This window comes from Rhinopithecus roxellana, chromosome 8 (genome assembly GCF_007565055.1).
Source record: "Rhinopithecus roxellana isolate Shanxi Qingling chromosome 8, ASM756505v1, whole genome shotgun sequence".
Classification (NCBI taxonomy): Eukaryota; Metazoa; Chordata; class Mammalia; order Primates; family Cercopithecidae; genus Rhinopithecus; species Rhinopithecus roxellana.
Window position 1 is genome coordinate 97929742 of NC_044556.1, and position 144179 is coordinate 98073920.

General features: G+C 40.9%; 1 protein-coding gene across 1 annotated transcript; it reads left to right on the top strand.

The window, feature by feature from the left end:
* Nucleotides 1-13973: 13973 nt before the first annotated feature.
* Nucleotides 13974-68063, top strand: KCNK1 (potassium two pore domain channel subfamily K member 1). Its single transcript, XM_010383567.2, has 3 exons — nt 13974-15013; nt 62284-62679; nt 66837-68063. Exons 1-3 carry the CDS (start codon nt 14659-14661, stop codon nt 67094-67096), a joined length of 1011 nt encoding a protein of 336 aa, XP_010381869.1. The 5' UTR covers nt 13974-14658; the 3' UTR covers nt 67097-68063.
* Nucleotides 68064-144179: the final 76116 nt, after the last annotated feature.

Here is a 144179-nt window from a genome sequence, read left to right on the forward strand (position 1 = left end):
GTAACTCTGTCAATATGTGCTGTGACTTTGCAGTTCAAAGGACAGGCCCTTCGTGACAACGAAAGAGCATTGAACTAAAGGTGCCCTTGAAAACTGATTTCCTGAAGTCTGAGTTTACTCATGTGTGGAAATTGAATAATGCTGCCTGGCCTGCTTAGTTATTGTAATGAAATTATAATAATGAATTTGTCTAATGAATTATTTCATGGAAATGATCTACAAACTTTAAAGCATGAAATAAAAGTGAAGTTATTTAAGAAAAAAAGCAAAGAAAAAAGTGAAGTATTTAAAAGAAAAATAAGTGCTCTGAAATTAAGTGACTGCGACATCTAGAATGAAAATTTCTAGCGTGCACCCCGCATTAAGGGAATATAGTAACAAAGACCAGCCAAGGTTGGTGTTTGGTTTATGGTGACATTATTTCTGAAGTTGAAAGTGACCCTGTTCTTGCATCCAGTAGGGCCTGGGGAAAGACTAGGTGAGGGAGTAGAGGACACTGGATTGGTGAGCAGAAGACACTGCTTGCTAGCCAGGTGGACCGTGGCCAGGGCCACTCAACCTTGAGCCTCAGCTGTACTTCACGTCATGCAGCTTCACTGTGGATAAACAGAACACTAGACTTGCAGCCTCTCTGGTGACTTTCTTCCCTCCACTTTGGCAATAGCTAACTGCTAGAGATGGCCACCACGCAGGACTCACTCCACTCTTCTGAACTAAGTATTCTCCCCTACGACTACAGCTTCCTCTCCTTTCATCTTTCATTCCCATCTGCCAACTATAACCAGTCTCCTACCACATGGAAACCAGCAGCTGTGTAATTCTTCCATTTCCTTCTGATTTAGTAGCTCTTCACCGCCTTTATTTCCTTCTCTATGCAGTGCAGACACTGTGGTCCATTATTTTAACTAATCTCCTTTTAAACAGGCCTTTCAATTCACTAGTTCCTTTACTCTTCCCCTCACCTAGCAAATCTCTATCTTCACATCACTCAAAGAACTGACAACTGCTGCAGAAAATGGCAAAACTGGGCCGAGCGTGGTGGCTCACACCTGTAATCCCAGCACTTTGGGAGGCTGAGGTGGGCAGATCACAAGGTTAGGAGTTTGAGACCAGCCTGGCCAATATGGTGAAACCTTGTATCTACTAAAAAAAATGCAAAAATTAGTCAGGCATGGTGGGGGCGCCTGTAGTCCCAGCTACTCGGGAGGCTGAGGCAAGAGAATCACTCGACCCCGGGAGGCAGAGGTTGCAGTGAGTGGAGATCGCACCACTGCACTCCAGCCTGGGCGACAGAGTGATACTTCATCTCAAAAATAAATAAATAAATAAAAACAAAGGAAAAAAAGAAAGTGGCAGAACTGAAGAGATGATGACCACTACACACATGCAGTCTCTGACTCAGCGGTGTTCTCAACACATCTCAACATTCTCTTTTGTTTCTTGTCAGTTTTCTCTCCCATTTTTCTTTCCTCAAGCCCACTGCTTAACCTCTTTTTAATCACTGAGAGCAATGATCTCACCTCCTGTTTCATAGATAAAATGGAAACTACTGGGCAAATTCCAGTTTCCACTTCCCACTTGTTCTCTGTGGTAGACATGGCTTGCTTATGTTGCCTGAATTTCTTTCTTATTCTTTTTATGAGAGCATCTTGCAAGAGATTTTCAGCCAAGGAGAAGAGATGCAGAGATTAAAAAGGTGACTTACAAGCAAGAGTCATGATGCCAAATGAATGACCACCCTAAGCATTGCAGGAGTTGAGGTCAGAAGTGAAAGACACATAGGGAAACTTTCCTGGAGGAGACAGGGACTTGGATTGGGGATTACCAGAGAAGAGAAGGACAGTCATTTCAGGCAGAGAGATGCCTCAGCACGAGGAAGAGTGGGAATGTACATGGAGCTCTTGAAGATAAAGAGGCCATCGCTAAGAAGGGCTTAGCCAGAGGATGAAAGACAGCAAAGGCAGAGGCGAAAACAAAGCAAAGCCAGCTTTGCTCCCACTAAATTCTTTTTTTTTTTTTTTTTTTTTTTTCAGACACTCTGTTGCCCAGGCTGGAGTGCAATGGCATGATCTTGGCTCACTGCAACCTCTGCCTCTTGGGGTCAAGCGATTCTCCTGCCTCAGCCTCCTGAGCCCAAGTAGCTGGGACTACAGGTGCCTGCCACCATATCCAGATAATTTTTGTATTTTTGGTAGAGACAGGGTTTCCCCATGTTGGCCAGGCTGGTCTTGAACTCCTCATCTCAAGTGATCTGCCCACCTCACCCTCCGAATGTGCTGAGATTACAGGCATGAGCCACCACGCCCGGCTGCTCCCACTGAATTCTCACTGAACAACCACCCACTTGGCCTCTTCCTACTCTTGGCCTCCTCCTAATCCCTCCATGTATTCATCCCACACATATTTATTTCATGCCTATTCTGTGACAGGCACCACATACAGTGCTGGGATTCCACACTGGCAAAACAAGACAGCCTTTCCTGTTTTGTAACTTTATAAGGGAAAAAATTTATAGAGTACTTATTCTATGTCCAACATTGTGCTAAGTACTTTACAAGCATACCTCGTTTATCTTCCCAATCCTAAGAGGTTGGTATGATTATCATTGCAGTTTTTACAGAAAGAGAAACTGAAGCTTAGAAAGGTTGTTTCAGGCTGGGCGTGGTGGCTCAAGCCTGTAATCCCAGCACTTTGGGAGGCCGAGACGGGCGGATCACGAGGTCGGGAAATCGAGACCATCCTGGCTAACCCAGTGAAACCCCGTCTCTATTAAAAAATACAAAAAGCTAGCCAGGCGAGGTGGCGGGGGCCTGTAGTCCCAGCTACTCGGGAGGCTGAGGCAGGAGAATGGCGTAAACTTGGGAGGCAGAGCTTGCAGTGAGTCGAGATCCGGCCACTGTACTCCAGCCTGGGCGATAGAGCGAGACACAGTCTCAAAAAAAAAAGAGAAACGTTGTTTCATTTTACAAAGGCTGCACTAAGAGTAGGTGGCTGCAAGTGATCGTTGAGCCTAGATGATCCGGCTTAGAATGCCAAGCTCTCAGTTTTCATATCAGCCTGTTAATTGTCTACTCAGTTTTGCCATTATCAATTGTCTGTTTATATTCTCCAACCTTTATTATTTGTTAAGGACACAGCAGACATTGAGAATTGAACATCTAATGTTTAATGTTTTAATGGAAGAATTTCGCCTTCCACTGGGTTAAATAGAACCCAAAAGATCTTTTTTTTATACAGCTGACCCTTGAACAACATAAGAGTTAGGGACACTGACCCTTTATGTAGTCAAAAATCTATATATAACTTTTGACTCCCCCAAAACTTAACTATTAATATCCTATTGTTGACCAGAAGCCTTACCAATAACACAGTCAATTAATACATATTTGGTGTGTTATATGTATTATATACTGTATTTTTACAACAAATTAAGATACAGAAAAAATGTTATTAAGAAAATCATAAGGCAGAGAACAGGTATTTACTATTTATTAAGTGGAAGTGGATCATTTTCATGTTCCTCCAGGGGCTAAAGAATGTGTGGCATACAGGACTGGAGAAAGTCAGGTGGTAATAAGTAGTACTTGCAGAGTCAGATAATTGAAACTAAAATTTTGGAGGAGTTGCAGTTACTGGTCATTGCAAGGAGTATAGTATGACCATTGTAAGCAATGGGTGATGCAGAATGATGAAAACAAGGTCATTGGAGGGATGAGAATCATGAACTGACAAACTGAAATATTGGGAGGATCACTGAGATCAATATTAGGATCACTGAAGAATCAGCAAATGAGTGGCTACACTGGATGACAGCATGGAAGGAGCTAAAATATTCAAAGTCTGAGTGGTGAATGTCGATGAGGTAGAAAGAGATCTGGAGATGACCAACAGGTGGAGGAGCAAAACGATCTAGTCTGAAAGCATGCACTTCACAGCTGAGGTGGGGGAGGCTTTTAGGGAAGAGAAAGGAATAGTGGTTTGGAAACAAAAATGAAGAGGAAAAGAGGACATTCCCACCTGTAGGGGCAACGCTGTGAGGATTTTGAGAATCTCAAGAACTTTGAGCTGAGAAGGCTACAGGAGAAGTAATGTCTTCCTTGGAGGGAGAACAAGGAAGCGTTGGTCTTGCTGTCTTGGGGGTGGCAGAGATGGAAGAGATGAAGGAGGTGGAAGGGGAGGCAGGAGAAGTGGGCACACTTGGCGTAACTTTATGGAAATGTCTCATAATTTCTGTCTATCTTTTGCTTTTTGATTTCTCATAAAGTGATTCTCTTGCTCGAACCTGGGAGGGTGAGGTTGCAGTGAGCCAAGATTGTGCCACTGCCCTCACAGAGTGAGAGTCCATGTAAAATAATAATAATAATAATAATAATAATAATAATAATAATAATTCTATATGGTACCAATCCTTCTTCTGCCATTTGCTTTAGTTTCAGTGCCCATATCATAGATAGTCCATGTCATACCAGAAGCCAAAAATGGTCTTGAATAATCAGAATGCGCCTGCCAGATTATCTAACGTCAATTTGTTTTCTGGCACTGCACTGTTTTTTCTAAGCCTTGTTTCTCATCATCTGGCACTGGTTTGGAAGCATTCATCTGCATCAAGTCATTGTCTGTTAATTCCTCTGGTGGGGTGTCTATTAGCTCTTGAATTCCTCCAAGATCCACATCTGGAAACCCTTCACCCCTGCCCCCCACCTTTTTGCCATCTCCACAATCTCTTTTGTGATTATTTTGATTGGCTCTATCATAAATCCTGGCAAGTCATGCTTAACATCTGGACAGTTTTCCCCAGCATAAATGTATTGCTTCAGACTTGATGGCTTTCGTGGTTTTCCTGTAATAACAATGGCATCTCCAATGGTATAATCCTTCCAGACAGAATAGATGATGCTCTGTCTATCAGGGCTCTCTTCCATAGCATTGACGATCCTTCCACAGAGTACTGTGTATAATGAGCCTTAGGGGTCCTTATGACCCCCTAATCTAGGGACTGAATTAGAGACATTGTGTTTGGAGGCAATTAGACCATTTTGATGGCTACCATGTTGAATTCAGGGGATTCTGGGTGCCCAGGAACACTGTCCAATATCAAAAGAACTTTAAAATGCAGTCCCTTACTGGCAAGGTATTTCCTGGGTTCAGGGACAAAACTGATAAAACCAATCCAGAAAAAGCATTCCAACTTTTCAGGCCTTCTTGTTATATAACGAAAAGACCAGTGACTGGTGTTTATTTTTTCCCTTCAAGGCTCAGGGGCTAGTGCCTTTATAGATAAGGCCAGTCCTGATCATAAATACAAACTGTATTTGCACAAAACAGTAGAGTTATCCTATCCCTTCCTGACTTAGATCCTGGTGCCTGCTTCTCTTCCTTACTAATAAGTGTTCATCCTTTGTGGCATTTTTTTTTCCAGAATAAGACACTTTTATTTAATGAAGATCCTATTTAGGCAGATATCCTTTCCCTCCATGATTTCCTTACTCATGTCTGGGAACTTGTCTGCTGTCTCTTGGCTGGTAGAAGCTGCTTCTCCTGTTATCCTGACCTGTTTTAAACCGAAACTCTTTCCAAAATTATCAAACCATCCTTTGCTGGCATTAAATTCTCCAGCTTTAGATCCTTCACCTTCCTTTTTCTTTATCATATAATAACTTTACTTTTTATTAAGTCATATTAGACCCTACAGGTATGACTTTCTTGTTGCAATCCTGCACCCACATAAAAGTTGCATCTTCCTTTTTTCCTTCCTCCCTCCCTCCCCGCTTCCCTCCTTCCCTTCCTTCCTCTCTCTTTCTTTCCTTCTTTCTCTCCCTCTTTCTCTTTCCCTCCCTCCCTCCCTCCCTCCCTCCCTCCCTCCTTCCTTCCTTCCTTCCTTCCTTCCTTCCTTCCTTCCTTCCTTCCTTCCTTCCTTCCTTCTTTCTGAAACAAGGTCTTACTCTTTTCACCCAGGCTAGAATGCAGTGGCATGATCTCAGCTCACTGCAACCTCTGCCTTCCAGGCTCAAGCTATTCTTTCACCTCAGCCTCTGGAGTAGCTGGGACTACAGGCTCAGCACCACGCTTGACTAATTTTTGTGTTTTTTTGTATAAAGACTGAGTTTCACCATGTTGCCTAGGCTGGTCTTGAACTCCTGGACTCAAGGGATCCATATGCCTTGGCCTCCCAAAGTGCCAGGATTACAGGCATCAGCCACTGCACCCAGCTGCTACATTTTCAGTATAAGATAAAATCATAGTTTACATAAAATGCAAGATTTTCACACATGCCAGTTTAACTGCAGAAATGGCTTTATAAATTTCCTTCTCTTTTTTTACAGTGGTCCTCATGCTTGATTCTTTTATCTTGAAATGGTGGGCAAACACAGCTGCAGATCTCAATCGATAATACATATTAAGCAATTCAGCTTTTTCTGGTAATATCGTGAGTTTTCTCTGCTTCTTGTGAGCACTCCCAGCATCACTAGTGGCACTTTTTATGGGCCCCACGGTGCTAATCAAGGTTTATTATATTGTACTACACATGATGAAAAATATGTGAGACTGTGAGATCACTTTTTACTGCAATATGCCATTTACTGGAGAGATGAACTGCTCACACAGAGATGACTAGCATCATATGGCATTTTCAGTGTTTGATACTCCCAACCCTTGAGCTCACTGCAATAGCAACAGGAAGTGGCTACACAATTTTTAACTGCATAAATTTAGAATTTAAACTACAAAATTTTTAATTGCATAGAATTCACTGTAGTGAGTACTACAGTGAATTTTATGAAATTATGATTTAATACTGCATCTTTACATTTGTTTACATTTCTCTCAATTGCAAATGATGCCATGTATGGTCTAAGTATCTGTGTGTGCAACTTTTAATAATTTTTAACTTTTAATATAATAGTTTGCATATATTTTATTGGTAGTAAGTGGTAAAATAGACTAGTATCTACGTGTATGTTATGCATTAATAGCATATCTACATTTTTCTTAACTGAAAAATATTTCTAGACTATGCACCTCATCAGTGAGATTTTCAAACTGTTGTAGTTCTCTGAAAATTTTTCCAATATACTTATTGAAAAATATCTGTATATAAGTGGACCTGCACAGTTCAAACTCATGTTACTCAAGAGTCAATCGTATATGGAGAATCCTAGAATCCAATAGAGCAGAATTACTCTGCAAATAAATCATTCCTTGTCTAGAACTCCTTGCGCATGTCCTGTGTTAAGAGGCAATTTCCTCACATTAAATACAATAACAGATATCTAGGCATAAGGACAGGGTGGTTGACCATGGTTCTACAGATATTTCCCACTGAACAATGTACTGCTGCCTGAGGGAAGTGTAATTATTGTGAATAATTATTAATTAAAAAATGAAAAATAATTACTCCATACGTAGCACAGGAAAGAATATTATAGAAAATAAAAAGAACTAAAAGATGCAGTAATTAATTGTACAATTCAGTTTTGTTTATTTTTAATGTTTTTCCTGATGACAAAAATAATATTATCCACTGTAGAAAATTTGAAGAATATTAAAAGGTACATGAAAGGAAAGTCATCTATACACTCTACTATTACCCAAAGATAACTGCTAGGAGCTAGTTTATTCCTATGCAGTTGATTAATAATGCAGATATCGTTTACTTTTGTAATAACAAAATACAAATATTTTACATATTTGTGATTCTACAGTTTTGCTTCTTTAGACACATCTTTAGTGTGTTTCCTCCTAAGAGTGTACAATCTAGTGGCGAGACAATACATTTGCTCATAAAAATAATAGGCTGGGCACGGTGGCTGAGGCCGAGGCGGGCAGATCATGAGGTCAGGAGTTCGAGACCAGCCTGATCAACATGGTGAAACCCCGTCCCTACTAAAAATACCAAAATTAGCCAGGAGTGGTGGCGCGTGCCTGTAGTCCCAGCTATTCAGGTGGTTGAGACAGAAGAATCGCTTGAACCCAGGAGGCGAAGGTTGCAGTGAGCCGGGATCACGCCACTGCACTCCAGCCTGGGTGACAGAGCGAGACTCTGCCTCAAAATAATAATAATAATAACAATAATGATAAGGAGGTGCATGTTAGGGACCTAGTGACTCAAACAGAGAGCATGTGTAGCTGAATTCAGATGGAGGAGAGATGGGTTTTTGCATTTTTACATAGTTAAAGGTAACTGAAGCGCCAATTCAAATAGGATCTTGAAGTAAGGGCAAGTTCCAGTGAAAATGGCACTGAGAGGGAAGGAACAGAACTGTTTTAGGATCTAAGGGAGGTGCTAATGTAGCAAACTCAAAACCACATGGAGTGAATGTTTGCAGATCTCATTCAGGCCCTAGAGTTCAGCAAGTGAAGTGGTCAATCCCAGTGTCCCCAGACCTGAAAATGTTTGTTCTGAGTACACAGGTTCTTGAAAAGATAAAAAGCTGACCTTCAGCATCAAACTACTCTCTGCTGGAAAGCTTCCTGAGGCTACACAGTGCCCTGTGTTTGTACTGCTGACACGAGTCACATGCAAACACAGTAGTTTATGAAGTGTATTGTCCAGTGTTGTCAAAGAGCTTACAGCTCAGGTGCTGTCATCCAGGTGTCAGCCCAGTGCCCGTAAGACTCAGTGCATGGATAATAACCAGCAGCCAGGGCTAGACTGCTCCAGGAGGCAAAAAGGATCATCCACCTTTTGTGTTCTTTCTCTTTTCCAGCATCAAGGCCACCACCCCCGACATAGTCATGGTCTGAAATCATGGGAGCAAACAAGCGTGGGTGAGCCCATTCCAAGCTGCTGACACATACGGTCTGTTTGGGAGAAAGCAATGAGGCAGCTGAGTGAATACTGAGATGACCGTCTCACTTCAGCACAGAAATGCTCTGAGGCCAGGGAGGGTGGGGGAGTGCATGGCTGGGCTGGGGACACCTTCCAAATATGCATGACAGGACAGAGCAGTGCATGGCATTGGAATACCCTCAGTTCCTCCCCCTGTCATTTGATCTGTTTCTCATCCATCTTTCTTCACTTGCTTCTAGGAGTGCCCTTTCTTCTTTTCCTTCTTCTCCTTACCTCTCATACCCATAGAGTATGTGTTGAATGAGAGAGGAGCAGGGACCAATTATGATTTAACACTCACAGGTAAAGTGTGATTGGAAGGCATGGGTAAGAGACAGTGATGAAGGCAGGAGCATCACTCAGGCCACCAGTGGACAGGCCACCCCAGGCCTGTGTGGGCAGAAAGAGGACATGGAGGGGCATCATCTGTCACTGCTGCCTCCTGGCAGGCCCTGTCTAGAGGCTGAGCCCTGATCTGCATGCCTCAGAGCACAGCCATCTTACCACAATAAGAGGAGTTGGCAACACCCTTAGCCAAAGGTAACAGAGAAGCTGAGTGCCTGCTCCATCTGTGTTCCCTGACACTTGGACGTAGCACCACTGGGGAGTTAGAGGCTCAGGGCTAGAACATTCTGGGCATCCCTGCTTGTGAATCCAAAAATTTTCAGAGGCATCTCAGGGTGATTTTTTGCTTCACTTGGTTCATGATTTCCCTCCCCCTCCCCTTGACCTTGTAGATGCTAGAACCATAAAATCTCAGACTTGGAAAGAACCTTAAATGACATCAGCTGAATGCTCTTTGTTCTACCTCTCTAATTTGTCATTGTTTGCCTTCGGCTTGAACACTCATGACAGGGAGCTCACTGTTTCTAAAGGCAGCTCATTCCACTGATAGTCAACTCAAATGAATAGAATGTTCTCTCATACGGTGAATTTTAAATATTACACTCTGTATCTTCCACCCATTAATCTTAGCGCTGCCCTTTGAAGACATACAAAATAAACTCACATGTTTTTTTCCCCGTGTAGCTACCAGATCCTCCTAAGTTTTCTCTTCTCAGGGAAAGCACCTGGAATCCTCCAGCCACTTCTCTAAGCAGAATTTCCAGACCTATCACCAGCCATGTGCCCTGCATCTGGGTCTTTGCCAGGTCTTTCAGGTTCCTTGTACTGTGCCCCATCTGAACCATCCAGCACTCTCTGGAAATGGTGGCTGTCTGCTTCTTCAGGGGCCCCATGTCACAGATAGAGCCTGGGAGCTCACTGGCTGGTGGGACAGCTTCAGCTCGCTATTAATGCATGTGGCGCCTCTGTCCATCTGAATGTTAACTTTTTTTCTTTTTTTAGAATTTCCATAAAATACACATAACATAAAATTTAGCATTTTAACCATTTGTAAGTGTACAGTTCAGTGGCATTAAGTACATTCACATTGTTATGCAATCATGGCCACCATTTACCTTCAGAACTTTTTTCATTTTGGACAACTGAAATTCCACACCCATTAAACAATTGATTTCCCCTTCTCTTTTCTCCCAGTCCCTGGCAACCACCATTTCACTTTCTGTTTCTATGAATTTGACTACTCTAGGTACCTCATACAAGTGGAATCGTACAATATTCGTCTTTTTGTGAATGACTTATTTCACTTAGCATAATGTCCTCAAGGTTCATCCAGTATAGAGCAGGTGTCAGAGTTTCTTTCCTTCTTAAGACTGAATACTGTAGAACTGTATGGATGTACCAGAATTTTTATCCGTTTATCTGTGGATGGACACTTGGGTTGCTTCCACCTTTTACTTATGGTGAATCATGCTGCTGTGAACATGGGTATACACATAGCTGTTCAAGTCCCTGCTTCCAATTATTTTGGTGACATACCCAGAGGTGGAATTGCAAATGCTAACCTTTTGTGCTTGTTGCTGATTGACAGGATTTTCCCAACCCTGTATTTGTGAATTCCACTTTTTGATCCCACGTTCCTATAGAACCACTGTCTCTACAAATTGTTCCCATCATCTCAACCTGTTGAGCTCATGAAGCCCATTGATGCTCAAGTATCATACAGCACAGTAGTGATCATTTACATCATTATCTCTACATCCGATTAACTTGCAAGACTGTGCCAAGCTCAAAGTTTGTTTCTCAGAAAGCATGGTCACCAGCCCACAAATTATGTCGGTTAGAGGGAACACTGATGCAGGAAGCAGAAAGGAGCCATGGCCTCTTCCCCCACTCTCTTTACTCCCCTACTCCTACTCCCCTTGGTCCCCTATTTTGTATCTCTGCACTATTCTCTGAGTTTTCTTCCATATTCCCATTCTCTTCTAAAACATGCTTGGAGATAGCGTGTGGCATGCTAGGTGGGGATGAGTTAGCAGAAATGTCAGCCTGTATGGTACCTTTAATCCATGTTGGGAGGTCCAGAGAGAAGTAGCTAGTCAGCAGTGAGGTACAGACAAATCATGTGGGCTAAAGATTTCAAACTTTAGAAGAAAAAAATCTAACATTTCTGAGATTGCTAACTTCTTTGAAGACATGAGCATCTGTCTAGGGCAGTGGCCCAGGACGAGGAAGGAAGGCAGCCAACCTGTATTATCGGGATTCCCATCAACTCAGAGAGCCAGAACCACAGAAGTCTTTGCATTTCTCAGCCCCACATCCAGGCTCCACTCAATCTATCTCGCCCTACAGGATCGGATCTATGCCCCCATCAGACCACTTCCATGATATTTCCAGTTTCTACTTGTAGTCTGAGGATAACATGATTTAAAAATATTTGGTATCTTGGCCTAGTTGTGATGTAGAACTGGGGCAGAGTCTCAGCCAGATAAGTGAACTATGGAGAAAATGGCAAATTTCTCTGAAGAAAACTTCTAATAATAATTGTTAAAATTCAATGTAGTCAAGATGCATGTTGTTCCAGTTATCTATTATTGTATAACAAGCTAGCCCAAAACTCAATGGCTTAAGACAGCCATCTGATGATATCTCAGGATTCAGGCAGAGCTCAGCTGGGAGTTCTGTTCCTGGGTAGATAGACAGAGGTAAGATACCCGGTGGTATTCAGCAGGTGGATGCCCTGGTTTGAGAGTTGAAGACGGCTGCACTCATCTATCTGGTATCTTGGTGGGAATGATAAGGAAGCTGGGCTCCACTAGGCTGTCAGTTGAAACACCTACATGTGGCCTTTCCAGCACGGCAGCCTCGTGTTAATCAGACATCTTATGTGATGGCTTAAGGCTCCAAGAGAGGAGTGTTCCAGTGAACAAAGTTGGAGGCTGCTGGCCTTTTATCATCTAGCCTTGGACATTGCCTAGTATCATCTCTGATATGCTCTGTTGGTTGAAGTAGTCACAAGTTTCAAGGATAGGGGACACAAACCCTACCTTTTGGTGAGGGACTGTCAAAGAATTTGCAACCATATTTCAAAGCTGCCATACACATGTATGTATATTTGAGTGTGATGATATAACCACACCTACACCTGCAGTTCATCACAAGTACCCCACACAATCTGGCATTCAAAGGGTTGTATGGCTTGGGAAGAGGAACTCACATCCTGTGGGGGCATCAGAGGTTTCATGAGTGAGCCAGGTCCTGAAGGATATAAACTATGTTACAGATGAAGATGGAGGAGGAACTGTCCAAGCAGCAGGAATCAGGTGAGCAGAGACATAGGATGAAAAATGATCATGAGAGGCGGGAGAATTCTGAGGGTCTGCTACGGCCGGGGGTAGCCTCAGGAATGAAGAGGTCTCTGAACAGGGCAAATAGGCAAAGATGGAGAATAGGATAGGGCAAGCAAGGGTTACAGAGCAGGACAGGGAAGGGCATTGTAGGATGGAGACTTGAGGGAGAAGGAGGAATCCAAGTCCTAAAAGAGTAGGGCCCTTGCTGATGGGGGAGGGTTCCCAGAGGCTGAAGGACTGTGAGTGGTGAGTGCTTCCTTTCACCTTGAAAATAAGGAGGTGCATTTTTCCTTGGGGGTAAGAGCAAAGGGAAGAAATGGATTAGTGATGAGTAAATTCTGAAGTACAGAGAAGTAAAGTGGAGGGCTGGCTTCAATCTTTTGAGTAATGTAGGAGGTAAGGCTACTGACTAAAAGTGAAAAATCACGGATACATATGTTAGACATGTGCATGAGTTTCTACAAAAATACAAAATATGACTTGTTTAGAGAACTTCAGTAAAGTAGACAAAAGTTCAGGTAGGTGTTGGAATGATTAATTGTACAATTCAGTTTGTTTTAAATGTTTTTCCTGATTACAAAAATAATACATATCCACTGTAGAAAATTTGAAAAATATTAAAAGGTACAAGAAAGGAAAGTCATCTGTATACTCCACTATTACCCAAAGACAACTGCCAGGAATTAGGTTTTTAACTAGGAATTAGTTGATTAATAATGCAGATGTCGTTTTATTTTGTAACAAAGTACAAATATTTTACATGTCTGAGACTCTACACAGTTTTGCTTCAATAGTCTTTAAACACATCTTTAATGTGTTTAATGTCTATATGGTATCCGTGCTGCAGAGATGCCATAACTTATTTAACCATTCTCTATTTTGGAATATTTAGATTGTTCTGAGTCTTCATTATTTCATCTCTACAGTGTTTGTGTGTGTGTGTCTCACATGTGTATGCACTATGTTATACAACTACATGCATGTATATATAGATATCGTCTATGAACAGTCTTTGTAAGTAAGTGCCTCTCTGATTTTTTCTTAGGACATATCACTGAATCAGAACAAATAAACCCTTTCAAGGTTCTTGAGACGTATTGCTAAACTGCCTTTCCAGAAAGGGTGTACCAATTTTATTTTCATCCACAATCAGGCAGCTCGCCGGCCCTTGTCCACATTTTTGTCACTTTAAAAAGAAGTGACACTTGGGAAAGCTCAGTTTCTTCTGGTAGTTGACACATTCGGGATGTTTTTTCACCATAAAACCTAAGGTCACGTTTTAGAAAATTCGAACTCAGAAATAGGACTTCTCTGAGACTCTCCTTTTCCCTCAAGTCCTCTTTGTGAGGGGGATGGGTGGGAGAGAGGAGACTGATTCAAGGTGCCTTCCAACTCCGAGGTTCTGGTATTTTCACCATCATTACTGGCACCAGATTGCTCAATCCTTAGGCCAATAAGACAAAGAAGGAAAGTATTTCAGCGCTTGCTGTTTTGTAATAGTGGCTTCGATTAGGAGAAAATAAGTGGGAAACAGGAGTAGCTCGGACAGGGGGCTTGGACGGGCAGCGCATTGCCCAAAAGCGGCCCCCACTACACGCGCGCGATCACACACACACACACACACACACACACACACACACACACACACTGTCCGCTCGAGTTTGGCTCCTGGACCCAAGGAGGGAGGGAGCGGGAGGAGGTGGTGGCGGTAGGGTCGGGGTCTGGGCGCCACCGAGCGCCCGCCCCACCTCTGGAAACCGCGCAGTGGGCGGTGCGTCCCGGGCCCCGGCGGCCCAGCCCTGGCGCTCTGGCCAAGTTTGCGCGCGGTCTCCGCTGACTCTCGGGTTACCTGAGCCGGCAACCACGTCACCGCCACATCATCTGGGCTTTTTATATTGCAAGGAAACAGGAAAAGAAGGAAGAAAAACATCTCCCGAGAAAGCCAATCGCAGTGAGACGGCGCTGCCCGGAGGAGCCGGGCCGGCAGGCGCGCGGGGGAGCGGGCGGCGGGCGGGAGCCAGGCCCGGGCGGGGCGGGGGCGGGGGCGGCGGGGCCGGAGGGGGCGGTGGGCCGCGCTCCGGCCGGTCTGCGGCGTTGGCCTTGGCTTTGGCGGCGGCGGCGGCGGCGGTGGAGAAGATGCTGCAGTCCCTGGCGGGCAGCTCGTGCGTGCGCCTGGTGGAGCGGCACCGCTCGGCCTGGTGCTTCGGCTTCCTGGTGCTCGGCTACCTGCTGTACCTGGTCTTCGGCGCCGTGGTCTTCTCCTCGGTGGAGCTGCCGTACGAGGACCTGCTGCGCCAGGAGCTGCGCAAGCTGAAACGGCGCTTCTTGGAGGAGCACGAGTGCCTGTCGGAGCAGCAGCTCGAGCAGTTCCTGGGCCGGGTGCTGGAGGCCAGCAACTACGGCGTGTCGGTGCTCAGCAATGCCTCGGGCAACTGGAACTGGGACTTCACCTCCGCGCTCTTCTTCGCCAGCACCGTGCTCTCCACCACAGGTAGGGTATCCTGCGCGCCCCCTGGCCACCTCGCCCACACCCCACACACCCCGGCCCCGGCGTCCCGGGCCCCTCTGACCCTCCCATCCCACCCCCCACCTTTCGCCGTCCCGGCGCCTCCAACCCGCCTCTCCTCACTGTGCTCCCGACCCTCCGACCTTCCCCTTTCATCTCGGCGTCCCCGGCCCCTGCCGCGGTGACTCGGGGAGGGCTAGCCCTGCGGAGCCGGAAGCCAGAGAGGTGGCTCCAGACGTGGCTTGGTTGTTGCAGTACGTAACTCTGGGGAAGTGGTCCCTAACTCCGGCCTGGGTGGCTGCAGGTGCTTCCTCCGCTTGAGTTCTTTTTTTCGCAGTCCCCTAAGCCAAACTGTCGGGTTGGAATGTGTGGCAGCACCTGGCCGCCGGGCAGCAAGGCAGCGGGATGATGGAAACTCACCACCTTCCTCCTGACCCCATCCCAGAGGCCGAGTGTGCAGTCTAGTAATAATACCTTATAAAGGGTCACCTTCCTGAGTCTGCGGTCCTTTTGGACGGTGCACAGATATTCCAGCTCTTTTGCACCTTGGAGGCAGTTTTGGGGGTAGCCGAGTGACATCACTCTGCTCTTCCCAGGTGACCTCTGGGCCGACAGGCCGATCCGGTTTCTTTTCAGAGTAGGAGGAAGGGTGAGGGAGGGTAAAGGAACCATAGGATTGCCTAAGATCTGACTAAATGGGAGCACCCTGATTCAGCAGTTCCTTTAACTTGAGGTGTGCGAGGCTCCTCATAAACTTTAAAGCGCCACGTCCCCGCACGACTCACCCGCGGGGCGCTCGGCCGTGGAGGAGCGTCCTCTGGAGAAGGATGAGGCCGGGCGCATGCCCCAGGGCTCGGTCACTGTGCCAGATTAGATGAATGAAGGCCGAATTTTCCCAGCCGGACCTCGTAAGGCACATACCCTGAGTGGAGATATCAGCTGGTATTTGGACAGTGGGAGGAATCTCAAAGAGCGTTCAGCACAGCCCCTTCTTTTGATCTATGAGATCCAATCTTTGAAACAATCCATCTCGTCATGCACAAGGTCACACGCTTCCTACTTACCAGTGTTGTCCTGGAACCTGGGCCTTGTGATTTCTTTGCCAGGAACACTTTGTAACCCCCCACCCTCAACCTTTACAGGTGAATTAGGTCCCTTTGTGTGACTCCCAACTCTTCCTTCCTCCCCACCCCCTCTCCACCATCCAAATTATTGTGTATAATTCCCTTTGGGCTATATCTTGTTGATTGTCTCGGTAATGACTTGGTAATGAGTAATAATACACTATTCACGTAGATCACATGAAACAATTATTCAGAGGTCTGGGGTGAGTTAGTAAACTGATGTAAATCTACCCTGAAATAAACAGAAGTGGAATTCTAGCTTGTATTGTGAGATCTGAAAAAACTGTTAAATGTAGCGCTCCACAAGACAGACCTGTTATCTCACTTTCCAAAGAGTGTCTTTTCCCTTGCCAATACAATTTAATTTTTCTTTCCGTAACTCTGCCTCCATTGTCTTTACCTAGCTCTCTGTTCCTCAGATCATTTAGAAGTCACCATGCCTTTCCTTGGGAGTATATTTGTGCTATATTGAGAGTCATTCATTCTTCCCAGAAGTAAGTGTTTCCATGGGGCTACAGAGTTTACAACTGGGTCACAATGTTGGGTAAACATTTCAAAGGATGATTATAGTGTGTGGTGTTTTCTTATTAATGATGTTGTGAGGATAGAGCAAGAATAAGAACAGTTTCGAGGAAAAAGCTTTGCTTTGTTAGTCTAGGTGGGATTTTTCATGACTCATGTATAGTCTTAACATCGTTTTGCCTAACTAAATATTAAAAATTGTTTATAATCTTGAATAGATGAGATATTCTACCCAGGAGAGAATCAGAAAAAGTTGTAGTTTCTGTTTAAGAAAGGAGTGGGGTGGGAATAGACGTCTTATTATTGGTGTTCAGATTGCTCTGTAGTTCCTAAGAAAGTCTGTATTCATGCAAAACAAGTGCTCATTTAGGAAATCAGTGCAAGGGGCATTTAAGGATAAACTAAATGAAAAAGGTGCCTCTTGGTTTGTAAAGTTAGTAGATCAATGAATTCTTGCTATATGAATACAACTATTCTAAATGAAAAATACTGTTCTGTTGGCTTTGTACTGTCCCATTATCTGACACATTTGATATTTTTTAAGGTTTCAAAATTATAATTACCCATTATTTGATTCATTTGGTGTTTTTTAAAGTCTTCAAATTATCATAGGTGCCCTGGCCATGAATCTTATAATGGGTGAGAAATCTTTTCTTCCCTACAAGGGGAAATAAAGAGATGTTAAATTGTTTGCTGGAAACAAACAGTATTTTAAATTGCTTGCTGGAAACAGACAATTTTTTAGAGTAAAGCTGGTGTACTTCATTACTAGGAAAATATTTTCTGGAAAAGCACCAATGAAATAAAATGAATTGCAATCCCTTTTATTTTTCTGGGTGGATATTAGACATGTTGTTCTTTTTTTTCTTTTCTTTTCTTAACACTTCTAGTTCTTTTGATGGCAACTCACTGAAATAATTGTTACCCAATTGATCAGTACAGTCAATCTTTGACTTATCCAGAATGCTAACAATGAGCATTATGAAGATGCTGTTATTGGTAGTCATCATTGTAACACAGGCCTATGAGTGCATTTATGTCAGAATCTTCTCACCCCAGAATGTACTGACTTCCATTTCTGGAAGGAACTGAGTAAAGTCTTCATGGTCTATTTGGAAGAAGGCTTAGGTTGGTAATTCAGCAATATTCTTCTCATTCAGGGCTTTGCCAAAGACTCTGAATTATTTCTAGCAAACAATTTAACATCTCTTTATTTCCCTTTGTAGGGAAGAAAAGATTTCTCACTCATCGTAAAGTTCATGGCCGGGGAACTTACAATAAAATACAAATTAACAAGATGAAAGCACACACATTTAGTTAATGTAAGTTTTAGATGACATAGACGCCTTTAGAAATGAAGACCCAAAGAAACAGGGAAGCTTATGTATTTTTAGGGACAGTTGTGTAGATGAATGATTGGAGAACAAAAGGATATGATGTGGCTGAGCACGGTGGCTCACACAGGTACTCCCAGCATTTTGAGAGGCCAAGGCAGGAGGATTGCTCAAGCTCAGGAGTTCAAGACTGCAGTGAGCTGTAATTGCACCATTGCATTCTAGCCTGGGCAACAAGAGTGAGACCCTGTCTCTACTACAAGTTAAAAAAATTAGCCCAGAATGATGGCGTGTGCCCGTAGTCCCAGCTACTTAGAAGGCTGAGGCAGAAGGATTGCTTGAGCCCTGGAGTTTGAGGCTGCAGTGAGCTGTGATTGAGCCACTGTGCTCCAGCCTGGGCAACAGAACAAGAGTCTGTCTTGGAGAAAAAAAAAAAAAAAAAAAAAGAAGATATGATCTAAAAAGCTAATAAACTGGAGGAATTTAGTAAGGCTTATTTGTTCAGATCTTTCTTGGCATCTCTGTGTTTTCAAGGATAGGGTATTCCTTTTCTCAAGGTATAGACCCTTGTAATGAGGGTCTTCTTCAAAGGAAGGGCAGAGCTTTAAGGGAGAAGGTTGAGAGGAAGGCAAGAATGACCTTCCTGCTTCTGCTGTTTTCTCAAATGCTGAGGTGCCCTGTTTGGGGGTCACATGCCCTGAACTCCATCACCCTTCATTCTAAAAGATACAGCAACATCTGCATAGGAATCACATGAGAACGAGGGAAAGAGTACTTTTCCAAAAGAAGAGTTGTATACAAAAAAAAAAAAGGAGGTATTATAGACCGCAGAATTTCCCACAGAGCTTTTATACTGTGGGTTTTCTTTTTTCTTTTTTCAAGGATTGAGAAAATATTGTCCAGGTGGTATCTGGGGAGTAAGAAATAATTATTAAACTTTGGTAACCGTCTAAAGCGTTGGACAGTGTCATTCATCTTTAAGAACAACTTGTGATGTTGATTTACTAAAGTTTACTTCTTTATTCATTTCCCAAAGCAAGGCCATGTTGTGACAACTGTTTGGTAAAAATACAGTTTTTGGCTGGGTGCCGTGGCTCACACCTGTAATCCCAGCACTTTCGGAGGCTGAGGCGGGCAGATCATGAGGTCAAGAGATGGAGACCATCCTGGCCGACATGGTCTCTATTAAAATTACAAAAATTAGCTGGGCGTGGTGGTACATGGCAGTAGTCCCAGCTACTCAGGAGGCTGAAGGAGGATAATGGCTTGAACCCGGGAGGCAGAGGTTGCAGTGAGCCGACATCGCACCACTGTACTCCAGCTTGACAATAGAGCAAGACTTCATCTTAAAAAAAAAAAAAAAGAAATACAATTTTTGTATTCATGCAGTATACAAACTTTTAGTACCTTTTGCTGCTTTGTAAATGTGGGATCCACATGACAGCTCAGTTCCTGTTCCTTTTTACTTTTGGAGATAGAGTCTTGCTCTCTCACTCAGTCTGGAGTGCAGTGGCACCATCATGGGTCACTTCAACCTGTAACTCCCAGGCTCAGTTGATCCTCCCACTTCAGCCTCCTGAGGAGCTGGGACTACAGGCGCACACCACCCCACCTGGCCAATTTTTTTATTTTTCTTTAGAGAGGGTGGTCTTGCTTTGTTGCCTGGGTTGGTCTCAAACTTGTTGCCTTAAGCCATCTCCCACCTCAGCCTCTCAAAGTGTGGGATTACAGGCGTGAGCCACCATGCCTGGCCCCTGTTCCTGTCATTGGTAGCCCTGGTGCCTTTAGTCAGGACACTGCTTTATTCCTATTTATGAAGAGATGCATTGAAAACTGTATTGAAAGTGTTCAGTAAGTGAACTTAATTGGGCTTGGTGTACAGTGGTTTTTGATTAAGGCAGGTAGGGAGCTACTACAACATAGGTAGCTTTCAAATAAAGAAGATGGGAAGAGGCAATGGGGGATGCTTTACTGATCCTTAGTTTTCAAATTATTTTCAGTAGTACAAATGTGTTACCATCAACAAATATTTGTTGAGTTTTTAGAATAGAATGAAGTGGGCCAGACATGGTGGCTTATGCCTGTAATCCCAGCACTTTGGGAAGCCGAGGCAGGTGGATCATGAGGTCAGGAGTTCACAACCAGTCTGGCCAACATGATGAAACCCCATCTGTACTAAAAATACCAACATTAGCTGGGTGGTGTTGCATGCCTTAACCCCAGCTACTCGGGAGGCTGAGGCAGGAGAATTGCTTGAACCCAGGAAGCGGAGGTTGCAGTGAGCCAAGATCACACCACTGCACACCAACCTGGGCAACAGAGCGAGACTCCATTTTGGTGGGGTGGGGGAGGAGAAAGAATAGAACGAAGTGGGTAAACTAGGGCCCCCGGACCTAATCTAGCCCACCACATGTTTTTGTGCTGTCCGAGCAAGTTGCTTTATATTTTCAAATGATTGGGTCCAAAAAAAAAGAAAAATAATATTTTCTGACACAGTCAAGTTTTATGAAAATCAAATTTCATTGTCCATAAACAGTTTTATTGGTGTGCAGCCACACCTGTTTGTTTCTGTATCATTTATGACTGCTTTCCGGCTGAAGTGGCAGAGTTGAACAGTTGAACAGAAACCATGTGGCCACAAAACCTAAAACATTTACTGTCTGACAAAAAAAGTTTGCTGACATGGGCTTCAGAATGATACTTGAAAGGTATGCTAAGAGTATGCTGAGTATTTCACTTCCTTTTGGGAAACTTTGTATAAGAAAGTTCCGTTTCTCAGACTTCTTTATGCTGTTGTTTTAAGTGGTATGCAACACTGAATAAATTATGTATCACCACCAGCCACTTTCAAAACAAATGTTTATTTCAGATGTCACTTATTTGTGGTCCAATTTATGTCACTGCTTTTTTTTCCTTTAATGATAACAAGCTACACTTCACATTGTGATTATCTTATCTAAAATGTGCAATAAATACTATATTATCTCTACTATAGAATTTACATAAAATTAAACAAGCAAACTCTGTATCCGCCAGAAGAGAGATCCAAAATCCCATATTCTGATGTTTGTGCTCTATATTCACAGATCTTGATTTTGAGCCTTTACATTTAATTCTAGAAATTTAATTATCTGGTTTTCTAGCCTGTAATATAATAGGTTACAGAGGGAAAAGCACAGCTATGGGAAAGTATACATGGCAGGTTATAAAAAGATGGTTTAAAAATTACAAACTAAAATTTTATTTTAAAATAACATATTTATTGAACCCTTTATATGTGCCAGGCAATTGTTGATACATATTCTTTTCCATGCATTGCAGTAAACTGATGAGATGTAGGTATCATTGCCTTACTTTACAGAGGATGAAACGGAAATTTAGGTTGAACAACTTCTCTACCTAGGTCCCAAAGCTGGAAGTGACTTGGTCTTGATTTGAACGCAGGTATATCTAAGAACCTGAGCTTTGATAAAACATCTGGGCATAGGAGCTTGTTATGGGCCGGATCATCTCCCTCAAGTTCTTATGTCGAAGTTCTAACCTCAATATTTCAAAATGTGACTGTATTTATAGGCAATGTCTTTAAGGGGGTGATTAAGTTCAAATGAGGCCACAGTGAGAAGGTGGCCATCTGCAAGCCAAGACAGAGGCCTCTAAAGAAATGAAGCCTATAGACACATTGATCTTGAACTTGAAGCCTCTGGAACTTTGAGAAAATAAATTTCTGTTGTTTAAGCCACCCGCTTGTGGTATTTTGTTAAGGCAGCCCTAGCAAACTAATATAGAGGTACATAATAGGTTTTATTTAGTTGCACAAAAACCATGCAAATAGTGGAGGACAAGAGACGAATCTTTAAGTCTTTAGTCTTGCAACAAACAATTTTATATACCCGAATGGGGCATCATGGTTTTAGGGCACAATATAATAATTGACGTCCTTGAATCATCAAGAAAAATATCTCAGCATGTTTCTACCTAAGAAGGCAGGGAAGTATATAATAAATTCTAGAAACATTTCCACCCAATAATGGTCAAAGAGAATGGATACTTAGTGTTTAAATCTGTGAACTCATACCTGTCTATAAAACATATCATCAGTTTTTAGTATTTTGAAGGTTTGGGTTTTTTTTTAAATTACAAATTTGTTGTTATCTATGCCTATTTTATAGCCCCTGGAAGATACTGCTACTATTATCATTAACTTGGAAGAAATGATCTTTTATGACATAACTGTAAGACCTATCAAGGAGAGAATCTTTGATTGAACCAGTAACCTAATGGGAACTCCGGTGCTTTCAGAACAAGTTGTTTTATGGCATTGCTCATTGGACTGTTGCTGTGTGTGAGTGTCATTTTATAGCCCCTGAAAGATACTGCTACTATTATCAATAACTTGGAAGAAATGATATCTTTGCTTTTATGACATAACTATAAGTCCTATCAAAAACAGAATCTTTGATTGAACCAGTACCCTAATGGGAACTCTGATGCTTTCAGAACAAGTTGTTTTATGACATTACTCATTGGACCGTTGCTGTGTGTGAGTGTCTGTTGTCTTTGAAGCCTGTGAATTGCCAACCCTCAATTGTTTTGACCCATAAAAATGGCAATTCCACATGGTTCAGCTTACTACAAGGTTGGTTTCAGGGACAGAAATCTCATCTGCCTCATACACTCTGACATACTCAGAGTTGCACTGTGCTGGGTTTTATTCTCCAAAGACATTTTCCAATTGTATTATTGACAAATCTGTGAAATACTAAGGTGCTGAAGTTCTCCACTGACTGTGTCATGCCCAGGTGGCTTATTCATGGCAGGAGATAAAGGTTGTCCCTTTATTGGAAAGCAGGCAATTTTGGGGTGTTTTATTGTCTCCCATGATCCTTCTATCTCCTAGACTCAGTTTGTACTCCGACTTTGTTTCTTCTGCATAGATCCCTTATTTTTTGTCCGATCCTCAAAGTTCATGGTCCACTCTCTGTCAGCAGCATACTGCAAGGTGATTACCCTGATCTGAGGCTGAATGGAGGAAGAGAGAGAATGAGGAGTTGGAGGTGTAGTTTGTGCACCTGAAAGGACTGTGGGATTATCTCCCTGAACTTGAATCAGACCAGAAGGGCTTATCTGTGACTTTCTACTGGTGTCATGCTTGCCTTCTTCAATTTATGAAAGAGTTGATTGTTATGTTGATGAGATTAATTGGCTTAGGTTATACATTGACAGTGTTTTTAATTTCCTACCATCTGCTTGATCCCAAATCAGAGTCTAACTTTTTGCATTGGCTCCTCTGACTGGGATTGACATACTTTGTGAAATAAAAGCCTTCCTGCTGCTGCCTCTGAGACTCAGGTGTTAGTACCCATGGAAGGGCTTTTAGACAGAAAGCTCCCAGGGGACTCAGAGAGAGTTGGTGAAGTCATGGCTGGTGCATTCAGAGGACAGAAAGTCAGGCACAGAGTGTTAAATACAGCATGTTCTCACTCATGTGGAAGCTAAAAAAAAGTTAATCTCAAACAGTTTTTCTAATGTACTAACTTCTGGGATTATCTTTTCAAAAAGAAACAATGGAAGATAACAAAAACAAATGGAAATGGTTAGCAAGAAAAAAAAAAGGTTGGCTTTATAGAAGTAAAAAATAAACCGAGCATACTAGCATCTGAGAAGGGTACAGAGAGAGGGAATGGGGAGAGATTTGTTACAGGATACAAAACTACAGCTAGATAGGCAGAATAATTTCTGGTTGTCTATACCACTGTAGAATGACTATAGTTAACAGTAATATATGGTTTCAAGTCGCTAAAAGGAAGATATTAAATGTTCCCAACACAAAGAAATGATAAACATTTGAGATGATGGATATGGTAATTACTGTGATCTGATCATTGTATATTATATGTATTGAGGTATCACTGTGTAAATTATTATGTGTCAGTTTTAAAAAGAAGAAAGAAACCTTTTGTTTTTTGTTATTGAGATGGAGTCTCACTCTGTCACCCAGGCTGGAGTGCACTGGCGTAATCTCAGCTCATTGCAACCTCCACCTCCCGGGTTCGAGCGATTCTCCTGCCTCAGCCTCCTGAGTAGCTGGGACCACAGGTGCATGCCTCCAAGCCCGGCTAACTTTTGTATTTTTAGTAGGGACAGGGTTTTGCCATGTTGGCCACACTGGTCTTGAACTCCTGACCTCAAGTGATCCACCTCAGCCTCCCAAAGTGCTGGGATTACAGGTGTGAGCCACCGCCCCTGCCAAAACAGTTTTCTTTCAAAAACAGAAAGGAAACCTAAAACTATTCAAATAACAAATGTAACAAAAGCAGGTAGAATGTTTCTAAGGGATTTAGAGAGAGTAAAACATGTTAGTTTTCATATCTCTGAGTATGATCAATAGAGTTGGAGTTGGAGGGTCCAGTTGTTATGGTCATCCCTTGTTATGTGGGGGTTTCTGCGACCTGAGTTAAGCTATTTACTCAAGTTGATGCCCCAGTCCGCTATTCACTCTGCTTCACTGAAGCGTCTTGGGGCTTATTCAGTTACCGGTTTCATCATTTCATCATTTCATCTGAATAGAGTCTGAAGAGTCTTTAGTGGAAGTATGCACTGAGAAGGGAGGTGGCAGAAGTGCCCTATCCCAGCAAAGTGTGCTCCCCAGGGCGTGCTGAGCCAGGCACACACAGGACTTGGGGCTACTGAGAAGCAGGTTCTTTTCAGGTTCTGTTGTCCCAGACCCCTTCCCGCTGTTTCTCCACAGCACTTAGCTTTCTACCTGCTGGTTCCCATAACATCTGTCTTCACCTGGCCTCACCTGGCACCTAGTTACCATAGCACCTGTCTTGGCCTCACTTGGCATCCCTAGCAGTCAACAGGTGCTCAGAAGGAGCATCTTAAGGCACATTTCTTCATACGTCTGAATCTGTGTCCTTTTTTGAAAAATGAAGAAAGTTTTCAAGATGTTACTTCTATTCAAGAGACCTTAGATATAACTTTATTCTTAGATGAGGAAACAGACCTGCATTGCCAAATGGGTTCTGAAGCTATCCATATAAAAGCAGTGATATCTGAGGGGCCTCATGTGTACTCAGTGCACCACAAAAGGCCCTAAGTGATCTAAAGAGAAGAGAGGCATTCATTCTTCAGTGAGTGTTTGTGGAGCACTTGGGTTGACCAGGTACTACTACAGGCACTTAGGGATATGGCATGGAACAAAAAGAAAAATCACTTTTGCCCTCCTGGATGTGTCAGTCTGGGTCGGGGTGGGAGATACAATTGTAGGGGCCAAAAGTTTTCCTTCACCCTCTGAAGGTTCACTGAAAATCAACTGATAAAAGGCAGATTAATAGGAGAAAAGGCATATACAGTTGCTTGATCATAGTTTATGTGACATGGGAGCCTTCAGAATGAAGACCTAAAAATACAGGGGAAACCATTCACTTTTATGCTTAAGTTCAACAAAGGATAAACAAGTGTGTAAAAAATGTGATTGGACCAAAAGGGAATGATCTCATTCTTACAAGACTGAGTGGGGAAGCCCAGCAAGGCCTATCTAGAATCTTCTCGGTCTCTCTGAGCATGTGTTCCTTCCTTCTGGGTGTGGGGCAGCACCCTCTCTGGAATGAGGATTCTTATGACCTATAGTCAAACAAGGTAGGTCATATAATTTCATTGGCCAGTTTTACATAGAAAGGTGGAGGAAAAGTTAGAGAGGAGTATTTTTTGGTTTTATGGCTGGCTTTGGGGAAAATGGTTCTGGTTTCTAGGATCCACCCTGGGGAAGAGGTATTCCAGATTTTATGGCTAGCCTCGGGGAAGGATGAGGGGTGAGAGAGAGGAGGGCAGGAGAAGATCAGAGAAAAACTTTTGCTTCTGGGACCTTCATTTTGGGTTATCATTTTCTGAGCTCCAGCATGAACAAGGAGATAACTAAGGGAAATGCACAGGATGTTAGGTGGTGATAGGTGCTCGGGAGCAACACAGCAGAGCAAAGGAGATGGGGAGTGTGTGATTAGTCTATGGTGAAGGGGGCGGAGTCCAGGATTGCAGTCTTCCATAAAGTTGTCCGTGAAGGCCTTACCAAGAAGATGGCACTCACATAAAGAGTTAGAGGAGGCGGGGAGTGCATTATGCAGTTTTCTGGGAAGCTGTGTTCCAGAACAAAGGCTCCTGTTGGAGGTGCAGCTGGAAAGTGACTGTGGCTGGAGCTGAGTGAGAGGGGAGTGATGAGGTCAGGAAGAAGGGGAGGGGGCAGATGTTGTAGGATGTCCCAGGCCACTACAAAGCATCTGGCTTTTATCTGAGCTAGGGGAAAAGCACCGGGAGATTTTGAGCAAAGGGTTGACACAATCTGACTGACTCTTCCAGTGTGTTCACTCTGGATGGTGTAGGAGGGCAAGACTGAGGCTGAGACCTAAAAGGAGGCTCTTCCGATGACCCAGGGGGTCATTGGACCACCGATGCCTGTTGGTGGCTGAGAAAAGTGGTAATGAGAAGTGGTCAGATTCTGGATTCATATTGTTGGCCAAACCGTCTGGCTTTGCTGATAGATTGGATGTGAGGGGTAAAAAAAGAAGAGTGAAGAATAACCCCAGGGTTTCTGGCCTGAGCCTCTGGCAATGTGGTTCTTCTTTATAGACCAAAGGAAGGCCATGGAAGGAGAAGGTGCTGGATAAAGAATTTGGAGCAGGGTCCGGAACCTGCTGAACTTGAGATCCCTTTTGGGTGTCCAGGAGGATCTATGTACACGAGGCACACAGTAAACCCTAATGGGGCATGATGAGGGCCACATTTGGAGTGTAGGTGACAGTGCCTTCTATTGGTACAGCATACCATGGTGTCATGCTGGATCACACACATCGATTAACTCACTGCAGAGGCTGAAGAAGGCTTTTGGGGGTGATATCTGATTTTGACCTTGAAGGAGAAATAGAATATCAGTAAGTAGAAAAGAAAGAAGAAGTCATTCAGATTGAGAATGTGAATTCCCCGGGCTGATCTGCCATTTAATGATTACATTTAACAACAGTATTAAATACTTCCAGGCTAAGAAAGAGTACCTAAACTGTAATATTGTTTTCCAATTTAATATTACAAAAGGTTGTTTGGGAAACTGAAAAAAAAAAGCCCCAAAAAGAAGTATGTGCTTCATATTTTCTTAAAATTAGCAGTATGATATTTAGTATTTGATATAATAGTTTAATAAAAATTATATTTTATATAATTCAAAGAATAAATAAATATCACTTTTAAGGAGTAGCTAATATTAAATAAAGGCTCCAAAAAATGAATCTAGGTGGTTTCTGTTTTTAGGAAGTAAGTAAGTAAAACATGATTTTTTTTTTTTCCGCAAACAATCTAAACATTTTAGGAGTATGTCAGGTTCAAATAAACACATTGATGATTTTTATAGTTTGTAATGATGGGAAGATTTTCGTGTGACTCTCAGAAAAACACCTGAGTGATTTACATTTTTATTGCATTGTTGCTTTACTCTTTGAAATGATCCCATGAGTATAATAGGGCTGGCTCCTCGCTCATTATTGGTCATCTAAACATCTTTTTTTCCCTCAAATACTGTATTTTTTATGAAGTCACAGCTTGTAAATAACAAGAAGAAAAATAAGGTGTTTTAAACTAGAATTGAAAGGTTGAAACATGGTAGTAACTAACATTCTTCAAATGTTTGAACACGGGTTACCAAGGCACTGAATTATTTAAAGACCATGGTTAGATGGATTAAGTTAATTAAAGAACCTGGAGAGCCTGTTCCGCAGCTGCCTACGTGTCAGACTGACTCAGAAATTCTGACTCAGAAATTCTGAGTAGCAAAGCGCCCACGTTGCTACCTACCTGCCACCCAGTGCTCTGACACGAGCCATCTCAGAAAAACAGTCTGTCGCCCACGGGCCAGTTCCAGCAGATGAACCTCGCAGTGGGAGGGTGGGCGGGTGCGGATGAGCTGAGCCATTTCGCACCCCCAGACAGCAGGGAAGAGCGCTGTTGTGTGGATCCACAATCTGTCATCCACTGCTACTCCCATCTCACCCTCCCCTCCACCGCAGAGCAGCTGATGTTTGAAAATCCAACCAACCCAGATGGAAGAAAGAAAAAAACCTAAAATTCTAAGAAAGTTGGGGAGCACAAAAAAGCAAATTTCTGTTAGTAGTTGATGGGACATGACCTAAAGCAATATTTGCTGTTTCGGCAACTCTGGTGGAACACCTGTTATTTGTCATCTTAATGAGGCTAAAAAGACATGTTTGGCACCTGAACTTGCCTGTCTAGATTTTCTCTTTCGCTTCACTCAGAACTACGTTTTGTGCATTGACTTGTGTTAGTCATCTATACTTGGATGTCTGGGCTACGTTGCATTGACCCAGTGACGGTGGAGTGTGTGTGTCCTTCGAATTTGTTCTGTCTGTCTTCAGTGTCCCAGTCTCTACACATTTCACAGGAGCATTTCCTCATAACCATCACTGGCTTGGGGAATGGAGCTGGCAAATCAAATTGTCATCAGTGATATCAGACTGAATTAATACTATTGAAAAGTCCAACCCTCGAAGATGAAACAGTAGGTATTGGAGAATCCAAAAGAGGGAAGGGTGGAAGGAGGGCCAGGGTCGAGAAACTACCCATCAGGTACTATGTTCACTATTTGAGTGGTGAGTTCATGAGAAGCCCAGACCTCACCATAACGCAACATACCCAAGTAACACACCTGCACACGTACCCCCGAACCTAAAGTACAAAAGAATTTTAAAAATTTAAAAAGTTGGCTAGATATGGTGGTTCATGCCTGTAATCCCAGCATTTTGGGAGGTCAAGGTGGGCAGATCACTTGAGCTCAGGAGTTAGAGACCAGTCTAGCCAACAGGGTGAAACCCCCATCTCTACTAAAATTCAAAAATTAGCTAGGCATGATGGTGGGTGCCTGTAATCCCAGCTACTCGGGAGGCTGAGGCAGAGAATCGCTTGAATTTGGGAGGCAGAGTTTGCAATGAGCTGAGATTGCACCATTGCACTTCAGCCTGGGCAACAGAGCAAGACTCTGTCTCAAAAAATAATAATAATAATAAATTTTAAAAGCCCAAACTAATGTAGTGAAAAGTGAGAATCATGAATTATTTTTAGGGAAAATGTTTATGTTCAGAGATACTAAATGACCTTACATAGACTGAAGTGAATGTGTGGATTGAAAGTGTGAAAGCATTGAACTGGGGATTGGTGGCCTGGGTTCTCTTCAGACAAAAATTCATTGTGAATTTCTGCAGATTTCAGTTGCTTCATCTATACAATGAAAAGGCTAAGTAAGACCCCCCTTCTAGCTCTAACGTTTTGTGATCCTAGGTCTTTGGAGTATTTACTGAGTACATCCCAACATGTGGGGATGCATTAAAAAAATACTGTAAAGGGATAATCACTGAAATAAAAAAGCCCACAGCCAGCTGGGGAGACTCGACTGAAATGTGAAAGTCTCAGAAAGCTGCATAGGGTGTAGAGACCTAACTGTTGAATTGTATGGGACCCCTGGTAACATCTGTGGGACTTTTACATGGAGATGGCTGACGTGGTCAGGGAAGCTTTATGGAGGAGGTACATTGAGATAAACAGGCAGCATGGGTAAGCTTAGGTAGAGTGGTACCAGGGAAGAGGGCTGTTAAGGAAAGGGACATATGCTCAACACACGCATCCAGAAGTGGAACACAGCCTCGCCTTAGAGACACCGTGAGGGTGCCAGCCTCTCAGAGCTGAAGCTCCCTGCTGGCACACAGCAGCGGGTGACAGGCACTGAAGGTGGAGGTGAGACGTGGGAAGCAGATCTGGCACTTGAGTCGGTAGAAAATGGGGAGCCACTGTAGGCTCCTGGTCCTGCACCATGATAAATAGCCTGTCCTGCAGCCTGGCTTAAAACAGGGAAAGCTGGAGTTAGGCAAGAGTGCCGAGCTTTCTCAATCATTCAAACACAAGCACGGAAGAAGAGATAGCACTGACCAGAGGATCACCAGGGTGTGTTGCTCCGTAGTCGCAGGGATGAAGGAAAGCCATGGGCAGAGCTTGTCATGGACAGCTCCTAGATGGACAGAAATGGAAACTCATTGGTCCTGGGGCATGGCGGGAAGAGGGAGATGGGCCCTGGATGGCCGCACCAAGAATTTCACAACCCAAACCTGACTAGAAAGCCTGGGTGAGTAGCAAAGTTGTTGCTGTATGTAGGAGTGTAAGTTTTTTCTGGGTGTGTATGTGGCAGGGGATATAGAAGGGAACAACCCCAGTTCTGTGTCTTTTCACCTCCCGACACCTTTGTGGGCCGGCCCGACCCCAGACATTGGGTGTTCTTCTGAGAGGTGGGCAATGGGAGCTGGTTCTACCATCTGAATTCTTATGGATTCAGCCATAAAACGATGAGTAAGCTCTCAAGGGTAGAGTACCTGTAGGATGCTGCTTGTAATTACCGTGTCAGTTAGTTACAAATGGGTACTTCTAAATAGTTTTAAAAGCATTTGAGTAGTCGCTCCAATCGTGTTTATACAGTTAATTGGCTTTAAATAAATTATTTTGTTCAGAGCAAAACCCCAACTTCAGTTCAGTTCCTAAGTCACTGAGTTGTAACTTAACTAAACTTTAGTTTACTCTCATCTTTAAAAGAAATAGGCATTCTTTGCATTTTGTACAATTCTTTGCATTTTGCACAATTCTTTGCATTTTGCACAATTCTTTGCATTTTGCACAATTCTTTGCATTTTGCAATTGTTCAAGGTAACTTCTTAGTACATTGGCCTCAGATTAAGGATGTCTGACTTCTCTTTAATCTCTTAATGTTTTCGTTTTTGCTCTAGGGCACCTAATATTACAAGTCCATTCTTGACAAGGAAGTTGGGATGACGGAACTACTGTAAGAAAACTCAGAAATGCTCAGCAATGCAGACCTTTGATTCCGTTTTCTTCCTCATCAGATAGGATTTTTTTTTGACTACACACATAATCACACTTGCAAAGTCTTCTTCTCCTTCTTGTTACTTTATTTAGAAGCTGTGGACTCCAGAAGTAGGTCCCATATTGAACCTACCTGTGTGCAGGTGATTCTTTCAGCCAAAGCACTTCCACACTCACGCCCAAGTCTGGAGATACACAAGTCTGTGGAAACGTTTGAAAAGCAAAGCCAGGTTGATGAGACTTTCAATCTCTTAATAACCTGTCATCTAACCTCTGAGGGTCCATTCTGATAAATGTCAGTGTCAGAAATGCTCCCTCTCCAGGTCACGTTGTTCAGGTGCACTCTCAGAGCAGTGAGAGCACTGTAGAAACTTGATACATAGCTCATTTGCAGCAAAAGAGAGAGGTAGATATTAGCAGTTCCAAAAGAGCTACTTAAAACAATTATAGTAGGTTGAATATGAGCCCTATAATAATGTCACCCTTACTTCTGTTCTTACATGTTCTGACAAGGAAAAGACCATGCCTCACCTCTGGCTCTCAAAATTGTGCATCATCCATGGTCTATTTTATTTATACCTGTGGGTAATTGGTAACTCAAATAGGTGTGATAGTGACCAATTATTATTGTGTTTCCCTTTGCCACCGGGTGCAGGGTTCTGACAACATCAGGATATGCCCATGAAAGGTTGTCACTCACTGAACCCCTAATTCCTGTTTAACTTTTGGGGAAGAATGAGAATCACTGCCGTGAGACACAGAGTTTAATTAGGCCTGCTTCTTTATGTTTCTCTTTCATGATAGGATTTTAAGCTCAACGGTTATCAGCTCAAAAGCAAAAAATGTTCATTCTCGTTTGTGCCCTGGTATCTTGAAGAATGTGCAGTAGGTGAGCTCGCCGTTAATCTAACTGAATTTCTCCCTGCTTGTAGACATGATGGTTTTGAAAGCAGCCTTCTAAGAGTGCACTAAAGTTACCCTCACTCATCTCTACTCTGCAAGTCTAAAAAGGTGGCGTGTGTCAGGGTACACAGTAAGACAATTCATTTATTTTCAAGCGTTTCCATTCTCCACTCATTTGCTCATCTGTGCAGTGAGGCTGAGCTAGAATTTAGCTATGTGTTCCTAAAGAAATGTGCTCACTCTTTTCACACATTAGCCTTGTTCCTATGTAACGCTGGATCTCATTACATGCTGATAGATTCTGCTTTTTTTCTAAGCAAGTAATTCTCCTTTTCCCATTAAATGCAGAGGTAGGGGGAGGTGTTTCATCCAGAAATGTCCCTGACTGAGACTGACTTCTAGGTTGGTCCTCTTTGGCTCGATCAGAGGGAACCACTGCATTAGGCTCGACAGAGGTCTCATAGTTCAACCTGGCTGTAGCCCTGAAAGTCCGTTGGACAGCAGTTGCCCAAGATGCCGTGACAAAATTTACCCATCCTGTTCCCTGTTCCACATGCGTGCTGCTGTGCTTATTGGAACAGGAAAACATGGCGTTGTCTTCTGCTAAGTGGGAATAGGACATTTGGCTAAAAAGCTTCTTAGCATGGGCTAATATGTGCTCTGTCTACTCAGCTCAGGGAACTCTCTCATTTTATTCCCACAGGCTGCTGCTTAAGTTAATGATTTCTTTGATGACAGGTTCTGCATGAATTCACTTTAACATCGTTGCCCTGTTTTCTACTCTTTTTTTTTCTCCCTAAAACTATGAGCTCTAATTTGAAGCTAATAAGTTTTGGCATGCAAGCAACCCAATTACTGGATAGAGCGGGGAGAATATTTTATTAGTAATTTTGACCAGATAGGATGGTAAGGTCAATTAATGAACTAATGAACCTCAAGGTTCATTTTTTCACAACCCTACCAGTACTGGATTTCTTTCTTTCTTTTTTTCACAAGCTGCCAACAGTTCTTGTCAGGATTCAGTGTAGATGCTGCTGCTGGCTGTGCTGGCGGTGGTTTCACCTCTGTTGTGTGGGCTTCACAGGGGGCTCTGGTTCAGTGATTCCAGTAATTGCTACTACTTGGTGACCACATAGTGTGTGCTGCACACTGGATGTGGCTTCTTTGTCCTTCCCTTCATTGGTGCTTCTGCTGTCCACTCACTGGTCTTAGAGGTCCTGGCTGTTCTTCCTGAGGATCGTGGGTTTGTGCCTCTTTTCAGAAGGAGCCCAGTGTGCAACTTCCTGACTGGCAACTCTTGCTTTCTTTGTCCTCCCATTGTTCTCCCTCATCAGGTTCATTAGCAGTTCAGCTCTCAGGACTTAGTTTTTTGGGGCATCCCATCTCTTAGGCAGTCTTTTCATGTAAAGACATTTGGAAGGAGAGCATCCTTTCTATTCTCAGAAATGTTTTGAAACCTGTTTTCTCAGTGTCTTGTGTCTGCCTGCAGCTCCAGACCAGATCTTCCTCCTTGGCCTTTACAAAGATGAGGTTCATTTTTGTTGACTTGGGTTTGCTTCTGTCTGCCATTTCAATGATAACTGTGTTGATTTTTAGTGAGCGAATCGTATGAAAATAGCAACGAGAGCCTGGAGAGACATGGGTGGAGAAGAGGAGGTTACAAGCAATACTGGTTTCTTTTGTGACCCTGAGAAATCTATCCCATACTAGATGGATTTGCCATTTGCCTTCTTCTGACAGGTATGAAATTGTCAAAGTATGTAAAAAAAAAAAAAACAAAAAAAAAAAACACAAAAAAAAAACACAAAAAAAGAACAAAGAACACACCACATTTTTAGAAGAAAGCTCCATTAGAGTATGTATTACAGGATTCTTCTGCAGAGCATTTTCATGTAGGTTAGCATGTTAGAATAAGGTAGATTAACATAATGTTCTTGGGAAATGTTGATAGCCCAATGAACTTAATGTTTGTTTTTCTGAAGGATTCAAGGAATATTCTGGAATCTGAGAATATGTGATTTCATTACATTTCTAAACCACCAATTTTGTAAGGTGAAATTTGAAGTCCTGTTGTCAAATAGGCCTATCTCTCTAGAAAAATAAAGTTGTGGTACTAATATGTCTAAAATCTTGATTAATGCCCTGTAAAATACTAAATTTATGTAGTGTTTAGGGACACTCTGAAAAGGACACAAGCTTTGGTATTGCAGTTTCCAATGTCTAAAATTCCATGTTTTGTTTCATTTTAGGAGGGATAGTTTTTGGTTGTTGTTTGGGGTTGGAGGAGAAGATTTTAAAGGAAGAGATACAAACAGCACATGATTTAAGAAGAAAACATTATGCCTCATTAATGGTAGATTAGCCTTTAGTATAAGAAGGGAGTGAAATTAACATAGTCACACATCCACAACATAGCAGTAGTTTATTTATTCATTTATTAATAGCTGGGTACAAAAAATTATGAAGACATGTGCTTGGCAATGGCTACGATAAGAAGGGGACTATGAGAAATAGACACACACATAATAAGATATTTACATTTGGGGCCAGGCGCAGTGGCTCATGCTTGTAATCCCAGCACTTTGGGAGGCCGAGGCAGGTGGATCACAAGGTCAGGAGTTTGAGACCAGCCTGGTCAACACAGTGAAACCCTGTGCCTACTAAGAATACAAAAATTAACTGGGTGTGGTGGTGGGTGCCTGTAATCCCAGCTACTTGGGAGGCTGAGGCAGGAGAATTGCTTGAACCCAGGAAGTGGAGGTTGAAGTGAGCCAAGATCTCACCACTGCACTCCAGCCTGGGCAACAGAGCTACTCTGTCTCCAAAAAAAAAAAAAAAAAAAAAAAAAAAAAAAAAAAAAATTACGTTTTGGTATAGCTTTTCAGGTTCTTAAACTGCTCTCACAAACATCACTTCTCTTGGTAGTTAAAACATTTATGTGTGGACAACAAGGCAGACACTAATGATCCCTGCTTCACAGATGTGAAATCTGAGGCCAGATAATGCATTAATAAATGACCGTGTAATGTGCGGCAGTTGGAAGTGGCAGTACAGGTACTCAAACCCAAGTGCTCAGACAGTCCCAGAGGGCGGCTGTTGGAGAGCGTCAGCGAGGCTGAGGGCAGAGTTTTTTTCTAAGCAGGGCTCATGGGACTGTTATGCCCACCAGATGCCCCGCAACAGTGACTGTAGCTTTATTAAGTGCTCTGGTTATTCTTTAGTAATAAGGGTCGCTAGGGAAACTTCTGTTGCTAATGATCATGTACTTACACTTCCTTAGAATCACTTAATGAAAAGCTGAAGGAAAAGCAAGATCATCTCTTGGGAGCAGACAGAAGCCTGATTAAGTTTTTCAGTTGGCCAGTGTGTCCTGCTGAGGCATATGAGTATAAAGTGGTCATTACGTCCAGACAGAACACTTCATCAAAGAAATAATTGTTTCTTTTCAAAGTTAAATTGATATATATTATAACCCTCACTTGTACTCAAGTCTTCTTCTACTCCTTGGCCCAACTCCAAAAGAAAGAAGAGTGTTTACTTATAAATAGTTCTCTAGTCCCACCTATGGACTGCTTAGGCCAATTCTTTAAAATAGAATTCTCCTAATAGCTAAAACAGGTAAATATCCAAGTAGTTTTTTTTTTTTTTTTTAATTTTAGAAACTACTTTAAGATTCTGTTAAAAGCAATTTGTGAATGGAAAAATTATCATCTTTTTCATATAAATGTTTTATGTATATACTTGGTTGGATGGAGAATATCCCTTGAGGGTATAGTCACCCCAGAACAGCACAATAAACAATGATATTTAACTAGAAAATAAAAGCCATATTTAGTGTTTATTCAGGTCACACATATATTTTGAGTTCCACTCTGAGTGTGTCTCTGCTAGGCTTAAAATATGATAATCAACAGCAGACAATCTTTGTCTAAAGGCAGCTTGGAATCTGCCTCCAAGACCATCACATTTTTGTTGTTTTTCATGCTTTTGAATTGTTGAATAAAAGTTGAAGCTTTAAGCCAGTAGGACAGCACAACTATATATGTTTTTTATTTGAAATTGTAATACTTCTTTACATATGATTTAGTTAATAGCATGTTAATAAGTCATAAGCCAATAACGTGTTTTCTTTTTTTTTGCAAACTAAGGTGTGAATTTGTTTTTGCCAAATGAACTTTATTCAATCATTTGTTCATTCATTTATTCATACTTGGGCAAAATATTTTGGGGGCACCTACTGTGTGCCAGGCAGGTTTTTAGATGCTGAGGAACGTCAGGGAACAACATAGACTAAAATTCCTGCTATATAATATCTATTCCAGAAGGCAGGAATGACCATAATATAAATACATAAAGCATAAAATATTTTACATAAAATAAGTGTTAAGAGAAAATAAAGCAGTGAAAGGTGATACAAGGTTTACATCAAAGAGAACGTTGATATTTTACATACAGTGTCTTGGGTAGGCTTCTCTGAGTAGGCGACCTGAAGTTGGTGAGTAAGCCAGCTCTATGCATAATAGGGGAAAGACCGTTCAGGCCGTGGCAGCAGCCACGTGCAAAGGCCCTGAGCCAGGAGTATACCTAGTATGGAGCTAAGATGCCAGTGTGGCTGGAGCTGAATAAACAGTGGGGAGTCGTAGCAGATGAGGTTACAGAAGTAGTGAAGTCAGATCATATAGGACCTTATGGGCCCTGATAGGGACGTTAGATTTTGTTGTAAGCGAGTGAAGTTGAAGCGAGTGAACATGATATCCTTGTTTTCTTAGGGTTGCTGTGGCTGCTGTTTTTGGGAGGCTGGGGCCGATCAGGGAGACCAGCTGGGAAGCTGTTACTGTAATCCTCAGAGAGATCTCGGCAGCTTGGGCTACAGCAGGAGAGTGAGATTTGGTGGATTCTGCATGTCATCTAATGGTAGAGCTAGTAAGATTCGCTGGTGGATTGGAAATGAGGGAAAGAGAGAGAACAAGAGATAAGTGAGGCTGCAGGGTTTTGGCTTGAGCAACAGTGAGATGAAGGTGCCACTGACTGAGAGGAGCTAAACCCCAGTAGAAGCAAGTTGGGAGGTAGTGAAAAAAATCCAGGCGCTCAGCTGCGGACGTGTTAGGTTTAGATGTCCGTGTGACAGCCAAGTGCAGATACAGAAGTAGTTGAGTGTGTGGGTCTGGGCTCCCTCACTTAGACATCTGAATAGAGAGGAATCGGATCAGAAGACTTGGGGATGGTTAGTGATGTCATAGGAAAAACAGGTGATTGCAGTGTCTTGGAGGTCAAGGGATCACGAGAGAGGTGGGAGGAACTGAAGGCAACAGGGGGATCATGGTTTCTACATGTTGTCCTGCAAAGGGGCACAGGAGAATGGGCAGTAGGTGGCAGGGAAGTGGAGGATCAAGAGATGGTGTTTAAGATGGTGAGATGGGGCCAGGCGCGGTGGCTAACGCCTGTAATCCCAGCACTTTGGGAAGCCAAGGAGGGAGGATCATGAGGTCAGGAGATTGAGACCATCCTGACTAACATGATAAAACCCTGTCTCTACTAAAAATACAAAAACTTGGCCATGCATGGTGCCAGGCCCTGTAGTCCTAGCTACTCAGGAGGCTGAGGCAGGAGAATGGCGTGAACCCGGGGGGCGGAGCTTGCAGTGAGCCGAGGTCTCGCCACTGCACTCCAGCCTGGGCGACAGAGCGAGACTCCATCTCAAAAACAAACAAACAAAAAAGATGGTGAGATGGAAGAGCAGTAATGGTCATGGAAAGAAGGCAGGCTCACTGGGCTGTGTTTTTGAGCAGGTGAATGGGGCTAAGACCCCATACCCAGGAAGAGGGCTGGCATCAGAAACAGGAGAAGATTGAGGTCATTTTTATGGATGGGAGATGTGCTGGTGGATTTTTATAAGAGCTCATGTCAGTTGGCATCCATTTCCTCAGTAAGGTGAGAATGTAAGGAAAATTAGTAACAGAGGACTTTTAAAAATTCAGCAATATACATACCACTTTTTCTGCCTGTCTCTCAGTTTTCACCGTCCTTTCTCTCAAGCTAGACTCTCAGCTCTTTCAAATTAAAACTTTCTATTTAGCAGTGCAAGTTTATCTTTTCTTAAAGACAGAATTATCAGCCTTTTGATGGAAGCTTTTATGGCTCTGGTGTCTTCCCAAGGACGTGACCAGTGATAAGGTTTTCATCTGTGTAAAACCTACAAATTGGAATTCTGCTTTCTGGTGCAATGGAATGTTAGAATGTAATGTCGTTTTGGGAACCTCAGGGTTGAGAGCAAACCCAATTCAATCATTCGAGGAGCAAGAAACTCGTTTTACATTTGAAATAGTTCTATTCCCTGGGCTGAATAGAGTCAATATTAAAAACCCTTAAGACCAGTGATTCTCAATGGGTTGTGGAGGGAGAGGGATAGACAGCTTGAAGACTTAGTATTATATTTAATATTTAATATTTATCATACAATTTACAGAAATGAATGCTTGACAATGTCCTGGGCTATGGAAAAATGGGAAAAAATGCAGGATTATCCTCTCCTGCTTCTGGTATATTTATTTTTGTTATGTTGTTTATCCAAAGGGAGCATTGATTATAACGTTAGTGAAAAACTGGTGTGGATATTCACCTTTGTTAGCTTATATGTCCTAAGTGGTTAAAAACGAAGCCAAATAAGTGTCTGATGTGAGATCCTTAAAACTGGGAGGCCCGGGGAGCTCCTTCTTCCCCTGACTCCAGTATTCTTGCCCTGGACAGTGAGCCCACCTGATGCTCTTTCCTGAGGTCCCACAAAGAAGGGTCTGATGGTTTTATCAGGAAATTTTTTCTTTTAAATCTTAAATGTAAAAATAATTAAATTAATTAAAAATTAAAAATGGCTCTTTTCCTTGTTTCTCTTATTTTTTGATAACCAATACCTAAAAAAGAAAAAAAAAATGCAATTGTCAACTCGAGAAATGAGGGTTTTGCAGAAGGGAGAATGTTTTTCTTCCCCAGGCCTGATTGGACTGGAGCACTGCAGAGTAAACTTTGCTCTGCAGCAGCTTTGTGAAGCAAAGTGAAGCTTTGTGAAGCTTTGTGAAGCCGATTTTGTAGGCTGCAGAGCAGTGATGGCCATGGTGACACCAGCCTCAGGGCCTCCCCTTGAGCTCCCCGGGCTGTCCTTTTGGGGCTGAGTGGCCATATTGCACAGGTGCAGGGCTGTGGGGAGCCAACCAAGGACCCACAGCATGTGATGAACACTCCAGCTTTGCATCCATGGATGGGCTCAATAACTAAGTGAGGCCATCCATGTGCAGGAAAATGTTTTATGCCAGAGAATAGTATTTTTGGAAAGGGAGGAACTCATGTGATTCTACTGAGCAGCTTGTTCTTCCTACGTTTGGCTCTGTGGGGTAGTGTGTATGTCTGGAAGTGGCAGATACATGTTTCCCGCCACCTCGGGGTAAATGTCCACAAAACAAATAACACTCACTGTTTGGGAAAATTAAAAAATAAGCCTAGGGATGATTAGGTTCCTCTGATCCAAGTCTTTGGAAGTCTTCTCTCCACATTTGTGCACCCATGTGAGGGTTTGCCCTGGCTGATGCGCTCCAGTCCTAATGCACCCAAAGAACAGTTGGCTATACAGGGCTTGAGTTTTTCGCTCATATGATCCTGAATCAGGACAAAGTCCAAAGAAAGGGCTAACTGGACTCACACAGTGCTTGCTGTCCTTTTTCTTATATAGCATGTTTTTAACCACTCTTTTGGCCCCTAATATCCTGTTTTGCATTTTTAAGTGTTCTTTGCTTTTTGATTCCACAAGTATATTTTTCATAAGACAAGAGCATGGATCTAGTCCTGTGTTTCTTTGAAGAATCTGCAACATTTCACATTGTTTGATAAATTGTAGATATGTCTTAGAAATGTGAATATCAGAACCAAAGTGTATTCCTGTGTATTTTGATTAGATATGAGAAGGTTGACTTTCTGACTTTTATGTTGCCTAGTTGAATCCATTTTTCCCATAAGCAATACCTTCTTTTTCACTTCTAAGCATCCTTCTCATTTATTTGGCAAGAGTGTTTAAAGTAGAAGAATCCTAACGTCTGGCAAAGCATTGAACATTCTTTCTGTATTGGTATCAAATACTTGATTCTCTTTTTCGTTAATATCATAAGAGAGAGAGTCGATGCTTCTTAAGCTGTTCAATTACAAAAAACAACAACAAAAAAAACCCCACACAACTGTGAGGCAATTGGTCATCTCATGAACGTGGCATTGTGGTTTGCATGTTTGCATATTTTTGGTTTTGTACTCCTGGGATTTATCCGGAGAGCTCCTTCCTGCAGTGCGCCTGAATGCTGGTTCCTTCTTACACATGAGCCAGGTTCAGAACACACCTGGTGGGACTCCTGTGTGGGACTCTTCCCCTGCCTGTTTCCTGCTCTGGGCAGTTGGTGGTCTGGGGCATTGGGACGAATAGAAAAGAAGTTGAGGAGGAAAGGCATTGTTACTGTTACTTCAATCTTCTCATTTTTCAAATGAGGATTCACAAAGGGGACTCTAAGCTTTCTCTCCTAAGAGAGATCCGAGCTAAGATTTCTTTTCTCCAACTGAGAAAGACTGGAATCCCACCAGCTGTGTGGGAAGCTGCAGGGAGAAAACCAAATAATCCTGGTTTGAAGAGTTAAATGTTCTTGGTAACATTTGAATAGATTGGAAACATATTCATCTGAGAATTTTTTTTTTTTTTTTTGCACCATAGATAGTTTCTAAAAGGCGTGGAAACACTTGTAAGAAATAATCAATTATGTAGTGTTGGTGTCAGTGTGGACTTAACTGCTGAGACTGACTTATTGCCAGGTGGGCAGGTGAAGTAATAAAGAAATAATTGGAATTCTTATTGCTGAACTCTAAAGGACTCTCAGGAAACCCAACCTTGCTTTTGACCTACTGATTAGCTTGAATTCAGCAGACTCATTATATTCTAATTTTATCTCCATTGAAAGATAAAACAGACTTGGAAGTAATTAATTATAGTTAGATATTAATGATCAAGTGAATTGACTTCAAAAGTCATTTTCATGTGAACTGATTTCCCTGTGATGGAACTTTGGTAACATTTTACATGTGTATTTTTAATCTCTTAAGTGAGTACTGTAAATTGCTCCAAAAGAAGTGGTTTTCTGGGATAGTGTAGAGAATGAGGGTCAGGTCTGGCTTTTGTGCTATGGTTCTGCTTTTCTCTCTCTCTCTCTCTTTTTTTTTTTTTTTTTTTGAGATAGGGTCTCATTGTGTCGTCAGGCTGGAGTGCAGTGGCTCAGTCTCAGCTCACTGCAACCTCCACCTCCCGGGTTCAAGTGATTCTTAGGCCTCAGCCTCCCATGTAGCTAAGATTAAAGCCTTGTGTCACCACACCTGGCTAATTTTTGTGTTTTTAGTAGAGATGGGGTTTTGCCATGTTGGCCAGGCTGCTCTTGAACTCCTGACCTCAGGTGATCCACCTACCTCGGCCTCTCAGAGTGCTGGGATTATAGGAGTGAGCCATAAGGTCTCCGGCCAACTGGCTCTACTTTTCTCATAGGTGACGCATGAGGGTGTTGGTCTAAATTGGCATCTCTTTTAAAAATCTAGTGAGTTTATTCTGAGATGATAAGTTTCATCAGCAAATAAATGGAAGCACAGACAAGCCGGAAGACTTTCTATGTAGGACACTCGGTAGTTGCTTAGAGCATGGCTCTCACCAGGTGTTTTCACTCTACTTTCTGCCTGTTGGAGGGCTGAGTCACGATGAAGAATCCTCAGCCAGAGCACACCACCTCCTGATTAAAATGCTCCTTTCCTCTGTATTTTGAGTCCTCTCAAGTTTCATAGGCTTCTACAAGCTTGCTCCACGCAGAGCCCTATGTCAGGGTTTCAGGGTTAGAGAGACAAATAGGCTCAGTAAGCAAGCAGCTCGTGTCTTAGAGAAACATCTAAACTGATGGTTGTAATACACGTGATGTACCGATTAAGATTGCTTGCAGCTGCAGTAAACAAAAATCCCAATTTATAATGGCTTAAATTTGTAGGAGGGACACGTAAATGTTCTCACACTGTAAGGTCTGGAAGTAAGCAGATGGGGTGTTATATCCCCACTTAACACGGCAGGGTCCCGTTGGCACCTCCTGGCTTGCCATTCCTTCCTCCTGTGCTGGTGTCAGGGAGGAAATGGAATTTCTCCTCAACCCTCGTAAGTTCATAAGTAGTTGAGATAGATCCCTGTGACAAAAGATAGATTAACAAGAGAAAAACAAACAAGTTTATTAACACAAGCAGTGCCTGTCTCATGAGAGAAACCTCATGAATGGTAACTCAAAGCAGTGGCTTAGATAGCATCTTCAACAAAGAACAATACATTCAAGGCAAGTGACAAGACAAAAGAAAAGGACTTTGAGTGTCTAGGGGAGCAGCTTGGGCAGAAGACAAACAAATGGCAGGGCAGATAAAGATTAGTTAATAAAACTTGTCGATATCAATTCTTCTGGTGTCATCTCAGGTTTGATGAGGGTCAAGGCTGTCTTCAGTGGTTAGCCTTTGGTGGAGAGGTGGGCAGGATACCTTGTGTGTTTGTCAGTCATCTGTCTCCCGCTTTTAGGCAAACAGAGGGAGGGCAGAGAGCTCCCCTGCATCTTCTTCATTGTCTTCAGCTCAGCAATTTTTCCTGCTTTTGGGGTATCATGTTCTGGTCTCTCACTCTAGCTTTGACCTCATGCTAGTCACTCTACCTCATGAGATGCCTGCTTAGCTGCAGATGTGTTGTTTGTGATAAAGGTAAAAAGGAACAAAGATTCCCCCAAACCAGCTTCCCTCCAGGTTTCCACTTTGATCTCATTAGCCAGAGCTCTGTCATGTGGTCACTGCAAGCTTCTGGAGAGGTGAGAAAAGGAACTGTGTAACTTTCCTCTGCTCCATGGTAGGGACAGACAGGGGACAAGGGCACGTGAGCGGAGACTGGCCCTGAGAGGCTTGAAGACAGGTCAGAGAGATGAAAGGGAGCAGCATGTGCAAAATCATGCAAGTGTGAAAGGGCAGGGGATGTTCTGAGACCACGTCCTGGTTCTCTGATGCAGGCGCAGGCAAGCAGTAAGGCTGGACGGATGGGCAGGGCTTATTTGTGAGGGACACCAAGAGGACCTGCGGGATCTGCCCTGTAGCCTGTGGCCATGGGAAGTGATGGTGTGGGAGATGGACAGGGTAGAACAACCCAAACTAAGACACAGCAGTGGTAATAGAGAAAAAGCAATGAATTTGGGAAATCATTCCAAAGTCAGTGGTTCTTGGTGCCATTTTTTTTTTCTTTTGAGACAGAGTCTCACTCTGTCACCCAGGCTGGAGTGCAGTGGCATGATCTCGGCTCACTGCACCCACTGCCTCCTGGGTTTGAACAATTCTACTTCAGCCTCCTGAGAAGCCGGGACTACAGGCATTCACCACTGCACCAGGCTAACTTTTTTTTTTTTTTTTTTTTTTTTTTTTTTGTATTTTTAGTAGACATGGGGTTTCACCATGGTGGCCATGCTGGTCTCGAACTTTTGACCTCAGGTGATCCACCTGCCTTGGCCTCCCAAAGTGCTGGTATTACAGGTGTGAGCTGCCGTGCCCAGCCTCTTGGTGCCATTTTAATGTCAGTGGTGAGGAAGGAGGAGTCAGAGAAGTAGAGCTGATCTCTGAGCCACAGCAGGTTTGAGGGGAGCTTGCTAGTTCAGTCATAGATATGTGGTGTTATAGGTGGCTATGGCACATCCTTAGGTGGTTAGGAATAGAGGATTGGATTTGGTGAGATAAGTGGGGACTTAGACTATACATAAGGGACTTTGAGCAGAGAATGGGGAGGCTGTGGGTACTGGCTGAAATAAAATGGCCAGTGGACATGTTCCGGGTGGAGCAGCTGGTCCACTCACTACACACTCACTGGAATCCAGGTCTATGTATGAGCTCACGGTTTTGCATTTTCTTCCAAAATAAAACATTTTCTGTGTTGAGCTTCTATTGTGAGTGCAGCACTTTCCCTATGGTCAGTTCTCTTTAAACACTGTACCTCCTCCCAGGCAGTGCTTCTCTTTATCTTATCCTCAGACTGTTTCCTGTTGTTACCTGTTTACAGAAGTTAGAAGAAGGGAGATGGAGACTTGGACCTCATAAATGGGTGTGGACTTGGCAGGAGGAGCCAAAACTGCTTCACTTCTCCTTACTTAGCACATGAATGTGGTTGGGTTGGATTCACTTATACCACCGCTAGCAGCATCTCCAGACAGGGCAACATTTAAATTCACCTAATTCCTGTCCATCCCTCTACCTGACCCCAAACCCAGCCTCCTGGTCATAGTCAACAAATAATATTTAGAATATGAAAACAAAAACAAAAACGGTATAACAAGACAAAAATTACCTAGGGTGCCACAATTCTGAGACAACTGTTGTAGTTCACATTTCTTTGCAATAAAACTGCCACCTATTTCAGGGGGGTTCATGGTGCTTCTTAAACAGACCACTTACTGTCCTGGTCCATTTGAGGTTGCTATAAGAGAATACCACTGGGTTATTTATAAAGAACAGAAATTTATTTCTCAAAGTTCTGGAGGCTGGGAAGTCCAAGATCGAGGCACTAGCCTCTGATGAAGGCCTTCTTCCTACATCCTCACATGGCAGAAGAGAAGAGTGCTAGAATAAACCCACTCCCACAAGCCCTTTTTATAGCAGCTTTAACCTATTAATGAGGGAAGAGCCCTCATGGCTTACACACCACCCAGAAGGTCCCACCTCCCAACACTGTTGCACTGGGGATTCCGTTTCCAGCACATGGATTGTGGGGGACACGGTCAGACCATAGTACCTACTAATTCATATATTCAACAAATATTTGAAGCACATACTTCTGACTAAGCAGCTCTTAGCACTTAGGCATACAATGATAAACAAGACAAACAAGTTCCCTGTGCCCATTTTAGTTGGGAAGGCAATCGGTACATAATTCAATTAGATAGGAGTGGGTGCTACAACAAATTGAAACAGGATTCTGAGCTTGAGCATGACTGGGGAGGGAGTGAGGCTATTTTAGGAAGGGTGACGAGAAAGCCTTCTCTTGGGACAGTGATACTGGTCTGAGGTCTGAGTGAAGAGAAGGTGCCAGTCTTGTGAGACTGAGTGCAGAAGGCATCAAACCAGGAGAACAGTGAGTGCAAAGGCCCTGAGCTAGGATCTCAAGCTTTTTGAAGAGTAGACAGAAGGCCCTTCTATCCAGAGGGATGTGGTAAGAGGAACAATGGTAAGACATTTGGTCAGAGAGGTCGTCAGGGGCCAGATCTTCTAGAGTTCTGTAAACCATTTCAAGAAATCAAAGATTACATTCTATTTCCAATATTTGCAATGGGAAATCATTGGAGGATTTTAATTTAAGAAGTAGGCTGGGTGCAGTGGCTCACGTCTGTAATCCCAGCACTTTGGGAGGCCAAGGCGGGTGGATCACAAGGTCAGGAGATCAAGACCATCCTGGCCAACATGGTGAAACCCTGTCTCTACTAAAAATACAAAAAAATTAGCCCGGTGTGGTGGCGGCGGGCACCTGTAGTCCCAAGCACTGTTGTTAAGTCTTTAGTTATTGTCAGAGACCACTTTAATAACATCTAACTGTTAGTTGGAGGAAGGTCTCTTAAAGGACTTGGGGAATATTAAAATGTGTGCAGAGAACAGAGGGGAGCATATAGGTTATTTGTAACTAGTATAGCTAGGAAGAGTGTGGTTAATATGAAAGGGTGTACCTATTATGGAGATAATTCAATTGGTTTTTTCTTTCCACAGCAATAGAAGAGTTTGCCTTCATGGTACTTCATGTGTGCAGCATCTGTACTAAATGTTTCACATGGATTGTTTAATTTAATCCTCATAACACCTGCATGAGATAGGAAATAGTCTTCACATTTGGCAGATGAGGAAACTAAGGCATCGCATTTTTCAGGGAAACATAGCTAATGAGAAGCAGAACCAGGATTCAAATATAGCAAATGTGATTCCTCAACCTGTTCCCCTAAATAAAGTCTTTCAAACAATAGAAAAAAAAACAAAAAACAAAAAACTGTTGACTTTATTTCAAGAATGTCTTCCTCCAAAAGGTATGGAGATCCCCTCCAAGGCAAAATGGACACAATATTTTCCTCCCAGGGGCACCAGAAGCCTTAGCAAGTGGCTGTTCTGAGTTCCTGTGAATGAAGGGAATGAAGGAGCAGAGGTTTGCTTTGATTCTGCAGAGCATCTAGAGTTCCTGCATCCCTTTCTATAATATGAGAATTTAGGACTACTTTGCTTTCTAGTCTCAGTTAAGCTTTGGGACCAAGCAGGAGCTGTATTGATTATCTGAAGGTTTGGAGTGTGGAAATTCAGCATCAAGTAAATGGTGTGTCTTCTTGTCATCCAGCATTTTCCCTATTACCTTTGCAGTCTGTCTTCCACTGGGCAAAGTGCCCAACTGTTCTCGAAGGAAAAGAAATCTAAATCCTGAGTTGCCTGCACAGCATCTACGCCCTGGGGAAAAATGCCTACAGCACGAATTTAAAAACCTCATTCTAAAAGTGCATTACTGAAAAGGCTTTACAGTATAATAACTTTTAAACCTAAGGGTAGTGATGGCTGCAGGATAATTATGTCAAACCTGAAGGCAAACCCAGAGGAGGTGGCATGTGAAAGAAATACCGCTTTGGTTAATAGATTTGCAACCTCATTTAAAATATTGAGGCTTTAGGAAAAACTGGATGTATCCTCTCTGTTAGCTTCTTTATCTTATCTTCACTGTGTTGTCCTGTTGTTAACATTTCTAAGAAATGGTAAAGAAAGTGAGAGGGGAAAATATCAAAAAGAAAGAAAAAGTGACACGGTAGAATATAATATATGATTCTCCCTTTGCTATTCTGTTTTATGAAATAATCAAGGTCAGCTTTCTAACTGTCTCTTCAAATGTCCCAGGTAGAAAGGTGGGTCTATGTTTGATAGACACACAGATGGAAGCAGGGCGTGTGCAGTGTGCTGACTCCTACACAGAAGTGGACGTAGGTGCTGTCAAGGGTATGGCAGCAGCAGCTGATGTGAGAACACCAGGGCACGTTGATGACACTGCCTCATCTCTGACAGGCTGCTATCTCCTACAAGACATTTATGTGGATTACATTCACCATGAGGATGTATAAACCCTCTTATTCTTATTCTCATAGAACTGGGAACAGGAAGGGATGACCTGAACATTTCACCTAAATGAGGCCAAAGGTGAACAAAAGTGATAAGGCAACAAAGGTAGCCTTTACCTGAGGTAAAAAGGTAGCCTTTACCCAAGGCAAAGGCCACCATGAGTTAAAAGCGAACAGGGCCAAGCAACAATTAGGCTCAGATCCAGGAAGGATTGGACAAGTGTTCTGAAGCTGTGGCCTAGCTCTCACTGAAGGCCACTGAATCATGGGGGCTGAGACCTGTTTTTCCTGGGAGCTCCTGCTTGGGTGGGTTAGATCTATGGTTGTTGTCTTAGGTCCCTTCTGTCTCAGGGTAACCCTTTATTCTGTAAAACATCCAGGGATTTCTTTCTCCAGCTTTTATTTTCTACATTGGTCATCACCCCTCTTTGATTTTTCCTCATTCTTCCTTACCACTATCCCTGAGGCCAGACATAAAAGATTGATAAACCCATGGTTCAAATCCTGCCCCCATCACACACTTACTTTCAGACCTTTGGAAAACTATTTAATCCCTTAGTCTCTTTGTTTGTAAAATAGGGATATGCATGCTTATCTGAAAGAGCTGATGTGAAGATTAAAGGAGGTTGTAACTTTAAAGCATAACATACCAAATGCTTTACTTTCATTTTCTCACTGGAATGCTCTTCACAGGTCTGGGGTGAGGGGGAACAAGAGTTAACAAGTAACAAACATGGGGTGATTTAAAGGTTTCAGGAGCTCATGCTATTCGTACCGTAACTCTCCGTAGACCACATTCCCTGACTTTTTCTTAAATGCTTTCAAGCACATCTCCCCTGTGACTATCCAGTACACTGAATGCTTCCTGGTTTGGTTACTAGAACAAGCTCCTCTGGGTTGGGTTGGGACTGTTTCTAGGCCATGCTGGTGGACATTCTTTGGCAGAACTTGGCTCTGGTCACACACTCCTTCTGTATTATCTTTTTTATTCTGATGCTTTGACATCTTGGGCTTTGCTGACCCTGAAGGAACTGCCCTTCCCAGGGCTGGCCAGTTTCTAAGGATAGTAAAGGACTCACCTGTGAGCATGCCTTTCCTGTGCAAACTGAACACTCTGGAGCCCCATCCCCAGCCACCTTCTTTATAAGGCTTTCACATTCTGAGCCACTAGTGCTCTGCCTCAGTCACCCTGGAGCCTGGTACCAGACAATGGGGACAACTCCTATATTCCGAAGCTTGCCGAAATGATTCAACTAGCCAACCCCAAACCTGTTTATGCTGCTTCGCCCATTTATTCCTGCAGAAACCAGAGTAAAGTTCCCTCCTTGATTCCTTTGTGTCCTGACCAACTGATGTTTCCCTAGGTGCCCCCACAGCATGGCATGGCATGGCATGCACCACTTTTGAAACCTGAACAAGCTATCTTTTCCATTGCAAATATCCCTGGTCTGTTGGCCTCACTATACCCGAATAATAATAAAACTTACATTTCAAAACACCTTCCCTGACTGATGGTTAATTGTTGTGTCAAATTGACTGCGCTACAGGATGCCCAGATAGCTGGTAAAACTTTACCTCCAGGTGCATTTGTGAGCGTGTTTCTGGAAGAGATTAGCATTTGAATCAGTAGACTGAGTAGAGAAGACCCATCCTCACTGACGTGGAGAGCTGTTGTCTAATTCATGAAGGGCCTGAATAGAACAAAAAGGGAGAGAAAGGGCTATTTGTCCTTTTTTGAGGTGAGACATCTCTCTTCTCGTGACCTTGAACTGGGAGTTATGACCTTGGCCTCTATGGTTCTCAGGCCTTCAGACTTGGGCAGAATTACACCACCGGCTTTCCTGGTTCTTCTGCTTGCAGATGGCATGCCAGGGGACTTGCTGGCTTCCATAATTGGATAAGCCAATTCCCATAATAAATCTCTTCTTATGTATCTCTCTCTATATATATCCTATTGCTTCTGTTTCTCCAGAGAGTCCTGACAAATATAAAGATTGGCACCAAGAAGTGGGAGTGCTTCTAACAAATACCAAAAAATGTGGAAGCGGTCTTGGAAATGGGTAATAGGTAGAAACTGGAAGGAGTTTGGAGGCGCACACTAGAGAAAGCCTACATTGCTGTGAATTGACCTTTAAAGGTGATTCTGGTGAAGGCTCAGAAAGAAAAGAGGAGAGCTGTAAAGAAAGCCTTAATCCTCTTAGAAAATACCTAAGTGATCGTGAACAGAACATTGACAGAAATATGGGTAATAAAGGCCAGTCTGATGAGGTCTCAGAGGGAAATGAGGACCATGTTATTAGACAATGGAAAAAAGGCCGTCAGGGGTTGGGGCAAGGGAAGGGAGAGCATCAGAACAAATACCAAATGCATGCAGGGCTTAAAACCTAGATGACGGGTTGATAGGTGCAGCAAACCACCATGGCACATTGTATACCTGTGTAACAAACCTGCACGTTCAGCACATGTATCCCAGAACTTAAAGTAAAAGAAAAAAACGTTTTTTTTTAAAGTGTCAGAGAACTTGGCTGAATTGTGCCTGTATTCTAGTGTTTTGCAGAAGGTGAAGTGGTGAACACTGAAGTTATACATTTGGATAAGGAAATTTCTAAGCAAAGTGTGAAAGTTGTGGCTTGGCTTCTCTTGACAGCCTACATTAAAATGTGAAAAGAGAGAAAAGATTTAAGGACAGAATTGTTAATCAAAGGGAAGCAGCACTTAAAGATGTGGAAAAATCTCACCCCAGCCGTATTATAAAGAATGAGATATCGGGCACAGTGGTTCATGCCTGTAGTCCTAACTATCAGAGAAGCTGAGGCAGGAGGATCCCTTAAACCCAGGAGTTTGAGACTTGTCTGAGTAACATAGTGAGAGTCCATCTCTTAAAAAAATAAGTAAGTAAATGAGAAGGCACATTGGGAAAGGGCACCAAGGGTGCGACCAAATGACCATCTGACAAGGGGATTAGTCAACCAAGTGGAACCTATTGCTCAAGGTGATTCAGAAGTAATTGGGGCTGCCACCTCCATCACAGCTCCAATGTGCAGAAGCTTGTGCAGGCAAGCGTGGGACCTCCACAGACAGCCCTTACTAGAGCAACATCCAGGATAGCCGCGTGGTAGGACCACCCCAGCAGCCCCAGACCTGTAGAATCATAGACACGATTCTAGCTCTGGGAGCCACAAGGGCACAGAGCAGCCTTTGGTGAGGACCACCAACGCAATGGGTTGGGAAGGCAGGACCACAGCCCCAGGGGGTCTGGGGGACAGAGCATTGAGCCAAAGAAGATTATTCCTGAGACAAAATTTTGGACTTCGCTTGGGACCTGTCCTTTCTTCTTTTCTTTCCTTCTATTCTTTTCTGTCTTTTGAAATGGGAATGTCTATTCTATGCCTGTCCCACCATTGTATTTTGGAAGCCCCTTAACTTGTTTAATTTCACAGGCTCACAGCTGGAGGAAAATTGCCTCAGAATGAATCATACCTTGTGTCTCACCCGTGTATGATGTAGGTGCTGTTTAAATGAGGCTTTGGACTACAGACCTTCAAGTAGATACTGGAATGAGTTAAGACTTTTGGAACCGTTGGAATGGACTGAATGCATTTTGCATGTGAGAAGGACATGACATTTTGGGATGTCAGGGGTAGAATGTTACAGTCTGAGTGTTTGTGTCTGTCCCAAATTAATACGTTGAAATCCTAACCCCCACCCTCTCAAGGTGATGGTATCAGGAGGTAGAGCATTTGGGAGGTGATTAGGTTATGAGGGTGGAGGCCTCGTGAATGAGACTCATGCCTTCATAAAAGAGACATAGGAGGGACTCCTTCCTCCTTCTGCCTTGTGAGATTAGAGTGAGAAGGCTATGAGGATGCAGCCCTCACCAGACACTGAATCTGCTGGTGCCTTGATCTGAGACCTCCCAGCCTCTAAAACTGTGAGAAATACATTTCTGTTGTTTACAAGCCACCCAGCTTGTGGTATTCTTTTGTAGCAACCTCAACAGACTAAGATACCCTTGGATGGGTAGCAACCGAGGTAACGTGGGGGAAAAAACAAACAAACAAACAAACAAACTGCTCCAATGCCAAGGGCATACTAGACAGCTCTTTAACTTATGCTTGGTAGTTCTTCTTGTCATTTTTAGTTAATCATAAAGCATTCTACTTTTGTGGATTCCAAGTCCCTAGGAAAGGATGCTGAAGGAAACAACAGGTTTGTGAGACCATCAGCAATGGCAATATTGACATCTCTGCTTTCAAATGGGTTACAGGATTAAACAAGTATCATCCAAAGGACCACCAGGATGGATAGATAATAGAAAAGAGAATTTCATTGGCAATACTGGTTTACAAACCTGGAAGAGAGAGTCTCCAGTGTGAACTGAAAAGGCTACCTCTGAACAACAAAGAAAAGGTTAGAGGTTTTATAAAAAGGAGAAATGTGGAGGGTTGCTTTTTGAGAAGTTTCATTGGCACCAGTGATGTTTTGAGGAGCTGGCAAGCTCCAACTGGTAAGTGAGGGAGGTGTGCAAACCCAGTCTGGGAGTTACAGCAGGTCGTCTCACTAGTCATTAGACAAAACTGGTTTCAGGTTACTGCAGACAGTGTGAGCTGCTAGGCCTGCAGAGAATTATGTTTTTTGGAGCAATATTCTTTACCCTGAGTGCTTTTCCCCTTGGCTTATTGATTCTGTCTTCGTTGGGTATGACAAAAATGACTCTGTTCATGTGATCAGCTTTCACACAAGAGTGATAAAGCTTCATTTATTTATTTGTTTATTATTTATTTATTTAATTTGAGACAGAGCCTCTTTTTTCAACTAGGCTGGAGTGCAGTGGTGCACGATCATGGCTCACTGCAGCCTCAACCTCCCAGCCTCAAGTGATCCTCCCACCTCAGCCTCCCAAATACCTGCGACTGCTGGCACATGCCACCATGCCCAGCTCATTGATTTAGTTTTTGTATAGACAGAGCTCACTGTGTTGACTAGGGTGGTCTTGAACTCCTGGCCTCAAGAAACCCTCTCACCTCAGTCTCCCAAAGTGCTGGGATTACATGTGTGAGTCACCATGCCCAGCCCAAAACTTCATTTTCAGTCTCTTTTGTTTCCTTTCTTTGGTCCTAGTCATAACACATTGTAAGTATACTCCGTTAGAGAATTAGATAGCATGTTGTTTTTTAAATCTTTTCTAATTAACCTGTTCATGTAATTTAGTTAGAAAATATTAAAGGGGAATCTTGCCTGAGAGATGGCCAGTACTGAGTAAGAAGCCCATTTGGTTTGTGTCTGGGAGGATGAGCAGTGAGGATGAGTTTATTTTAGCTTTGGTGAGAGGGGACAAATCCACCTTTTCACAAGAGCTGCTTTCTCATCGCTTTTTGTCCCCCTTCATCTGCAACCCCCGCAACCAAGGCAGTGTCAGTACATTTTGGGATGGAAGAGCCTTAGTTGGGATTCTTATGTTTTTGAAATGTGACTGCTTGGAATTGGGGGAAAGCTGTACTAAAATCGTGAAGCAATGTGGTTATTACCCATATCCAGTAGTGGGTCATGTTCCTGTGCTACCTTTACCTGCCCACAGTAACCTAGCAAGACATAAAATCACAGTGCACAGTAGATGGTACCGTTGAACAAGCCAAGCCACATTGTCTGCAGGAATCTGGGATGATAAAGAGATTATTACAGAATTTATTTTCATAAGGAACCACCTAATAACAGTGATTAGCAAAAGAAAGAAAGAGAGAGAGGGAAAGAAAGAAAAAAAGAAAAAGAAAGAAGAAAGAAAGAAAGAAAAAGAAAAAAGAGAAAGAAAGAAAGAAAGAAAGAAAGAAAGAAAGAAAGAAAGAAAGAAAGAAAGAAAGAAAGAAAGAAAGAAAGAAAGAAAGAGAGAAGAAAGAGAGAGAGGGAGGGAGGGAAAGAAAAAAGGAAAAGAAAGAAGAAAGAAAGAAAGAAGGAAAGGAGAGGAGAGGAGAGGAGAGGAAAGGAGAAAGAGAGAGAGAGAAACAGAGGAGAGAGCCTGGTCTGTTTCCTATGCTGTCCTACCATAGCATTTAATATCTTACTGCAAATTTTAGTACGTTATAACTTAAAAACATCAAGTTGTTTTTGTTTTTGTTTTTTAGCACTTTGACAAACTTAGGCTCCTACAGCAGAAGGTGATGGGTCAAAAGTTGGGCTGTCAACCCGGTACTCACCAGCTTAGAGATAATGGAGAAAAGGAGTATAAATAATTTGATTAATTGTATGTAACATACATGTTTCTTTTGAAATTTCAGTTTTAGGAAGCAAGGCTTGATGAGATGATCTTCATCTGTGAGAGTATGCAGAGGGTGGTATGAAAAGACATGGCAGGGATCCACATTTTTAAAATGGATGGAAAAACAGTTCTAAAAATATGAAAAATTAAGGACAAATAATCATAATTTAAATTCTCAAGCTAAGAAAGGTTCAACACATTTCAAAGTTAAATAGTAAACAGTGCTAGGGAAAAGAAAACAGAGAAATGGGACAACAGGGATCCATTAAAGTTGGATATCATTCATTTACTAGTTTGAGGGGCAAAAGAAATAATTATATGTGTTTTAAAATAATAGAGAATGAACCCTGAAAAAGTTTAATGCTTAGAAAAGAAAGCATTTATTATGGAAATTTTAATTTGGCCAAATTGCTTACTTTAAAATTAGAAAATTCAAATATTTGATTGTATAATTTCGGACACATACTTAATAAGCAGGTAGATTAAAAAGAAAAACTACCTATTAAGCAAGAATCATCTAACAAAAACAGTTCCTTATATATAAAAGACTATATGCTAACTCCTAGATGCCAAGAGAGAAAATGAGAGTACAGTCAAGCATCACCTAACGACAGAGATACGTTCTGCGAAATGCATCCTTAGGTGTTTTTGTCATTGTGTGAACAACATGGAGTGTACAAACCTGAATGCTATAGCATATTGCTCTAGGTTACAAACTTGTATATCATGTTACCGTACTGAAGACTGTAGGCAAGTGTAGCACATGGTATTTGTGTATCTAAATATATCCAAACCTAGAAATGATACAGTAAAAATACAGTATAAAAGATTTTTTTTAATGGGACACCTGTATGAGACACTTAGCATGAATGGGGCTTGCAGGAACTGAAGGTGCTCTGGGTGAGTAAGTGGTGAGTGAACTGTGACAGCCTCGGACGTTACTATTCACCACTGTAGACTTTGTAGACACTGGACACTTAGGCTAAGTTCAATTATTTAAAATTGTTTTCTTTCTCCAATAATAAATTAATCTTAGCGTTTGTCACTTGTTTACTTTATAAACTTTTTAATGGTTTTAATTTTGATTCTTTTGTGATAACGTTTAACTTAAAACACGAACACGTTATACTGCTGTACAAAAATATTTCCTTTATATTCTTATTTGGTAAGCTTTGTTTTTTAAATTTTCAGGATTCTTTTACTTTTTAATTTTTTTTGTTAAAAGCTAAGACACACACACACACACACACACACACACACACACACACTAGCCTAGGCCTACACACGGTCAGGATCTTCCACCTGCACATCTGCCCCACTGGAAGGTCTTCAGGAGGCAGTAACACGCATGGAGCTGTCATTTCCTATGATAACAGTGTTTTCTTCTGAATTCCTCCTGAAGGACTTTCCCGAAGCTGGTTTACATTGGACATTTTGTTATTTTAAATATTTTTTGTTTTTAAAAAAATGTTAAATGTAAACCAGCTTCAGGCAAGTCCTGTAGAAGGAAAGGAATACAATCTAAAATAATGATAAAAGTGAGTAAAAAATTGTCACTATATAAACCAGTAACAGTCATTTATTATCATTATCGATATATATACATACACTATAATCATATGTGCCAAACTTTTATGCAAATAGCAGCTCAGGAGGTTTGTTTACACCAGCATCGCTACAGACACTTGGGTAATGCATTGCCTTATGAAGTTACCATGGCTACAACATTGCTAGGTGATGCGAGTTTTTCAGGTCCAGTCTAATCTGATGGGACCACTGTCATATATGTGGCCCATTGTTGACTCAAGCGTCATTATGTGGTACATTTACTATACTGCTGGCAAGCTCCTATTTAAGTAAACAAACATCATCAACACAAACAAACATGAGAAGTCCGGAAGAAAGGCCAAGGAAAATAAGAGAACCTCCTTAGGAAAAGGAAGCTACATCAGGGCGAGGGGCCAGTTCTCACCTGGAAGACACAGTACTGCACACTTCAGCCAGATGATTGCCATTTGAACACACACCACCCAGGCACTGTGTGTGTACCTACCCCTGGGAATGGCATCTGCCAGGAGCTAGTGGGTTGTTAGAGCTTTAGGGGAGTTATTTTTAACTTTCTGCTAATAAGCTGTATTTCGAGCCAAAAATTTGTGTAGTGCATAAGGCTACTCATAAAGAATATCAGAGCTTGTATGGCCCATTCTGTTACACTCTTCTTACCAGTGACTCAGAGGACCTGGCTACACTGTCTTTGACTTGCTTCTAATAGTGAAGAATTGGAAATACTCTAAATGTCCTTCCGTTGAGGGGTGGATAAAATAAGTTACGGTGCTTGTATAGAGTAGAATATTGTGTTTAAAGAACAGAGAGCTTTTCATGTTTCAAAATGGAGGAGTCATCTCCCGGATGTACTATTCAAAGAAAACTCCTAACAGTAATCTCTGGAGAGAACTAGAATTGAAGAGGACATGAGTAGTCAAGGGGACATTTGCTGCACCAGTGTTGTTTGAATTTTTTACAATGAAAATGTACTTATGTATTGAGTAATTTATAATCATAATGTACAATTTTGATTTCTACTTTTACCTGATATTTACATTAATGTCTTTAGAATATAACTCATTCTTTGGGCTATTGGACATCCTATCTTACTTAGCTGGTATCTCTGCAATTAGATATTTATTTATAAACAGAGATTCCTTCAGAGTTATTTAAATTAAGTAGTTAAATAGGAAGATAAGTAGTTTATTAGAATTTAGTTTATGCTTATATCACTGATATTAATTATTGCCACAGAAACTCTACTTTGCAAGATCACCACTAATTTGTTATGTTTCATGTTTGTTTGTCACAATTTAGGGACATTTCTCTATCTTCTTCATTGATGAACCTACTATTTACCATAGAAGTTCATCTGTGGCTCCAAACTCTGTTTCAAGAATATGAAAGGCATGTAGGTTATGCCTACATTCTCTGACCCTTGATAGATGTTTTGCTGACCCACCTCCGGATATCTGTAGAGTTACCCTAGGCTCCACCTTCCACCAACCAGTTCTGTGTGTGAATTACACAGTCCTTTGTTCATTACTAAACATTGTTTTTGCTCTCTCATGTCCTCTTATTCCATTCTCACTATCTTACAATCAGCTACATGGAACCACAGGAAAGACATCATTGTTCTTCTTTTGCAAGTAGCCAATAACACCACCCTCTCACTGAGAGCACCTAAGAAATAATGTTAGGACTTGAGTCGACTTTTGATGCATCCATGTCCTTTGTGTCATATAATATATCTGGAGTGGTAGAGTGCAAAGATTATGGGCTCAATTTGTTATTTGTATGACTTTGAGCAAGTTGGTTAAACTCTCAAAAACTCAGTCTTTGTATTTATGGAGTAGAAATAGCAACGCTAGGATTTGGAAATTGTTATGAACGGTTCACAATTCTGCATACACTACAGCTTGTACACATGTGGCAAGCCACAATGTATGGCTCTTTTGAGCCCATTTTCCTCCTTTCCCAAACATACCTCCTCAGACTGATGGATGCATGATGATTTCCCCTTGCCTAAGTTATTGTTTCTGATTGTTCTTTCACTGTGCTGCCATTTATAATGGAAACTTCATTGCAAAAAGTGCAAGGTTCTCACCTGTGGCACTTGAGCTGTTTGCTGGCTCCTCTAGCTTTTAAGTGCAGTGTATTAATTTAGCCCCTCTCTCAGATGTCCACTGTAAGGTAAAGAATTGATGCCATGTCCCAACTAGGAATGCCATTGCCTCTCTATCTTTGCTTAACAAGAAACCATTCGTGATTGAGTAGAAATAACAATAAGTGTTTAGAAAAGTATTAATGAATGAGGCAGTAAAAACTGATCCCAAGAAAATCCTAGACCACTCGCACCTGCCATGACTTGTTACCTCTGTGACCTCTTACCATCTGTGCCTCCTTGGTCACGTGTATTGACTGTAGCCCACTTTCATTCTGTCAGCATTTCTCTTCAGTCTATTTAGAGCTCTCTTGAGCCTTCTCTCTCTGGCAAACTTCCTTTTATAACATAAGCAAAATAACAGAAGATGTACATTCCCTGTTGTGTGCATGGAAGGGATAGGAAGGATGAACAGTTTATCCATGAAAAAGTATTGCCATCAAAAAATGGAATTATGAAGACCTGTTGTATGCAAGATATCTTGAAGTTAACTTTTTTTAAAAAATATGAAACAACTTATTTCCAGCAAAGTGCAAAATGAAAATCACAGAAAAAGTCAACCTGACCTGAAGGTTATTCATCACTGTGCAATGAGTTTCACCATGCAGTGAGTTTCTGACCCACGTGACACTGAAGTCACTAACAGCACCAGTGCTACGGTTCACTGTAGATTGGACAGCGCTGTGTTTGGGGATCCTGGAAAAATTTAACGTAGGACAGGATGTGGTCTACCCTCCAGGGCCACACAGTCCAGTGGAAAAGAAATAATTAATAAGCTGAAGTCCAGGATTGCAAAGTAAATTCTGTTTTACAGAACGGGAAACATTGTGACTGATGTCAGTATCTCTGCTGAAGTGGAGAGGCTGAGGTTCTTCTTCTGTAGCTGCTCCTCCTCCCTCCTCCTCCTCCTCCTCCTCCTCCTCCTCCTCCTCCTCCTCCTCCTCCTCCTCCTCCTCCTCCTCCTCCTCCTCCTTCTTCTTCTTCTTCTTCTTCTTCTTCTTCTTCTTCTTCCATATATCAAGCTAACTTAATGGAGAATGTATACATTGTTCCATATCATAGTAAATAATGCAAATAAGTGATACTGTTACAGGCTTAGGGTCATAACGTGGGGCCGTTGTAAGGTACACCTTTCTCAAAAGCATCTGGTATATGTGAAGAAGCTGCATATCATTGACTTGCTCTGATGTACTCAATAGGAGCCCACAAAGGTTCTCTGTCTTGGCCTTCATTAGAGAGCATTTAAATACCAGAAAAATCTAGTGTGGCATAGTCTCTGATTGGGTATTAGCCAGCATAGTGTCGGGGCTGTTGTAATTAGAGTAGCCAGATGGGAAGGCAAATTTAGTAGGAGACTGTCATCATTACAACCACCCATTATACATATACTCATACATGCCTCACAGGTGCAAGTTCATAACAGGAAACCCAGCAGTTGTGGAGTAGGAGGCTAGAATACAAGAACATTAGTGAGTGAGAGCTTTGTCTCAGGATTGTAACTAATTTTGAGGTCAGGTTTTTCAGCAGTCTGTTATGTTCAATCTTTAGGTTCCAAAAATTATGTGATGACCGGCCTTAGAAAAATTTAACCCAAGTAAGTCAGGTCTATTAACATTTTGCTAAATTCTTTGTGGTTTGTAATGGAGTTAAATATGACTATAAGATTTAAAAATAGGAGTTTTGCTTCATGGTTTATCTGAAGATTCAATTGACTGGACTTGAGTAAATTATTTACCACTTCATTAAAATTCAATAGGACTGAAAGTTTCCGTCAGATGCATTAAGCCGTCTACTGCAAACGAAGCGCTGTGTTGTAGCTGGTGCAGAGGGTGGTTTACTCAATATGGCCTGCACTAAGTGTATGGAATGCAAATGAGATGTAAATTTTAAATTTTACTTTCCATTACCAAAAAATTATTTATGTACACATCAGGAGAGGAAAATTACTTTCAGTAAGGATCTGCATGGTGATGATTTTTAATCTCTTAGTGGGAATATATAATATTTTTACAGTACTAGCATAAAAATGCCATTACTGCAGAGAGAGGTCTTAGAGTCTTATAATGATTATCTTTATTGCTTGAAGATAACATTTTAGCAAATGAGATTTAGTTAACATTCTAATGAAAAGAGCTATCACAATTTGAGGGAAAATTCCTAAGCTAAAATATTTTTAAGCTAGAAGTTTGTTTACTTTTTTTTCTCTACTAGAACCTAAATCATGTAATTTATTGGAACAGATGGTATGGAAAATTTGGATTGTGTGTTACACTTTTAGTAAAGCTAATTTATAAAAAGGCTACCAAAAAAAGTAATAAAATCATAGACTTAAAGGCCTTCGTAGATTCCAACTGACTCAGCTGAACTTATGTTTTCTCGACAAAATCAGTGCCAAAGCTAAATTCATCTCTTGCAATTTCTGCTTGACCCTCTGGTCGTGTGAGCACTATTATTAATATCTCCTAGCACTTTCAGTCACAAGCTGGTGACTACATTTGTGAATTGCTTTCCAGTTGAGTTGGCTTTTTTTTCTTTTTTTTTTTTTTCTTGAGACAGAGTCTTGCTCTGTCACCCAGGCTGGAGTGCAATGGTGCGATCTCTGTTCACTGCAACCTCCGCCTCTCGGGTTCAAACGATTCTCCTGCCTCAGGCTCCCAAGTAGCTGGAATTACAGGCACCTGCCACCATGCCCGGCTAATTTTTGTATTTTTAGTAGAGACAGGGTTTCACTATGTTGGCCAAGCTGTTCTTGAAATCCTGACCTCGTGATCCGACCACCTTGGCCTCCCAAAGTCCTGGGATCACAGGGACGAGGCACCCCGCCCAGCCTCCAGTTTGCTTTTTTACAGTTAAATAAAGTTGCATTTTCAGATTCTATTTCCGGATCTCTGCAAGCATGGGAGCATCCCTCTTTGGTGCCTCGCTGAAGTTGTAGCTCCTATTAGTTCAGGTGGTTCTGTGATATCAGCTGCTTTCCTCAGAACAAGTCTCATTCTTCCTTCACATATTTTTTTCTCAAAATGAAACATTCAAAGGCTCCTGCTTCCATGTGTAGCATGAACATTATTTGGCACCATCCTTCATGTTATTCTCAAGGCACTCTCCAACTTGCCCACTTCCCTCTTTCAATATCACGCCCAAAATTAGTCACCGCATTCCAGGAGCAGTTGGGTGTGCAGGGACCAGATGGATTCAGGAACCGACACTCAGAACAAGAGTGGTTCTTAACCATTTGAGGATGCGTACCTCTTTTGAGAATTGAAGCCCTGGAATCTCTCCATGGGAAAGTGGATGTACAATCTCAGAGGATTCCTGGACTGTGCTGTAGTTCATTCATAAACTGTGTATCTTCTGGGACAGTGGGTCAAGAACCCTGCCTCTGCTGTGGTGAGGCTGTACATGGGAATAATCGAGGAAGCTTTTTAATACCCACATACACTTGCATAAGCCTTAGGTGTAAGGCAGAGAATTTGGGGGATTTGCAACTGAGGAGTTTGTTTATTTTTAAGCTGAGTGTATTTTACAGATCAGATTTTGAAACTACTTTTCAATTATAATCACCTATGTAGATTTTTCTCAGAATCCAATTTCATAAAAAAAAAAAAAAATGTATTTAGCTGGCTTTTTCCTGAATTGACTTGTTCAGACATGTTAGTTCTTCTAAGATGAAGTGCTCATGAGATTTTAAAAATAGCCACCAGGCCCCATGCCCAGCTGGGTTCTCTATTGGCGTTGGTTGGATGAAGAGTCCCCTGATTGGTTTGACTTGGGAATGACCTCAACCTGGTAGAAAGTAAAACAGACGCGTGTTTCAACCACTGGTCCTAATGTACTTTTTCAATGTTTGTTTGTGGAATTTTTCATATCTTTGAAAATACAGAAATGACAAGGGGTGGGGTAGGGGAAATGTGTCAGTTTATGAATGTGCCATTTAACCAGATAATTGGGCAAAATATTTGACAAGAAGTATTCTCACGAACCGTACAGCGTCAGAGATAACCACATCCACACACGTTTGTGTCTTTCCATAGTGTCAGACTTTTACTGATGCTATTTCCGTCACAAAAGCCGGGAGTTGGATGGAATTCCAAGGAGGGAATTTTCCCTAGTACCTCCTGCTCACTCGGTAGTCAGAGCCGTAGGCACATAAGCCACTTCACAAGTCAATTGTATTGCAAACCATACATAATAGTATACTTAATCAATAGATAAGCGTTACAGGTCAAACATTTCACAACAAACAAAGTAACATATAACATCAAGAGGGACAAGAAGAAGGGTTAACAAAGCAGTCCAGGGAGACTGGGAGAGCAACAAAGACACAAAGAATCCCCTGGTCGGGCCGGCCGAGTGGTCCACAGGTTTTGCAACGAGGAGTCTTCAGTGGGGGCAGAGCCTTCCCAGCAAATGCCAAGTGCTAATCACAATTGACAGCAAGGCAGTGTCAGTTGAGGTGGCCATTTTGAGCTACTGATGTCCTGCTCTTTTTATGGCCACGGAGTCCTCTGGCAAGGACTGATAGTGACACAATGTGCTTGTTTTTGCCCTTATCTGGTTGGATGCAGACTTTATTTATTAAGCGTAACATCTTGTCCCTGTTGGCAAAGAGCCCTATGAAATGTAAGATGGAGTCTTTTTCTAAGATGGAGTTACTCATGTCAAGGGTGCTGTATACCAGTGCTCCATCCTGTGACATGGCGTGCTTTAATCTTCATTTTTCTTCCTCTTTTTGATACCTCTATCTTCATTGATTCTACTCCACCCTCTTACTGGACTCATATTATCTTGGTTCTATTCACACACCTTTGTTTGTCAGTCGTTACTGTTAGAACATTCTGAGTAGTTTGTTTGGGAGGTGAGTATAGACTGAGGTTTAGACACTAATGAGGAACCTTGGGGAAAGTGAAGGGGTGGAGGGGATAGACTGGCCCTGGTGACGTGGGTGGCCTCAGATGAGTTTTTACTGATGGTCTAAGATGGTGTGGGCCTTAGTTCCTTAGCACACAGAACTTGTGTTTGAGCCTGATAGTGAATTCAAGACCAGAGACCCTGATGTGTTGGAATTGCTGGTTGGATTTTACAAAGAATGGTGGACTTCCAAACTTATGGCGACCACTGTTGAATTTTACTGGGACGTGACAATTATGCTAGAGCCTCTAAAGTGGCAGACCTGAAGTCTCACTCTTCTCTTTGGTTTGAGGAGAGTAAGTGCAGACGGTAGGCATGTATTTTTTAAAAATGTGTTTGCCACTTAGTCTCTTCCTCTTCACCTCAGTGACCTTGTTCTCCTTGCAGGTTATGGCCACACTGTGCCCTTGTCAGATGGGGGTAAGGCCTTCTGCATCATCTACTCCGTCATCGGCATTCCCTTCACCCTCCTGTTCCTGACGGCTGTGGTCCAGCGCATCACCGTGCACGTCACTCGCAGGCCAGTCCTCTACTTCCACATCCGCTGGGGCTTCTCCAAGCAGGTGGTGGCCATCGTCCACGCCGTGCTCCTTGGGTTTGTCACTGTGTCCTGCTTCTTCTTCATCCCGGCTGCTGTCTTCTCAGTCCTGGAGGATGACTGGAACTTCCTGGAATCCTTTTATTTTTGTTTTATTTCCCTGAGCACCATTGGCCTGGGGGATTATGTGCCTGGGGAAGGCTACAATCAAAAATTCAGAGAGCTCTACAAGATTGGGATCACGTGTGAGTATTATGGCTCCCTGGCTGCTCCTTCTGTCTCTGTTTTTTTTTTTTTTTTTTTGAGCCTGAGTCTCACTCTGTCGCCCAGGCTGGGAGTAGAGTGGTGCAATCTCGGCTCGGCTCACTGCAACCTCCGCCTCCCAGGTTCAAGCAATTCTCTGCCTCAGCCTTCCAAGTAGCTGGGATTACAGGCTTCTGTCTCTATTTTGCCACTCCAAGCTCCACCTCACCTCCCAACGAGGAGTCATTCATAGAAACACTGATTGCTTTCTTCTCACTGAGAAGTTTTCCCAATTTGCCACCTTCTCAACCATTTCATGATTTCCTTCAAAACTCTTTATGCAAAAATCTTATTACTGAGTTATTTTTCACAAGCACCTTAAAATTGCAGATCAATTTCTTACTAATAATGTAGGCATTATAAATGACAGTGTAAAAATACCTCATACAGAATGTACTTGATAACCAACTGTTAATGTAAAAAAAAAAAGATTGCTCTACTTTATTAAATATTTTAAGGCCAAGAAAACTAGGCCTCGGATAGAACATGTTATCAATCATGCTCTTTAATTTACCAGAAAAGTCTTAAAAGAGCTGCTTACCTCATTTGTCCATCTGGCTCTTTTTAGAAGAAGTTAGCCTCTATTAACTGTTTCCAGAATTTTGTATGTGGAAAATAAAACGGGCATTCAAATTCAGATGGCCAGGGAGAGGGATCTGTAATTTTTTTTTAACAGTTTTCATTTTAAATTAAATATAATATCGTAGAAAACTTAACCAGCTATTTTCGAGAAACCGTTCATTTCTGTATGAGCCTTCCTGTCCTTTTCAGGATGCACAGAATTGCAAGTGTGATGCACCTGCTGTTTTCATTTCTGTCTTGCCTTCTTAAGAATTTTTCAATTTATGACTCGGCTCACGTCATGTTTTCTAGGAAATCATAGTAGATACTCAAGCAGCCAGATGCTCGGTCTTGGCTCTATCTTGTGATTCTTAACCCTACAAAATGCTTGGTTGAATTGTGTGTATTTTGACATTTCCATTAAACCGTGGGCTCAGCCAAAACAAAGACTTCACTCATAAATCATTCGGGAACGCTTTGAACAGTACCTGGCTACCATACAAGTTCGATAGTTTTTTGTTTGTTTGTTTGCTAAATGGTTACTTAGGGTGATTTTATATTTCCTGTAGCTACCATAGGTATTATTTTTAGAGCCCTGATATTCACCAGGTGGCCATACCATAATCCAATCATGCCTCTATTGCTCACTATTTAGCTTTCTCCTAATTCAGGGGTATTATAAATGACACTGCAGATAATTTTTTTTCTTTTTTCTTTTTTTTTTTTTTTTTGAGATGGAGCTTCATTCTTGTTGCCCAGGCTCTAGTGCAATGGCACGATCTTGGTTCACTGCAACCTCCGCCCCTTGGGTTCAAGCGATTCTCCTGCCTCAGCCTCTGGAGTAGCTGGGATTACAGGCACCTGCCACCACACCTGACTAATTTTTTGTATTTTTAGTAGAGACGAGGTTTCATCATGTTGGCCAGGCTGGTCGCGAACTCCTGACCTCGTGATCTGCCTGTCTCAGCCTCCCAAAGTGCTGGGATTGCAGGCGTGAGCCACGGTGCCAGGCCAAGAATATTTTTGTATGTGTACACATTTCCTCTGATATTCTTCCAAGAAATGAGATTGCTGGTTCAAAGTGAATACGCCTTTTTGTGACTCATAGAACATAATGACCTGGTGCTTTCCAAATGTTGTTATGAGTTGACACGTCACCAGCATTATCTGAGTGTGACAACTTCAGCACTCCTGGAGTGGTGATGGCCAGTAGCATTAAAGATGTTTTTTGTGTATGTGAGTTTGATAGCCAAATAAGCATTATCTTAACTTTCTTTTCATATAATAGGTGATTGTTTTACTTTATTTTATTTTATTCTGTGACTTGGAAAGTAGAATGTTTCTGTAATTATGCTTGCTAGCTGCAATAATTTTCTCTTATATAAATTGTTTTCTCATAAATTTTGCCCAACCACTTAACATCCTTAGTGTTTTATATAATACTAAATCCTTGCATAACATTTTATCACTTCTTACAACATGGATCTTTTTTTTAAAAAGCAGTCTACATAGAATTAGTTTAGGTTTTGAGTGTCAAGAACCTGAGTATCTAACAAATGAATGTTCCAAAGATATATTAGATGTGGGCAGGATAAAATACCCAGTTATTGTCTGAAACCCCATGGGTATTTTTGTCAGCATTCAAAAATTTGATAAAGGAGGCTAGGCACAGTGGCTCATGCCTGTAATCGTAGTACTTTGGGAGGCTAAGGCAGGCAGAACACTTGAGGCCAGGAGTTCAAGACCAGCCTGGCCAATATGGTGAAACTCTGTCTCTACGAAAAACACAAAAATCAGCCGTAAATCACTTGAACCTGGGAGGCGGAGGTTGCAGTAAGCTGACATCGTGCCACTGTACTCCAGCTTAGGTGACAGAATGAGGCTGTGTCTCACAAAATAGTAATAATAATAATAAAGGAAAAGACACTGATCCATCAATTCATCTAACAATGTCATTACTATTTTTAAAGTACAGGAGAGCACATTGAATGCACGATATTGTTTTCAAAACCTATAGTCAGATTGTGAAGATACTAAAACTTTGTATTCTTGGGTTAATCAGCCTTCTTATTCCTGTCATGCTGCCAATTTTAGCTTCCCTACTTCATACATTTTCGAAAATCCTTCTCAAATGTTTTACCACTGGGACATAAAATCAGAATTTTTGTTATTCTTGGAGTTTTCATCTTCACATTTCTGTTCCTTTTTATGATGACTTTTTTTTTCTGAAAACTCATTTTTAAAATGATGGAAGGAATTTTAAATCACCATTTCCCATCGCAGATTCCAAGCAATGCATTTTACTTGAGTCAACAGTTATCCTTTATTTTCCCAGTAAGAAACTGGTAGTGTTGGCCAGTGAATAATCCACATGTCCAAAAACAACTGGGAGATAATGGAGAGCTTGACTTTGCTGCTGAATTTAGGTGCAAATGTAGATAGCCGTGCACAAGGACCTATTTAATATCAACATCCATTCTTAAATTTTGATTTAGTTTAGTATATTAGTCCTTTTTCACACTGCTGATAAAGACATACCCAAGACTGGACAGTTTACAAAAGAAAAAGGGTTAACTGGACTTACAGTTCCACGTGGCTAGGGAAGCCTCACAATCATGGTTGAAGGCAAGGAGGGGCAAGTCACATCTTACATGGCTGGCAGCAGGCAAAAAGAGAGAGAGCTGTAGTCCCAGCTACTCGGGAGGCTGACGCAGGAGAATGGCATGAACCTGGGAGGCGGAGCTTGCAGTGAGCTGAGATCTGGCCACTGCACTCCAGCCTGGGTGACAGAGCGAGACTCAATCTCAAAAAAAAAAAAAAAAAAAAAAGAGAGAGAGAGCATGTGCAGGGGAACTCCTCTTTTTAAAACTGTCAGATCTCCTGAGACATATTCACTATCATGAGAAGAGCAGGGGAAAGACTTGTCCCCATGATTCAACTACCTCCCACCAGGTCCCTCCAACAACACGTGGGAATTCAAGATGAGATTTGGGTGGGGACACAGCCAAACCATAGCATTTAGACTACAATTTCTATTACTAAACTCTTATTCTGGAGTAGAAATTGTAAGAGTTTTGAGTGCTTAAAAAGGTATGAAGTTTTCTTCCGAGCACCCCATGATAAAACAAAACCTTTTCTAAAACATCACTGGCATTTTGTGAGCCACTGATTATAAAGCAGAGGTGGCAAGCCCTCCTTGCATGAAATATCACACTTGGGTAAGTGCAGTATGTTATGTGTCTTTAATAATGCCACGTCAGCCCCAAGTATTTTTTTTTTCTCAAAAATTGCATCCTGTGATTCTGACTAATCCAAGTTCACAGGAGGTTAAATCGTTCTTCATTATCTTTCGCTCTTTAATAATGGGTAGTTCCTCTTTGAGCCATGAACTTAAAAACACTTCTAAAAATGAAGAACCTGGCAATGAGTTTATTCCTTAACAAACACTATGTTGGCATGAGGTGGGGAGGTAAATCACTTGCTACTTGATTTATCCATGTTGAGATCACACTGAGACACTGTCCTGTTTCTCACACAGGTTACCTGCTACTTGGCCTTATTGCCATGTTGGTAGTTCTGGAAACCTTCTGTGAACTCCATGAGCTGAAAAAATTCAGAAAAATGTTCTATGTGAAGAAGGACAAGGACGAGGATCAAGTGCACATCATAGAGCATGACCAGCTATCCTTCTCCTCGATCACAGACCAGGCAGCTGGCATGAAAGAGGACCAGAAGCAAAATGAGCCTTTTGTGGCCACTCAGTCATCTGCCTGCGTGGATGGCCCTGCAAACCATTGAGCGTAGAATTTGTTTGCATTATCCTAGGGCACCAGGGTCAGGGTGCAAGGAAGAGGCTTAAGTATGTTCATTTTTATCAGAATGCAAAAGCAAAAATGATGTCACTTTAAGAAATAGCTACTGTTTGAAGTGTCTTATTTAAAAAAAAAATGGAACAAAGAATCTGTGACCCTGGCAGGATGTCTAATATGTGAGGAAATGGGATGTGCACTTAAAATTCACATGTGACAAAATTATCTAGACCTTACATAGGAGGAGAATACTTGAAGCAGTATGCTGCTGTGGTTAGAAGCAGATTTTATACTTTTACCTGGAAACTTTGGGGTTTGCATTTAAATCATTTATCTGATGGCTAAATAGCAAAATTTATATTTAGAAGCAAAAAAAAAAAAAATCCTAGAGATGTGTTTTATAAATAGGTTTATGTGTACTGGTTTGCATGTACCCATCCAAAATGATTATTTTTGTAGAATCTAAGTTAAACTTACTATTTATAATGCATAGGTAACCATTAACTATGTACATATAAAGTATACATATGTTTATATTCTGTATATATGGTTTAGGCCACCAGATCCCAGTGTACTTCTCAAACCAAGACTACAGATATTTTGTTTCTTTTGATTTCTCTTTATACTAAAGAATCCAGAGTTGCTACAATAAAATAAGGGGAATAATAAACTCGAGAGTGAATAACCATAGTATTCTGCCACAATAAATGTTTCTACCCTCTTGCAATAGGATGGTGTCAGATGTCTAACATGTTTATAAACAGTTTTTTTGAATTGAACAAGTTATGAATAGGATTTATTAAAAGGTTAAGATACTTTGTTTTGAAAGTACATTGTGATTTGCAGCCACCTAGCACTAAAGCACAGAACTTAAACACAAATCCCTAAATGAACAGATTACGTTACATTAATCAGAGAATTTTAAGTTCAGAAGCTAAAATAAAATACAAATCACAGCTGGTTGAAATCCTATGCTTTCATATATCAGAAGTGTGCCTCTATGTATACTATATATATACTATGTGTGTATATATAGTGTATATATATGGTGTATATATAGTATACATAGTATATATGGATATATAGTATATGGATATATACTATATATACACCATATATATACACTATATATACACACATAGTATATATATAGTATACATATATATACACATACACACTATATGTTTGTATATATATACTATGTGACAAAATTATCTAGACCTTACATAGGAGGAGAATACTATGTATATATACACACACACATATATATACTCCTTCATAGAAAACATAAAGGACACATTTAGATGATGTACACAGGATACTATTAAGGATTTTAGAAAAGAAAATGAGAAAGCCCCTGTGTGATAATGAATGCTCACTGACTTCCCCTTGCAATGGAGCCTTACCTCCCATGGGTAGCTGCCCAGGAGTCGGTGGTTGAGGGGTTGGTAAAAATCAGTGCCCCCTGATGAGCCGGGTAAGCACTCTGATCCTGGGCCAGTCTCCTGACAGTGGGTCGCTCACTCAGCAACCTTCTACCTTTTGTACCATGTGCTGCCATGAGCAAATTATTACCAGCTTCAGGGCAAAGGGAAAGCTTCCCCTTTCCCCTCAGAAAGTTTGCTGAAAAATCAACTCACAAAGAGGCAGATTAATGAGAAAAGGCATACACATTTATTACTACCATCCACACAGAAAGAATTACAGAGTGATTGTCCAATATCTCAATGGGGGTTCGGATGCTTAAATATCTTACCGACTAGGGGACAGGGAGATGGAAAAATGTAGGTGACTTTAGAGGGATAGTATATGATTTTTAGAGGAATCCAAGTGTGCTGCCCTGGAAGCATATTTCCTCCCTGCTGACCATATCCCTGCAATGAAGACTGCTGTCATGAGGGCAGATCATTGGCTAAGGGTAGAATAGAGAATCCTTGGAGAATAGAGACATGCATCATGGCCATAACTGGGTCTGCAACATTCCGGATGGTCACAAGGCTTGGTGTGGTGCAGAATCCTGAGGTGCTAATGAATATAAATCACAGAAGCTGGATTATACTTGGAGAGTGTTATTCTATTTTCTGCAATGTAGGAAAAAATAATGGCTATTTGCTACAGCTGCTTGGCTCTAACATGAGAGGGAAGTTCAAAGTCCAGAAAATGAGGAAGTACATGAAGAAAAACTTCTGAATCAGGTGTCATTAATAAGTAATGGAGTGTAGTACTTAATTTTAGGAACTCATTTGAATCCGCAGAGAATACATTAAACCTTAATACCCTTCAAATTGTTGTTGTTAATGTAAAGGGCAAAGTAGAAAAGTAGGAGCAAGTTTTGCCTTGGCCCCCACTCCAGCAGGCAGGAAAGTAAGGGAGGATGTCTTCCCCAGGGTTCTTTTTGTCTCTGGCCGATGATGCTGCCCTTTGGTCCTCAGGGAGAAGCGAGCTTGGTCAACCAGGAGGAGCTCTGGGTCAGCCTCTCAGAGAACAGAAGCACAGCTTGCTGCAGGCATGACAAGGAGGTAGAAGATGAACGGTGTAACTAAGCCAGAACTGACCTTGGGAACCCTTTAGCTGGAGGTGAGAGAGAGTGGGAAGTTGGAGGTGAAAGTGAATACTAGAGGATTCTGGGTGATGAATACAAGCTGAACTCACCTGCTTAGCTTGATCCTTCAAGATTGAGTTCCTAAGATGCCTACAGAATGCCCTCAGGGTAGAACAGCAGCAGAAAGCCTTATCATTCCAGGACATGGTACTGTGTGTGAACTTAAATGTGACACGTGTCTGGTAGGGATGTTGATTTCAAAGTAGCAGATACATTCCATGTGAGGAGAGAACAGAGAGTATCTGTGGGCGTTCCTAAGCTCTCAGAAATCCAAGGGAGGAGAGACCAAGGCATGGGAGTAGTCTCTAAATAAATCATGTAAAAGAGGTTCCCAGGACAGATAAAGTTTAGCCCGGATCACTCCATTTATGACACTGGCTTCTTTCTACAGTAATCATTCCACCAAGATTTTTTTAAGTATTTGTTCAAAAGTTGAAGAAGACAAGTGGGAGAAAAAAGAAACATTTTCTGAAGACAGAAATTTGGCATGACTTCCAAAAAAAAAAAATTCAAGTAGTGTTTAGATTACTGACGTGGGGGTCACTTTTTTTTTTTTTTTTTTTTTTTTTTTACCTGAGAAAAAAATCACACTCATACTTTCTCCAAACCAGCTTTATGGCCCTTTTGGAAAATGAATGAGGAGATATCTATAAATCTGGAGACCTCAAGATAACTGAAATAGTCAATGCAAAATCTTCTTAACTCTTTAAAGTTATCATTAGTACACTGACACTGACCTCTTACTAAAAACAGCTATTTGTCTCAAAGAAGAAAAGTTTGAAATTGGCAGAAGCACATGTTGGAGAATTAGAACAGGATTATCTGTCTCTTATTCAGAATTCAGTGAGAGCAGAGCCTCCTGATTGTGTGGCATAATACATTTATTTTGGTATTTGTTGTTGTCAAAGCCTCCATGCCAGGAAGAGCTGTGATAAATACTGATATCCTCAACTTAGGAAGGCAGTCCCTGTAGGATGTGGTTTCAGAAATGCATATATGGCAAATTTAGAAACAAAAGTTTCTCTGTAACTTATAGCTGAAATTGAAATGACACAGTATACCATTTACTTTATTTGACTATGCCCAGTAACGTTTTAAATCTGTCTCTGTAGCACGTTTAAGATTTTCCTATGGTGACTTTTTTTTTTGTTTTGCAAGGGTTTTACATTGTGGAAATTTGGTGCATCCAAGCCTTTTGTGTGAGGCAAGATATAAAATTGCTGAAGTCAATTTTCCTAACATCTCTCTTATCTAATTGTACTGTCAGGCAAACTCGGCTTTTTGGAGTGCAGTACAGGACCCAGAAGTAAATGAAAATGCTTTTTAAAGTATTTTTCATGCCCTGGTAGGAAAGCACTTTTAATAAGAAGTAAGCCCTCTTTGCTTCACTCAGGGCACAAACATACTTACTTTGCCCACAGTTCTAATAAAAGTATTACTCTGCCTTTCCAACCCACAGAAAATAAAGGAGAGAGTTGTATTAAAAGAAAAATTTAAGACAAAATTAATTCAACAGAATTTATTTGAACATTAAAGGATTCATGAATTGGATAGCATTCACAGCCTGAAGAGGTTCAGAGAATTTCACTCTAGCAGCAAGAGGTGCGGGGTTTTATAGGCTGAACATGCAAGCAAAGCAACGCAATTACTTGATTGGCTACAGCTACGTATTTGTCTTAATTGGGTATGATCTACTGGCAAGTCACTGGGCTAGTTGGTGGTTTCTGACCGGTAAAGGTTTTTTTTTGTTTTTTGTTTTTTTAATTTTTATTCTACTATTTATGTTGAATTGGGCTTGGTTGGATTTGTTTACCTAGGAAACAAAGGGCTCTGGGGCCATCTCAGCCTAATGGCCTCTCAATTATTTTAACAATTGCTACCCAAATTTTGTGTCAACATAGATGACATTACGAGTTTTGATGATACAATAAAAAATTTGAAAGTCTTGGCAATAATCACTGTGCAATCACTTAGGCGGCCTTAAAATAGTAGGCAGTCTCTTCGTTTCTGTGAAAGCATCCACAGTACTTGCACCATTCCCTTAGCATCCTGTGGCACTCAGCATCTGAGCAGAACAGTCTGACCTCTCTTTTTCATACTGAGAAAGAGAAATGGTCACATCCTCTAGAGACATGACAACCTGTCTTACTGAACAACTTTTACCTAAGTCTGGAGCCTCACTTAAATGGTAGCATGGCAGCTCACATGCTGCTCTTAAAGCGGGCACCACAGTGTACTCAGAGCCACAAACCACACACAGGTGGCCTAGCAAATTTTTACCAATGTGGAAAAGCCACATTTTAAGCCTATGACAGAATGTACCCGGGTAAATATGATTACAAAGTATGAATACTTATGGAAAAAATTGATTTTCATTATTTTCATAAGACTTTCATTATTTTCATAAGATTTTCATTATTTTCATCATGAAATGTTATTTCATTAACACAATTTTCATGACATTAAACTATGTTTACAGACATAAAGTAAGTGAATAGTATTTCCATACAAAATGATTAAAATTTGTTTTAAGACGTTTCCTTTTAAGTGGTTATTCTCTTTGTATAGAAAATTCCCTCAGGCTAAGCATCTTATCTTCTACCATGAAGTAACTTACTGTCTACATATGAAGATGACACTGCTGCTAAAATTGTACATAAATAAATGTCCATATTATTTATTTTAGGTGAAGAAATTAGCTAAGTTTTGAGAGTCTTTTTCATCCTCTTGGTTTTATTATTTACATAAATGACTGGAAGCCAAAAAGTATCTGACACAGGTTCAATGAATGTAGAAGTTTATTTTTTCAAGGTTAAGGACATGCCTGTGACATAGCCTCAGGAGGTCCTGACAACATGTGTCCCAGTTGGTTGGGCTGCAGCTTGCTTTTACATGTTTAGGGAGACATAAGACATTAACCAATACATGTAAGATATACACTGGTTTGGTCTGGGAAGGCAGGACAACTCAAGATGGGCAGGCTCCCAGGTCATAGGTGGATTCAAAGATTTTCTGACTGGCAATTAGTTGAAAGAGTTTATCTAAAGACTCAGAATCAATAGAAGGGTGTGTTTGGTTTAAAATAAGGGGTGAAGGAGACCAAGGTTCTTATTTTGCAGACAAAGTCTCCAGGTAGCAGGCTTCCGAGAGAATAGATTATAAATGGTTTCCTATCAGACTTAAAAAGTTTCCAGACGTAGTTAATTCTCTCTTAGATCAGAAAAAGTACCCAGAAAGGGAAGAGGATTCTCTATAGAATGTAGATTTTTCCCACAAGAGACAGCTTTGCAGGGCCATTTCGAAATATATCAAAGAAACATATTTTGGGGTAAAATATTTCTGTTGCTGTCAGGGCCTGCTGTCATGTCAGCATTTTATTTAAAGCTACAAAGAGTCTGTTTTGCTAGACTTAAGGTCTCAGTCTGAATGTTCATGCTGGGCAGTTGTGTCTGAATTCCTTCCATGGAGGCGTGTCCAACCATTCATTTCCATCACAGCCTGAACGAGTGTTTCAGATTAACTTTGGAATGCCCTTGACTGAGAGAAGGGATCCATTCAGTGGTTGGGGGACTTAGAATTGTATCTTTGGTTTAAATTCCATGTGTAAATGCAAACATAAATATTTTCACCCACATAACTCAGCATTTAATTTTCACTTCTAAGCAATGACAAGACACCCCGAGCCCATCAGTCACCAGATATTCAGACCTTCCAATGAGTCCATGGATGTTCAAAGACAGCCTAGTTGACCCCAAACTCCTGCCTTACTTTGTTCTTTCCCTGCGTAAACATCTTCGGTTTAAATTGCTGCATTCATTTGGGATAAGTGCCCTTTTTTATGTTCTCCCTTGCATAACGAAAGCTTTCCTCTAAGCGGTTGTTACCAACTTAGTACATGGTGTGATGCATTGCAATTTAGGACAGTGTGACCTTAAAAACTGGAACCAAGCCTATTCTCACCCATTCAGCAGTGACCAAACTAGATTTTAAAGGTCACTGTAATTTATGGCACGTGCTATAGCTGGCAGAACTCTATTAAAAAGTAAAATAATAGACTGCCTTTTTGTCACAGTCTATCTAATTTTTCCCTCAGAATTTGGGGAGCTGAGAAGGAGATCAGGCTGCCCCAGGGACCCCTGTCTTGGCGAGTGAAGCAGAGCCCAGGGCATGGGGCAGAGCCAGACATTGACACCACATATTTCCCTTGGTGACTCCCTCCAAGAGGAGCACTGTCTGGAGAAGGACGACAAGCGCAGTGGGTCAGTGTGGAAACCTAGCTGTGCCACCTGGAACACTTCTCGGGTCACTGTGGAGGGTCTGAAAGAGCCTAATCACTGCACTCACATTTGTTTTCTTTCCAGCTGATCATCTGTGTTCCTTACATCTATAGATTTCAAGGTTCCATGGCTATATATAAGGCAAAAAGAGGAGAAGTATTTTATGAGTGTTATGCAGAATATCTGGCCAAGTGATTGTGAAATAGCTTTTTACCCAAGTTGCAAAATGAGAACGTCTTGTGTATTTATTTCCCTTCGTACATAATATGTAAAAAGTCCTGTTGCAAGATCCCACTCAGACCCAGCCAAATCCACTGAGAATAGCAAGAACCCATCTTTATGAACAATTTTAAAAATAGCTGGCTGCGGTGGTGCACACTCAGGAGGCTGAGGTGGGAGGACCACTTGAACCCAGAAGGTCAAGTCTACAGTCAGCCGTAATGGTGCCCCTGCACTCCAGCCTGAGCAACAGGGCAAGACCTTATCTCAAACAACAACCAAATAACCCCACAAATTTAAAAAAAAATTGGCCCAGCATAGTGACATGTGCCGGTAGTCCCAGGTACTCGGGAGGCTGAGGCAGGAAGATCGCATAAGCCCAGGAATTTAAGGTGGAAATGAGCTATGATCATGCCACTGCACTCCAGCTTGGACAACAAGGCAAGACCCCATCTCTGAAAATAAAGAATTAAAACGAACAACCCACTTAGAAAAGATGGATATGAATATGATTTTCCTGACAATTATACCTGCGAACCAAGGAAAAAGAAAAAGATGCAATCAATGAGGCTAGAGAAAGAATGTAGAGTTCACTGAAGAAGTGAACACTTTTTAAGGAACACTTTTAAAAATTTAATTTAAGCTACTACCTTCATTTAAAAGCCTGGGCTTATTAAATTTTTTAAATTCTAAGCAATGACTAAAAATCAGTATTCTGAGACAACTATAAATAACGTAACAGTGAATCATTATCTTTATGGGTAAATAGAATCTCTGTGCAAACAATTCAATGTAATTTTACACCATTTGCACACTTAAGTTATGGGCTGTCGCTTCCAGTTCCTTTGCATGTGGCTATATATTTCCAGACCCCTCAGATCAGACATGGAGCCCCTAGTCAGATGGTGGAGGCAGTGAAGGGGTCCACATTAAGCGCTATACCCCTGTCTGTTCTACAACAATGGAATTAAATGGTTTCTAAAGGGAGCTTAGTTCTTCTGTAAAGAGGTAAATCCAAGGGTTGTCTAGAAGTATTAGAGCTCAAGTGTTAAAAGAAGAGAGCTTTTCTGGAGGCAGATTGTAATAATGAATGCAAAGCAATTAGTTTGCTAACTGGTGCTTAGCAAACACTTTTCACAATCGTTAGCTGCTACTATTGAAACCAATTTTAGTCATTTTTCTAAAACACAAAATGATACCCACTGCTGTGGAAGTGAAATGTGGCACAGATCTTCAAGGAAATTGCTCATTTTTTATTTGGAGTATAAACACACACCAATTAGCAACACAGGGTCATGAAATTCCAGTGCTAGCTGGTGTCCTGCAAGTAGTCAGCGAAACAATAAACTCAAGGGAAGGGAGGTCCCTGAGGATTCCGGTGGATAAGGTCAAGGCTAGAGGAAAACTTCTTCTCCTTCCAAAGGTTTGTTGAAAATCAGCTGATAAAAGCAGGTTGATAAGAGAAAAGGCATACACAATTATTTGATCATAGTTGTATGTGACAAAGGAGCCTTCAGAATGGAGACCCAAAGATACAGGTGAAATTGTCAGTTCTTATGCTTTAGTTCAAAGAAGTATGGATAGCTATATAGAAATATAACTGGACCAAAAGGGAATGATTGAATGCTAACAGACTAAGAGGGGAAACCCAGCAAGGCCTGTCTGTCTAGATTCTTCTCAGCCTCTCTGAGTACACATTCCTTCCTTGTGGGTGTGAGGCAGCACCTGCCCTGGAATGGGGGTCTTATAATATACAATCAAACGAGGTAGGTCAGGAAATTTATTTATGTTTAAATAAATTTTTACACAGAAAGATTGGAGGGGGACACTTAGTCATATTTTTTGGTTTTAGGGATGGCTGTGGGGAAAAGGCGTTCTGGTTTCTATGACCTGCCTTGGGGAAGAGGGATTCTAGTTTCTCTGACTAGCCTTGGGGGAGATTGGGACTGAGAGACAGGAGGGTAGAAGAAGGTCAGAGAATAACTTTTGCTTCTGAGGCCTTCATTTGGGGTATTGTTTTCTGATTCCAACATTAGGAAAAGTTTTGTGGGACACCTGGTCCTTGGAGATTGAGGGTGAGGGCATTTGAGGAGGCCAGTACAAGCCAAAGTGAAGGTCCCAGCCAGGGACCAGCAGTAGGATGGTCACTTGGGATACAGCATAGTGACTCAAGGCGGAGATGCCACCACCAGGCACACCTGTGCCAGTCTCCAGATGTAGCACCCTGGGCAAGCTTCTCAATCTCAGCTTCCTCATCTACTAGCCACCCCATTGGGGGATAAAAAGATCATAGTGATTTCTTGGAAAGCGCTTAGCAAAGTGCCGGATCCATTAGGTATCATAATACAATGTAATTGCCAGTGTTATTGAATGACCATTCTGAATTTTTTCATTCAGCCTGGTTATTAAATAGTAATAATATTGGCAACTAAAGTATGTTGAGGAGTAGTGAGAGATTGCATCAGTTCAGGAGAGTGAGAGATGCGGGCCTTTGAAGACTTGACGGAAGTTCCTGAGTACTTTGACCTGAGGACTGACCTGAGTCCAGAGTGCAGTCAAGTGAGACTGTCATTAGTCAGGAGAAAACGAATACTGAAGGCATGGCGTTAGGAAGACTGGCCCACCCAGGGATGCACAAGCTAGATCATTGAGAGGGGCACTGGAGCTAGTAAGTATAGCTAGGGCCCAGTTCTAGTCATTAAAGTCCGAAAGGGAAGCAAAGGAGAGGGGATAGAAGGGGGAAATAATGCTGAGGGCAGTTTTAATGGATAATTAATATGTCTTCCTAACCTGTAATGATTATGATGCAGAAACATACTGAGGTTTCCAACCTGAAACTAAGATAATGGTGCTTTAACCAAAAAAGTAGGGAAGGGAAGGTGAGTTTGTTTCATGGTAATGTTGGGTTTGGTATAATGGAAATGTTCACACAGATTAAATCACATGACCTGTGCAAAATACCTATCACAATGTCTGACCTGACTTTTTTCTTTTTTTTAGTGATGAGGTCTTGCTATGTTGCCCAGGCTGGCTTTGAACACCTGGGCTCAAGGGATCATCCTGCTTCAGCCTCCCAAGTAGGTGGAAGCACAGGCATGCACCGCTAGGCCTGGCTACAATGTCTGACATTTGGAAGGAAGATATTAAGACTCAGAAAATGGTCAAAGTGTCAACTGCTGAAAAATGTCCAAATGAGTTGATGAAAAGGACATTGGATTTAACTACAAGGTGGGCTTGGTGACTTCTGACAGCAGAATTTGAATGAAAAGACTAGGAGAAGCTGTGTGGATACCCAGATTGAAGGGATAGCGACCGTAATAATTGCCTACAAGATAATAGTTCTGATAAACTTTTCAAATAGTAGAATTTAATGCTTACTTGTATATTCTGAAATTTTTAGCAATGATTCAAACATTGTGTTTGTGTCCTGCATAAAATCCCAGTTTTGGCCGGGCGCGGTGGCTCAAGCCTGTAATCCCAGCACTTTGGGAGGCTGAGACGGGTGGATCACGAGGTCAGGAGATCGAGACCATCCTGGCTAACACGGTGAAACCCCATCTCTACTAAAAAAATACAAAAAACGAGCCGGGCGAGGTGGCGGGCACCTGTAGTCTCAGCTACTGGGGAGGCTGAGGCAGGAGAATGGCTCAAACCCAGGGGGCGGAGCTTGCAGTGAGCTGAGATCCCGCCACTGCAATCCAACCCGGGCGACAGAGCGAGACTCCAGCTCAAAAAAAAAAAAAAAAAAAAAAAAAAAAAATCCCAGTTTTGCACCACACATACACACACACACACACATATGCACCACACACACACACAAATATAACATCTAATACCATTCTGTTTCATTCTTATGTGGTTATGGTGTTAATTTCAAAAGGCTAATTTGGTAAAATGTTCTTAGCTACTTACAGAACCAATTGCATCTATAGATATTTTTATAATAATTATTATGCAACATATTTTATTTTTATTTCACCTCATTTAACCGGTAAAGGTTATTTGTCAAATGTACCCATTTCCAAAATTATTTGTCTATCCAAGATACCCTGCAGACTGAGCATTTGACACAAGATGGCCTTAATATGAATTCAGACTACAGAAGTCACCCCCAGGGCCTGCAGTGAGAGCTAGCTCTTCAGTCCTTGAGGTGAAACCTGATCAGAGGGAAGATCACTTTAAAAATCAGTTATCTCAATGGAAAGATTTCCCCAATTTTAAACATTTCTTTGTGCCTCATCAGTATTTAAATGCTGTAGTTTATGAGCTGTATGTCCGGGTAATAACAAACAAGCCGCCAACTCGGAATTTATTTTAACTGGCTCTTGCTGCGTACTGATAATTAGTGCTCACAAGTGACCCTGGGACCACGCAGAAGATGGCAGTACCTTCTGAAGCGTCAAAGGAAGATATCCAGTAGAGTTACAGTCTTGCAGGGACCTCAATGCACACCGATTCTTTGATAATGAATAGTTTGGGTTACTCTGCAAAATGCATACACTATTCCTTAGCCATGTCTACATAGAATAATGTATAAATATGTACTCGTGAACATTGCTTAAAGTTGCCTAACAGCACTTAAGAACTGCAATGTCTCTGATTTTTTTTTTCTTTTGTTGGATATCTGTGGGAACATTGCTATTAGGGCCTGGGAGGAAAGAGCCAGCATTATAATTACAGGAAAGCAGAGGATTATATTTTTATACTATCATATCCAAAGAATTTGTTTTGTTTTTAGGGTAAGGAAAAAAGAGAGGAGTATTCTCTGTTCTTTGATATAAATTAACACCTCCAATAGCCCTTCTCTCTTGCACCACTGTAAAATGAAGGCAGTGTGTTTTCATCTGCAGATATGCCCAGAGCTCGGGAGATTTCCACCTGTTCTCTCAATAAAACTAGGTCTGTGTGCTGAGTGACGCCAGACTGGCTGCCTGTTTCTTCATCAGTTTAATTTATTTCTCCTTTGAATGGAACAAATACCAATAATCTCTGCATTCATCGGGACAACATTGAACAAAAGTAATTAAGTAGCCATTTTAGACATATTCATAAAGATTGAGAAGGGATAGAAAAATAAAACTGCTTTTTGGTAAAGGAGAGCGATGAAGGAGATTATTGAAGGGCTGTTGCATTTAGGAAGTATGGAACTACATGCAATGAGCTACACGGAGGGAAGAAAAGGGGGTATTTTTATTTTCATTGTTTTGATTTTTAGTGTAAGAATGAAATGTGCCAATGAAGTAAAAAATCATAGTTGCCAGGAAAACGAGGTTCTTTGTATTTCCTATTTCATCTTAGAATCTTATATTGAGAGTGATTACTGAGATCAGAAATATTTGTTGAGGGAGTAAGCGATCACCCAGCACTTTGTCAAAAGCAAGTTAGGAAGACTGATTTGCCATCAGTATCAGAATTCCTCAGGTTTTCTATCTTCCTATCTCTGAATGGCTCAGACTCACAATGATAACACAGATCACACTGTCCTGTCTATACTGTTGACCTTGCTTCTGATCCAGGAAGCCTGCGATTCCCACTGAGTCTATAGTTTTGAAAAGATAGACAGTGATTCCAACACATAACAGGTGTCAACACATCACACCATCTCCATGTTTTCACGTGAATGGGAAAAGAGTGGGAAGAGAATGAGAGGTATGCTGGAGATAACAAGGTAAGTTCAGTAGAGAGTCCTGAGATCAGGAATCTGAACAGACTTGCAGGGTTAGCATAAAGGGCTAAGTAGGTCAGAAACCAGAGGCTTGATGTCGAAAAAGAAAGGGACAATAGGACCTATTTATAGAAAATAGAAAAGCCGGCCGGGCACAGTGGCTCAAGCCTGTAATCCCAGCACTTTGGGAGACTGAGACAGGCGGATCACGAGGTCGGGAGATCGAGACCATCCTGGCTAACACGGTGAAACCCCATCTCTACTAAAAAAAAAAAATACAAAAAACTAGCCGGGTGAGGTGGTGGGCGCCTATAATCCCAGCTACTCGGGAGGCTGAGGCAGGAGAATGGCGTAAACCCAGGAGGTGGAGCTTGCAGTGAGCTGAGATCCGGCCCCTGCACTCCAGCCTGGGCGACAGAGCGAGACTCCGTCTCAAAAAAAAAAAAAAAGAAAATAGAAAAGCCAAACTAAAGTCAGTATCTGACTGCCTCTTACAGGCTTAGCCATGTTCCAAACTGGGCTGATACTGGCCCATTTAACAGTGAGCATTTAAGGTAGTGAAGTAATTCCAGCCAATCCCTGGAAAACAGATTATTAGCAGAATATGTCAACAGTTTTGGTGAGTTCTGTTCTGGGTCAGTAAACAGTACTTAAGAATATTAAAGGTAGAGTGACCAACTGCCCCAGTTTTCCCTGAACTGAAGGTTTCCTCAAATGTAGGACTTTCAGTGCTAAAATCAGGATAGTTTTGGGCAAACCTGAATAGTTGGTTGCCCTAATTAGGGGTCACAGCAAGACTGGATTCATTTTTTTTTTTCCGATGAATACTTACTAAGATCCTACACTGTGCCAAGTACTACACTAAGCCTTTATGAAACAAAAAGTTCCTTGAGAAGCTTGCAATATGGTGGTTGAGTAAGGCACTGATTAAATAACACAAATGCTGTAGTGCACCCTGCAGTGGACCCCTTCAGGACTGAGGCCCTCCCTTTCCTAGCGGGTGGGAGTGTTGCCTACTAATGGCTCACTGTTGAGTCTGTTCTAGTAATCGCCCCCTGCTGAAGAACGCTTTCCCACTCAAGGTTGCACCTCCTCCCTGGAGAGTCTTGATGCAGTGATGGCCAATGTGAGTTGCAAAGGTCCAGCCCTCCTGTTCCATTCCAGGCAACTTCAAGGGCCGTTCTAGCTCCAGTGCACCCTGTTGACTCATCTGAGATACCTGCTTCAACTGCATCACAGTTCAACTCCTCCTTATGCCTCTCTCTCTCTCTTACACATTGATTGTTCCCAGGATTCCTCACCAACGTACCTCTCACAAACAAACTTCAGAGTCCCAAAGTCAGTCCCCAGGGAAGCCAACCTATGACCAATGTCTAACATTGCAACTGTGCCAGGTGCTCAGAGGGAAAGGTGCCTAGCACTGTGGGATGCTATGAGAGAAAGATCTGACCTAATGAGCAGATCAAGAGTGAACAGGAATTAACTAGGCAAACAAGAAAGGGAAAGTGTTCATGCCACACAAAGTGTTCTAGCCACAGCCAATGGCATGATCAATGGCTCTGTAGTGGAGAAGACCATTATGGTGATGAGGAGGGACCGAATGTAACCCAAGCATTGACAGTAAGAGGAGCAGGCAGGCTAAAAACTACGGCCACAGGGGCAGCCCACCAGGTTAAGGGATGGAGGATTGTCTATATCCTAAGAGCAATGAGAGGCCAGTGAAGGGTTGTAGGCAGGGGAGTAACAGGACCCTACAGATCCCTAAGTGTAGGGGATGAAATTTGCAAGATGCCACAGTTACTTCAGAGCCAGTAGCAAGCAAGGATGACAGAATGCTGGACACTGGCCCAGGTCTTACGAGTCCTCCACAGCGACTCCCCCTATACCTAGGGCCAGTATCATCCCAGTTTGGAACATGGCTAAGCCTATAAGCAGGGGGTCAAAGAGCTTCAGCTGAATCAATTAGAGCCTGGGAGGAAAGAGCCAGCATGATAATTACAGGAAAGCAGAGGATTTTACATTTTATACTATCATATCCAAACAATGTGTTCTGTTTTTAAGGTAAAGAAAACAAATGGGGGTAGGGGAATTCTCTATTCTTTGGCATAAATTGACACCTCCAATAGCCCTTCTCTTGTCACCTGTCTCTTTTGCTTTGCTATTCCCTCTCACCCTTCATTTCTTCAACTAATAATTTTTTGTGTGTGTAAATGTTATGTGCCAATTATGGGGTGATGAGCCTGTGAGGCCCTACCCTTTGTAGCATGAAGCTGCTTTGCCTATTCCCCTAACACCCCATGTAGGGCCACTGCAGAGCTCATAAGCAGGTCTTCCATGGTTTATCTGCAGCCTCAGGGCTTGGAGCCTCACAAAACGTCTTCCTCTTCAGGATGGTGCTCAGGCACCTGCAGTATGAGTGGACATCACTACTGGTTCCAGTAGATGTTGAATGAGAAAGGGAGCAGAGTGCACTGAGGGTGGGTACAAGGTCTGTTAAATCATCTTGAGCTTGAAAACTCATAATGTGATCCCTGAGACATTGCCTCTAGAGCCCATCACTTTGCGGGCACATAGATGTTTGGGACCTTCTCCAAACCCTCCCTGTGTCAAAAAACCGCGCTGAGATCCCTTACCCAGGAAACCAGAGAGCCTTGCTGTAAAGAGAGGGCTGTGTGTGTGTGTGTGTGTGTGTGTGTGTGTGTGTGTGTGACAGAGTCTTGCTCTGTCTCCCAGGCCAAAGTGCAGTAGCACGATATCAGCTCACTGCAACCTCCACCTCCCAGGTTCAAGCAATTCTCGTGCCTCAGCCTCCCAAGTAACCGGAATTACAGGTTCCCGCCCCCATGCCCGGCTAATTTTTGTATTGTTAATAGAGAGGGAGTTTCACCATGTTGGCCAGGCTGGTCTCAAACTCCTGACCTCAGGTGATCCTCCCCCCTCAGTCTCCTAAAGTGCTGGGATTACAGTCATGAGCCACAGCACCCAGTCGAGAGGGCTATTAAGTGAGAAGAAAGGTAAAGTAAGTTTGTCATTGAACATCATTGAACATTTGTCATTAAGAGTACTTTCCACAGAGATCAGTGAATTTGACTTTCTGTTTCTGAAGGGAAAGAGCTGGGAACTTTTACCCTTTGAGGTCTGGAAAGATCTTAGTCCTCCTGAGAGAAGAGAGGTGTGTCAGACTGGGGCACGTAGATGTCAGAGAGACAAAATTGTAGAAAGAAATGCAGGAGCAAAGGATGGTGTGGTTAAAAAATAAGTAGGAATGTTTTTCTGGACCCAACCCTGTCAGTATTTAACTGTTCTCATTCTGATGTTGCATTTGTTTCTATGATTTTTTTCTAGCCATCACCAGGAGATCTCAAAGCAACTCACAAGTATTCGATTTTCAGGTATGAAACAATTGTAACTTAGGAAACCAGGACAAAAACAAACAATAAAGCAAGAAAATATGTTGTCTGAAATACAATTAGTGACATCAATAAGCAGAACCAAGTTTTCTGATTGACATCTGGTTGTCCTCTATATAGCACTTGACTTGTCACCTGGCTGATAAAAATCATGTGCAGATGAAGAATTATTTGTTGCCAAAATTACAATAGAAACTAAAGCCATATTACATCACAGAATGCAACCTTTATTATATGAGAATACGAAAAACAACCTCAGATCTAGGTCTCCTTGTGGATGGTAAGTAAGTGCTTCACATACACTTTATTTAAATTAACGCCCACAGGCTGGGTGCGGTGGCTCACACCTGTAATCCTAGCACTTTGGGAGGACCAGACTAGGCGGATCACCTGAGGTCAGGGGTTTGAGATCAGCCTGGCCGACATGGTGAAACCCTGTCTCTACTAAAAATACAAAAATTAGCTGGGCATAGTGGCACATGCCTATAATCCCAGCAACTCAGGAGGCTGAGGTAGGAGAGTCTCTGGAACCCGGGAGGCAGAGGTTACAGTGAGCTGAGATCGTGCCACTGCACTCTAGCCTGGGTGACAGAGTGAGACTCTGCCTCAAAATTAATTAATTAATGCCCACAGTCTTTCCGTGAGCTAAGTCAGTGTCATTATCTCAGGGGTAAAGGTAAAAATGTTCCAAAAAACACAATATGTATTTAATTTTAGCCATAGAGATAAACGTTTGTGTGGTACTGGCTTATTCCAATGTGTTTAGAGTAAGCAACATTTTTCTTGAGAGCTGCTTTCCTTTGGCATCCTTGACCATGTGGCCGTCTCCAGGCTGAAGAAACAGAATTTTTCTTTTTAGCTCCTCCATTCAGCTACTTCAAACCAACGGCATGAAAAAGCTGTCCCCTTTTTTTCTCTTCAAGAGAGGCATTATTTTATTTCTCTGAGCAGCTTTCTGACCTTGTTACCCTTCATACTTCTTTACAACTATATACTTTGCAATAAAATACAATTAAAACATCACTGAGTGCTCCTACAGTAGGTCTCTCAGACTCTTTAAATGGATGCTTTCCTTAGGTAAAAGTTAAAAATGTATGCCTTTTATTGATTGATTTATTTTTTGAGAGGGAGTCTTACTTTGTCACCAGGCTGGAGTGCAGTGGCGTGATCTCAGCTCACTGCAACCTCTGCCTCTCAAATTCAAGCAATTCTCCTGCCTCAGTCTCCCAAGTAGCTGGGATTACAGGCATGCGCCACCACGCCCAGCTAATTTTTTGTATTTTAGTAGAGATGAGGTTTCACCATGTTGGCCAAGATGGTATCAATCTCCTGACCTGGTGATCCGCCTGCCTCAGCCTCCCAAAGTGCTGGGATTACAGGCATGAACCACTGCGCCCAGTCAAAAATGCATGCCTTTTAAAGTGTAACTTGAAGTTTAAACTGTATTATCAGGTCTAAAGATGAATAAGAGCAATGGGGCAGAGAGCATGTTTGCTTCCCAGCCACAGAAACTTCTGTGAGATTCCAATATCCTGCCAAGGGGAAGGGATGTTTTCTCAACACCACAACCCACTGCTTCACCCCACTTTAGTGAATTCTGAGGGGTACACTTTCCCACAGGGCATTCAAGGAGTGTTTATTGTCACGGTTTTCTATTTTTTTAAAACAGAACTTCAGATGTGGCAGGAAGGAAGGCTTAAAGTTCCATCTGTCAGCTCCTGAAACCACGTCATTTCTATTCTAGGACTACACTTGGATTGGCTATGGCAGCTGCCAAAGAGCATTTGATAAGGGAGCCTATAACCTCAGCTCCTTACTAGCCTGGAAAGTCTGGGGTCTTGGAAGCTGTCAACTCACTTTGCCAGCTAACTGAGGGGACTCCAAACACTGCCTGGTCACTTCAGATATTTCTGCAACCCAGAGATGGGTGCTACTGGATTGTCCCCCTGATTAACTCTGTTCCTGACTCAAGCCAAAGGGGTCTAATGTGGGGGAGAATCTCATTAATATTATCAGGACCCAGGGAACATTTTGGGAATAATGTGCAGACAATATCTGGGTATGGAACATGCTTGTGATGTGGCTACATTTAACTAAAAGCTTAAATGTGGAGATGTTGCAGGGCAAAGTCTTTTGAAATGTCAGGGGGCTCCCTCCCCGTGATTTCTGTCTACTCCTCCCTAGTGTTGGCTTCTAGTTAAAGAGTGCATTAACCATATATTTGATTTCTCAAACATGAATAAATCCACTTAGCAGCTTGCTTCCTCAAAACCTTTGTTGTACCTTTCTTTTCTCAAATTTAGACTGTCTCCACACCTACTGAGAAGTTCTGACACTTTCATAATGAGAAGGGTGACTTAAATTTAGAATGAGGCACAATCTTAAGACACAGCAGATTCAATCCAGGCTTTGCTACAAGCTCCATGCGTGGTCTCACTATTTAATTTTTATTTTCTTCATTTCCAGATTTGTCTTCCCCACTGTTTTCTTTGTTATGAACTTTCACAGTCCATTTAGAATTCTGCATCCAGGGAGATAAAATTTATAGAAGTACAGTCATCCCTGAGTAAACTCAGAGAAGTGGGTCTGTGCAGTTCAAAACTAATGTTGTTCCAAAATCAACTATACTTTTCCATATTCTTCCCTTTAATCACCACCCTGGATGTTAAATATGAAATAAACATAAGGAAACATCTTAGAGGTGGAGAGAGGAATGCAGGCCAGCTATGGAACTTTGGGTCCAAGGAAGGCACACCAAGAAAACACCACAGAAAAAACTATGGTATGGTCCTACACTGTCCATGATAGCAAAGACTAAGTGGAAAGCCTTGACTTTGACCCTCACTAGGCTGTAATGAGGTGCCCCAATGTCCCTGTCTGGGTAGTATCAGAGAAGGACAAATAGAGAGCTAGAAACTACTCACCATATGGTAATGAGTCTCCACTTCCACCCCAGCCTACCTCCATACACACACAGTGTCGGTGCAACCTGACTTCAACTCCAGAAGCATCTTTTCCTCCTGCTGAGATGAGGTCAGATAAGGCCTAGTAGAGAGTCAGGACTTTCAATACTGCCCAGTGGTAATGGGACCAATCTCACCACAATGTCAGTGGGGAGCCATAATTCTCACCCTCCGCTAGCAGTAACAACACCTTCCCCTGAAGAAGTGATGTCAGACACAGCCAACTAAAACAGAAGGTTTAAATAAGATGCAGTTTCATGACATAATATTAAAAAACTTTCATACCAAATGCCAGGAAGATCTCAAACTGAATGGAAAAGACAATCAATAGATGCCAACACCAACAAAACAGATATTAAAATTGTCTGAGAAGGATGTTAAAGAAGCCACTAATTCAAAGTTTTGTTGAGCAGTTATGAACGTGCCTGGTCATAACAAAAATGAAAAATAGAAAGTCTTAACCAAGGAGGAAACTGCCTCAACCTGATAAAGAACATCTAAAATAAACCTACAACGAACAGTGTACCTAATGACGAAAGGCGAAAGCTTTCCTCCTAAGATTGGAAACAAAGCAAGGATGTCTGCTCTCACTGTTTTTATTTACCATAGTGCTGAAAACTCTAGCCAGTGCAATAAGGCAAGAAAAGGAAAGTAAATTCACACATATACAAAAGGAAGAAATAAACTGTTCCTATTTGAAGATGACATGATTGTCTATATAGAAAATCATAAAGATCACAAATGACCTAGAATCTTCAAACAAAAGAACAAATTTGAGCCCTTGTCTTACACTGTATACTAACATTAACTCAAAGTGGATCGATCTAAGTGTCACAGTTAAAACTATAAAACTCTTAGAGGAAAACAGGGGAAAATCTTCATGACATTGTATTTGGCAATAATTTTTTGGATATGATACCAAAAGCTATAAGCAACAAAATAAATCCATAGGTAAATTAAACTTTATCAAAATTTCAAAACTTCTGTGCATCAAAGTACACTATGAAGAGAGTGAAGGCCGGGCACGGTGGCTCAAGCCTGTAATCCCAGCACTTTGGGAGGCCGAGACAGGCAGATCACGAGGTCAGGAGATCGAGACCATCCTGGCTAACACGGTGAAACCCCGTCTCTACTAAAAATACAAAAAAACTAGCCGGGCGAGGTGGCAGGCGCCTGTAGTCCCAGCTACTCGGGGAGGCTGAGGCAGGAGAATGGCGTAAACCTGGGAGGCGGAGCTTGCAGTGAGCTGAGATCCGGCCACTGCACTCCAGCCCAGGGGACAGAGCGAGACTCCGTCTCAAAAAAAAAAAAAAAAAAAAAAAAAAAAAGAGAGTGAAAAGACAACTCAGAGAATGGCAGAAAATATTTGCAAATGACATATCTGACAAGAAATTAATTATTCAGAATATATTTAAAAACCCCTACAACTCAATTACAAAAATATTACCAACAATCCAGTAAAAGGGAAATGCAGTTAAAACCACAATGAGATACCATGTTACTTTTATGATGATGGCTATTATTTAAAAGACAGAAAACAATAAGTATTGGCGAAGATGTGAGGAAATTGGAACTCTTAATGAGAGTGTAAGACAATGTAGCTACTGTGGAAAACATTACAGCAGGTCCTCAAAAATTAAACATAGAATTATCATATATTGCAACAATTCCACTTCTGGGTATATACCCACAAGAATTGATAGCAGGGACTCCAGGAGATAGTTGCATACCCATAATCATAGCAGCATTATTCACAGTAGCCAAAAGGTGGAAACAACCCAAATGTCCATCAACAGATGAATGAGCAAACAAAATGTGGTCTATCCCTACAGTGGAATATTATTTAAGTTTAAAAAGCGATGAAATTCTGATACATGCTACAACATAGTTGAACCTTGAAGACATCACACTAAGTGAAAGAAAACAGTTACAAAAGGATAACCACTGTATGATTCCACTTATATGAGGTACCTGGGATGGTTAAATTTATAGAGACAAAAAGTAGAATGCTAGTTACCAAGGGTTGGGGTGAGGGCAGAATTGGGAGTTATTGTTTAATAAGCACAGAGTTTCATTTTAGGGTGATGAAAAAGTTCTGGAGATAGATAGAGATGATGATTACATAAGGTATTTAGATACTTAATGCAACTGATTTGTAAACTTAATGATGATAATGAGGAAGTTTATCTCATGTATATTTTATCACAATAAAAAACTAATGAGCAAGCTCAGCAAAGTCATAGGTTACAAGATAAATATACAAAAATCAATTTTATTTCTATATACTAGGAGTAAACACACAGACAACAACAAAATTTTTAAACAATACCATTTACAATTGTTCAAAATATAAAATGTAAGTGTAAATCTAACAAAATATGTATACGGCTTCTCTGCCGAAAACTAAAAACCATGATAAAATAAATTAAAAGACAATAGCTATAAACTGAGAGATATAACATATTCATTGATTGGAAGATCAACATGATAGTAAAGATGTCAGGTCTTCCCTACATTGATACACAAATTTAAAACAAATTCAATCAAAATCCTAGTAACATATTTTGTAAATATAGATAAGATTATCCTAACATACATATGGAAATAAAAAGAAACTAGAATAACTTTAAAATATTTTGAATATGAATGAAATGGGAGGAATTCTACCTTACTGTAGGATTACTATCTAGCTAATCAAGAGGGATAGATACACTGATCGATAAAACAGAATAGAGAATCCAGAAATAAACTCATACAAAGATGCCAAATTGACTTTTGACAAACTTATAGGAAGAACTCAGCAGAGGAGAGATGGGCTTTTAAACAAATAGTGCTGGAGAAATTGACATTTATAGGGAAAACAACAAAAACAGATAAATCTTGACCTTAACCTAAATCTTACACATGGACTCAGAATGTTTACCTTCCAGAGCAGAAATCTTTTTCTCGCTCTTCCCCACACCCTGGAGGAAAGGAAGGGCAGATATGTCAGTCACTTACAGAAGTTCAGAGTTTAATAATTTTGGAGCTCGGTCAGGCGCGGTGGCTCACACCTGTAATCCCAGCACTTTGGGAGGCCGAGGCGGGTGGATCACAAGGTCAGAAGATTGAGACCATCCTGGCTAACATGGTGAAGCCCTGTCTCTACTAAAAAAAATACAAAAAAAAAAAAAAAATTAGCCAAGTGTGGTGGTGGGCGCCTGCAGTCCCAGCTACTCGGGAGGCTGGGGCAGGAGAACAGCGTGAACCCAGGAGGCGGAGCTTGCAGTGAGCCAAGATCGCACCACTACACTCCAGCCTGGGCAACAGAGGGAGACTGTCTCAAATAATAATAATAATAAAAATAACAACAACAATTTTGGTGTTCCTCTTCTGTGCTGCATCCCCTGAACATGCAAGTACATCTGGTCCTCAACCTGCCATTCCCTTGGGCAACTGGGGCATGAAGAACAATGCTATGAAGGTGATCTGTGAGCAATAGTCTGTTCTTGATCCAGACACTTCATGTTTCCTTTCTGAATAAAGATAAGAGATAAAAACTTATCTTGTAAGACAAGTCTTATTTTCTGACAGCAATCCTATTTTTTAACATTTCAAAGGTTGAGAGTGCCTGTTAAACTTCTCTACCAGGTTGCAGGTTCTCTTTGATTTATGCACAAACTGAAATCTACTTACTGCAGACCTTCTTCTACCTTCCTCTCATTTCTTTGGAGCATTGGCACACTAATCTCTGATTTATCCCACACAACAGATCTGCTCCTTTAAAAAGTCCTATTATTGATACAGAGCTATTTGATTAGGAGATCCTTGCATTCCTTTAGAAATTGCTTAGTGCTCAAAAAAGCCGTAATTTATAATTTATTCTTTCATTTATTCCTTCAAGATATTTGGGGGAAATGTTATTGGAGGGGGAGGAAACCAGGCCTGTAAGGACTATATATTACTACAGAAGAGTGAAAGCAAGGATTAATACATGGGTCTTAGACTACATGGTCATCTGTCTAATTTTAAATTTACTGCCACTTCAGGTTCTATTTGCTTTCTCCTTTATTTTCTGCCATTATTGGCACCAGCTCAGTGTCCATTTGTCCTGACTGCAATCAGCTGCTGTTCTAATAGCCTAATCCTATTCCAGTGCCAGCTTTCACCTCGCTGCCTGTGCTAATGCCAGCCCTGTCCCTGCTGTTTCTAATTTTCTCTCCCCCCCGCCTCCTTTCTACCCCACCACCTGCTATGTACCCACATCATAATCATTTCTAGATTATTTCATTGTTTCAAAGCTGCTCCCTTGAATCATGGTGTTCAACTCCAATATTCTCTCTTAACCCCTTCTCCCACAGGGATTGGCTACATCTCACACTATGTCTTTCTTTTTTGTTTTGCCCAGGTGGGTTTTAATGTTTTTCTATTACGTGATCCGTCAAGCCACTAAACAGGAGCCCTTTCTCCTTATTTCTTGTGTCCAGCAGAAGTGAGCTGAACGGACACCAGCCACAGGCAGGATACATGGTGAGCACGAAGCTTCTCAATGTTAGGTTCACAATGAATGAAATACTGCAAATGGGGATTGGGAATTAATATTTGTGTTATCAACAAATACGTATCAACAAATATGGATTGAGTTTCTACCATGCAGCAAACACAGTTTTAGGTGCTTGGGACCCAGTAATGAAGAGAAGAGACAAAATTCTTGTTCTTAGGAAGCTTATATTTAAGGGGATACATACTACAAGCTAGGCTCAGCTTAGATCATGTAAATGAGTTATCTGATTAAATCCTCACATGAACCCTATAAGGTGGGTGCCACCCCCAGATAACATTGAGAACCTCTTTTGTTGCCTGTTTGAGTCTTCACTTTATCATCTGTGATTGGCAGCCAATGCCTCCCTCATAAGATAAATGTCAGGGGAAGACACTGATGATTGTTGAGCACCTACCGTAGCCTAGCAGTTTTCCCCAGGTGTTTTATAAGCTTTTCCACATCGGCCCTATGAAATGAATTATCTCCTCTCCATTTTTCAGGTGAAAAACCTAATTATCAGAATAGTAGACTAACTTGTTTAAAGTCACATAGCTACTAAGCAGCAGAGGTGAATTAAAACTAACTCCTTTCCAATTCCTCTGCTAGCTCAGAAATGAGTTCAGGTGGAAGTTATTGTTTATTGAGTATCCTTTATATAAAATGTAATATTAACACTACTGAGAAATATTTAAATTGCAGAAGATAAAGTTCTTGCCATTAATAACAATACAATCTAGTGGGGGTGAAACATTTCATCCCAACTGTTATAATTAAAATGATTTGCTAAACTGCAGAAAGGTGGGATACAGTCCTGGTGAGTTGAGTTAGGACACATGGGAGATTTGCCTTCCACCTTGGGGCTGATGCATATTGATTTGGAGCCTTTGGGACACATTTAAAAGTTGATGGCCAAAAGACAATGAGGGGTATGGCTGTAGATTCCAGGTATGAGACCCTGCAAATCTGTGTTTATGGGAATTGAAGCGAGGGTGTGATGGAATTGTCTCAGACAGGGTTGCAGAGTAGTGAGTAAGGAATCTGGCCTAGACAGAAGAACCCAAGCACACGGATATTCAAGGCGGTGGTCCTCAAATTTCACTATGCATAGCAGCTGCCTAGAGCCTGGCACAGTGGCTCGTGCCTAGAGTCCCAGCAACTCAAGAGGCTGAGACAGAAGGATTGCCTGAGACCCAGAACTTTGAGGTTGCAGTGTGCTGTGATCATGTCAGTGCACTCCAGTCTGGGTGACAAAGCAAGACTCCATTTCAAAAAAAAAAAAAAAAAAAAAAAAAAAAATATATATATATATATATATATATATACACACACACACACACACACATATATAAATGAAATAAACTTTTAAAAAAGTTACCTAGGACAGTGTTTCCTTGTCTTTTTCCACCTCATGGTATTCACTGAAATGATCCTGCGGGTAAGGTACCTGAGAGAAATGAATGAGGCCGTTCATGCAGGAAGGCAATCAGCCCAGGGCCTGTGGCTTTCTTTGCCACAAGCCACTAGAAAGCTGAGGGTGTCTACATCTTGTTTAATTCATTTGTGGTAAAATAACTGGGACATTCTTACCTAAAAAAAGAGTCTGCTAAAAATTCAGATTCTCGGGCTATCTCCTCAGCAATTCTGGCTTCGTGAATCCAGGAAGCTACATTTTTAATTAGCCCTGAAAGTGATTTTGATCCAGATAGAATGAGGATTTTTCTTTAACAAACCTGATTTTAATAGCTTTAAAACAAAATTAAATTTTAAGAAAAGCAATGCATAATAATCACATTATAACTGTGTATCTACTGGGTGATATAACCTCATAAAGAAGAACCACTCCAAGAAAATTTAAAACATATCAATATTATTGTTCTTACCTAGTAAAATATTATCTATGGAAAAAAGTGTACCCCCAATAAGAAAATATTAAAGTGCTTGTAGATATTACCATATAATGCTGATGGTACTATTTTTCTGAGACTCTTATATGTGTATTGTGGGATAATCAAATGAGTAATTGCAATGGTGTCACTGAGAAATGAGTTTTCTGGCCATGCTGAAAGAAAGGAAAGACGTAAGACTGATCAGGTTAATGGGCATGCTTAGCACCCAGAATGTTGCATCTAAATAAATTTCTCACTGAATGGTTCCAGAGCTCTTTGGAGAACTGGCTGTTTCCCAGTATGGGACAGGAAATCATAATCCTGGAACAGTTTGTCACAAAAAGGATACCATTGAAGACAACTAGAGCCATGTCAAAGTGACCCAGAAATCAACATGAATACGCTGCCGCAAGCCAAAGGGAGGAAAATTTGATTATTAATTGGAATAACTGCAAGGGATTGAAACAGATTGACTATGTTTAATCCCTGAGCTCGTAAAATCATTAATAATTTTTTTAAAGTCTTTTGAAATCTTTCGATAATACTAGGGAACTAATTTTATTATTTTGAATACGAGTTTAAAGAGAAAGTATCAGTAGATTATCCTATTTTTCCTATACAATCATAACTCAGGACAACCAAATACATGATGAAAAAAGTTTCTCTTTTGGAATAATTCCAGAGAAGAAATTGATTGAATGATTGGAGTAGATTACCATATTCAGTGACTGTTAGCATCATGAAAGGAGAGAAAACCAGACGGGTACCTTCTGATGGAGCTTCACACAATCACCTATGAAGGAATCTTTTTATAATTCCACCTGAATCTGACCAAACCTCTAGATAGAACCAATAATTTCTAGAAAATACAAGGATCTGGGATGCATGTTACATGATGCCAAAAGGACACCTTCACCAAATTGTAGATCCCATGAAACTTTATAAGACAAATGACCCAGAGTTTTCAACTGAATCAAGATAAAATGCAAGGAGAGGCAGGGAATATAGTAGGAGAGCCTATAAATTAAAATACTTAAGGGACATGCCAGTGAATCTTTATCTTTGTATCTTATTTAGATTTCAATTCAACGAAATTAATTTTTTAAAATCTATGAGAGAAGAAATTGTGAAAATAGGATTGTTATTAGACTGATATTAAGGAATTATAACAACTACATTTGATGAGATTATGATATTGTGATTATCTTTCCTTTGAAAGAAATTCTTAGTGTATATAGTAAGAGAGATCTATATATTCTCACATATATATGATGAAATATTTGCAGGTTAAATAATATAATGTCTGGGATTTGATTCAAGTCAGGGAGTGGGGAGGAAATGGATGAAGTATAGAAAAAGTAATATGGGTGTGTATTGCACTGATAATTGCTAAGATGCAGTCATGTGTACACCTAGTCCATTATACTGTTTTCTTCACTTTTATGTATGCTTGAAAATCCACTACTCAACAGTTAAGATATAAAAAATAAAGAAAGAAACATGATTCTTTCTTGATTCAGGGTCAGCGGGAAAAGGAGGAATGTTAATTCTCTGTAAAGCGGTGTCCGGAAAAGGAAAAAGAACTGGAAAAGGGTGACATTGTGAATGCCAAGCAAACAGTGTTCCAGAAAAGGAGATGGTGAGTCATGAGTGCTGTCAAGAAGTCAGGGAATATGCAAACGAAGAAGTGTGCTTTCAGTTACCAGCAAGAGGCAGTGACTACAGCTTTCAGAAGCTGGAAGAAGCAGTGCTGGCTACACAGGAAGAAGAGAGCTGTGGGCAGGGTGCTGGGGAGTGGGCTTCCTATGGTTAAATCAAGGGCTGTGCCTTGACTGCTTTTAAAGATGAAAGGTACTTGAACAAGTTAAATGTATGAGAAGAAACCAGTAGAGGGGAAGTGATTATAATACACGAGAAAGATGGGGCAATCTGAGAGAGAGAAGTCTCTGAGAGGATGAGAAAGGGGGAGAGTCGGGAGGGATAATGCTACTTAGTCAAGAAAATAGCTGTCCTCATTTTAGGAGGGCCATTCAACACTGCATTTCCCCAAATGAGTCATCATCAGACTCACTAGGGAGCTTAGAGAAATCTAATTTCTCCTCTTCCTCCCACCTTGAAGATTCTAACTTTATATATTTGGAGATTTCAATATAATAAAAATACAGTCACTATATTATTTAAAGGCCCTCTGAAGAAGTCTGCTAATTAGCTAGGCTTTCCAACTATTGACTTTAATGAGCATTAAATTCATGAAAAAAGTACTTTTTCTTCATCTTTCTCAGAAAAGAGATATTCAGACTCTTTCTTGGAGTGAAAACAATATGTTCTGGGTCTGAGTACCTGGGGGAGGAGAACAGGCTCAGTTAATCTTTGTTCAAACAACGCTTAAATACCAAGACTGATCTGTTTCCAAAACATAGCAACAGCCTTTTTCCCTGTGGGGCACAATGATCTTGAGTATGCTTGTATTTTGTCATTTATGGTTGTGGGAGTATGGGAGATTGGAAAAATCTATTTAAGAAAGTACAGCATGCAGATGTGGTTATCCTTAATTTCACTACAGAAACACAAATAGAGCCTGGGGATAGGATAAAGACAACAGGAAAATCAAATAAGGGCTTTAGCATTTGGAGAAAAGAACCAGGGGTGCAACTGTAGAAATCCGGTTCTAATTCTAGTTCTGCCACTACCTACACATGTCACTAGAGCCTGATACCAGTTTTCTGATCTACACTATTGTGGGTACTAGTTTCAATCCCTAACTGCCTTCTGGGAAGGTCACAGCATGAACAGGACATAACAGATGCAATGGTATTTGTATAAACATGCTGTGTAGACACAATTATTGTGCTGGTCAATGGCCTCAATGAAAAATTTATCACTCTAAACAATTGGTGAAATTAAGCTGTAAATTTTGAAAGAACTTGGCTTTGTAGATAACGTGCCATTTCTATCTACTTCCTGTCAGAATGAAAATGATGTAGAAGCATTTTCTAGCACTTTAACAGTTTACAGATTATGGTGACATAGTATGCATATGACATAAAAATATATATTAAAAATAATGTTGACCTTATTCTATTCATTCAGCTATTAATTTCAGGGATTTCTGGTTTCCTGATGGATATGCAGCAAAAGTCTTCATAAGTCTTGAGTTTTCACTGACTCTTAAGTCTCCTTTTAACCCTCCTTCTCTTAATTGTCACTTAAGATATATAAAATATGTCCAAAATTGACATCTTGGCAACCTGAAAGTCTCTCCTATCTCAGTAAATGGTATCATCACCCGTTTTTAATTAAACTAAGACCTCAAGATTTATCCTTTTGCCCCCCTGAAACCTCATACCTTTTTCTCTGTCATTCACCAACTATATACATATCAAATTCGTTTTGGTTGCTTAGATAAGCCCTTTTTTTATTGTTTAACACTTCTGGGCTTTTGAACTAATATATTGATGCTAAGGCATGTATTTTAACATATTTTAATATCATTGTTATCAAAATGTATTTTACAATCAATTTTGTAATTTACAATTTGCAATTATAATTATAGGTTTGTTTTTTTTTTTCTTTTAGAGGTACAATAGTGGTGTCTTAAATCCAATACAAAAACAGAAACAAAATGATAGTGCCCTCTCCCCTCTCCAGATCTCTGTGTGGCTGGCTCAGTCCTAGCCTTACTGTTGAGCTCAGCTCACTCACCCTCGGTTCAGCTTCATGCTCTGATGCCACCTTACCTGAAGTTCTCCTCCCCTCATCTCATCCCACTACTTGTTTCCTTTATAGCACTTTTGCCACTTAAAAACATTAATTTGTTTGCTTATTTCCTATTTTCTCTACAAAGCTCCTCAAAACAGGAGCTTTGTTTTGTTCTCAGCTACATCCCCAGATATGGTGCGTGATCAATGAGTATTTGTTGAAGGAATTGTACAGCAAGGGCACCTCTTCCGTAGAAGTTTATGTGGCCCATACCCACTATCTCAGTAGTGTCTGAGCTGAGCAGCTCCCACCTTATCCTCAATGTTCCCACCGCCAGCCCCACCACCAGCACAAGCAATTGCTGTTTTAATCTCCACCATTTAAGAAGTGGTGGGACTTCCAGTGTAATGGACAAAAACCATGAATAGAATTTCTACAGCTAGAGGCATTTGGCAAAAAGCTTACTATTTGAAAAGTCTCTAGTCTTAAACCCATCGTTGGGATGAAGGGCAAGTATATTAGTCCATTTTCACACTGCTATAAAGGAATACCAGAGACTGAGTAATTTATAAAGGAAACAGGTTTCATTGACTCACAGTTCCACATGGCTGGGGAGGCCTCAGGAAACTTACAATTATGGCAGAAAGGGAAGCAGGCACCTTCTTCACATGGCGGCAGGAGAGAGAAGAGAAAGCAAAGGGGAAAGAGCCTTTCATGAAACCATCAGATCAAATGAGAACTCACTCACTATCATGAGAATAGCATGGGGGAAACCGCCCCCATAATCCAATCACCTCCTAGTAGGTCCCTCCCTAGTGGACCTAGCTGCTGATAGAAGCAGCTTGGAGTTGCTTAGTTCCAGTAGGAAGCACTGGTTCCTGTGTATTCTTCACTTTGTCCTTATCTCCATTCTCCATGTAGTCCATACTGTCTCTCCAGCTGATTGTTCTGCAGTGGTCACATATTGCTGTGCAAGGAGCCAGCACTGCTGCAGCTTCCAGTGATTTCAATTATGTGGAACATAAGCAAGGGAGATAAAGTAAAACCCTTGTGCTCCTGAAGGCATTGCATGGGGCTTCCAGAATGTCACAAAGCCAGCCATTGACACTGCTCTCAGGAGAAAAAGGACTTTTCTCTGGAATGGCTCTCGTGGTGTAAGGACTGATGGCGCATTAATAAATCATACACTTATGGTTTAGATTAAGTCATATCTGAATGAGTCATTTCTCTACACAACTCACCACTCCCTGTGTCAGCAAGGCTGATGGGCAGAGGAGGCTGAATGTTGGTAGGTGGTATTATGTGATCAAGTGTTTTTACTTTAATGCCTAAGGAAGACTCTGCTAGCCAGGTGCACAATAGTCTGCACTGTTGGCCTTAGCTAATCTAATCTTAGATACCCCGTGTAATTGGGAAAGAAGGAGAAACTCTGCAACGTGTCATCCAGCAACTTGATCCCCTGTTTTTCTTTTCTTTTTCTTTTTTTTTTGAGACGGAGTCTCGCTCTGTCGCCCAGGCTGGAGTGCAGTGGCGGATCTCAGCTCACTGCAAGCTCCGCCTCCCGGGTTTACGCCATTCTCCTGCCTCAGCCTCCCGAGTAGCTGGGACTACAGGCACCAGCCACCTCGCCCGGCTAGCTTTTCGTATTTTTTAGTAGAGACGGGGTTTCACCGTGTTAGCCAGGATGGTCTCGAACTCCTGACCTCGTGATCCGCCCGTCTCGGCCTCCCAAAGTGCTGGGATTACAGGCTTGAGCCACCACGCCCGGCCATTTTGTTTTAAGATGGGCTCTAAGGTCAGGAGAATTAAGACATTGGATGTCTGGAAGGGGAGAAATTTTGCCCCAGAAAGAGCTGCAGAGATGTTTGCAGGGCCTGACAGCCAGCTGTCGTTAGCCAGAGAGACACATGACAAGTAGCACTCAGGCATCCCTGCCTTGGGAGACCAGGGCCAGGGCTTCTGTGACATGCACACACTTGGAGTCCCATTGATCCCTCTGCCCCTCTGGTAGTAGTCCTGTCTTCAGCCCAGATGAGGACTCCCAGAGTTATCCTTGAAAGCTTCCTTCAGTTAGCAATTACTCTGCCTGCTGTGCCGAGACTAGACAATGCCTCCTAACAGGTCACCCCTCTGAGTCCAGCCCCTCCTCACTTCCTGCTGTTTATTAAGAACATTTATTTGTTTCAAAGCTCTATAAAAGGAGGCTCATAATCTTAAGAGTACCCCTAAATCACTAACTTTTAATCAAGATAAAATTCTATGCCCAGAAAGCAGTGTAACATCACCATTCATTCTGCAATTCCAGATTTCTCCATTGTGTTGTCATTAAATCCATATTACTATGCTAATAAAATTAAACATTTTAGAAGGGGCATAGAAGAAAAGGGAAATGTGTTATAAAATTATTAATAACCTCTTTGTCACCTTGGCTACACAATTTATGGGGATAATTTCCGGACTACAAAAACAGTAGTTGGCTGGGCATGTTGGCTCATGCCTGTAATCCCAGCATTTTGGGAGGCTGAGTCAGAAGGATCACTTGACCCCAGGAGTTTCAAATCAGCCTGGACAACATGGGGAGACCCTGTCTCTACGAAAGAAAAACAAAATTAACCAGGCATGGTGGCACACGCCTGTGGTCCCAACTATTTGGGAGGCTGTGGAGGGAGGATCACTTAAACCTGGGAGGTGGAAACTTCCATGAACTGAGTTCGTGCCACTACGTTCCAGCCTGGGCAACAGGGGAAGATCCTGTATTAAAAAAAAAAAAAAGGAGAGAGAGAGAGAGAGAAAAGAACAGTTGTTGCAAAAACTTATCTTAGATACCTACATAATAACATCAGGGATGATGACTGAGTTTGCTATGTTTCTATAAAGGAACTAGTTATAGTTGCTATTTGTCAAATTCTACACAACATGCGGTACACAGTTGTGGAACTCATGCCAGCCCCTTCTCTTTCTCCCTCCCTCCATTCCTCTCCTTTTCCTATCTTCTCTTCCTTGCTTGATTCTTTTTTCTATCTTACTTTTTATTATAAAATATGACTTTACTAAGTGCTTGTAAGTTCCTCTAAGTAGGGAAGATACCTTTTTTCCACTTCATAATTGTGGCCACTCCCTGCCATTGACAAAGAGAAAACTTGGCACAGGCCATTCACAGTGGCTCACACCTGTAATCCCAGCACTTTGGGAGGCTGAGGTTGGAGGACTGCTTGAGGCCAGGAGTTCAAGCCTGCAGTGAGCCAAGATCGAGCCACTGCACACTAGCGTGGGTGACAGAATAAGACCCCGTCTCAAAAAAAAAAAAAACATAAAGAAGAAAATTTGACAATAAGGCATATTTGCATTTACCTATATATTAAAACCCAAACCTATAGAAGAGTATCCAGTGGGAAGAAGCCAATTTTCCTCCATGTTTACTGACTCTCCCAATATCGCTTACCAGAGATAACCATTATTAACTTTAAAAAATATATATCCTAACATATTATACATATATGTGTATATATACACCTATTACATATACATACATACATGTGTATGTATATATAAAATATATGTATACATATACATACTTTTAATATGTGTATGTTAAATATGTATGTATTTATATGTACATATATGTATAATGTAAGGATAGAGATACATATTTGTGTGTTTATATGTGTATGTAAGGATACATTTATGTATGTGTGTGTACTTGTAAGAGTAGATATATATTTTAAAGTTAATGATTATTATATAGTACTGACATTTTTATCTAAAGCTATATTATGGTTAGATATATGTATATGTGTATGTATATGTAAGGGTAGATATATATTTTAAATTTAATAATGATTTTTATATAGCATTAATGTTTTTATCTAAAGCTATATTTTGGACTTCTTTCTATTCTTCATAATTGCTGCATAGTGCCATTTTATGGATATACCATATTATAGGCTGCTACTCCTTTTTTTTTAAAAAAAAATTCCTGTTAACAAGTCACTTATGTTCATCATTGAAAACCTGGTAAACACAAGCAAGAATTATAGAGTAAACTGCATCCATGATGGTATGACACTTTAGGACTACCTGATAAGGCTGCCCAATGGAAAACCGTCTCTAAGCAGATCCATTGTCCAGTCCTCGAGAGAGAGTTGTTGATGAGAACTTACCTCAGGGGCTCAGATGGCCATCTAAAATACCATTCCACCTCTGAAATCAGTACAAACTGTATGAGTGACAAATGTCAAAAGAAATCGTTAAAAGGCATATCAGGGGATTGAGTATTCTTTTGGTTTAATCAGTAATGAATTCCCTCCACAGTACTTGAGGTGGTGGCTTGGGTTTTTCAAAGTAATACTGTGTGATATAACAAAAAATATGTCTGGTCTTTGTGCCTGGTTATCAACTGGAGCTTCAAAAACCCTTGAGCTTTCCTGACTGACAGGAGTGCTCTTCCTATGCTATTGAAGGAACTCCTCATGGGCCCCCTACATTGCTTCAGGATGGGGGCTGGTCCCCAGAAAGATCAGCCACGTTATCAGAAGATTGACTCTTTGGACCAGCTTGATTGATTTATTCATTCCTCTCTCAGTAATGAAACCCCAGTAAAAACTCTGGTCACTGGGGCCCTTTACCCACATTTCATCTCCAGCACAGACCCCAAAACCCTGTGTATGTAAACTCTCTTATTTCTGAGGTGTTTATATGGGTGCTTTATTAAATTTCTGCAATAACACAATCTCTGTGTGACTAACTATACAAAATTATGCTTCCTGTTAGTGTTAAAAAATAAAATGGGAACTAGCAGACCTAGATTCTAGTCTTTTGCTATTAACAAGGAGTGTAATCTATATAACTTAGGTAATTTGCCTATGCCTTAGTTTTGTCATTCATAATAAAGGGTGGGGTTGTACAGTGAAAACTGAGGAATAAAATGAAAGAGTGTGAAAAGTGCTTTGAAATGTTAAAACGTCACCTTCATCTTCAGTACTCAGATTAACCTAGTGTTAGCTCATTTTGATGGATCTCAGGACATAACAACTCTCTATTATTTGTATTTGTATTTGTATTAATCTTTTTCTGAATGTACATCTAGCTAGTGCTAGTGAGTGCTTAGTTTTTGCTAGGTAATTTGCTGTGGGATTTCTTTTGTAATTTTGTCTTACATTTCACAACTGATCTAAAAAATAGACACTCTTTTTTTTTTTTTTTTTTTTTTGAGATGGCGTCTCCCTATGTAACCCAGGCTGGAGTGCAGTGGCCGGATCTCAGCTCACTGCAAGCTCCGCCTCCCGGGTTTACGCCATTCTCCTGCCTCAGCGTCGCGAGTAGCTGGGACTACAGGCGCCCGCCACCTCGCCCGGCTAGTTTTTCATATTTTTTTAGTAGAGACGGGGTTTCACCGTGTTCGCCAGGATGGTCTCGATCTCCTGACCTCGTGATCCGCCCGTCTCGGCCTCCTAAAGTGCTGGGATTATAGGCTTGAGCCACCGCGCCCGGCCAAAGTAGACACTCTCAATGTTCTCATTTTACAGAAGAGAAAAATGAAGTTTAGCACAGAGAAAAGTCAATTTCTCAAGAATATGTAACCAGGGAGTGATGGAAACCAAGGTTGTCTGCCTCCAGAGCCCTTGTACTTGGACACAGTCCTCTACACCTTCCAGCTAATGTTCCAACACACCAGACCTCTGCTCTTGTAAATGCTCAAGGAAGACAGAGAAAAACAAGCTGGTTGTCAATCATGCTATCCTGATGTTCTTCATTTTCATATTTGTCCTAGCAATAATCTATTATTCATAATATGTTGTTGTTTTGCTTTGTTTAAGAACTTGGAAGCTTATTTTTAAGGAGCTTTTCCTTAAGAGGCATTATTAACCATTTTGGATACCAAATACCTTTTTCTCAAAGCATCAAAATTATACTTGATTGCACTCATTTTAATTCATTGCACAGATTACATAATAGTTCATTATCTCCCACTATATCTGAATTTCTCTACAGAGGCTAATCTCTGTTATTTTCATGGAATGGACTGTATGAAACGAAAGTCTATCATTTACTTAGTAATTCCTACGCTACTAGCAAAATAAAATCTATAAATCCTATACCTATGAGATCTTAGAAATTACCCTTGATTTGTGAAGGAAATTATATGGGATGAAACTGTTCTTCATAAACATTTTTTGGCTTGTATGTGTCAATACACTTTCAAACGTAATAGGCCAATTTTGAGAGAGCATTACAGTTTCCAGATGCTGGCTGAGCATACAACATGCTGGGGAGAGGTGCTGTGGTACACTCAGTAGATCCACATTCATAGTATTTGCATTGTAGCAGTGTCATTTGAAATAATGTAATCCTTTTCCATTCTTCTGGGCCACCAATCTTCCCACCACAATTACCAGAAGCAGAAAAGAGAAGTAAAAAGTTATTAAGTTTAAGAAGATGAGGGATTTGCTAGGGCCCTGTATTAGTTAAGGTAATGAAAGCTTCTGTGCAAATAAATCTCAAAATCCAGAGGTTTACACAATAGAAGTTTAAGATGTAGCAGTCCAATGTGTGTTGAGTGGGTGGCTTTTCGCATAGTGATTCAAGATCCAGGCTCATTCCATTTTGTGACTCCACTCTCATGTAAGGCTGTAGAGTGTTTCATTTTCAACAGAACACAATAGTATTTTAAAGAATATTAAAATTTGTCTTAACGTCAATAGAACTTGAATAATCAGCAGATGGCTTAGGGAGAAAAGAAGGAAAACAAGGGATGTTATTTATGTAATATGAATATTCAATGTCATCAGGCTCTGAAAGCCTGTTATGTTCACCTCCACAGCAGGGATATATAAAGGTAGAGTGAATCTTCTTTGTAACTGTGATGGTTAATTTTATGTGCCAACTTGATGGAATAAAGGGATGCCCAGATAGCTAGTGAAACATTATTTCTGGGTGTGTCTGCAGGGATATTTCTGGAAGGGTGTTTCAAAATAAGCATTTGAAACAATAGATTGAATAAATATCCTCCCCACAGCCCAGAGTCAGTGAGCATAATGCATTGATTGCCCATACAAACCAAAAGGTGAAGAAAGGGTAAATTCTCTCTTTTCTTAGCTGGGCTATCCATCTTCTCTTGCACTCAAACTGAATGACTTCCTGGCTTTCCTTGTTCTCCAGCTTATAGACAGCATATTACGGGACTTTTCAGTCTCCACAATCATGTGAGCCAATTCTTATAGTCTCCTCTTATGTATCTAGACATATCCTATTGGTTTCTGTTTCTCTGACTAATAAGCAGACATTAGTTGGATGGTGATGTGGTTTGGATGTGTCCCCACCCAAATCTCATTACGAATTGTAGTTCCCATAATTCCCACATGTTGTGGGAGGGATCCAGTGGGAGACAACTGAATCATGGGGCAGTTTCCTCCATACTGTTCTCGTGGTAGTGAATAAGTCTCACAATATCTGATGTTGGGGTTTCCCCTTTCACTTGGCTCTCATTCTGTCTTCCCTGCCACCATGCCTCCTTTTCTTTATAACTTACTCAGTCTTGGGTATGTCTTTTATCAGCAATGTGAAAACGGATTAATACAGATGGATACTGTCAACTTTGAGACTCTTCTTTTTCTCTGCATCCTTGCTGCCCAACTCCTTCTGACCCAGTCATTTGTGTATGTGTGTGTGTGTTTGTTAACTCAGGCCTGCCATGTTTAGTAGGCTGCCTGCAGCATTGATCAGGATAGAGGTCATCAGCATCACTCTAAAGCAAGCACTAGTTCCATGCCCATCTCTTCCTCCTTGGCAAAGCCCCCCACCTCACCCCCACCAACACTGTGCTCACATTAAGTAGTTAGGGGGATATGGGTCATGTTCTAGAATTAAGTAGATCCATCACAGCTATGGACTGAATGCTTGTGTCCTTCAAAATTAATATGTTGAAATTCTAACCCTCAAGGAGATGGAATTAGGAGGTGGAACCTCTTGTAGCTGACTCGGTCCCTGGGATTAGTGTCCCTAATAAAAGGGACCCTGGAGACTCCCTCATCCCTTCCACCATGTGATGACACAGTGAGAAGATAGTCATCTATGAACCAGGAAAAGCCATCAACAGACACTGAATCTGCTGCTACCTTGATCTTGGACTTTCCAGCCTCCAGAACTGTGAGAAATAAATTCCCCTTATTTGTGAGCCACCCAGTCTATGGGGCTTTGTTATAGCACCCTGCCCAGATTAAGAGAATCACTAAAACAATTCTAAAGAATGCAGAGAAGATATAGAAATCAGCCAATAAACCTTTAATGGCATTTATATTGCATATAACAAAATGCTGTAAATATTGTAGATTCACAAGATTTATTAATGTGTATCGTGAATCTGTTTAGCACTGGGTAGTTAAGTTTTCTATTTCCAGGACCACATTCCCACTTCTCAATGATTATGTCAGGATGTGCATTTCACTTTTAATAGGTTCATCAGCCATAGATCTCAGAGCTCTGTGTCTCCTTAACAGAAGCTTGTGTATCCCTGCTGTGATACAGAGGGTTTATTTCTAAGTACTTCAGGCACCTCACTGTTGCCCACTCTCACCCCTACTCTCAAGAGACCACAGATGACACTCAGTAATTATTTGTTGTCATCATTAATGATGATTTATTGCAACATTTAATAAGGTATTCCATGCCCAAGAAACAAAAATACTCTATAAATGCTCCTAATGGGAAATTAAGCAGTTCTGTGGAAAATGGCTGAATTAAGAGTCATTTTCCATGAAGTTAGTGCCATGGCATTGGATGATGTTTTGGGATGACCCTAGGAGAGTGAACAGCTTCCTGAGTTGAATATTTTGAGAGAAATCAAAAGACCCAGCTGCCTAATCACTTTAAGCTCTGATTAAGCAATTCTCAGTGCCTGAAATCTACCCTATTGAGTTCAGCTCTAACTGACCTAAACTATTAAAGTGTGAGTGTTCTGCATAGTTAATAATAATTGACAAATCTAACTAACCCCTTAGAGTCCAGCAGAAAGAAGGAACTGAGATCACAGGCATGACCATTTTGAAGACTAAAGGTCTGGTGAGGAAGAAAGTATTGGGCTTTCAGGAACTGATCCAGTTCATTTGGCTAATTGAGTTGGCATGTGTTTCTGGTAAATATGGGTATCCTCTAGCAATGAGAGGAAGGTAGGGTTTAAATAGCCCTTCCCTGATAATGTTGTTTTCAGACAGTAGATTATAATGAAAGCAAATATTTTATCAAATTATGCCAAGTGTACAAACACTTTCAGCAAGCAGTTGCAGAAACCTCAGACAACCTTTCTTGGAAGCTCAGCAAAGCTCTACTCTGTTTTCAGGCACTCCAAAGGCACCTGGAATAAACTATTTGCTCCAAAGTCGAGGCAATAATACTCTGAAGGCAAGGTCAGCCAGCCACAGAATCAGATCAGGTGACAATCAGTCCTCCACTTCTTGGAGGACTCTGACCAATGGGAGCACCAAGGCTTACACTTCAACCCTGCTTTGAACACACAAGGCTGCTGGGTCTGTCCCTGGTTTAGACCTTGGTCTTCATGTATAAGCAGGGGCTGGAGAATCCTTTTAGTCCACTGAATATTTTCAGCACCACCTATTTATCAATATAGTGATTATTTCTAAAATCCCTTGTAGTTATCAAATCCCTGGATATGATTTCTATAGCCATATTGGGAGGTCCTAAGTAAGCACTTCAAGTCCTGATCAGTTGTGACCAGACCATGAACTTTACTGAGGCGGGTGCTTTAACCTGTTCTGTCTCCTAGAATAGTGCCTCAACAACTTTATGCTGTTGGTACATATTTGACAGTTGAATGAATGAGTACATGTCAATGGGTGGTTAAGAAACTTTGCCTGCTAACTAAGCACCTTTCATGTTCAGATTAAAACTCATTAGCACACACATCACATGTTTATTCTAAAGAATTTTTAAAGTAAGTTACCACACTGACAATGTAATAGGAGCACTGTTGGGGAATGGTCACAACATAATTGGGTAGGGAAATGATACTGGAGGTGAGAGAAAAAGCTCTGTGAATTTGCACAGGTATAATTTTATTTATGTATTGAATGCTGATATCATTCACCAACTCTATATGGATACATTTTAATAGTTTAACAACTAAATGGATACACTTTAATAATACTTCATTTAATAACTGTAAACAGTTCCTTTAAGTACTCTTCAGAGTCTAAGAATACCTCTGCCCACCCCAATTAATCACTTCAGCTCTCCATTATCCATGTGTGCTCACATTCAGCAGATGGCCGATACCTATCACTTTCACCATTGTTAGTTGCTAGAAAGTTTGATTCTGCACCTATTTTTAATACAAATGCACTTTATTCCTTATATCCTGTACTTGGGCAAAAAACTCTTCAAAGTCACCTGGGGAAAATAAAGAGGAGGGGTATGCTTATCACACATATTTGCTTTTCTCCACCTTCTGCTGCTGGCAATTACTCTGGGTGTTTATCAAAGAATGTTTCTCTACCAAGTGCTCCATCTCTCCACTTGCAGCTGAAAAGCTAGTCTCGCTACTCCAATGTTCCAGAGCCACTTATTTTATTATATTTTAACAGGACACATACAAACTGAGCAGCAACAAGGCACACTGAAAATGAACTGAAGCTTAACCAAAGTGTAGCTAAGGAGAAGGCCCCCAAAAGAATAGCAGCATCCACTACAAGTAAAATGATTGGCTCCTCTATGCAAGGACTTAGCAATAACCACTAGGCTCTGGGTCTACGTGAGTCCCAGACTGTCTGGATCTTCCATCCCAAACCCCCTATCTCCCCATCTCTTCAGTCAGAAGCCCCCCTCATTAGTAAATGAGTTAGAAATGTACTGACAATAATGAATATTAATAGGTGATCATTGCTTTCACTCATTTATAGGACAAATATTTTTTATCAACCACAGTCATGAATGACATAATGATTTTTGGGTAATGACAGATAGCATATACAATGGTGGTCTCATAAGATTATAATACCATATTTTTGCTGTACCTTTTTTTTTTTTTTTTGGAGACAGAGTTTATTGCTCGGGTTGGAGTACAGTGGCATGATCATAGTTCACTACAGCCTTGATCTGCTGGTCTCAAGCCTCCTGAGCAACTGGGACTACAGGTGCACACCACTGCACTCAGCTAACTTAAAAAAATGTTTTTGTAGGGACAGGGTCTTGCTATGTTGCCTTGTTGGCAAGGATGGAGAGAAATCGGAACCCTTGTGCACTGTTGGGGAATCGGAACCCTTGTGCTCTTGGGGAATGTAAAATAGCGGAAAACAGTGTGGAGGTTCCTCAAAAAACTAAACATAGAACTACCTCATGTTCCAGCAATCTGATATCTGGATATATACCCCAGAGAACTAAAAGCAGGATCTCAAAGAGATATTTGTACATCCATCCTCATAGCAGCATTATTCAGAATAGCCAATAGGCAGAAAAAAACCTAGATATCTTTGCCAAATACAAGGTCACAAAGATTTTCTCCTAAGTTTTTTCTATAAGTTGTATTGTCTTAGCTCTTACATTTTGGTCTGTGATAATTTCAAGTTGATTTTTGTATATTTTTGTGATGAGGTTCTATTTTGCATACAATTTTCTCGTTAGGTCTCAATTTTCTTGTCTGCTAAGAAGAACAACATTATCTACCATACAAAATTATTGTGATGATCAAAATAATTGTAACTCATAGTTACTGAGTTTGAGTTATTAGAATATGCTGGGCAGTAAGTATTTCACATATAGTGACTCATTTCATTCTCACAATAACCCTATCAGTTATTATCTTCATTTTACAGATTTAAAAATTGAGACACTCAAAAGCTAAGTAAGGTTTCCTGAGTTGTACAAATGACAAGATTTAGGGGTGAAAATTAATTCCAGACAAATAGGCTTCAGAAACTATATTCTTAACCAAAATACTCTATCAAGAAAGCACGAGTATCATGCTAAAAACATCTCTAGAGACTTGATAATTGCATTAATTATCTATTGCTCTGTCACAAATTACCCAAAAACTTAGTGGCTTAAAACAACAAAAACATTTATTATCTCACAGTTTTTGTGGGTTGGATATCTGAGTGTAGCTTAGCTGGGTCCTCTGCTCCAGGTTTCTCACAAGGCTGTTGGCTGAAGCTGTGGTCTGAAAGCTTGCCTGGGGAAAGATGTGCTCCTAACTCACACATGTATTGTGAGGATGTGCTTCTAACTCACACATTATATTGTGAGTAGCTCTGTTGAGAGACCTGTATATCAAGGAATTGATGTCACCAGCCAAAAGCCAGCAGGTAGGCTTCAGTTCCTCACTGGCTATTGGCTGGCGGCATCGATTCCTTGATATACAGGTCTCTCGGTGGAGCTACTCCCAACATAGCGCTTGGTTTCCATAGAGTGAGGATCAAAGAGATATATGAGGCAAGCAGGGAGGTGGCAATATGGAAGCCACAGTCTTTTTGCAACCTAATTAAAAAAGGACATCCCATATGCCTTTTAAAAAGTCAGCACTTTTGTCATATTCTGTTTGTTACAAGAGAGTCCCTAGGCTCCTGCCCATACTCAAGGAGAGGGTCTTGCTTAAAGGCATAAATGTCCAGAAGGGATCACTGGGAGCCCTTTTAAAGGTTCTCTATCATGATAACCATTAATCTCTTCCCCTACTTTTTTTTTTTTTTTTTTTTTTTTTGAGACAGAGTTTTGCTCTTGTTGTCCAGGCTAGAGAGCAATGGCGCAATCTCGGCTCACTGCAACCTCCGCTTCCCGGATTCAAGCTATTCTCCTGACCTGGCCTCCTGAATAGCTGGGATTACAGGCATTTGCCACCACGCCCGGCTAATATTGCATTTTTGGTAGAGGGGTTTCCCCATGTTGGTCAGGCTGGTCTCCAACTCCCAACCTCAGGTGGTCCGTCCGCCTCGGCCTCCCAAAGTTCTGGGATTACAGGCGTGAGTCACTGCGCCCAGACTCTTCCCCTATTATTATCTCATAAATAGGGATTAGGATTTTTAGAATGATTCTATTTTCTTTAAATATACTTTTGAGGACTAACAACTTGATTATCAGTTTTTAGAGATGATTTTTTTCAATTTCCAAGTAACTAAATTTACAAATTTCTACCTCTAGTGCTTTTAAAAAAATATATGAAGTATGGAGCACTCGAGGATTTACATGCATAAAGATTTGAACAAAGCTCTGTATAGATCTCAGGCAGAGTATATTTCTCACATCCCATCACTGAGACTGTCACCTTTTGATGTCGAGGCTTTAAAATGGCATTTCCATCTTTTTAGAGGTTAAATGAAAATAAAACTCTTTTACCAACTAAAATAATAAAGAAAGAACACTCAACTTCTTGGAGGGATGAAGAAGAAAGCATTTTAATTTGCCTTAATCATTGAGTCCTCTGAAGAGTCAAGATTCTTGATGGTAATTGATGATAATTCAGCTCCTAAACAACGTTAACAATCCCTCCCTCTTATTTATGATTCTCTTCCAAAGAGAATCTCAGCTAACTTTAGAGATATGGTAAGAGAAATCATCTAATCAACAGTATCAACAGCTTAAACTTTGGAGTTCTTTCTGTGGATCTCTCAATACTGGCTGGGATGCCTGCTGTGCTTCAGTGTATGTATTTATTTCCAAGTAAATAAGACTATTAAATGGAGATTTTGTGTCCCTAAGAACCACTTTCAAGCAGCCTTTCCCCAGAGATACCAATCACCATAGAATGTGGGTGGTCCCTTCCATTAGGGGGTAGGAGTCACTACTCCAGGACTGCTTGGCTGCTGGCTGCGCCTTTATTGGTGACTGCTTTTAGAGGCTCAATATCTTGCCAAAGAAAATTTGAACCACCTGAGTATCGACCTCAGTGCTTTTCGAATAGTTAGCACTGAATAAGTATTTGTCGGCGGAATGAATGGATGTCCTATGGGTTCATGCAATCGTAATCCTATTCAGGATGCTGTATCTAGGTTCCTTATCCTACCTTTCCAGACGCTGTTTCAATGAGTTAAAGGAACCCCCTGCCAGGAAGGATCATTAACTACCTTATTTGATCTGATCTTTGTTCTGGAAGGCCCAGAGCTAAGGACAAAACCTACAGCTCCCTCTGCAAAGGACTTGGATACCTTTAATTCTGTCTGCCCCAAGTGCCTACAGTTACACGTCAGCCACACTGTGCTCAATCCAAGGACTCATCTACACAACCACACTGCACCTCCTGAGGGCTCCTCTGACTCTCAGCACTGCTGTCACCAAACTGTCTAACACATCCAGGGAAGCACTTGGGACATACTTACGAAAACTGTTCAAACATTTGGCACTTTGTTCAAAGACAGAAACCTGGCAAGCGCCAACCCCTATTCCTTCTGTTCATTCATTAGGCCCTAGACATCTGAGCTTTGGCATCATCTGGTTTGCCCACCACAGTCTCCTTGAAGTTCTCTAGGACAGGTGAACAAGGCAATAGCAAGTTATGGTTCAGTATATGAGACAGCCTGTTCCGTTCATACAAATAAGAGCAACATTTTGCCAACTACACCCAGTACACCTGCACCCCACAGAATCTGGTTGTGCTTGCCTGAGGGATGACAGGACTCTCCTGGACAGCTGGCTCTGGCCTCTGGTCACGAGAGAGTGCTGGAATTCATGAGTGAATGCAGATCATTGGTGAATTCTTTCTGTGCCTGTCCCTGTCTGTACAACTCTGCACAACTAAGGTCTTCAAATTGCCCTATGCTCTGTGCATTTAGAATAACAGCTGTTCATCCATGATTTACCACATGCCAGATACATTTCTGAACACTTTGCACATTATTACCTGACTTAATCTTCAGGGCAACCCTATCTATGAATGAGCATTCTTTTTGACTCCCTTTTTCAGATGAGGCATAGAACTTAAGTAACTTGTCCAATGCCACCTTGAAAATGAGAAATGGAAATGAATTTGAATCTGTTCAGGCACCAGAACTCATGTCATAATAAAATCTTGCCTCTCATATTTCGTATCTCAGTTATCTTAGAAAGCAAAAATATGGGCTGGGCGCAGTGGCTCACACCTGTAATCCCAGCACTTTGGGAGGCCGAGGCGGGCAGATCACCTGAGGTCAGGAGTTCGAGACTAGCCTGGCCCATATGCTGAAACCCCCTCTGTACTAAAAATATAAAAATTAGCTGGGCGCGGCGGTGGATGCCTGTAACCTCAGCTACTTGGGAGGCTGAGGCAGGAGAATCACTTGAACCTGGGAGGTTGAGGTTGCAGTGAGCCAAGATCATGCCACTGAACTCCAGCCTAGGCGACAGAGTGAGACCCTGTCTCAAAAAAAGAAAAAAAGAAAGAAAAGAAAAAAAAAGAAAGCAAGAATATGCCTGTGCATATTTCTTTGTACATAATTTAGTGCAATGACACAAGGATAGAAGCATGTGGCAGTTTTATTTTGATGAAAAGCAAGCTTTGTCTATCTTGTTAAAGGCCTTTGGATCTGATGCAATTCCAAATCAGGCTGTTCTCTTTATTCGTATGCCCAACTCACCTGTGGAGACCTCCGAGGAATCTCAGCTCATTGTCTTTGATTCAGCAACCAGTTTTCCTGACTTTGGAGTAGGAGTCACATGACAGGCTAGGAGGTAAAAGCTGTATCACAGAGAAATAACTCCTTGTCAATTTCCAGTTTCTGCCATTACCTAAAAAGGACCTGGCTGAGTACCACTGTGTGGCCTAGAGTGGCTTTAGCTGAAGAGTTCACTTTACTGGCTTCTAGGCAATTTATTACCATTATACGGCAGCTATGCCCAGGGCAATGACACTAGAACACAGTTGTTGTTTTCCCTGTGCAGGGGTGAGCAAGGAAAGCTTCCCCCTTCATCGTCTGAAGGTTCATTGGAAATGAACTAAGAAAAGGCAGATTAATAGGAGAAAAAGGCATACACATCTATTTTAACTTGTATAGCATGGAAGAATTGCAGCAGAATGATTATTGAATAATCCAATGGGGTCCAGGTGCTTATAAACCTTTCTTCATAGGATAAGGGGCAGGACTAAGTAATTTTTAGGGAGAATGAATGCACCCAATATTCAGATGGTGATAACTAAATAATTCTCTTAGGGAATTGAATGAGACTGGAGAACAAACACAGTTCAAAGTTTGTCTGAGCTCTAGGTTTGGTGTTTAATTTTTAGTCTTTTTCTCTGTGATGAGTTTTAATCTTCTTTGGTTAATGAAATTTCAAGGAAGGGATCGCGGGCAATTGGATTTCTCTTTGGGAGTCCAGTTTCTGGGTAGATAAGGAAACTTCAGAGAATAGCCTCGTCCTCTGCTTTGGGAGAGACAAAGGTGTGCGAGATGGGGGTCGGGAGAAGGTTAGAGGGACCTTGAGGCTTTTTGTTTAGTTCCATATTTTGGGAAGTCATTTTCTGAGCCCCAACACTTTTTTATAAAACCAGATTAGTCACTCCAGCCTGCTTTCAGGGCTGCTGTGAAACAGGGATAAGAACAGTTGTATTGGTTACCTACAGGGAAATTATGCCAGGAGGCAAGATGCACATAATTAGCCATGGCAATTTCCAAAGATATGCTACAAATAATCTTTCTCAATTCCATATAGGTCCTTGAATCCTCAGATAGTCCAGTCAAAGCTGATCCTTTGTCCTTGCCAGTGACCGGCAGGTCTTTCCAGACACACAGAGCAGCCAAGACAGCATTTTAAAAATCACCACTCTATATTTAGCATTCCAAATTGCCCATGGCTTCACTCTCCCTTTGTGCTTGCATCACCTAAAAAAGCTCCCCTTCACATGCAAGGTCAAAGAGACTGGGCAGACATTGATTTCTGTTGCCTGTGGAACCCAGAATAACTCTACTACTGAAAATGTTGCTCTAGGGTGGAAACTGAAAAGAATGGATGCTATTGAATTCAACTTTGGCAAAGTGCAGAGGCAGGAGAGAATTTAAGCAAGGTTAGTGCACAGAGGTCCTGGCTTCCCATGTCCAGAGAATTCCAAGCTCATGTCAGGCCAAGATGATGCCTTGGGATCAGAGGTTTGGCACAATGCCCTGAAGCTCCCACTCCAACTTTTCTATCTCCTCTTTTTCCCTTTTATATATTTTCTCCTCTTTTGTTCTTCCTTTTCCTTCCTTCCTTCCTTTTTTCTCCCTTCTTTTCTTTCTTTCTTATTCCTCCCTAGTTTTATTCTACTCAGTTCTCAATTAATAAGCTTTTACTGTTTTTGAGCAAATGGGCTCTCTGCCTGATGTAGACAGAAACCAAGAACCACGACACCAGCTTTTGAGAAAAGGAAAGCTTTATTGCAAAATCATCAAGCAAGAAGACAGGAAGTAGGTTCAAATCTGGCTCCCTGATTTGGCATCTGGGACAAATTTTAAGGGATCAGAGGGCTAGGGATAGAATTTAGGAATGTTGACTTGACAGGGTCTGACTGGAAGTATGTTGAGACAGATTTTAGCACAAGATCTTCCAGGCCAGTGAAGCTTTTGCTTCTGAAAGAGTTCTAGTATTCAGGTTCTGGTCATATCCTAGTCTTGGTTCTGAGAAAATTGGCTGGTTACAGACATTATTAGAGGTCAAAGCTTTTTCTCTTGAGCATCCCTGGGCTACATGACTTGCAGTTATTTCGCTCTGTTATACCTACAAGGTAACTTGACATGTTGTTATCATCAGAGTAGGCCCAGTTTGGACTGGTCCCACAGTTACATTATTAAATTTTGAGCAATGTGCAAGGCATCAGGATTATTAAGATTATTAATAAAAATCACTGAGTTAAAAGAGTTCACCTATTAGAGGACTGGACAAACAAACGGGCCATCATAATATAGTGTCATACTAGGAAGACAAAGAAGGAGAAAAGACATTCAGCTAGCCTGAGAGGTGCCAGGGAAGGCTGCCCAGTTAGGATAACATGGAGCTGTGTTACTCTTATCCCACCAGATAAGAGCTGGCCCCGCGAACAGCATAACCCTTATTCTCCTCTTTGAAGCTTGCCCGGCAAATAAGAAAACCATGTCAGCGGCACTTCAGCCTGCTGCGCTCTGCATCCAGCTCCTGTCTCAGCCACCACCTTAGCCTCCTTTCACTGTTGGCATTCTCATTCCTCTGGCCTGTGGTTACAGGGTTCACACCGTCTTCTTCCAGGTTAAGAAAAGGTCTAGTAATAAAATAAAATCACAAAAGGTAAATAATAATTCTGCATTACATGAGGCAAATATTTAAAAATGATCTACTTTTTCTTTCTTTCTTTCTTTTTTTTTTTTTGAGGTGGAGTTTTGCTCTTATAGCCCAGGCTGGAGTGCAATGGTGCAAACTCGGCTCACTGCAACCTCTGCCTCCTGGGTTCAAGAGATTCTCCTACCTCAGCCTCCCTGTAAGTGAGAGGTGAAGCCAGTGGGCTTCTGGGTCAGGTGGGGACTTGGAGAACTTTTCTGTCTAGCTAAAGGATTGTAAATGCACCAATCAGCACTCTGTGTCTAGCTAAAGGTTTATAAATGCACCAGTCAGCACTCTGTCAAAACAGACCAATCAGCAGTCTGTAAAACGGACCAATTAGCACTCTGTAAAATGGACCAATCAGCGTTCTCCAAAATGGACCAATAAGCAGCATGTGGTTGGGGCCAAATAAGGGAATAAAAGCAGGCCACCCGAGCCAGCAGAGGCAGCTTGTTCAGGTTCCCTTCCATGCTCTGGAAGCTTTGTTCTTTCGCTATTTGAAATAAAACTTGCTGCTGCTCACTTTTTGGGTCTGTGCCACCTTCATGAGCTGTAACACTCACTGCAAAGGTCTACAGCTTCACTCCTGAAGTCAGCTAGACCATGAATTCACCAGGAGGGATGAACAACTCTGGACGTGCTACCTGTATGAACTGTAACACTCACCACGAAGGTCTGCAGCTTCACTCCTGAAGTCAGCGAGACCATGAACCCACTATTAGGAAGAGACTCTAGACACGTCTGAACATCAGAAGGAACAAACTCTGGACACACCATCTTTAAGAACTGTAAGACTCACCGCAGCTTCATTCTTGAAGTCAGTGAGACCAAGAACCCACCAATCCTGGACACAGTAGCTGGGATTACATGAGCCTGCCACTATACCCAGCTAATGTTTTGTATTTTTAGTAGAGATGGGGGTTCACTATGTTGGCCAGGCTGATCTCGAACTCCTGACCTCAGGTGATCCACCTGCTTTAGCCTCCCGAAGTACTGGGATTACAGGTGTGAGCCACCATGCCCTGCTCTAAAATTATTTACATTTTCAAGGAAGAAGAGTGTTGGGAGTGAATGGTGTGTCTAGTGGTTGCAATAAGTCAGATAACTGCAGCAGGCTGGGAGTGGTGGCTCACACCTAGCACTTTCGGATGCTGAGGCAGGTGGGTCACATGAGGCCAGTGTTGTAGAAAAAAAAGCCAGGTTCTTGTCACACTACCAGGAAAAGTTAGGCACACAGACACTTTGAAGGGTGAGGGGGAATGGAATTTATTGTCTGAAAAGAAAGATAACCTCTCAGAAAAGTGAGAGAAGTTCCTGTTAACAGGCCCCCATTTCACAGTTTGAATCCCAGGTTCCACCCAGGAACAGAAGGGGCCAGGCTCCCAGCATGCAAACGGAGGAAATTTCCCGAGACTCCACCCCATCCCTCCATTGCGCAGGCCAGTGCGAGATTCTCTGGGGATGTTCGCCCTTATCTTTCTCCTGCATCTATCATGCCCCCATCTAAAGAAGTACATCTACCTGCCATTAGAGTAAGGATAAGGATGAAGACCAATCTTAACTGCTTCCTGCTGACAGGGGGCGCTGTTTTGAGGAAATGGCCGTCAGAGCTCCCTCAGAGGCATATCTAAGGGTCCCTGGCAGAAGGGGCCAGCATCTGAGGCTTCAGTTGCATGACCACGTGGAGTGGGATGGCCTGAAGGTGAGAAGAGACAAACCAGGTTATTAGAAAACGTATCAAAACGAAACAAGGTTTGGGCTGGGGGTGGGTAAGAACAGCTCAAAAATCCCAAGGCCTTTTACCAGTTTTCACAGGGAAAGGGAGGCCAGAAGCCCATGTGGGAGCATGTCAAGTTTCTGGGTTCTATTCCCCTGAGCCCAATCCTAAGGCAACCAGTTTAAGGTTTGGGAAATTAACGGTTTCCAGTTTGGAGGATGCATCTGAGGGGAGTGTCCTGTAGTATGCAGACACAATTACCTATTAGTAAAGAGGGGACAGAAGAGGAGGAAGGAAAAAAAAAATTCGTTTTCAAAGGAGTCCCAGGGGTTCAGGATGCATTTGAAAGTGGTACAGACTGAAGATGAAGGGGCTACTCATCTAGAAAGAGCAGAGCAGGTGACCCTGGGCTCTTTCTCTTTCTAGCAAATACCTGGGGTATGTGAGGGAGGGAAAGTGAGGCCTTCCTCTTTGTTCTGACCTTGTATCCCTGAGTCCTGGTGATGGCGACAGGGTGCCACACGTAAGTGTTAAAGCAGCTTTCACCCATATTAACAGTGGGGCCTAGTAGGTGGGAATATCTGCTCTTTCCCATGTATGCCCTATATCCTCTGCGGTCAATAGCCTTAAATTCCCTAGTCTTCATGTATGCCATGGATACGAGTGTGACCTTTATCCATGAAATGGGAAGCTTGGCTTAATTGGCCGGAATCAGCCACATTCACCTGTGCTGTGCATTTTTAATTTCTGTTATTATCTGCCTCTGGATGCTTCAGATCCAGTTTCCTTTCCTAGAGCTTTGGCTCAAAACTTGACATTGAGTTTGGGACAAAAATTTGTCTCAGGGGGTTTGCATGGATGCCTTATCATAAGCCAAATGCTGAGGTTAAGCTGGGGAATTGAGTCCTCCTCCAACAAGGAGAAAAAAAGGATGTCTTGTGACATGCCCAGATAACTGGTGGCTATAGTTATGCTTTCTAAGATTTGGGTACATAGTGCTTGGCTTTGGTTAATGCCCCTGTCTTACTCCCCCCCATCCCCCCCAAAAAAAACCTCTAGGGATGGGCATCCTATTTATTCCCATCACCTGGCAGGATTTGCAAGATAATTGTTTAGAACTAGAATATTGACCCATATTTCTACATTACCCATCCCTTTTGTTCTTTCTGAGCTGAGCCAGAGATTGCTGGTTGGTTTTTGCAGGCAAAAACTTAAAAATAACTAATGAGTTTAGAATTTAATGACAAATATATGATAAGGTTTGAAACATAATTTCTATCTCTCAGGTCCTCATTTTTGTTAAAAAAAATCGTGATAGGACTGAGTTGTTTGCAAAATAAATTTTAGTCTTATACTTGGCCTGATTATTTGCATAAAGTGCAGCAAGAATGACTATTTCTACATAGGCCTTTTAGATTGGCTTTGATGGAACTCTGTTCCATAAGGATTCTCAGATAAGACCTTTTAAGCTGAGCCCAGCCATGGGTTTATATGACTTTTGAAGCCAAGGCCAGCCACAGGTTTGCATCCTCAAATACCTGTGAGTTGGATGATCCTCTCCTCTAAAGTCCCCAAATAAACTTGGAGCTTCTGGGCCTGTCAGAAAGTGACATGCTTTAGTGACCACAGGCCAGGAACCCTGTGCAGGGACTGTGTAGACAAGGGTATGAGGCCAGTTTTCTCAAGGGCCTTTTATTGGCTCTACAAGTTGAGCTTGACTCCTTAAAGGGAAGCATACTCTTCCAGTCAAAGCCTTGATAGAACAACCAGTTTCTCTAAATGCATTGTCTTGTAAAAGAAAATGGATTCTTAATTGCACTGATGCAAACAACTATATTGCCATGAATTAAGAATACTCACGATGGTTTCCAAATTCTAGAGGAACCAGGCAAAGAGAAACAAACTCCAAATTTTGTAAACAGGAGTATAGTTTACACAATTATTAAAGGCCATAAATAGTTCAAAATAAGTTTCCTTGACTCTGAAAAACAAAACAAGGATCAGCAATATTCCAAACAAAAGTTAAAAAGATTGGTTCAGCATTCTGAGTTCAGTCTATCATTTAGTTAACTCTTGTTTTGCTTGATACTCATCAAGATTTTAGCTCTTCGTGAGTCCTGTACATTTTTTTATTCCATTGTCACAATCTCCTAAGTTATCAGAAACCTGTATTTGAGAGCACCTGTCAGAGTCCTATAGCTTACTATAAACCATCTTTTGAAAATCATAAAACAAGACAATGATTTTCTGTAAATAACAAAATGTCCAGGGTAGTTACAATTGGAAATACAATTGAAAAGGAAGTTTGGTTATCTCTGTAGTTTACAATAAATTAACATAACCTTAATCATGATTAATAGCATGTATTTTAGACACTAGAATTTTAGAAATCCCATACAATTTTGGAGCATACATTAGTATTATTCACCAAAATTTAACCTAAAGATAATTGAACACCATTTTGGCAATCCCATGTACCTAAACATGTCAAATAATCCTGTTTACCTCTCTTTTGGCTACTCCAGGGGCCCTCTGAAGCATCCCAAAGCCAGGGGTGAGGAAAGACAGTTTTGAAACTGAGGTTTGATTTTGGGAAGCCTGTTAAGTGTTAGAGATTTAAAATACCTGATGTAATGAAATAGAATTCCAGATTATCATAAATTATTTATTTTGCCAAAATGATGACTCAGAAATTTATAAAAAGCAAGAACTTTTTATAATCCTTTAAAAATTTTGCTAGTGCAGATTAGTGCCTTTATTTCAGTTTACTCAATTTACAGAAAAGCTATATAATACCTTTTTGAATTTCATCAATATGTTCACACACAGAATTTTTGCAAGATTAATTTTGTCAGTCTTTCCACCACTTGTTCAAACTTTTAACTTTATTCTATCTAATTCAAAACAATCCTTTAACTCTAGGCAAGAATTTACATTTCCATGCCTTCGTATAATCTTTCACTAAAAACACATTTTAGTGTTCCTGCACACCTAGCATGTAAATTTATTTCCAGTAGTTTCAATTACATATTATAATGGTAACTCCTAGAAATTTTTAACTTTAATGTAAAACTTGGCAAGTTGTTTTGATTATGTGCTAGGTGCAGCCAAGGTTTGACTCCTTGCAGCATAATTAATTGTGTGATTAGTTCTCTGTGTCCTCAGGCCTTACCAAATGTGGAGAAGGCAAGTCAAACAGTTCTCAAAATCCAAAAGCAGTTTATAACCTTAAAACATTTAGCAAACCTGGCACCTGACCTGCATAATTTAGCCAATCTATTTATATTTTGACAACATCTGCTTTTTGCCAGTAATCTTTAATACTGTTTTTATTTCTCAAAGATTAAAGTCACATGAACTGAAAGGTACCACAGCTTTTATCTTCCCTTTAAAGAAATTTGATCCAAGCACTTATCTTCCTTTAGGTAAATTAATTAGAGGTCTTTTTATAGGCATCACACGCAACACATATATAGCTACAGAGACAGGCAGAAGAAAACTCAGTCACCATAAGATCTTTCATTGGCCAATCTCTTAATTGGATTATTGGCCTCCAGGTGGAGCCTTTTAAGAAACAGGGCTAGGAAACATGCAGCTTCTAAGGCCTAATAAACAGGCATAAATGGGGCAAAAAAACAACAGATTTTGAGGGGTATCTATCCACTTTTAATTCCTGGGCTTCCATAAGGAAAACAGAGGTCTCTCTTCTCTCATGTATGCATTGAGTGTGGCAAGGCAAAATAGAGAAAAATAATTCAGTCGACTGAGAAAAAAAACCTCTTTCCAGCAAAATAAGATCCAAGACAAGAAAAAGGTAAAGGGCTTTTAAATATACGTATGACTTATATCCACTTACAATTAACTTGGGCTCTCTTTAAGAAAATCTTTTTAACACTCTTATAACCTTACTTTAACCACGCCAGGGGGCCAATATTTCTGGCTTTCAATCTGTATTAAAGGCTCAGAGAAAGGAAAATCCAAGGCTGTTTGTGGAGGGGAAGAGAACAGATAGCAAAGGTTGTGTAGATACCAAACCAGAAAGGACTCATTCCCTACACCAGGATTGAACCCCAGGCCACCATTGTAAAATGGTAGAGGCCAAAACAAAAGCATTGTCACGTGGTTCCAGGCCACACCCCCAAAGATGTGAAACAAGATGGAGGCGGGCCACAGAGTTTGCTACAGACTATACAGAAAGACATGCAAAGCACACCGGATTGGCTCCAACTCAAGACCAGTCTCACAAATCCTTTTTCATAATTAAAACTTTACAGAGAATAGAAACAGTGATCTCTATTATTTCTGGCACAGCAAAATGTCTTTCAAAAGGGAAAAAACCCTCACTTAAAAGTCAACTGCTGACAGGGTAGGGAAAAGAAAAAAGATGCCTGGGGAAGAACATTTTATTCTTATGCAAATGGGTTCTTCCACCAGGAAGAGTAACTTAATTGCTGTCCAATGGAGTGGGACCCCTTGGCTGGTGGAGGGGAAGGCTCTGTGGCTGTGTGGCGGGGAGCTGGCCAGCCTGCCATTGGACACCCTTGGGCCATGCATTCCAGGCCTGGCCAGGAGGGGAGCAGGAGAGCCACCATTCACTGATCCATCCCATGTGCACCTGCAGCTGTTGGGGTGGGGTGGTGTACAGTTTCTTCTGTCCTCAGAAGAGGTATGAGAACAAAAAGGCTTAGAAGCAAAAGAAAAAAAGACTTTTTTGGTTTGCATGATACTCACCCTCCCTCACGCCCTTTGTCTAGATGCCAAAAATATTGTAGAAAAAAAAAAACTGCGTTCTTGTCACACGACCAGGAAAAGTTAGACACGCAGACACTTTTAAGGGTAAGGGAGAATGGAATTTATTTGGTGAAAAGGAAGATAAACTCTCAGCAAAGTGAGAGGGGTTCCTGTTAACAGGCCTCCATCTCACAAATTGAGGAGGAACCATGCTCCTGCCCCTGCAAATGGCAGGAACTTCCCAAGGCTCCACCCCATCCACCCAGTGGGCAGGCCAGTGGAAGATTCTCCAGGCCCCCTTATCTTCCTCCTGTATATATCACCAGGAGTTTGAGACCAGCCTGGCCAACATGGTGAAATCCCATCATCACTAAAAATACAAAAATTAGTAGGGCATGGTGGCACATGACTGTAATCTCAGCTACTCAGGGTGCTAAGGCATGAGAATTGCTTGAACCTGGGAGGTGGAGGTTGCAGTGAGCCAGTGAACTGAGATCATGCCTCTGCATTCCAGCCTGGGCGACAGAGTGAGACTCTGTCTCAAAAACAAAAACAAAAACAAAAACAAACAAAACCCAACAAGACACTGCTGTACAAGTGAATTGAGATATCTAGTACAAAATAAGCTTTGGGCCAGGCGCAGTGGTTCACACCTGTAATCCCAGCACTTTGGGAAGTTGAGGCGGGTGGATCACCAGAGGCCAGAAATTCGAGACCAGCCTAGTCAACAGGGTGAAAACCCATCTCTAGCAAAAAATACAAAACTTAGCTGGGTATGGTGGCATGCACGTCTAATCCCAGTTACTCAGGAGGCTGAGGTGGGAGAATCGCTTTAGTTGGGGAGGTGGAGGTTGCAGTGAGCCAAGGTTTTGCCAGTGTACTCAGCCTGGGTGAGACAGTGAGACCCTGTCAAGGGAAGGGGAGGGGAGGGGAGGGGTGGGAAGGGTGAGATGGAAGGAAAGAAGGAAGGGAGGGAGGGAGGGAGGGAAAGAAAGAAAAGAAAAGAGAAAGCAAGCTTTGTTTATCCTAAGAAAGGTTTTTAATAAGAGGGTTTGCCAGTAAAAAGTTATCTTAAAAATTAGATCTTTTAGTTTACTTGTATGCAGTCATAGGTTAGATCTGATGTTGGTAAAACTGATCTGGGACTGAAGTCTCCTGTATCTTATGATTATCTTATGATTCTATGAGAGAATTTTGTGTGAATGCTGATACATGTAGATGTCGACAAAAAGAGCTAAACTCTGTAAAACATTTGAAGAGATTCATTCTGAGCCAAATATTAGTGGCCATGGCCCAAGGCACAGTCTCAAGAGGTCCTGGGACATGTGCCCAGGGTGGTTGGGTTACAGCCATGTTTTATACCTTTTAGGAAGACATAAAACGTCAATCATTAACACATGGTGTGGTCCAGAATGGCAGAACAATTTGAAGTGGAGACTTACAGGTCATAGGTAGATTCAAAGATTTTCTGATTGTCAGCCAGGCATCGTGGCTCATGCCTGTAATCCCAATATTTTGGGAGGCCAAGGTGGGCAGATCCCTTGAGACCAGGAGTTTGAGACCAGCTTGGCCAACCTGATGAAACCTGATCTTTACTAAAAATACAAAAAATTAGGTCAGCATGGCACTTGCCTGTAATTCCAGCTACTCTGGAGGCCAAGGCATGAAAAATCACTTGAAACCCAGGAGGCAGAGGTTACAGTGGGCCAAGATGGCACCATTGCACTCCAGCCTGGGCAACAGAGCAAGACTGTCTCAAAAACATAATCGAACACACACACACACACACACACACAAACCCAAAAAATTTCTGATTGTCAATTGGCTGAAAGAATTAAGTTATGATCCAAAAGCCTGGAATCAACAGAAAGAAGTGTCTGTGTTAAGAGAAGGGGTTGTGGAAACCAAGGTACTTATTATGTACATCAAGTCTCGGAAGTGGCCACTCTTAGAGATAATAAGTGGCAAATGTTTCCTATTCACACCTGTAAAAAGTGCTAGACTCTTAGTTAATCTCTTCAGGATTGGGAGGGTCTGGAAGAGAAACTATTTCATTGTGTTAATAGATTCTTTACAGGATGCAAATCTCCCTCCAACAAAAGACCACTCCACAGAATCATTTCAAAATATGGCAAAGAAACATATTTTGTGTTAAAATATTTTGATTTCCTTCTTTTTATCCATGTGCTGTTATGCCAGAGTCAGGTTGAAAAGTAAATATTATATAGGGTTATATGAAACCCATCTGGCAAGATTTTACAGTGTGTAGAGCATGACTCCCAGGTCGCTTAGATAGAAAGTTGGGCAAAAGAGAAAAAAAGGACAGAGTTTAGTTCTCATAGAGATGGGACTTTTTTTCAGAAAATGAACTTTTCTTAGCTCCAAAGTTCCCACTTAATTCTGCCTAGGAAGATTTGGTTTCTTTGGTTTAGAAGTACATCCCGTTTGGGGGTAATTACTCACTCAATCCAAGCTTTAAACTTAAAGTTCAGATTCTCTATCAGTTCTGCTGTGTCTTGCCTGTCTCCTAGGATGGCATCTGTGTATAGCAGGGTTCACATCCTGGTGCTGTCCTCTGGGTCCTACCAGCTTTGATCTGCATAAACCCTAGATCTTTGTAAGGCAGTCTCTAGTCCTTCTGCACCTGCTACAGATCTCCTTGGTCCCACCTAGTCTTCCAGAGGGGACAATGCACCTATTGCTGATATCGTTTTTTTTTTTTGTCAGGTGTGGGACCACAAAGTTTGCACACTCTGCAACATTCTCTTGCCAGCCCCAGGCCTCTTCCAATCCACCAATCCCCTCTACATTCCTTCGACCCTCACTAGACTTGTGGACACACCTGCCTCTCTCCTCATTCAGGCAGGCCACAGAGGTACTATTTTGGGCTTTTTTTCTCTCCAGCCTACCAACTGCCAATCCTAAGTCACTGTCCCAACCCTTCATAAGTATGGGGAACCTTTTGAGTTGGTTTCCTTCCGAGAGTTCCAAATAAAAAATAAAAGACAAGCCCTATCAATTCTTTAATCTATCATCTGCTGTCCCATCCCTCATACATACACCTACACATATACACACAAGGGTGGGTGGGCCACTGGATCCCTACTCAGTCCGCCATCTGCTCCTTAGCTTCAAATATCTCCTGCATCCTTGTGCATGTCAGAAAAAGTTTCCATGCCTTCCTTTTGTCAGAGGTGTTTGAACCAGCGTGACTCCATCTTGAATAGAGGCTGGGTAAAATAAGGTTGAGATTTACTGGGCTGCATTCTAAGTCACAGGATGAGAGAGGAGGTCAATACAAGAGTGTGTTCCCCACACTTACGACAGGTTGGGACAGTGACCTAGAATTGGCAACAGGGTAGGTAAAACAGCATGTGGTAAAGAAGTCAGAGAAAGCCCACCAAGATGATGATGAAAGTGACCTCTGGTCATCTTCACTGCTCTGGTTGTCTTCACTTCATGACCTCTGGTGGTCTTCACTGCTCATTATGTGCTAATTATGTTGCATTGGCATGCTAAAAAGCACTCCCACCAGAGCCATGACAGCTTACCAATGCCATGGTCAACATCAGGAAGTTACCTATATGGTCTAAGAAGGGGAGAAGTTTCAGTTCCAGAAATTGCCCACCCCTTTCCCAGAAAACTCATGAAAAATCCACGCGTTGTTTAGCATATAATCAGGAAATAATCATAAAATAGACCAACCAGAAGTCCGGAGGGCCTATGTAGTAGCCATTCCTTATTCCTTTACTTTCTTAACAAATAAACTTGCTTTCACTTTACTCTATGGACTCACCTCGAATTCTTTCCTGTGTGGGGTTCAAGAACCCTCTCTTGAGGTCCTGATTGAGACCCCTTTCCGGTAACACTTGAGCCAGAGAAATGTTCGAACATGACATCCTCATCTTTCCTACCTCTGTTTAGTTTATAAACCTAGACTCCAAGAAGCCTTGGCTCACTGGAACTTGAAAATCTCTTTCTCTGAAAAGAAGTCTAGCTCTAGCTTTTTGCAACTATTGTCTCTGAAAAGGGCTTCAAGAGTGCTTTGAATGCCAAAAGGGGGCCATTTAATTCCCTGGCTCTTGTTTAGATTTTATCTTGCCTTTGAAGCAAAGAGCATAACTCAGCCTCAATGTCAGGACAGCCTCAGGACAGCAAAAATGCCAGGAATAGAAAATGCTCTAAGGTTGTACTTCAGAATAGCAGCTCTCAGACTGGACGTTCCTCACCCATGGCCGGCTGACCCCTACCTTTTGTTCCCATACCCTTGCCTCCCCATCTAAGGCTCCTTCACCACAGGAGGACCCTTCATGAAAGGGGGAGGTGGCTGATGGTGTCAAGATGCCCAGTCCAGTACTCAGCAGCATTTCTTCCATCAGAAGAGGGGAAGGGGTATAAGAGCGCCAACATCATAGCTTTTATCTAGGTCAGAAAATACATGTACCTTCCATATGTTAAGGCAACATTCAAGCAGATTTGATAGAAAGTACCCAAGTTTAATTGACTGAACCAACAGAAAGACAAAAGAGCTGCTTAGGAGAATATTTGAGAAACAGAGAATTATATGTTCAGTTGAGAAAGGAATGTCTAAATAAGATTGCTAAGTTAGATACGAGAGCAGTTCCCTTTCTACAACAAAGCCTCCAGGCGTAATTTCTCTAACAGGTTATTAACATATGTCTTATCTTTTCTGAACCATACTGACTGGAAGCAGTTAAGTGCCTCTGTCAGCTGTGAATATTAAGCAAATATGTGGTGACAAAATACAATAAAATGCTACAGGCCTGTCTGATGATGGCTAGTTTACAAAAAGCAGGGCCCTGTTTTTGTTTGTTTTTTGTGTTCTGAGACAGAGTCTTGCTCTGTCTCTAGGCTTGAGTGTGTGGTGCGATCTCGGCAGAGCCCTGTTTTACTGAAACATTAGTATGGTATAAAAACTGAAGCAATGAGAATTTTAAAGTTTAGTACACATGGATGTATATATATCCGTGTATACATATATATATATAATGGTATACATATCCATGTATATGTACATACATGTGTACACACACACACACACACACACTTCTTTCTTTTCTCACATATGTAGAAGGCAAATCTCCAAAGTACAGTGGAAGTTACTGTAGAGGAGAAAGAGAAGCAACTTGCAAAGAGACTGGTGTCATTTACCCCTTTGAACCTGCACATCTCAAAAGGCATCCTCTGCCTGGTTCATTTCCAGGTGACTCTGCATGAATGCATACTGATTTTAGAATCCAGCTCTCCTTTCTCCTCTGGGAAATGCACCTGTTCCAAGCATATTGGTTTAGTGGGAGGGAGTTGCTTTGTCGTTAGAGAGTACACCTGGGCAAAGGGAAGAAAAGGGAAGAGGGCTGGTGGCCGTCACCAACTCAGAGTCTTGCTTGAAGGATTTCCTAACCGAAGCCAGAGAAAAAAACACAGTGTCTCTCTGAGGCTAAACCTAGGAATCCCAGTTTCACCGCTTTTATCTGTGTGACCTTGGGCAAGTTACTTTGACTCTCTGTCACTTAGTTTTCTTCTGTAAAATAGGGATAATAATAGCACTTAACCTGATAAAGTGGTGAAATTTTAGTGAACACATCTAAAAAACTTAGAACAATATTCAGCGCGCAATACACTTTCAGTACGTTTTGTGAGAAATGGTAGCTGCCATTTCCGGTCTCTGTTCCCTACCCATTGGAAGAAGATAATCAGAGCTAAGCAAAAGTATAATGGAAAAAGTAAGAGGCCAGAGACAGACAAAAATAGATAGCAATGCCTTCCCACCACCCTGTATCCCTGGGTTAGCTGCTCCCTGAGGCTCACCCCTGACTTTCCTGGGGCTATGTCAGGTCCCCCACAAATTTCTGCTTTTGCTCGAGTTTTGTACTTTGCATTCTTTTACTTTTAACTACTTGTAAGTTGTACCCCTTTTAAATATGCCTTAGTATTTAAAGTGGGTATCCCTCAGACACCATAGAGTTGGGTCTTGCTTTGTGGGAACATGATAACAATGATAAGGATTAATAGCTCTTTTACATTAAATTGTTGTAAGAGCTTGCACTTTTACTTCTTTACTTGAGGAGAAGACTGAAGTGTAGGCAATTAATCGGTTTGCTGAATAACTTGTATGTAGCTCAGTGAAGCTAAGACGAGATCCCTGGGGCTGGAAATACCCCAGTTGCTCTTTTGTCTTTCCCAACCACGTAGTTGTTACAAAAGATAAGGTGCCAGGACCTTATAAAGCAAAAGTTAATAAGTAAAAACCAATGGTAAAGATTTCAAAGGAGGTTACTGCCATTAGGAAAAAAGTTGCCAATCACTTTTATTTCCAGCATTAGGAAAGAAATCTTCACCACTGGCTTCTACTTCTATTTCTTAACTTTTGCTTTTTCTAGATCCAGCGTATATGTAAAGCAAAGATCAAGCCACGTCCAGAACCTCTAAAGAGTTTTTGGTGCTGCTTATGTTTTGCTGTACTCCTCACTGCCCCTTCTCTCCTTATCTCGGATATACCCACTAGGATTCCACCAAAGAAGTTACAAATGGCTTTCCAGGCCTCCTCAGGGGAGTTGGCTATAGTTGGGATTGCACTTGATGTGGATATTAAAACCATTCAAGGAAGATACAGATATTTTGAATTTCAACGCTTGCTCTGTGAGTAACACTTTTGTGAGAATGACTATTTTTCTTTCATTTATTTTTCCTATGGATAGTAATTGCGCATATGCTATATACCAAGCACATTCCAGGCATCAGGATACAACAGTGAGCAAGACAGATAGGATGCTTGCACCTACGGACAAGCTTCTTTACTACCTATGCAAATATTTAATTACAGTTCACTCAAATGTGTACTGAGTGTCTACAGAGGGCCAGGCACAGGTTTAAGTGCTGGGGACACAGCTGTGAACAAAATAGACCCCTCTGCTCCTTAAGTGATACTTTTAAGTGAAGAAAGCCTCATGAAAAAGGCAGCATTTCGTTCCTTGCTAAAGTCCCTGAATATTATAGCCACCTCATCTCGTCTGAATCCTTGTATGATAACCTAGCCGGAAAAATAGAAACAAAATAATTCCCGTTTAGGGTTTACGCTGTCACCAAAGGTTTCAACAGAAGGGAAAATTCAGAGAACGTTTAGTCCAATTCCTTTGTATTACATTTGTAGACACTGAGTTCCAAACAGTTTGGAAGTCACCAAAAATCCATACCTTATAACACAGTCAACACTAGAATCCAGATTTCCAGATTGCCAGCCCTGTATGCATTCTCCTAGGTCCAACTACTCACGTGAGAATAGCTGCTAAGGCCATATTTACCATAAATGCTGAGCAAATGACCTTTAAAATAAGAATGGACATAATAATTCATAGGAAAAAATGTTTTGAATAGAAATTAGTTAAATATAAGAAAATTAACCAGGAAGTTTGTATCAGAAACTTGGTTATTCACAGCAAATGTTAATGATCAAAACTTAAAACTGGAAAATCATCACGGTTTGACTGTTTCTGATAGAGACAAAAGGTAGCCAAGAGTCCCTGGCGAAACCCCCGCCTCCAAGCCTAAAAAAGCCTGAAGGCCAAAACACCGGACTGCTGGTCCGGATGACCTTTCCCGTCTGATTCTTTCCGAATAATGCCCACCCACGGGCTGGGAGGTGGGGTGGAGCCTCGGGAAGTTAGCAACCTTTGCCCAGGGGAGGAGCCTGGCATCTGGTGTTCCTGCATGGTGACCTGGGATTCAATCTGTAAGGCGGGAAACTTGCTAACAGGAATCTTTCTCATTTTGCTGAGAATTATTTTTCCTTTTTTTTTGTACAGTAATTCAATTTTCCTCACATTTTCTATGTGTCCATGAGCCTAATCTTTCCTGGTCGTGTGACAAGAGCTTAGGTTAGCTGAACTAAGAAGAAAGTTCAACATTTCCTAAGCAATTGACACTTGGTTGTAAGAAGGATGTTTGGGGATTATTTGATTCTAGAATTAAGTAATTACCAATAAGAGATCATGCCTAGTAGTAAAGATTTGTAAAGCTATGTTCTTGGGTTTGAGAGAGGTTATTATTTGTTTATTTGCTTATTTTAAAAATTACTTTACAAGATGAACATGTCACGGAATGCAGAGTTAGTAGACAAATACCTGAAGCTTCCTTACAGTCGCCTAGAATGACAACATTCACTACCCACAGTCCAGAGTTGAAAGGCCTAACTCATAACTTGTATAGGAAAGGAAAAGGCTGAAGGAAGATGGATCATCAGATGTGCGTTTTAGGCTTCAACCCAATTTTGGGGACACTGGGGAAACCATTCCAAGCAGAGAGCTGCCCCTCTTGGAAAAGGGATGATAAGTGTGGCAAATCTGAGGGATTGTAGAGCTGAACTGCAGACTGACAAATGCTGTGGCCGTGGTAGAAGCAGCGCATGTAGTTGTCCTGAGGACACTGCCCTCTTCACTACACCGGAATATCTGTGCTCTTCATGGGCGTGGCACCTGCTTTCTCAGACAGTAGAATGCACTTATGCTTCAGGCCAGGCACGGTGGCTCACACTTGTAATTCCAGCACTTTGGGAGGCCGAGGCAGGTGGATCATCTGAGGTCAGGAGTTCGAGACCAGCATGGCCAACATGGTGAAACCCTATCTCTACTAAAAATACAAAAAAAATTAGCTAGGCATGGTGTCATGTGCCTGTAATCCCAGCTATTTGGGAGGCTGAGGCAGGAGAATCACTTGAACCCAAGAGATGGAAGTTGCAATGAGCCAAGATCCTGCCACTGTACTCCAGCCTGGGCAATAAGGGCGACACTCCGTCTCAAAAAAAAAAAAAAAAAAAAAAGAATGCATTTATGCTTCAAGGGAAAGGATATGGCAGAAGCATCAGCCATTCATAATTTAATTGTTATGTAACTTTTAAGTATTTCTTTGGGATAAAATAAAATGCACCCATTTAAGCATACTACTTAGTGAATTTTGACACACATGTACACCCATGCAACCACCACCCATAGATATGTTAAAACATTTCCACTACCCCAGAAAGTTTCCTCACCTGTTCTTTTGGTGAATCCTCTCATTAGAGTCAATTACTATTCTGTTTCCTAACAATATTGCTTAGTTTTGCCAAATCTAGAACTTTCTAAAAATTGAGTCAAACATTACACTCTTTTTGGGGGGCCTGGTTTCTATCACGTAACATAATGCTTTTTAAGATGCATTCATGTTGTAGTGATAGTTTTTTGCTTTTTTATTGCTGAGTATGATTCCAAATGAAAGCCATTCACGTGCCCTTTTAGTAGTTTCTAATTTTTGGCTATTATGAATAAAGCTGCTATGAACCTTCATTTTCTTTTACAAGGCTTTTCGAGTCACATCTTTTCACTTTTTAATTTTTGAAGAAATATGTAAGAGCAGAATTGCTAAGGCATATAATAGATACATGTTTAACTTTCTTGGGTAAATTGTCAACATTTCCAAAGTGGTCATGTTAATTTACACTCTGACTAGCAATGTATGAGAATTCCATGTGCTCTCTATCTTACTAACGTTTGAAGTAGTCAGATTTTTTTTTCTTTTTGTTTTGCCATTATACTGGTGGATAGTGGTATCTCATGGGGGTTTTACCAAGCATCCTCATAATAACTAATAATTCTGAGCATCTTTTCCTGTGCTTACAAACATTTCATATTGTCTTTTGCAATGTGTTCATTTTAAGTTTTTTGCTCAATTTATATTAGGTTGCTTGCTTTTTAGATATACATGTATCTGTGTATCTATATATATATCTCTATATCTATTTTTTGAGACAAAGTCTCACTCTGTTGCCCAAGCTGGAGTGCAGTGGTGTGATCTTGGCTCACTGCAACCTCTGCCTCCTGAGTTCAACTGATTTTCCTGCCTCAGCCTCACCAGTACCTGGGACTACAGGGGCATACCATCACACCTGGCTACTTTTTTTTTTTTTTTTTTTTTTTTTTAGTACAGATGGGGTTTCATCATCTGCCCACCTCAGCCTCTCAAAGTGCTGAGATTACAGATGTGAACCACGTCACCCAGCCTAAATATTGTTATATAGGAATTCTCTATGTATTTTGGATATATATTCTAGATATATTCCTGAACATATGTCAGATATATGTATTGCAAGTATTTTACTCTGTGTCTCACCTTTTATTTTCTGAATGGTGTCAAAAATGTTATTTTTTATTTGATGAACTCCAATTAACTAATACTTTTTATTTTATAGTTAGTGCTTTTGATGACCCACCTAAGAAATTTTTGCCTACTCAAAGCTGCACAGATAGTCTGTTTTCATCGGCAAGTTTTCTGGCTTTATGTTTAAGCTTATGATCCATCCCCAAATAATTTTTGTTCATAGTGTAAAATAGAAATCATGGCTCACATTTTCCTATATGTTTATTTGGTTATTGTCGCTTTGTTTGTTGAAAAGATTTTATTTTGTTTCGGAATTGCCTTGATGCCTTCTTTTGTTGAAAATTAATTGAATATTAATCGTCTATTTCTGGACTCTTCCAGTAGCATTGATCTACTTGTCTGTCTTATACCAGTATCATGCTATCTTAAATACTGTAGTATTATAATGAGTGCTTAAAATCAATTAGAGTAAGTTCTACTGAGTTATTTTTCAAGATTGTTTTGGCTAATTGATAACCTTAGCATTTTCATATACATGTTAGTATGAACTTAATATCTACAAAAAAAGTTACTGGGAATAAGGTGGTGATTGTATTATTTTGATCCTTTGAAATGTATTCCATGATCCAGCATGTAGTCTATCTTGGAGAATGTTTCAAGTGGATTTAAAAAGGATGTTTACTCTCCAGTTGTTGGGTGCAATGTTCTATAAATTTCAATTAGATCAGGTCAATTATTAGTGCTGCTAAAATCTTTTATGTTCATATTGGTTTTTCTAGCTAAGTGTTCTATCAATTACTGAGATAGGTGGGGTTTTAAAATATCTCATCATAATTGTGTGATTGTTTCTTTCTCCCTTCAATTCTGCTGATTTCTGCTTTGTGGCACACTTATTAGATGCATAGGCATGTAGGATTTTTGTCATCTTCTTAATGAACTCAACTTTTCATTATTACTAAAGACCCCTCATTGTTTTAAAGTCTATAATGTTAGGTATTAATATAGACACAGCAGCTTTCTTTTGCATAGTGTTTTACATTTTAAAAAATTTTCCTGGCGATTTCTTCTTTGACCCATGAGCTTCTTTTGACGAGTGTTGCTTACTTTCTAAATATTTAGAGGATGTTTTAGTTATTTTAATATTACTGATTTCAAATATAATTATGTTGTAGTCAAAGAATATGTGCTATATGAGTTCAGTCCTCTGAAATTTACTGGGACTTACTTCATTGCCCAACATTGGGTCTATCCAAAGATAGACTGGAAAGGACCCTTGATCTTGTTGTATGGGCATGGTTTTAAGCTTTGTTAGAATAGGTCTTTATTTTTCCTTTAACGCTGGGGATAGGGCAAATCTTTTAGTCATGAGCTTTGCTCCTCTAAGGCATGTCTTTTCTGATGTCTAATAAAAAGCAAGATGCATTTTTCAAGCCTTAATAACTAGACTGGACACAAACTGAAACTTGGTCTCCAGAAAGTGCTATTCAGCAACGCAGCCTTTCAGAGTGAATTCTTCGATTTATTCCACAGACATGTAGTTCAGGTGTCAGTCAAGGACTAGGGGCTTCCCCTCAGTTTTTTCTGTGTTAGGATTTTCTTCCTCTGTTTTTATTTCCCGACTGCTTAGGCCAATGCAAGTGGACTTTCCTACTTGAGTTCTGTTTGTTACAGACTATACAGACCCAAAAGTGCACTGATATGGTTTGGCTGTGTCCCCACCCAAATCTCATCTTGAACTGTAGCTTCCACAATTCCTGTGTGTCATGAAAGGGACCAGGTGGGAGGTAATTGAACCATGGGGGCGGGTCTTTCTTGTGATGTTTTCATGATAGTGAATAAGTCTCACAAGATCTGATGGTTTTATAAAGGGGAGTTTCTCTGCACAGATTCTGTTATTGTCTCTTGTCTGCCACCATGTAAGATATGCCTTTCACCTTCCACCATGATTGTGAGGTCTCCCTAGCCACGTGGAAATGTGAGTCCATTAAACCTATATTTCTTGATAAAGTACACAATCTCAGGTATATTTATCAGCAGACTAATACGTGCACTCAGGGGAAAAGCTAAATAAATGTGCATCATAAAAATGTAGTTACCTTCTTCGATCACATCCTCTCTGTTGTCAGCTTGCTTTTCTTTGTCCATTAGTGTCTTCAATCTGTTTTCTGTATTTTATCCCAGTGTTTATAATTGTTGTTTATAGAAGCGTAGTCAGATAAGTTATTCCACTATTACTGGAAGTTGGAACCTGTGATTTAATTTAAAAGGCAGATCAAGGATAGATTCTGCATTTGCAATCTTGACTTAGGCCATCTGGGTTTGCATCCTGGCCCTGTCACATTTAGTTATGGGATCTTGACCAATCTTTCTGTGTTCTAATGTTTTCATCTGCAAAATGAAGGCAATAATAGTTCCTAAGCTACAAGGTTTTTGTGAGAATAAAATAAAATTTTACATATAAAGCTTTTAGGATATCACCTGGCTCAGATGTTTCATAAATAACAGTCAGTGTCTATTGGGGACCCTTTCTTTTTCCACTGTGAACAGAAAACACTATATCTTTAGCTACTTCTCTGACCGAATTCCAGAATGTGATTCTGGTTAATTAGGGTTATATTAAATTACATAACGTTTGCTAGTTCCTAATCCACTATACTGCCTTTGAGATAAATGGTATTGTGTAAATATTTGTGATGCCAGAAGGGCTCTTATTCATAGTGTAGATAGTTCAATGAATTCTTCCATAAATCCTGTCCTCCTGAAAACTTACAATGTGCTTTCTAATGGAAGGTATATTCAATGTGCTTGTCTCTTCAAAATGCATATTAAAAAAACTTCAAAGCTGAGAGTTTGTTAACAACATACTAGAGATAAAGGAATCCTGCTTTTGCTGCCTCATTTACTTTTTAAAATAGAATCAAGGTAATGTCTTTGAACCCTATTAGCTCACTGCTAAATTGAAGATTTTCATTTTTTATCTTCAAACAAGCTCTTTTGTTTTGGACTAAACTTGAAGTAGCAGTGAATCCCCACATTAGTAAAAGCAAGTTCCAAATTCAGTCAGAGAAGACAACAAAATACACTGACGTGGTAGGTTAGCATGTAAATTCTGTGCAGCTGGCAATCAATATGAAATGCCTCGTATAAGGTCTGACATGGGGAGAGATTATTCGTCCTTTTACTTTTCCTGTTGGGGGAGGATGGAGAAGGAAAGCAAGGCAATTCACTGCCCCTCCAAAGTTAGCCATGACTAACGTGAGGCAGGCAGGACACCATATGTGTTACATGAAAGGTGGTAAGGAAAATTGCCTGCAAAATTGAAAGCTCACCTCTTTATGAGTTTCTGTGGTCACATGGATACAGCACCAGACTGGAAGTCAGGAAGGAGTCACTTCACTATGGACTTTAGGATATTCAAATGGACCTACAGGGACCTCAGTGTTGATAATATAAATTAATGGATGCAGAATAGCTTCTCGCAGCATCTTTGTGAGAAAAAATAAAACAGATGTAACAGGGATTCAGAAAAAAGTGCAAAGCATAGTGTAAAATAAGATAACATAATTGGGTGTGTGCGCAGTGGCTCACGCCTGTAATCCTAGCACTATGGGAGGTTGAGGCGGGCAGATCACAAGGTCAAGAGATCGAGACCATCCTGGCCAACATGGTGAAACTGCGTCTCTACTAAAAATACAAAAATTAGCTGGGCATGGTGGCACGCACCTGTCATCCCAGCTACTTAGGAGGCTGAGGCAGGAGAATCATTTGAATCTGTGAGGCGCAGATTACAGTGAGCCGATATCGTGCCATTGCACTCCAGCCTGGTGACAGAGTGAGACTCCACCTAAAAAAAGAAAAAAAAAGAGGGAGAACATAATTACTTGTTTATATAAAGCAGGAGTTTCCACGGCCGAGCATGGTGGCTCATGTCTGTGGTCTTAGCACTTTAGGAGGCTGAGGCGGGAGGATAACTTGAGCTCAGCCTGGGCAACATAGTGAGACCTCACCTCTAAAAGAAGAAAAGAGCAGTAGTTTTCAGTTTAGGAATTAGTCTTATTTTCTATCTTTCATTAAAAACTGTGCATACTAAATGTCTTAATATCTGGAAACATGTTAATTTTCCTGAGTCATATGAAAATTAACAACAGAATCATATCTACCACCCAACTCTCTTATCAATGTCTAATCCAGGAAATTCTTTTTTTCACAATGTTCTGTCCTTCTAATGATATTGTTATTATAATAGAAATTCAGGTCAGTCCCCTATTATTGCTGCATTAAATGTGTCACTCTCTTTATCAGGGGCTACTGTCCCAATGCCTATATTTTGCCTCTCTGTCTTTCCTGCTCATATAGAATAGAGTTGCTGATACAATACAGGATGCTCAGTTGAATTTGAAATTCAGATAAACAATGAATAAGTGTTTAGTGTAAGTAGATGCCATGCAAAGTTTCATCCTGTGTTTTCCTTTCTTAATCTAGCAACCCTAATTTAGAAGCTTTGCTGATCCTGAACAGATGAAGGACCAGGACTTAGTCAAGACCCAGCACAGAAGCAGGCTGAATTTTGTCTTACAGCCAGTATTTATTATAATATTTTAAGTTGGAAAAGGACAATCAAGCTATGATAATAACAAATTATGAAGACTGCACATATAGAGAGTTTAATGTTTGCATAAAATAAAATGTAGTTGCCAGAATCTGTCACAGACATTGCTATTCTACAATCCAGTAATTAGAGTCTGGTGAAAAATTCTTTTTCATAAATGAAAATTACTAATACTGTATTTATATAGTGAAATGAAGCATATCTGCACAAGTTTGAAAGAGATGGTCTTTGAAAGGGGCCAAGGAAGCTGAGAGCAGAATCACTGATCTCTGGGTTCTCTCTAGAGCATGTGCTTGTGGCTCCAGTCTCTCATTTCCAACCGTCTGGGTTTTTTGTTCGTTTGTTTGTTTTGTTTTGTTTTTTTGAGATGGAGTCTCGCTCTGTTGCCCAGGCTGAAGTACAGTGGTGCAGTCTCGGCTCACTGCAACCTCCGCCTCCCAGGTTCAAGTGATTCTCCTGCCTCAGCCTCCTGAAAAGCTGGGATTACAGGCTTGCGCCATCACACCTGGCTATTTTTTTTTGTATTTTTAGTAGTGACGGAGTTTCACCATGTTGGCCAGGCTGATCTTGAATACCTGACCTCAGGTGATTCACCCACCTCAGCCTCCCAAAGTGCTGTGATTACAGATGTGAGCCACCGAACACAGCCTCCAACCGTCTGAATTTAATGAAGATGTGCTTCTGCTTTTCCTTAAGCCCCACTGACTCCAAGATGTCAGGAATTAACTTGCTATCATTCCAAATATTTGGAAATGGAAGATATTTCAAAAAATCTCCTTGAAATAAGCTCTGCCTCTGGAAAAGTCGGGAAATAATTTACTGTCTCCTCACCCCTTACAATAGCTGCCATTGTTTCCTTCTCTCTCTCCACATCCCATTGCCATGTGACTTCGCAGCCTATTCTGTCAAGAGCCTATTTTCCACCCCCTGACTCTGGGCTAGAATTTTCTCTTGCTTTGACCAATACAAATGCTGCAGAATTGAAGGCCCAATTCAGAGTTTGATCTCAAAAAGCTTTGGGTGCTTCTGTATGTCTGTCTCATAAGTCTGTCCAGCTGTTCTTTGTTAAGTCTGGGCTGGTGTGCTAGAGGATGAGACCACATGGATCACAGAAGAGTTTTTTTCAACTGAGGCTCCATTTGACAAGCCCCTTTTAGCTGAACCGGGAGCTGACCATGGATACATGAGTAAGTCCAGCTGAGACCCCAAGCCTGGCCTGATCAGTACTCAGACTTGTGAACTAAAGAAATCATTGTGGTGACTCACGCCTGTAATTCCAGCACTTTGGGAGGCTGAGGCAGGCGGATCATGAAGTCAGGAGCTCAAGACCATCCTGGCTAACACAGTGAAACCTCGTCTCTACTGAAAATACAAAAAATTAGCCAGGAGTGGTGGCAGGCACCTGTAGTCCCAGCTATTCGGGAGGCTGAGGCAGGAGAATGGTGTGAACCCAGGAGGCGGAGGTTGCTGTGAGCTGAGGTCATACCACTGCACTCCAGCCTGGGCGAGACATTTTATGAAACTGTGACCCAGCCTGAGCGAGACTCTGCACTCCAGCCTGAGTGAGACTCTGTCTCAAAAAAAAAAAAAAAAAAAAAAAAAAAGAAAAAAAGAAAATGTAATCTCCAGTGTTGGAGGTGGGCCTGGTGGAAGGTGATTAAATCATGGGGGCAGATTTCTCCTGAATGGTTTAGCACCATCCGTTTGGTTCTGCCCCTGTGATAGTGAGCGAATTCTTACCAGCTCTTGTTTAAAAGAGTGTGGCACCTCTCTCTCTTGTTCCTGCTTTTACTATATGACATGCCTGCTCCTACTTCGCCTTCCACCATGAGTAACAGCTCCCTAAGGCCACCCAGAAGCTCCCTGAGGCCACCCAGAAGCTAAGCCATGTTGGTGTCATGCTTGTATAGCTTACAGAACCATGAGTCAGTTAAACCTCTTTTCTTATAAATTACCCAGCCTCAGGTCAAGAACTGCTTAACACAAATGAATAAGAAGGGACAGAAATTCAAGAGTCATAAGGTTTAAAAAGAGCCATATTTTAATGATAGTGTAATAACACAATTTAATGAGATTGTTGTCGTAACATGCAATGTAAAGGTGCACCGCCGTGAGGCCAATCCTGGAAGGAATGCTATAGTGAAAGGAGGCTGAGATTAAATAGACAGCAATAGTATTGTGCTGACCTCAAAGTAAGAGGGAGAGTATTGAGGGTGCTAGGAAATCACACACACACACACACACACACACACCCCAATAAGGACAAGCCATATACTCAGACATTTTTCAGATCCCACCTCCTTCCTCCTACCCTAGCCTACTCTTTGTGGAGTGGTGAGGGGCACATATGAGCAGTAGTGGAGCATCATCAGAGAGCTGGCCATGTGTTAGTTAACTGGAAGCCAAACTGGGAGAAACACAGAAGCCATGATCCCAGGCATTCTCTGTGCTGCACTGAACTTGCATGGGTTGGTAGAAACTATGCTTATAAGGATTTACTGTAAGATGAAGTCATTAGACATTAATTTTTTCTAATATCAAGAATTGCCTAGTTCTTTTTATAATGACATCCTAGAAATCACTCTCTAAGCTTCTTACTTGTTCTTTAAGTTTCCATAGAAAATTTAGATTCACCTCTGGAATCTAGAATAAAGAATATGACTCAACAGTTTCATAAAATGTGACCCAAATTGTGCCTCTGTGGAATCTGTCCCTGTAAGAGATTCAGAAACAATGACAAAAGGAGATTCCTGAATGACTGGCAATGTATTATGTCATGTGCAATAAAGCCGTGCAATATGGGAAAATAATAGATCTTTCACAGAATAGAATCAGTTAAGGAAGGAAACATCAAACTCAATCAGATACTTCATATTTCTAGCCTCTTGTCACCATTTTGCAGCAATCCTTGTTATGACCTCACTTCATCCTTCACTTAGCCAAATGAAATGGGCTGTTTCCAAAAGAGAGTTAGGCCCAAGCCTGGCACAGTTCTTTAAGAAGCAACCTGCATTGGGATGCAAAAATGAGACACCCTGCTGATCTGTTTTTCATTGACTGCATTTTAAATTGCTTCAACTTTGCATCTAGTCCAAGTGGAGAAGAGCTGAAAATAAAATGTAAATCACTCTGTAATAGTTTTAGGAATTAGAAGAAATAGCAGCAGTCATCTGATTATAGCTCTGTAAGAAGGGCAAATTCTCCCAAAACAGACATACTGTGATGTTGTTGACTCTGTAAAATAATAAATGACAATAACCTCAAGAAAAATGTAAGAGTGAAGCTCAACTGTGTTTATGCATGCTAGAGGATCAATGTGTCCATGTAAAAGCTACACAATAGATTTAAAAACATCAAAAGTCATATGAAGAAATGAAACCCAGTGTTATTATTTCAAATATACTTCTTTTGATGAGTTCTATACACATCATAGCCAAATCCAGTCAAAGTTCACATTTATAGAATAGACTTGTGTTTACACATATGTTCTCATTCTAATGTTGTCTGGCTTCTGAAGTTTTTGCACATGAATTATTTGTCACAGATTTACCTACCCCTAATAATTTGTTCCTAATAATGGGAATAAATACTAGTTAATTTTATTATGATTGTAATATCAGACAATACTATCTTAATTTTTAACAACTATATTGAAATGTAATTCACATATTATACAATTCACCCTTTTAAAATATACAATTTGATCACTTTTAGTATATTCAGAGTTGTGTAACCATTACTACAATCTAATTTTAGAACATTGTTGTCACCCCAAAAAGAAATCCCATACTCATTAGCAGTCACTCTACATTCCCCTCCCAAGTTACCCTACCCCAGTCCTAGGAAGCCACTACTTTCTGTCTCTTATAGATTTGCCTATTTTGGACATTTCATATAAATTCAGTTATACCACATGTGGTCATTTGTGACTGGCTTCTTTCACTTAATGTATTCAAAGTTCATACATGTGATAGTATAAATCAGAGTTTTATTCTTTTCATGGCTGAATAATCTTTCATTATATGGCTTTATCACAATTTGTCCATTTATCAGTTGATGTATATCTGGGCTGTGTTCCCTTTTTGGCTACTATAAATAAATGCCACCATGAACATTTGCATACAAATATTTGTGTGAACATCTGTTTTTAATTCTCTTGGGTATATACCTAGAAGTAGAATTGTTGGTTCATGTGGCTCCTCCATGTCTAACATTCTGAGGAACTGCCAAATTGTTTTCCACAACAGCTGTGCCATTTTATGTTTCACCAGTAGTTTTTGAGGATTCCAATTTCTCCCTATCCTTGACAATTTTATTGTCTATCTTTTTTATTATAGCCATCCTAATGAGAGTAAAATGATACCTAACTGTGCTTTTGATTTTTAGTTCTCTAATGATTAATGATGTTGAACTTGTGTAGTCATTGACAATTTGTATATCATCTTTGGAGAAATGTCTATTGGGATCCTTTACCCATTTTTAAATTGAGTTTCTTTTTTTATTATTGGATTGTGTAAGTTTTTACATTTTCTGGCTACAGGTCTCTTACCAGATATATAGTTTATAAATATTTTCTCTCATTCTGTATGTTGTCTTTCACTTTCTTGATAATTATTTGCATCACAAATGTTTTTAATTTTTATAAAGTTCGGTTTATCTATCTTTTCTTTTGTTACTTCTGCATTTGGTTTCTTGTGCTTTTGCCTAACCGAAGTTTATGAAGATTCGCTCTTACATTTTCTCCTAAGAGTTTTATAGTTTTAGACACTTACATTTAAGTCTGTAATCCATTTTGAGTCAATTTTGTTTATGGTGTGAGGAAAAGGTCCACCTTCTTTCTTTTACATGTGGATATTTACTTGTCGCAGCACATTTGTTTATTCTTTCCTCCATTGAATTTTCTTGGCACTCTTGTCAAAAATCAGTCAACCATAAGTGTATGGGTTCATTCCTGAACTGTCAATTCTATTCCATTGATATATATGTCTGTCCTTATGGTACACTACAAAATCTTGTTTACTGTGGCTTTGTAGGAAATTTTGAAATAAGTAAGTGTGAGTCCTTCAACTTTATTCTTTAAAAATACAGTTTTGATTTTTATGAATTTCTTGAATTTCTACATGAATTTTAGGATTAGCTTGTCAATTTCTTCCAAAAAGGCAGCTGAGTTTTTAAAAATAATACTTACATAAAATTTGTAGATAAGTGTGAGGAGTATTGCAATCTTAATATTGCCCTCTCATCCATGAACATGGGTTGCATTTCCATTTATTTAAATCTTCTTTAAGCAGCATACTTTTTACTAACACAGTTGTTGAGCCTCAGAGAAGTCAGCTAATCTCTCTGGGTGTCAGTTTTATCACTTACGAATTAGAAATAAAAATGTCTACTTCATAATCCTATTATGAGATTTAGTGATGATACCCATAAAGACATCCACTAAAGGGTAACATATATATGATGCCTAAAATTAAAATAAGATAATCAAAGTGAAGAAGTTCTCTAATTGCCTAAAAAATTAAATGGAGACAAGAACCCTACTTTTGGAATTCGAAAGTATTTTTATTTAAAAATACAGTCAGTGCTTAATTATCCAAGCTAATATGCTACACAGACAGCAAACGGTATTATTTATTGATATTCTAAAACTAGTTTTAGCTAGGAAATTGTGAAGTTTAATCTCACTAAACCATAAACATGCTAAGTGTGAGTACCAAAGTTGGCAAAGTGAATGACATCTTTGATTGATATAAAGGTGAACTCTCCAGAAAATGACTGAGAAAACTGATGGTTGCTAGATAATACTTTTTGTGCATGCTGCATCTTTACAATGGGTTAGAAGACAGCAGTAGTGACTTGTGATTACTGGACTTTTTTTTAATGCCTTGAAGTTTTGTTCAATCCATAATTTACTCAAGCTGTTCTTCAGTCCAAGCTCCAAGGGCCTCTACAATGTTTTCATTAAATCTTTATTTGCCATTGCACTCATTTCATAAATGCACTGACATTTGGTGGGTGAAATACCCTCACTCTTCAAATTCATTCCTATTTCCCTCACTACTTAGCCCTTATCCGGAAGTATCTGAAGTACATTGTACATAATATATTCATACTGAGCATGTATTACATCAAAGATAAATGTGTGAATGAGAGAGATATTTATATCTTTTCATTCATTATCATTTTATTTGTTCATATGTGCATGTAAATAATTTTTTTTTTTTTTTTTTTTTTTAGAAATAGGTCTCTCTCTGTCACTCAGGCAGGAGTAAAATGGCAACTTCTTAGCTTACGATAGCCTCAAACTCCTGGGCTCAAGCAATCCTCCCACTTTAGCTTCCTGAGTAGCTGGGACTACAAGTACTAATTTAAAAAATCAAGTGGACCATCATGTCCAGCTGATAGTTTTAAATTAAAGAGAGCCAATGTTAGTTTATTTCCTCATATAGCAATTTATATTATAGGCTAAGTGTAGACTGAATAATTTTTTCTCCCAAACCCTTTTATACATTTCTATGTTTGTTAAAGGGAGACTACTCTTCAGTTAGAAAACTTTTTTTTTATTTGATGACAATACAGAAGGAAGTATTCTGTATGTAAAAATATTCTCAAAATACAACGATTTCTTTTTTATTTAATATGGAGACATGCATCAAATCAATGACTTAAAATTCTATCTCAAGAAGCTACGAAAAGAAAAGCAATTAAAAACCAAAGTATGTATGAGGAAAGCAATAAAAAAGATTACACAAATCAAAGTAATAGAAAATAAAAAATTAACAAAGCCAAAGAATATCTTTTAAAAAGATCAACAAAATTGATAAACCCAAAGCAAGATTGATTTAACAAAAGAAATAAAAAGAAAGGTAAACACAAATCACTAATACCAGAAATGAAAAAAGAGTTATCATTATAGACCCCACAAACATTACAAGAATGTTTAAGAAATAACTATTTGAAGTTGACAGTTTGCCAAATTAGATGAAAGAGGCAAATTCTTTGGAAACTAAAATTTACAAGATGAGACAGAATGTCAAAATTGCATTATGTCTACTGGAGAAACCGAATTATCAAAAACCTTACCACAAAGAAAACTTTGGCAAAGAAACTTTCAATAGTAATTTTTTTCAAATATTCAAGGAGAAAATACCAATCTTATGAAACTAATTTCAGCAAATAAAGGAAAGAACACAAGGAACACTTTTTAACTAATTTTATGCAATAGCATAATCCAGTAACAACAGAAATAAATAGAAAACAAATACAGACCAATATCACTATGAATAAAGATACAAAATTCCCTAACAAAAAGAATTAGCAAATCAAATCTAGCTGTACATTAAAAGAATAATACATTGTGATCATATAAGGTGTATCTCAGGAATAGGATCTTAGTTTAAAATTCAAAATTGGTCATTTAATTTGTCATATTAATAGAATAAAAGAGAAAATTATATAAGTATTTCAATAGTGGTAGTAAAAATAATTAGCAAAATTCAGTATCTTTCATGATGTAAGTGCTTTGCAAATCAGGTTGCAGGATACAAGGTTAAATGTATTTTTATATACTGACAGAAAACAGCTGAAAAATAAAATTTGATAAAACTTTATTTTTAAGAACACTAAAAAATTACTTAGGAATAAATTTAACAAAAGTCATTGCATTGAAGACTCCAAAGAATTGTTGAGAGAAATAAAAAAAAGACTAAACTAATGGAGAAGTATGCCATGTTTATGAATTAGAAGACTTAATTTTGTTAACATCATAATAAATGTCAATTATTATCAATATAATCTATAGATTCAGTGCAATCCCAATAAAAATCCCATAGATTTTTTTTTTGTAAAAATGTGCCAACTGAATTCTAAAATTTATATAAAATGCAAAGGACTTAAAATAGCAAAACAGTTTTGAAAACAAATAAAGAAATGGCATCACCTGATTTCAAAACTTACTACAAAGTTTCAGCAATTAAGATAGTATGCTCAACATTCTTTGTCACTAAAGAAATGCAAAATAAAACAACAACAATCAGATAACACGATGCATCCATCAGAATGGTTAACATAAAACAACAACAAAGAAACCTAACAATGTCACACAGAACTCTCATATATTATTGTTGAGAATGTAAAGTGGGACAAACTCTTTGGGTTCTTATAAAACTCAACATAGTCCAAATTCTACTTCTAGGTATTTACCCAAAAGAAGTAAAAACATGTATCCACCAAAAGTCTTATGCAAGAATGTTCATAGCAGCTTTATTTATAATTGCCCCAACTGGAAACACTCCAGTATCCACCAATAAGAGAATTGTTGTAAATTCACGCTACGAAATACTACTCAGCTATGAAATACTACTCAGTCATTCTAAAATAG

Excerpts from the sequence above, each read along its gene's own strand:
- KCNK1 (XM_010383567.2), top strand. The coding sequence starts at position 14,659 with ATGCTGCAGTCCCTGGCGGGCAGCTCGTGCGTGCGCCTGGTGGAGCGG. Across the intron at positions 15,014-62,283 it reads CACCGTGCTCTCCACCACAG|GTTATGGCCACACTGTGCCC; the intron begins GTAGGGTATCCT and ends TTCTCCTTGCAG. Across the intron at positions 62,680-66,836 it reads CTACAAGATTGGGATCACGT|GTTACCTGCTACTTGGCCTT; the intron begins GTGAGTATTATG and ends TTTCTCACACAG.